The sequence below is a fragment of the Nuphar pumila genome, chromosome 3 (assembly GCF_984573655.1).
Source record: "Nuphar pumila chromosome 3, dmNupPumi1.hap1.1, whole genome shotgun sequence".
Classification (NCBI taxonomy): Eukaryota; Viridiplantae; Streptophyta; class Magnoliopsida; order Nymphaeales; family Nymphaeaceae; genus Nuphar; species Nuphar pumila.
This window is the reverse complement of record NC_143251.1, coordinates 20,625,769-20,747,380: the sequence shown is the minus strand read 5'-3', so window position 1 is coordinate 20,747,380 and position 121,612 is coordinate 20,625,769. Positions and strand designations below refer to the sequence as shown.

The 121,612-nt window shown below is 36.8% G+C and overlaps 5 protein-coding genes across 10 annotated transcripts in view; 3 read left to right on the top strand and 2 right to left on the bottom strand.

Moving 5' to 3' along the window:
• Positions 1–367: 367 nt before the first annotated feature.
• On the top strand, positions 368–7,446 carry LOC149842226 (phototropic-responsive NPH3 family protein NPY4-like). Of its 2 annotated transcripts, XM_089999011.1 has the most exons (5): positions 368–861; positions 1,931–2,009; positions 4,284–4,353; positions 4,717–5,904; positions 6,686–7,446. In XM_089999011.1, the coding sequence occupies exons 2-5, from the start codon at positions 1,948–1,950 to the stop codon at positions 7,220–7,222; spliced, it is 1,857 nt and encodes a 618-aa protein (XP_089855137.1). In that variant the 5' UTR covers positions 368–861; positions 1,931–1,947; the 3' UTR covers positions 7,223–7,446. The 2 variants fall into 2 exon arrangements, with proteins under 2 accessions (XP_089855137.1, XP_089855138.1); XM_089999012.1 differs by lacking the exon at positions 4,284–4,353 and having other exon boundaries at positions 368–2,009.
• Positions 7,447–12,787: 5,341 nt separating this feature from the next.
• Positions 12,788–28,613, bottom strand: LOC149842224 (eukaryotic translation initiation factor-like). The gene is made up of 5 exons (XM_089999013.1): positions 28,366–28,613; positions 27,701–27,869; positions 27,454–27,579; positions 13,153–13,218; positions 12,788–13,084 (listed from the first exon to the last, which is right to left on the bottom strand). The coding sequence occupies exons 1-5, from the start codon at positions 28,593–28,595 to the stop codon at positions 13,037–13,039; spliced, it is 639 nt and encodes a 212-aa protein (XP_089855139.1). The 5' UTR covers positions 28,596–28,613; the 3' UTR covers positions 12,788–13,036.
• On the top strand, positions 19,116–22,998 carry LOC149842225 (uncharacterized). The gene is made up of 4 exons (XM_090001325.1): positions 19,116–21,935; positions 22,042–22,160; positions 22,246–22,570; positions 22,662–22,998. The coding sequence occupies exons 1-4, from the start codon at positions 20,765–20,767 to the stop codon at positions 22,829–22,831; spliced, it is 1,785 nt and encodes a 594-aa protein (XP_089857451.1). The 5' UTR covers positions 19,116–20,764; the 3' UTR covers positions 22,832–22,998.
• An 11,311-nt stretch (positions 28,614–39,924) lies between the features above and the next one.
• Positions 39,925–95,278, bottom strand: LOC149842223 (uncharacterized). Of its 5 annotated transcripts, XM_090001322.1 has the most exons (11): positions 95,018–95,266; positions 94,793–94,894; positions 94,396–94,509; positions 93,937–94,025; positions 85,362–85,425; positions 75,307–75,384; positions 73,010–73,086; positions 72,810–72,876; positions 72,617–72,724; positions 40,184–40,249; positions 39,925–39,988 (listed from the first exon to the last, which is right to left on the bottom strand). In XM_090001322.1, exons 3-10 carry the CDS (start codon positions 94,465–94,467, stop codon positions 40,220–40,222), a joined length of 585 nt encoding a protein of 194 aa, XP_089857448.1. In that variant the 5' UTR covers positions 94,468–94,509; positions 94,793–94,894; positions 95,018–95,266; the 3' UTR covers positions 39,925–39,988; positions 40,184–40,219. The 5 variants fall into 5 exon arrangements, with proteins under 5 accessions (XP_089857448.1, XP_089857449.1, XP_089857445.1 ...); XM_090001323.1 differs by lacking the exon at positions 40,184–40,249 and having other exon boundaries at positions 95,018–95,278; XM_090001319.1 differs by lacking the exon at positions 94,793–94,894 and having other exon boundaries at positions 39,925–40,249; positions 94,396–94,532; positions 95,018–95,262.
• Positions 95,279–115,870: 20,592 nt separating this feature from the next.
• LOC149842222 (eukaryotic translation initiation factor-like) overlaps positions 115,871–121,612 on the top strand; it is a 6,085-nt gene continuing 343 nt past the window's right edge. Inside the window, exons 1-4 of the mRNA XM_089999010.1 lie at positions 115,871–116,150; positions 116,640–116,808; positions 116,930–117,055; positions 121,498–121,563. Coding sequence (XP_089855136.1) covers positions 115,903–116,150; positions 116,640–116,808; positions 116,930–117,055; positions 121,498–121,563 — 609 coding nt within the window. The 5' untranslated portion in view covers positions 115,871–115,902. The remainder of the gene's footprint in view (positions 116,151–116,639; positions 116,809–116,929; positions 117,056–121,497; positions 121,564–121,612) is intronic.

The following is a 121,612-nucleotide window of genomic DNA, read 5'->3' as shown; positions in this document are numbered from 1 at the left end:
AACTCACAGTATATCAGAATTTGTTAATCGAAATGAGTGTGCGTTTAGATTGGATCATTTGATCCAAAGTGATGCTCCTAATAAACAGCTCCTGAAATCCATTTTGGGGAAGCTAGCTTGGTCATTGTCATTGGGTGTAGGCAACAAATTTTGTTTATTATATTTACCAACGAAAAACATAAAAATTAAGGACCCGTCTCAAATTTATGAAGTCCACAAGTTAAAAACGCTACTGTATTAAGATTAAAAAAGATCTCACCGTATCGTGTCGTGTCCCTTGATGCTGATGTTTAGCATGTCCTGTGCCCTCTTCATGGTGCGTGTGAAGAATCATTTGGGGTTTAACGATGGTTTTATTAGAGTTTTTTTTTGCTGTCCGGAAAAGAAAGTCCTTATTTTTATAATTGCTTTTGGATACTGATTCGATTGCAACCCACACACACACACACAGAGAGAGAGAGAGAGAGAGAGAGAGAGAGAGAGAGAGAGAGGACATTCTCGGCTTTGCTTTTTGTGAATCATTCGTAGCCGGTGGTGGAGGGAAACCCGTTTCTCGGATTCCCGGCTTTCCTCCTTTTCCGCTCGTCGTTGGGGGGTGGGAATACTTGCTCTTCAGTTTCCCCTGCAGGGGCGGTTTCTCTATGTCCCTCTGCTGTCTGCTTGCCACATACTCTCCGTGCAGAGGCCCGGTGGCGTCGCCTTGATCGGCAGGGAATATTCGGGCTCCTTTGTTACCTGTTTCAGGGGTTATTATTTTGTGGGGATCGATTCTCTCTTGCTGGTTCAGAGTTTGTGCAGTTGGGTGTTCAAGATTTTAGCGTTTTCTGGGGTCCTTTTGGCGTGATTGTTGCAAGTGGGGAGGTGGGTTGTTGGATTGTTGTTGTTTCTTTTCTCCCCCCTTGAGCGCTTTCCTAGTTTGGGGTCGTGGGGTTTGTTGTTTTTGTGATTCTGTTGTTGGGGTTCTTGATTCCGGGGCATGTGGTGATGCTGGAACAGATTATGGGATGTGTGGCTTTCGGGGTTTTCCTTGGCTTTTGTGGTGTCTGATTCTACTGTTTTGAGGTCAAGTGGAAGGTGATGAGAAATGAGGTTTTGGAGTTTGGGTATCAAGGGATCTTAGGAATGAAGTGAAAAACAGAAGTGAGTGAGCAAGCAAGCTGAGTTTTGTAGTTAATGATCTTACCATCTGAAGTTGAGTAGAGAAGAGTTTGCTTTCCTTTTTTCGTTTATAGATGTTGATGGTGTAAACTTTAAGTTCTGGGGTTTCTGTTGTAGCATTTTTGGTATTGTTGGAGCGGGTGCAGAAAGTAGGAAAGAAAGAAAAAGAAAAAAGGGTAGGTCTTGTGCAATCTTGTAACCTGAAGTCTATGTTATGGTGGGTGATGGGGAGGAGTGACGAATGTGGGCAATTTTAGGTGGTTGGGATTTTGAAAAATTGATGTGCGAGATACTTGGTATTATTTAATAATAGAAAGGGGTGGGAGTACATAGGAAAGAGGTGTTTGTGTCAGTTTTGTGTTTGTGGGTGTCGCTAGGTTGTGAATTTTTTTAGCGGTTTGAGTCTGTTGGCAATATTTCCTTCGCTGACCATTCACCCGCAACCTGTGGATTCTGCTGTAGACTCAGGAAACACGCTCCTAGCAGCAGCATCTTTGGAGGTGTAAAAAAAGAGAAAAAAAAGATAGGCTTCCTGACTAAGGAAGGACCACCTTGCTCTTTCTCTCACCTTGCTCTGTCTCTGTTTGTCAAAGGGGTTGAATAACTTCTTCACCATCGTCCACCTTCATAGGATCCTGATTTTCTCTTCATTTATTTTGGGGATCTATTTTTTCCTTGTTTTATAATCTCCGGATGTTTGACATCCGGAGATGTAGCTGCTGATTTGAGCGTACCATTTGAAGTCTCTCTCTCTCTCTCTCTGAAAGGAAAGGCACAAGCAGTTTCAAGATGAAGTTTATGAAACTTGGATCGAAGCCAGACTCGTTTCAGAGCGATGGGAGCAATATGAGGTGAGGATTTATTAGCTTTCCTGGTGTTGCTTTTTGTCTTTTTTTTTCTTAAACATGCATACACTATTTGTTGATCTGATTTTCCTTTTTGGGAGTCAAGAAGTAATAATGCCTGTGACATGGGGTTTTAGATTTCTTATGTTTCTCTTATTTGACCTTTTCTTAGGTTTTTCCTTTTTTTAATCCTGAAGATGTTCGTCAGCGTCGCGGGTCCTGTTTGTTTCTTGAGTATAGATTGTTGAAAATTTCTGAACATTTACCTGCATTAGTCCCTTGGATCTGCATATAACGCCTCTTTAGTCTCGATATGTTTCCTTGCTCTAAAAGACGGTCTTTTGCATTTTCTGAATGGATAAGGTATATTTGGAGCATCTTCTTAGATGACATTCTTAGCTGCACATAGTGTGTTGTGGAAGCTTCTTCTTTTTCATTCCTTTTTCATTTTTCTCAAGTAATACGTGGTTGGTGTGATTAGTGCAGGCATTGGAGATTGTAATGATACGACTTGATTCTTGATGACATTTTTCTAGAATACCACCATTCCAGAGCAAGGTCGTTGCTCTGTCTGTAGCAAGTTTAGTTTCCTGGCATCAGTGAGCTGGGTGTTTTTTAAGCGATTGATGCTTGCTGTCATTAGAAGATGTTATAGTGTTTCTTCACATTCTTATGATGTTAGCCGTTTCCTTTGTCGCCTCATTGATGTGTTAAATGTGGAGTTGGTTCTAGTTTTTCTTTCGGTTGTGCTCGTGCTTGTGCACATCCTTCTAAAAGCAGCTGCCAAACTGGGGGCTACATCTATCTGTTGTGACTGGATGATTCTCGATGTGTTTGTTGTGGTCCTTGGTATCAAACATTTTCACAAGGCCATTTTGTGTACATATATATCATGTCAATAAACCATGGTCCATATTGGTCTCTTGGTTCTTTAAGGGTGTGGTAAAGGTCAGCAGTGCTATCAGAAACAGCTTATATTCTTGAAGTGAATGTCGTGCTTTAAGCAACATGAGATGCCTACTGCTTTAATACATCTTAGCTGTGCACATGCAAAGTTTTTTGTTTCCTTTTTTTTCCTTACAATGCTCTAGTAACTAATGAAAACACTTCTTTTTCCCTATTTCTGATGTGCGGCTTCTCTATCTATCATCAAGAATTATTCCTGCCTTGGACATATCTCCATACCTTCACCTTTTGATGTAAAGCTTTCTGATTAATTTGTGAGATAGGGATCATAGAACCCCCTCAGGCCCACCATATCTTATTCTACAAGCTGCCATTTTAGATAGTAGCAAATTCAAGTTTTGCTCTTCTTTTTTTTCCTCTTTTCTTTTGCTGGTCTGGATGGAAATGGCACAGCTTCTGTGTTTGTTACTTTATTATGTGTTTTAGATGTCTTTTCCAGGTTCATAGAAGCCTGTGGTCTCATGAGTACAAGTGTGTATTCTTAATATATTCTGACATGGAACTTCTTTCTTATACCCGAACGGATTAGCTATATGCTAATATTGTATTTAAGATATTTGATACATGATTGTCATTGATTCACATCATTTTTCTTCGATATTAAGAAAAGAAGTTACACCAATTTTTTCTATCCCAAGAGTCCTTGAAATACTATGGTTTCACCTTTCATGGGCATTGTAGTAAATCTGTGAAAGATATGCTAATCCTTTGAGAAGATTCTTACCAATTTGGATGTACAACCGGCTTAGATGTGTTATGTTGTTGCTAGAAGCTTGTTTAATTACTGTTGATGGCTATATCGCATAGGTACTGGTGCTGGTACGTGGTATACATTTGTTTTCCAAAAGAAAGATTCAAGGGTGCCACTGGGTTGTGCATGTTGTGTGCACATGACTCCAATTTAAAATATATTCAGTAAAATATAAAGAAAAAATGTTGAAAACATAAAACATTCTTATAGAAACATACATTATATCCTATAGATCATATAGCATGTTCATATGTGGCAGCACCCAGAATAACTTGGTGGCCAGGAAATCATTTTGTTTTTGTGATAGAAACACATTATGTTGAGAAAACATTGTTCTGGTTGGTTAATTTATAAAGGCTCATGATAACCAGGGAAACTGGATTGCTCTTAAATGTCAGGGATAAGCTGTTTGTGCCCATGTCATGTTTGCTTCCTGACAATGCTCGCTTTTCTTCACATGCACATTGTTTATAGCTACCCTTCTTGGGACATACTATATTTACTAAGATACAAATTTTAGTATATTTATAGAAGACTTGATCAATCAAATCTTTCAATTGCAGGTATGTTGCTACCGAGTTGGCTACTGACTTCATCATTAGTGTTGGCGATGCTAAGTTTTATTTGCACAAGGTTTTGACCTAATCTCTTGTGAACCCTACAACATTTCTGTGGGCCATACAATTTTTTTTTCCATTGTTGGTATATATTTTTCTTATCTGTAAGTGTAAGAAATTTGTGCATGCTAAAATCATGGTTGACATTTTGAGTGTGGCATTGACCTTGCCATACACCTCCAAAAACTTAGTTTTTCATTATATAGTTAAGCAACTCTGGTTGGGTTTGTGACAAATTGTTACCCCAGTTGCATGGGAACCTGATCTTTCATCTAGAATCAAGTGAAGCCCATTATTTCAACATCATGCATTATGATTAAGATCTGTGGTCCATGTATCTGGGGTCAAGGCTGAACTTTCATTCCCTTGGATGATGCAGTTTCCTCTTCTGTCAAAGAGTGCACGGTTGCAAAAGATAGTGGCCAACAACAATGAAGAAACCAATGATGAAGTCCACATTCCTGACATCCCTGGCGGTGCTTCAGCCTTTGAGATTTGTGCAAAGTTCTGTTATGGGATGACGGTCACGCTAAATGCTTACAATGTTGTTGCTGCTCGTTGTGCTGCTGAGTACTTGGAAATGCATGAGGTCGTTGAGAAAGGCAACCTGATTTACAAAATTGAAGTGTTCCTCAATTCGAGCATCTTCAGGAGTTGGAAAGATTCCATCATTGTCCTTCAGTCCACAAGGTCTCTGTTTCCGTGGTCTGAAGAACTTAAGGTGGTGGCTCGTTGTGTTGACTCTATTGCATCTAAGGCATCTGTTGAGCCAACCATGGTTGACTGGTCTTACAGCTATAACAGGAAGAAGCTTCCATCTGAAAATGGTACCGATCCTCATTGGAATGGAGTGCAAAGACAAATAACAGTTCCAAATGACTGGTGGGTTGAGGATCTTTGCGAGCTTGAGATCGACTTCTACAAGCGGGTGATTGTAGCTATCAAATCAAAGGGAAGGTTGTCAGCTGACATGATTGGGGAAGCACTCAAAGCTTATGCACTAAGACGGCTTCCTGCTTTTGGCAGGGATCAGCTCCATGGAAGTGAAGCAACCAGAAAAAGGTCACTTGTTGAAACCATAATTTGGTTATTGCCTTCAGAGAAAGGAAGCGTATATTGTACATTCTTGCTCAAGCTTTTGAAAGCAGGGACTTTGTTGGACATCAGTGAGATTGCAAAGAGAGAACTTGTGAAGAGAATAGGTATGCAGCTGGATGAGGCTGCTGCCGTTGATCTCTTGATGCCAGCACCTGTCAGCGAGAATGGGATGTATGACGTTGACATCGTGCAAAACATTGTCCATGAATTCTTAATACAGGAGCAGAGTGCTAGAACTGGCCACCCGGTGGTACACAATGAGCTGCTGCCTGATGAGAGTAGGACATCCCCTTCTGTTTATTATGCTTCCAAGCTTGCGGTGGCAAAGGTCATGGATGGATACCTTGCTGAGATTGCTCAGGACCCCAATCTTACTCTATCCAAGTTTGTTGAGCTTGCGGAGATGGTGCCAGATACTGCACGCCCTGTTCATGATGGGATTTATCGAGCAATTGACATGTATCTTAAGGTAAAATCCTTGTTATCAATACTAGCGCTTGCTCACCAATATTGTAAGCTATTTGAATAAAAATTAATCTGAAATTGATGTTGATGGCACTAGCTTTGTTCACAATACCAAGATTGGTGGTGACCTAGAAAATATGGCAAATCTGGTCAATCAACTTTTTTCTTTTCCTTTTTGTCCTTTTATTACCTGAAAAATTAGGTGGCTTGGTCAAAATCACTTTTCTAAGTTTCTCCGCCTTGATTGAAAAAATCAAACGCCATGATAGGACCACTAGGCAAGTGGTTTCAACCATGGTGTCTGATTTTTCAGGCAACTAAGGGGAAAAGCTGTCAAGAAAAATTCAATTGGTTAAATTTGTCATTTATCTAGTTTGTGGCTGGTTCCGGTATTGTGCCAAAAGTGAGTGCCATCTACATCATTGTTGTCCGAATTAATCTATTAAATTCGAGTGGAAGGATGATATGTATAGGAATTTAACTTGCAAAGTAGGTTCAAGGTAGATCCGGACAAGCTTCAGACTTCAGTCTTAGCTTAGAAAGAGGTTAAGACACAACTAAGAACTTTTACTCTTTCTCTCTGTACACACACGCCATCCATGCTTTTCTGTAATGGCATATTTAGCTTTTGTTGACTCAAAATGTCTTTAAATTTAACCGTAGAATTGGTTAAGCTTAAAAAATGGTTGTAAATGACAAAATGTGAAAGAAAGAAATCTTTTCCTCTTTTCTTTGAGGTGCATCACTGCATCTCTCATTGTTTGCATATGCACTTGTACCTGCAGGAGCATCCTGGTATGAGCAAGAGCGATAAGAAGAGGATATGCAGGTTGATGGACTGCAAGAAATTATCTGCAGATGCGTGCATGCATGCTGCACAGAATGATCGGCTCCCCCTGCGTGTGGTGGTCCAAGTCCTCTTCTTTGAGCAAGTGAGGGCGGGAGCTGCTGGGGGACTTGGGACAGCGGATATGCCGGGTGCGATACCGACCCTCCTCCCACCTGAGAATGGTGGCTCACTTTGGAGCTCAAGATCTGCAACAACCAACACGGAGGATGACTGGGATGGAGCACCAATGACACCAGAGGAGCTGAGGTGCATAAAGGGTGAGTTGGCATCAATGAGGATTGGAGGGGATGCTGGTAGAGCGAACAGCAAAGTGAGGGGGATTCTTAACTCCAGGAAAATCTTTAACAAGCTTTGGTCAAACAAAGAAAAGGGGGAAAGCAGCAGCTCTGATACATCTGAAAGCCCAGTTTCTGTGAATCCAGCTGAGATTAAGTCTACACCATCCAGGAACGGGAGGCATTCACTCTCATAGGGAACACAGAATGGGAGAATGGCCAAAGATATCTTGGAATTTGAAGAGCAGAGTTGGGCCAGAGGTATGTGCTAGATCATACAAGGGGGTGGGATCTATGGATTAGATCACTTGGTCCTTTTGTTGTCTCATATATGAAAATATGTTGTTGCTTAGTTGTCTCAATTTTGATGTACCATAAGGAAAAAGAAAAATGTCTCGTTTGGTGGGATTTATTGCTTTTATTTTCCAGCGGTTACTTTTGTGGATTATGCAAATGACTTCACAAAAATGGCTGTGTTTCAAACCTAACTTCTCTCGGTTCCGTGCTGTTTGATCTGCAATGTCAAGCTAATGCTGATGATTTCAAAGTTTTTGGGGAATGGAGGTGATGCATAACAGGTTCTTCTGGTATCTATTTTTTTTGAAGGGCAAGTTGGGGTTAGTTAGACCCTCACCAGTTAACAACATGCCATTGGGTTTTGAACTTGCAACGTCCCAACACATGGTGACGTGCACTAACAGCTCCTACCAAACAAGCGGAGCCTTAAGTGTTCCTGGTATCTATGCTTCAGCGAAGTTTTGCTCTTTTTATGTTGTGAGCAGTTGATACAAATTATGTGCTGAATTGGCCTGAAGCGTATTTGATTGACTTTGAGATTGGGCTCTGGTTCTGTATATTTGAATCATCTTGCTTGGATGTTGAGCTCTTTGTGACTCAAACCTAGGTCTGCACAATCTTAAACTTATGGTTCAAAATGGTGTTCGAACTGCCTATTTGATCTGGGACTGGATTGTTTTGGCTCTTAGTCCTTTCATCTGCAGCTGACTCGTGTCCTGTGAAGCTAAACCTTTCACTCTGAAATTTGGTTATGTAGTTGCATGGTAGTGGGTATGGAAAAGGGCCTCTATCATTTCACAATGTCAGTTATATAAGGTGTATCTTATCATGTGGTCTGCACAATCTTAACTTGTGGTTCAAAATGGTGTTCGAACTGCCTATTTGATCTGGGACTGGATTGTTTTGGCTCTTAGTCCTTTCATCTGCAGCTGACTCGTGTCCTGTGAAGCTAAACCTTTCACTCTGAAATTTGGTTATGTAGTTGCATGGTAGAGGGTATGGAAAAGGGCCTCTATCATTTCACAATGTCAATTATATAAGGTGTATCTTATCATGTTAGCACTTCATGTAAGCATATGGATCTGTCACTTGAATATTCTCCCTTCAGGAAGGATGACTGTTCTCTTGATAAAATCTATTGATCTTCTGCATTGGATCATTGGTTTGTGATTGACTTAATGGGCAAGGCCTTTGATTCAAGTAATTTTGGGCGCAAATGAGAATCCTAATAAGAAATCCTTTTCTCATGATTGTGAGAAGGATTCTCTTTTGCCTCATGTTTTTTTGTGCAAGCAAACATGAGAAAAATGGGACCATGAGATTTAAAATCACATTTGGACTCATTTTCACTCATTTTCTCATGTGATTCCAAATAACATTGTCTACCCTGTGGTTTGGAATCACATTATCTCATAACATGAGTTGGAATCACCTGTGATGTTGAATTACGAGATCAAGCAATTTGTGCCCGTAATTGCATGGAAGAAGTGGGAAATAAGAACATAGTGGCTGGCTTGATGTTGAAAATATACATATGCTAGTGGAAGGTCTTATGATATATTTGGGAAATATTGTTCAAAAGCCGCTTACAGTTAGATTATTCGGATATTAAAGTATTTTAATTAAGTTGCTTAAAACAACAGAAATGCCAGATTAGTAACCCCCGCCCTCCTCCTCCTCTTAAGCAAGCTGGGAAATGGCTGCCGTGGAATTTGAACCTGAGACCCCTTGGTTATGACAATGCGACTTTCCCTTCTGGCTATCTCATTAACTACCATCAAGAACCCCATGAATGGAGCTAGAGGTGAACAACAGGCTGGGTCAGCCCACATTGTCTTTGAATGCTGGCTCTACCCAGCGCGCTACCGCACGCAGCCCTGCAAGGACGACACTGGCTGCCATCATAGGGTCTACTTCTTCGCTCACACCCCTGAGCAGCTCCGCGTCCTCGTGCAGTCTCAACCCAGTTCCAGTCATCCCCTCGCCTGACCGCTCACTCCCTCAATGATTCATATGATGACACCCCGCAAAGAAGGAGAGAGAGAGAGTTTCATGGTGGTAATCTAGAGTCTAGAATCTAGACTGTACTGGTTGGTGGGCTCGAAGGGAATGGTCCTAGACCCCGATGAGATTCAAGAAGATCGGCGAGGAATTGGGGGTTGAGGAGGCCGCCCTGCAGGACTAAGGAGCATGGAGCACTTGCTCTTCCTCCTCTTCCAGCGAAAATTGCCCGACGTTGACCTCAACTAGAGCCAGGTCGCCGATCTGACTGTGACCAAGTTCAAGAAGATGATCGCCCTAATGAACTGAACTGGCAATGCCCGCTTTTGTCGCGGCCCGACACTGACGTTCTCTACTGATCACGACGGGCCCGAGCCTCAGGCGGGCTCGATTGGACCACCATCGGTTCTGCTATCATTATCGCGGCCAAAGCAGTCTGCTCCTTCTTGTCTTCCTCCTTTGAGCTCGTTCATCTCGTCAGTGACTGGAGATGGGAGTGTCGTCTTCGGTGGCCAGGCGTTCTCGGCTCCTATTCCTCATGTCAGCGTCCCGTCGTTCGGCCGACCGCCGCTCTCATCGGGAAGAAGTGCCTGGGGGGCCATTTGTTTACGGGAGAGCGATTCAGGGGGATCAAGGGGGAAGGCAGGTCGTGTTTTATGCAGTGGCGGTGCAGGGAGCTGTGGCTGCCGAAAGTCCGTCATATCAAGCGGTGACTATCTGGGACTGCAGGTGAGATCTCCGGATTTGTCGACCCTGGAGCATCCGAACCCCATTTCTTCTCTCCATGTTTTTTTTCTATATTGCTTGGGTTTGGGAGGCCGTAAGTGCAAGAAAGAGGGTTGTCGAGGTGTGTGTTACCTGTCGTCGTCATTACCATGAGCTTCGCCGGCGGCCGTGGATGACTGCCCCTTCTCCCATCAAAGCCTCCAGTTCGCCCTTCCGTTCTTTCTCCTTTCTTTTGTGAGATGAGAATAACCCTAAGCCTAATACGATACATGGTTAAATTTTGCAAAAATAAGGGACCGTACAACTAAAGGAAGGTCCCTTAATCTCATCGGATCTAGTGAGCAGAACCAAACCCTGTTGAAATTGGTCTGACTGGATCCAGATAAATGAATGGCATAAAATTCAGATTAGACCTGGTCATGATTATTGCGATCTGATCAAAATGAAGATTATTTGGAACGAGTTGGATTAGATCTGTAAAAAATCATAGCAGATATGATCAGTGCATGCACTAGTTTGGATCGAGACAAGGTGGACCTAAAGTCTCAGTTTTTTATCAGATTATTTGGATCTGGACCAGTTGAGATTGGACCTGTTGGACAAGATCTGATGTGGGACCAACAAATGGACTTTAGCTTTCACAAATTCAGGAACTATAAGCTGCATAGTTGAGGATAAGTGGATGGTGAAAACTGAAAATAAAATTTTGCACATGGTACTGCACATTAAAGGAAAAACCCATATAGTTATGTGAAATGAATGTATGAAAAGATAAATATCTTCGTGATAGAGACATATCATGAAGAAAAAATTTCACTAGTTTTATGTAAAATCTTATAATATCACGACTAAACACATATTATATGTGAAAAAAATCATGGTTCATATAATGATGAAAAATGCACATAACTATGCGAAAAATAACACATAACATGTAAAAAAAATATCATACTTAGATATTATTAATATTGCCCTTAAAATTTTGCAAGTTTATTTGATGCACATTTTTAACATGAAGCGTTATATGTGATACATGATGCAACAATTGTGATATAATATGCTTGTTTGCCTCGTATAGTCAAGTGAAAAATGTTAGGTTTAGGTATTAGATTCAGTATGATCATAAAACAAATGGAACCCCAAGAGCTACAAAAATGATAAGCTCATTGAGATTAATTTATGTAATATAATTATGTGATTTAATATGATTTAGTGGTTGCATGTAACACACTTTACATGAGTTATGGCTGAGGTTACAAAATTAAAGAAAATTATCTCCATGTTAATGGTGAAATTAATCCTAAACCTCCATGGATGCCTATATATAGGTTCATGGCAATAGCAAGAAAACATGAACCATACGTGATTAACGAAGGAATCCTACCATGAGGACTGAAATAACTTAAAAGGTAGAGCATGTGTTTTTACAAGGTTGGAGGTTCAACTCCTATCGAACATATCCCTTTGATTCAGTGACCCCATCCATACCAAATTTAAGAACCATTGGGGTTCAAACATCATGCACGTATCCTTTGTTAAGTTTAAACGGTTAGCAGTCCAACCCAATGATGAGTCACAAAATCTTTAATTTTAAGGCATCAAAATTGTGTTGATGGTTTCTTAACTAAATATACCACATGTAAAATCATTTCTTTTGCTTTGATAATTTCTTGCCTAAAATACCTCTATTCCCTAGTGTTGCTGCAATCGGCAATAAACGGCGATCAGCTTCACGGACGAAGAGGCGATGCCAAAATCTCTAATATGAGAATGGAATCATTGTATGGCAATTGTATCGGAGTGCAAACTAGTCGCAAGACACATTCTCAAAACACACACACACACATGGCCATAACCAATGGGGGCAGGCAGGGCCTCTGGCACCATCAAGAATTTGGAAAAAAAAAATCCTTCAGGGTGTACAGGACGCCCTTAAAAAAAAAATCCTTCAGGGTGTACAGGACGCCCTTCCGTCGAACAAATGTGGTCAGAGAGAGAGAGAGAGAGAGAAGCTACGTGTGCAGGAACGCAGGCTGGAACCATTGTATGCAGTAAAAAATGAAAACCAATATGAAGCCCTTAGTGTATATACAGAAACCTGTTATTATTTGTTTCGCTATGGTAACAATTCAAAACTATGGGAAAACATCTGGGTTATCTATTTATTTATTATTATTGTCTGTTGTCTTTATGCATCATCTATGAGTTATTTCATCAGGTATGGGAGAAGAACGCAGATTGAAACAAAACAGGTTAACGTATAATTTTAGTATATAATATATGAGAATATATTTAGTATATAATATATGAGAAAATATTTGCTAATAATGAAGGTAAGGAACTAATGAGCTAGACATCATAGATGCAAGGTGTATAAACTCAATCTAACCACATAAATGTGTTCAACATGATTTGTTTGCTAAGGATCAAGCCTTGGATCGTGCTTTTCTTATGTAAAAATGTGATCTTTTGAGTTATGAAATTTTGGCACGTTAATTTTTTTACCTCTTTAAGAACCTAATTACTTGTCATAATCACATTATTCAAAACAAGTTTCCTGCTAAACAAACCATGTAAATCACATTAGTAACATTTGATTTACAAAAAAATGAAAATTTTTGAAGAAAAAAGTGATTTCTAGTCATTAGTTCCTTACCTTTAGCAGCAAATGTTTGCCCATATATATATATATATATATATACACACACACACACACCAATTCGTTATTATGCTTTTCAGTTAACAAACAAGTCCTCTAGAAAGCAGAGCAAGCTCTCGCTGTAAGATCCAGCAAAGAAAAACATAACAAGTAAATCAACACTTACAGCACAATTCAGTGAGGAAAATAAAAAGAAAATACATAATTCGGACTAGGTTGCAAGGTACCAAAATACACCCCACCACTGAAATAACCTCAAGAAAACAACCAAAACCTATCTGAACTTTTAATCAGGGCTGATTTGAACAAAAACCGTTGCTTTCGAGTATTACACACTGTATCTACCTCTTGAAGATTTTTCCCTTCTGGAATCATCCTGCAAAAGTACCCGTAAATTAGAAAATGGCTTACAAGAACCAAAGGAAAAGCACCTTGACAACTTACATGAAAATTGTAAACAATCTTCTCATTGGTGTCAATGATCTCCTTCCATTTTCGACCAATGCTCATCTGTGTAGTTAAACAAAAGGGAGAAAACGAAACAACAGACAAATAAACATAAAGTAAGCAGCATGACCAACAATACAATTAGGGTGCGTTTGAATGCTGACAATAAATTCTTCCTTGGTGATTTCTTTTTCCATGATAAATACTTTCAAAAGTTTTTGTCATGGAAAAAGCATGTACGAGAATTTATCATGCGTTTGATAAAACCCCATCTACCAACACAAACCACACACGCAGATCACAAAACCAGCTGGTTGGGCGTTTTTTGTAAGTTGTTCAAAACAAAACTGATAGAAGCAACAAAACCATCTCAAATCACACACCAGCCCATTAACAAAAAGGATAAAAAAAATATCAAACGTTCTGCTAGGGTTTAGAAGACTAAAATGCATCCCAAAATCGGCTCCCAAGCAGAACCTATTCTACATGCAAAACCCCCAAAATCAGCTCCCAAATAGAACCTGTTTTCTATATGCAAAACCGCCAGAGAGAGAGAGAGAGAGAGAGTCTATAATGGCCATGGATGGACAGAAGAAGGGAGATTTACAGCCATGGATAGAAGAAGGGAAGGAGAGCCACAAAGAAAGAGACAGTCACCGGTCAGTGGTGTGGCGATACTCGGCATGAGAGACGAGAGCTGATCGGTGGTGGCGATGCAGAGACGGATGCGTGAGAGACGAGAGCTGGCATGATCGCCCACCCTACACCCCTTTCATTTTTTTGGGTGGAAGTTTACCTGGGGGAAAAAGTCGCGGGGTGGGGGCTGCAACCGCTTTTGGGAGGAAGAGGAAGAGGAAGTTCTCCCCGTTTTTTCAGGGAGAACTTTTCTCCTATTTGATGGAGGCGTGAGCCCCACCTCAAAAGCAGGGGGAATTTTCCAGGGGAGAAATTCTCCCCTGCTATATCAAACACACCAAGAATCCATGAGAATTAAAAATTTTATCCCAGGTTCTTGCTAGACATTGATTGAAAGTTTTAGTCCATATAGCTTAAACATATTTGAGCTTTGAGTCAAAGGCCTTACTATTTTTCAATTAATTACTTGATGTGTTACTGTTGTTCTATTTACTTGCCTTAAATCAAATTATATGTTTTAGTTAAAATTATGCTGGAAAAAATATGGTTGTATATTTTGAACTCCTGTTGAGAAAAGTTCTCAATTTGTAGTTTGTGGTCGTGTGTCTTTTTTGAAGTTATTTTTGAAGTATATTCATCACATTGAAATCTTTTTCAAAGTTTTTTGATTGGTGACATGCAGAAAATTCATATTGTTAGGATAGAAATTAGAAAGATCTGTGTTTTTCCCCTTTTTTGTAAGAAAGTTGTCCATTCTTGCATGTTATTTATAGTAAAATATTCAATGACTTGTTAATGGAGAATGGTCACCAATCAATAAGCCACAGAATATTTCCACACTAGTGAAAACTCAAAGAATCAGTCAATAATTTGGCTTAACCGGTTAATGCACCAAGCATGTATACAAAAGTACTAACCCAAAGGACAGTACCTAAAATGTGTGTCTGCACTGATGGTGAGCATGACAATAGCCAACCAGTTAAGAAAAGGATAAAAATGTTATCCAGTTGATTGGGACTATGCAGACAAAAATCGTTCCCAGGATAGACTGTCTATCCTAATATGCTCAATAGATGAACTTATTCTGTGCTGAAGCTTGGATGTAGTCTTTTAACAAGAGATCTCTCAACCTGAGTTTTTGGGCACATAGAATGAAAAGTGAGCGGATTATGAATGGAAGGCATGAATGCCTGATAACTTGCATGGCTGGCTCCACTCGAGACTTTATTATGGCCTAAAATTTTGTCTTTTGAAATATAAAGAAAGTCAAGTATGACCAAAAAGGACTTGAGGGCTCTTATAGATTTTACAGTAATTAAACAGCTAGCTATCACAAGGTCACCATGAAGAACTGGTTGGCTAACTTCAGCAAACAGGGTAGCTAATGGCCTGCAATGTGGTACAGGCAAACTAATTCGCTGTTAACTGGCAGGTCCAGCTAATCCTGTGCCTATGGGCCTGATAATCTCAAAAGAAGACCTCAAACTCCCTTATGGAGAGAAATTAGCAAGCTTTAGTGAGGTTATGATTCCTCGGTACAATGTTCGGCCCTCTTATAGGTGACAACCTCCAATGGGTAGGAAAGCTATGTTAATAAGAAAGTTATGCACAAAGAATCTATTGAGATCTCTAATTTTGTCTTCAATCTAAATGTTCAGAAGCATGCACTCATGTTTTTGCACAATGAGCAGTTTAGTGATGGTAGAATTGAATTTGCAAATTTCCTGATAAGAGGATGACCTATTGTGTCTTAAGCAATACACATCAGATGGAGGGAAGCCAAGAAAAACTCGGAACCTACCAAATTACAACCAGCAAAAGAGAATCTAACATGATTACAGTGGCTTGTGCATCCTTTTCTAGAACTAGGAATATTCTGAAGAAATCCATTTAAAACTTTTAAGCAATTTTTTTAATGTATAGCTCTACAGAGATGCACATTTTTTTAATGTATATATCTATAGTTCATGAAGAGCTGAAAAGGACGTGCACATTTGAAAATCCAAATTCAATAGGACATACTCGAAAAGACAGCTCTTATGGCCACATAAAGACACAAATACCATGATCTGAAATGGGGAAATTGGATCTTTGGAAAACCAAATTCGAAAGATACTCAAAAAGACAGACTGCTAGCATCTTATTGCTGCACAAAGATTCAAATACCATGATCTGCAAACGGATTTCAATCATGTCATCTCCCCCACTACATGTTTTTGTGCATGGAGATACATATGACACCATTCATCTAACAGTAAGCATAAAACGATGAACACATCTAGGGATGGCAGTGGAACGCAGGGGGGGGGGGGGGGGGGTTAAGGTGTGTGTGGAACAGGGCCCGTCCCGCCTCACCCTGCCTGTTTGGACCGGGGTGTTACAATATGAATGTTTAAATATGTATATATATAATTCTTAAATATATATGCATAATGCTCAACAGGGGCATTTTGGTCATTTCACATTATGTAACTAGGTTAGGAATAGGTTAGTTAGATAGTTTTTTGTTTTTTAATAAATGTATTTTTTATATTTTATAAGGGGCGCTATGGGAATTACCCATAGGGACGTTGGGAATGCTCCCAGCAGCTACAAATATAGTCGTTAGGAGCTCCCACGGCTCCCTCTCTTGTGTATAAATAGGGGACATAATGTCCCCAATTATTTTTATGCATCTTACTAAGCATTCTATCAATAAAGCATATTTTTTACGTTATGGTGTAAGCCCTAGTTGACTTATTGTATTAATCCTTAAGTGAATTTGTGGTTGTGCACATTGTATTGTGTGTTTGTATGCTCTTAGTTGGCTTGCATTTGTTTTCCGCTCATTTCATTACATGATATCAGAGCAATAGGGTTCTCGATCTTGAGGAAAGTATTTGTGTTCGTGAAAAAGCATCCAAAAGTGTTCGTGAGATCGTGGTACTTGCAAGTGGTCATTCAAATGGGGCATAAACAAAAGATTGATCTTTCCTTCAAACTCAATGGTACCAACTACACGATGTGGGACTCGGCTATAGAGAACAACCTCAAAGGAAAGAAGCTTTGGAGATACGTGATGAGCACGATTCTCGAACCTCAACTCAAACTCACCAAACTTGAAAGAGGTCAAGAAAAGGCTCTTGAAGGAGATGCTCGATCCAAAGCCATTGAAGATCATCAATCAAGAATAAAAGATTAAGAGAGTAATCATGCTAAGATCCTTACATGGTTCATGAATAATGTGAAAATGAAAATTTGTGTTAATTTTCCCAAATTTATAAAGGCAAATGAAGCTTGGTTGTTTATAAAAGGCATGTACACTAAAAAAAGATCTTGCAAGACAATATTACTTGCAAGAGAAAATTAAAACAACCAAGCAAGGGGACATGAGTGTCCGTGATTTCTTTAATACATTATTTCCTCTTTGGGATGAATTGACACTATTAGAACCTAAGTGGGTGGCCACCGAAGATGTAGAACTTACGCGAAAACAAATGAAAAAAAATATTTTTTTCAATTTTTGTATGGATTATATTCGGAGTTTGAACAAGATCTTCTCTTCTTCGTAGAACATCTTCACTTCCCTTAGAAGATGTCGTTGCCGAAGTATGCCAAAAAGAAACTCGTCTTGGCATGGCTAAAAGAGGAGATGAAGTAATGGTCGTATCTAGGCCCGAAAACAATGTTAGAGCATATAGACCTCCACAATTTGAGAGGCAAAATGACTCATGGAACAACAACTACGGAGGATCAAAAAAGTCTTTTTGTCACTTTTGCAATGAGTTGGGTCACATTAGACCTCTTTGTCCAAAGCTTAGAAACAAGGAGGCTTACATAGAAGAATCCACATCAAAGAAAGAGGAAGAAGGAAAAAGTGGAGGAGAGCTAAATGACACACTTTGTCAATTAACTATGGCGCTCCAACAAATACTCAAATCTTCATTTTCTATATCGGGTTTCGCTATTGCCTCATCTTCATATCCCGGTGAGTGCTCATGGATTCTTGACTCGTGAGCTTCCTTTCATATGATTCTACATGAGATTACTTTATCCGACATATGCACTGATCCAAATTTTCTTTGTGTTTCCACCGTCGATGGAACACCTTTAAAAATTAAAAGTATTGGCAATTTAGATTCTCAAAACTTTTTTGTTCCAAAAATTAGGATTGTTCTTAAGTTGAATTTAAATCTTTTTTCTGTTTCTCAAATTACTGACCATGGATGCAAAATCTCCTTTTCATCTAAAAGTTGTTTTGTATAGGATCTCCGGTCAAGGAAATGGATTGGGTAAGGCCATAGGAGGAGAGATCTCTATTTCATGGACTCTTTATCTCTTCCACAAAATCTTTTTGTAATTATGTCCAAGATAATGATATTGAAATTTGACATAAAAGACTTGAACACCCAAGCTATTAAAAAATGTATCTTTTTTCCTTTAAGGAAAAATTTTGTAAAGAAAACGATGTGGTGTGCAAAGATTGTATACTTGGCAAAATGAAATCCATCCATTTTCCAAATAGATCTTTCATCTCTAAAAGACCTTTTGAGTTAATGCACTTAGATGTTTGGGGTCCTTCTCCAGTTATATCCAGTGTTGTTAAAAGCGCGCCTCAAGGCGCAAAAAGCGCGCCTCGCCTCGAGGCGAGACCCTTTTCGCCTTGAGGCGCACGTAAAAAGTGCAACAACCTCAAGGCGTACGCCTCATGCGCCTTGAGGCGTACGCCTTGAGGCGAGGCGCGCCTCAAAGTGAGGCGCGCATTAAACATCGGATGGCCCGGACCCGAGTTCGACCCGGATCCGGGCCCGTATTCTCGAAAGATCGAGAACCTGTGTCTTTAAAAAAGACACAGGTGCTTCGGGGCGAGGGAAAGCCCTCGCCCCTTCTCTCTCCACTCCGTCCCCTTTCGTCCACCGCCACTGCTCGCCGCCGGCCACCACTCGCCGTCGGCCACCACTCGCCGCCGGCCACCACTCGCCGATCACCGCCTCTGCTGAGAAGGGATCACTCGCAGTGCGACCACTCGCCGTGCGACCACTCGCCGCCGCCACTGCTGTCGCCGACCACCACTCGCCGCCTCTGCTGTCGCCGACCACCACTCGCCGCCGCCACTGCTGTCGCCGACCACCACTCGCCGATCACCGCCTCTGCTGAGAAGGGACCACTCGCAGTGCAACCACTCGCCGCCGGCCACCACTCGTCGCCGATCATCGTTTTCCTTCAGGTATGGCTTTTTCGTTTTTTTTTATTAACCAGGGGCGTATCTAGGGGGGGGGCAGGACTGGGCTGTAGCCCAGTCCTGCCTCCCGAAACAGTTAAATTTTTTTTTTGTTTTAAAAGCCCAGTCTTACCCCAACCCTGATTCCATATGAAATAGATTTTTATCCATTTTTGTAGCTCAGCCCAGTCCTAGCCCAGCCCTGACTGCAGCAAATAGTTTGATTTGTCCATATGAAATAGATTTTTATTAATAATTGTAGTCATTTTTTATCCATATGACTGCGGTCCCTTGGTTTCCTTTTTTGTCCATATAACTGTAGCGATGATGATTTCTTGGTGTGCAATCAAATATGCGATGTCCTGAATTGTTTAAGCATGCATTGAATTGGTTTTTCGTCAATAATGCTCTTATGGAACTGAAAAGGCTCTTATGGAACTTGTATCCCTTGTCATGTTGGTGGTCACTTCAGCGCAACTTCTCTTGAAGATAAAAGTTGGACATAAAGGAGCAGTTGTATGGTTATTTCAATCAGTTTCTGATGTATAGGAGCCCACCCGACCTACATTTTGGAAATAAATTTGTTGAATGAAACAATAAAAAGCAACTTTTTCTTCAAACTGACTATTTAAGGATCTCTCAAGATGCTATTAGGTCTATCTAGATGTTGATCCATAGGATATTTTACACTATAACCCATTTTAATTGAATTAATTTGTGATTTTTATTGGCTCACATCTTTGAGTATGAAAACAGTCTCAGTTTTGAGTGCTTTTACAATAGGATAATGAAGCAAACTAAAACAGATTGTGGGGTTGTAGGTTTCTTTTCACTACTGTGTAAACTGAGATAGAACACACAATTGAAATATTCAAACATAATGGTGACCTCTGTTTAGCATATTCAATATATGTTTTTTTTTCCGGCATTTTCACAATTTCTTGGGGTTGATCTCCGGAGTTGGTTGGTGTTTTCTTTTTGTTTTTGAGAAGAAATCTGGGATCCAAACCACCTCCACTCTATCTCTACTATGTGTGTGTGTGGCTATAAGTGTGCATTATTGAATGAACTTTGAGACCCAATTAAAAAACTGACCTAATTATATTTATTATTTTTTTCTCGTCAATTATGTTTTTTTCTAGGATTCGTATATAGCTTATACACCAAGATTGTTTATTTTGCATTTGTTTTCATGTAATGTGGTCAGCAGAATGCATGATGTTAATATATATTTTGTGTTATGTATTTTTGCAGTTGAAAAATGGCAAAAGATGTAGGATGGGATCATGGAGTTAAAGTTCCAAATCCTACTAAAGATCCTAAACTTGTAGGACATGTAATTTGCAATTACTGTCATAAACAGACTACAGGAGGCATCTATAGGCTAAAACATCACTTAGCTGGCACAAAACATGGTATAAGCATGTGCGAAGCGGTTCCACATGACGTGAAAAGATTTTTTCAGAATCATCTAAAGGATCAGAGGCTAAAGAAAGAAGAGTTAGAGCAAACCAAGTTGGATATCGGGAGAAGTGTTTATTTTGGATCATCAACCGGCGATAATGTGAATAAAGAAGCTAGTAGATCAGGTAGTGATGCAAAAACAAGTGCAGCTGGTCCTATGGACCTTTTTGTGAACAAAGAAGCACGGCAAACCACAATAAACACTGCTTTCAAAAGGGATGAAAGAAAAAATGCATGTCGTGCCATTGGTAGATTTTTTATGCAAATGCCTTATCATTTAATCTTTGCAACAGTCCATATTTTGGTGCAATGGTAGAAGCTATTGCAAATTATGGGCGAGGGTTCAAACCACCTTCTTATCATGAGATCAGAACGTGGATTTTGAAGGACGAGGTAGATTGTACTCATGAAATTTTGAAAGAGTTCAAAAAAGAGTGGCCAAAGGTTGGTTGCAGTATTATGGCAGATGGTTGGACAGATGGGAAAGGAAGAAACTTAATTAATTTTCTTGTGAACAGCTCATCTGGGACAGTATTTTTGAAGTCTGTTGACATCAGCGACATGGAAAAAACTGGTGCAAATTTGTGTCAGTTGTTTGAAGAAGTTGTTAAAGAAGTTGGTGAAAGTAATGTGGTGCAATTCATTACAGATAATGCACCAAATTATGTGGCAGCTGGAAATATGTTAACAGCAGGAAAAACATGTTTTTGGACACCATGTGCAGCCCACTGCTTGGATCTTATGTTAGAAGATATTGGAAAGATATCAATTTTTAAAGATACAGTGGAAAAGGCAAAAAAAATTACAAGATACATTTATAGTCATGCATGGGTATTAAATTTAATGAGAAAATTCACAAAAAAGAAAGAACTTCTGCGTCCAGCCGTCACTCGTTTTGCCACAACATATCTTACACTTCATAGTATTGGATGTTATAAGAAAGAGTTAAAGTCGATGTTCTTATCTTCAAATTTTAGAACATCTAATTACTATAAGAAATCTGATGCTAAGAACATTTCTTGTATTGTTCTTAATGATCATAAGTTTTGGGCTGCCATATCATATGCAATTAAAGCTACACTACCTCTCGTCAAAGTGTTGCGACTCGTTGATGCAGATGAACCTGCTATGGGATTTTTGTATGAGGCAATGGATAGAGCGAAGGAGGAAATTGCTTCAAACCTTGACAATGTCCAAAGAAAATATAAACCTATTTGGGATATCATTGATAGACGATGGGACTTGCAACTTCATAAGCCTTTGCATGCAGCTGCCTATTATTTAAATCCACATTTTGATTATGCTGACAACTTCAACCCTGATGGAGAAGTTATGGGTGGCTTTTATGATTGTGTTGAAAAATTAGTTTCTGATGCAAATATTCGGTTGAAAATTACAACACAAATCGATGCATTTAAAAAGGCAAATGGCTTGTTTGGCAGAGAGGCAGCTGTTACAACAAGAAAATTAAAAAGTCCTGGTAAGTTTGCAATTATGTTGTTATTTGTCAATATTTTTTTATGTTTTTGTTAATTATGACATTCTTAATGTTTTTATCAATTTTTTATTATTTTATTTGAATGCAGCTGATTGGTGGAGTTCATTTGGGCACGAAAATCCTGAGTTGATGAATTTTGCAATTCGAATTTTAAGTTTGACATGCAGTGCATCGGGCTGTGAGAGGAATTGGAGTACTTTCTCATTGGTTTGTGACTTTGTATTTTATTTTTGAAATACATTTTTATATTTTAATTATCTTATATTTGATTATCAATGATTTGAAATTATAGGTGCATACAAAACGAAGGAATAGACTTGAACAAGAGAAGATGAATACATTGGTTTTTGTAATGTACAATATGAAATTAAGAGAGAGAAATATGAAGAGGAGGGCTACCAAAGACCCTATATGTCTAGATCATATAGACTCAGACGATGAGTGGATTGTGGAGAAGGAAGATCCAGTGTTGCCAAGTGATCCCAATTGGTTGGAGGATTCATGGTTGGATCCGAACTTCGACATAAATGCCATTGAGCATGTTCCTATTGAAAAAGTCACTTCACCTCATGTTTCACAAAGTGGTTTTAGGCAAGACATGTCTTCAAGAGATCGAGGTAAAGTTATATTCCTTTTACCTAGCTATGAATATAAATGTATTTTTTTAATTACATAACCTAAATATTTAATACATTTTTTTTATTGAAGGAAAAAGAAAAGCAAAAGAAGTAATTGAGGACGTGGATGAAGAAAGTGTAGATGATGAAGAGTCAGAGAATGAAGATGAAGAAGAACCTATTTATATGGATTCTTCAGATGATGATATTGAAGACTTAAATATTGATGATGACGAGACACAACAAGAGCCTAGGCCCTAATTCATATCATAGAGCTATTGGCCATTTATATGTTTTTTGGGACTTTCAGTTGTAATTGTGAATGTTAACACTCTTATTTTAAAGAATTCTGGACAAATACATTAACATTTGGTTGTTAATGTTAACATGCATTTTTTAATTATGACATGATGTTGTTAGTGCTAATATGCATTTTGTTGTTAATGTTAGTTTTTTATTGAATGAATGCTCATATTTATGCAATTAGATACTTATATAGATCAAGTTGTTGCATTAATGCTACTTTTACATGTTAATCTCATATTTTTTTCGTATTTATTTGAGATTTTTTATTTCATGTTGGTTGGCGCTTCATCAATAAAGCATTTCTTATTTATTTATAATTTTAGATCATTTTTATAGTTTTTTTTAAGTTTAAAAATATTTTTTTTTGAGGCTTACGCTTTGCGCCTCGAGGCTTACGCCTCGCCTCAGATTTTGGTGGAGCGCCTCGCTACGCCTCAACGCTTTTAACAACACTGGTTATATCGAAAGAAAGTTATTCATATTGTATGACATTTATAGATGACTTTACTAGATATGTATCGGTCTACTTTCTCAATTTAAAATCCGATGTATTTTCTTTCTTTAAAGAATTTCATATGATAGTCAAAAATCAATTTCAAAGTAACATTGTTACACTTAGATCTGATTCGGGTGGAGAATATTTATCAAAAGAATTTCAAAACTACTTAAAACAAAATGGAATTTGCCATTAAAGATCTTGTCCTAGAACTCCCCAACAAAATGGGCAATCGGAAAGAAAACATAGACATATTATAGTAGCCACTAGAACCCTCCCTATTTCTAAGAATATTCTAAAATCCTTTGGGGTCGATGCCATGTTGATTTCAACATATTTAATAAATCGAATGCCATCATCATCCTTGCAAAATATTTTTCCTTGTGAAAAGTTATTTAAAATAACACCCAACTTCAAAAGATTACGGGTTTTTTGTTGTAAATGTTTTTTACTCCTACACAAAAGAGATAAATTATCCCCAACAACCATTGAATGTGTCTTCATTGGATATGGGGAAAATCAAAAGGGATATAGATGTTTTGATTTTAACAACAAACTTTATGTTTCTAAAGATATGACTTTCTTAGAAAATGAGAATGACTTTAATCAAAGAAATGAAAAAGAGGAAGTAGACTATACTTTTTTATTTGATCTCGCTCCAAGGAATGATAATGAGACTTTAAATAGTGATAATGTTGATGATAACTATCCTAGTGATGAGAGTATAGAACCTTGTGATCATTATACTATAGATATTGATATAGTAGATGAGAGATCTACTGAAAGCATACATGTTTATACCCGGCGTGAGGAAAATAATCCTTAAAATGCTTTAGAAAAGTATTCTTCTCCCAAAGAAGAATCATTAGATAGAAATTTAGAGGTCGACCATAATCCTTCTGTAGAAGAATCCAACTTTAGAAGATCTAGTCATCCATCCAATCCACCTAATAGGTTTGTGTCTTATGACTCCTTGTCCCCACACTATAGAGCATGCCTAATAACATTACATTCTTATCATGAACCATCTAATTATAATGAAGCTAAAAACTTCTCTCATTGGAATGAAGCTATGAAGGTGAAATTAGATGCCTTTATGAAAGCCAAAACATGTGAAATAACTACTTTACTGTTAGGAAAGAAAATCATAGGTTATACATGGGTGTTCAAAGTTAAAACCAAGAATGATGGAAGTCTAAAAAGATATAAAGCAAGGCTAGTTGCCAAAGGCTATTCTCAATAATACAAAATTAACTATAAAGAAACTTTTGCCCCTGCAGCTAGGATAACTACTGTTAGAACCCTAATAGCCATAGCTTTCATACAAAAATGGTCTATCTATCAACTAGATGTCAAAAATGCATTTTTCTATACAGAATTAAATGAATAAGTTTATATAGACTTCCGCCGAGTTTTAGTATTGACAAAGGAAAATTTCTTAGATTAAGAAAAACGTTATATGGTCTCAAACAGGCCCCAAAAGCCTGATATGATAAATTTAGTAGTGTCATGATTCATTTGGGATTTCATTTTTGTTATAATGATATTGTTCTTTTTGTTAAAAGTATAGGTACCAATATTGTCATTTTTCTACTATACGTAGATAACATGATAATAACAGGAAATGATAAGCAAGGAGTTATTGAAATTAAAAATGTTTTAAAAGAAAATTTTGATATGTCGGGCTTGGGTTTTTTAAGATATTTTATAGGTATTGAATTTGCCTACTCTCCTAGAGGCTATATTCTTTCTCAGATGAAGATTTCTGCTGATATTTGTGCTAAGTCTGGTATTAAAAATGACAAGAAAGTAGAGACACCTGAAGTTGTCAATGCAAAGCTAAGACTTGAAGATGAGACACTTTTGGACGATCCTACTCTATATAGAGAGTTGATTGGGTCACTTATTTAACAATCATGAGACCGGACATAGCTCATGTTGTTTATTTTGCAAGTCAATTTCAGCATGCTCCAACCACAGTACATGAGTGCTGCATTGTAGATTGTAAGATATATAAAGAATTCTATAAATAAAGGGTTTTTCTTATCCCCATCCCCATCTTTAGATTTGCATGCTTATACTGATGCTGATTGGGGAGGAAATCCAAATGATAGGGTTTCAACTACTGGTTTTTGTGTTTTTTTAAGGGATTCTCTAATCTCATGGCGGTGCAAGAAGCAACAAAACGTTTCATTGTCATTTACTGAAGCTGAATATAGGGTTATGGCTACAACAACTATGGAACTTGTATGGTTAAGGAATCTTCTTAAAGATATGGGAATAAACATCTCCAGACCTTCATAGATGTGTTGCGACAACAAGAGTGACATTTATATTGTCAGCAACCACACCTTCTATGAGCACACCAAGCATATCGAAATGGACTGTCATTATGTACAAGATGAATATTTGAAAGGAATCATTGAGCTTCAATATGTTACTTTTGAGTATCAACTTGTTGACTTCTTCACCAAAGCTCTTGCAACACCTCGTTTCATATTTTTACTTAATAAACTTCCAGTGTATACACTGTAAGTTTGAGGAGGGGTGTTAAAATATGAATATTTAAATATGTATTTATATATATTCTTAAATATAAAAGAATATATATATATAATGCCCAATAGGGGCATTTTGGTTATTTCACATTATGTAACTAGGTTAGGAATATGTTAGTTAGATAGTTTTTTGTTTTTTAATAAATGTATTTTTTTATATTTTATAAGAGGCTCTATGAGAGCTCCCAAGGCTCCCTCTCTTGTGTATAAATAGGGACATAATGTCCCCATTTATTTTTATGCTTCTTACTAAGCATTTTATCAATAAAGCATATTTTTTACAGTATGGTGCAAGCCCTAGTTGGCTTACTGTGTTAATCCTTGAGTGGATTTGTGGTTGTGCACATTGTATTGTGTGTTTGTATGCCCTTAGTTGGCATGCATTTGTTTTTCGCTCATTTCATTACACGGGGATGGAGGACATGAAACGAGGAATGGACAGGGGATGGAGGTTAAAATCAAAACCCGTGCGGGGAAAGGACTTACTCTTGCCCCCGCCTCGTCCCCGATCCCCCCCATTAAGAAAATTACTATTATACCCTTGTACATATTATAAAATCCTATATATATATATATATATATATATTTCTAACCCTACAATAAAACCCTTTCTCTCCTCTCTCCTCTCCTCTAACGAGCCGTGCGAGCTCCCATTTCTCTCATCTTCTTCCTCTCCTTCCTCTAATGGGGCAGGGGTGGAGGTCCAAAGTCCCCCGCCACGGGGATGGAGGCAAAGATTAGGGATTGCAATGGACCGGGGGGAAACGGGGCCCCGCCTCACCCTGTTTGGACCGGGGATGGAGGACATGAAATGAGGAATGGACTAGGGATGGAGGGCAAAATTTTGAGATGGGGCGGGGGTGGAGACCTTGTCCCCTGCACCAGCCCCTGGTCCATTGCCATCCTTGTGGGCCAACAGCCAGTGATTTCTCATATAGAATTCTAAACAAGGTCATGTCAATGATTGGACCTAGACGGTACTCAAATGGACTATTTATGGCTGACCATTATATTACTGAAGCATACAAGAACATAAATTATCTTTATGACGGAAAAATCACAGAAACCGTGAATGTTTTGTCTACACTAAACAATTGATTATATTTTCACGTTGCATACATGGAGCAAAGATCTTATGAAACTATCTTTACTTACAAATATAATTAAGGAAGTGCTAGGATGCAATTACTCAACCAGGAAAGCAAACAAGAGGACATATGGCATTATTATCATATCCCACTTTTCTGGATTAGCAGTTGCATTTAACCAACACCTAAATGTAACAATCTACAATCAATCAAGATCAATGTTAAGGGCATATCTTGGTTCTCCATCAACTTGAATCACCAATATGATTTACTTTATATAAACAAAGATACCCAAAAATCTGCTAGACAATTTAAAATGTGTCATGAATCACCAGGATAACTTTTGTATCCAATTATCAGAACATTGAATAGCTTTCTTATGCTATCGATGAAAAGAACTTGAAAGAAAAACAAAAAAACAAGGAAGAAAGAAACCTGAATTGATTCATTCGTAGCAGTCTTGGTCCATAGAGCAAGTTTGTCCTGCCTCTGGCGCACGCTTGCCACAACCCCACAAATCTCTTCTCCCTCCTCAAACTGCTCCCCAATCAATGCCATCAACTAAACAAACAAAAACGCAGGCAACATAAAACCACTCACTCCACCATTAACTTCCGAAGAAGATTCACCAGAAACTAAAGCAAAAATCAACAAAAAGATCTTGAAAGAAAAAATGACCAACCGTCTCAAGCCACATAGTCTCAAGGTTCTGCTTTCTGTTGCTGGTAACAGACCATTTGCCGCCACTTGCACAAACTGGGTCTTCCCATTTCGGCTCGATCCCATCTCTGAAACAATGGAAATCCGCATTTGCCGGAAACTTGCTCGGTTTGAATATCTGATCATACAAACTTCCAAGGGAAAAAGTAGAAGAAATCTCATCACTTGAATGTCCTAAACCACACAAACCCATGGCTCCAATCGTCCTCAGCAACAATAAAACTATGGCTCTTCTATTAACCAGCATGAATGATTACCACAACCAACAAAACCTGGGCTCTCCATTTCCTAAAACTAACGGTACCCATTCTTTCAGATATAAAAAAAAAAAGAGGCCTTTCCATCCCCCCATTAACGAAGCTAGGGTGTCCCTACAAAAACTAGTGATTTTTTCATTTCCATACGCTATGACAACTGGTATTTGTCTGAGATAATTCGAAATTCAGAACAAATCCAAATAGCAAAAACGACGAAGAAATCAAATCCTATTGGGAAAATTAAACCACAGAGAGAGAGAGAGAGAGATCAACTCCTCGTTATTCTTTCATTGGGTCCTTTAAATTCCAAAATCCAACTTGAAAACAAATCAAAACTACAACAGAGAGAGAGAGAAGAGAAGAGTTTTACCACCAGAAGTCTTCGATGGTGTCGAAGGAGTAGATGGGGCGGAGGGAGGTGCCCCAGGCGGCGCCCTGCTTTGGCTTCGACTGGTTGTCGAACCAGAAGGTCCACCTCCGCTCCAGCCTGTGCTTCTGCAGCGGCGCCGGCACCTCCTTCTCTCCCTCCTGCGCCATCCCCGACTCCGCCACCATTTCCACACCCGCCTCCGCCACCATCTCCACACCCGTCTCCGCCATCGCCGCCACCACCACCACCCACAAGAAAGCAAGAGATATATATATATAGAGAGAGAGAGAGGGCTTGGGCTTTTTTAGTTTCGACAACGGAGTCGGTTGATGACGCCTTCAGAGTCCCAGTCGGACTCGGCCGAAACCACGAGAGCAGATCAAGTGATCTGCCATCCTCACCGTCCACAATGTACACAAGGACCATGAGATCCTTATGGGATGAAGCAATGGACGGTGATGATATCAAATCACTTTCTTAAACTGATTTCACGGATCACCTGATCTGCTCTCTCTCTCGAAGCGACCAGACAGGCTAAGGCTGAAAATGGGTCGGGCAAGGTTCGCTCGTGGACGCTGGATCCATCTATCCTTGATGAACTGCAATACGTCATACGACCAAGATCAAACATGGATCCAGTTCTTCATGCGTCTAGATAGACACCATATCTCAAACCTTTAACTAAAATGGTAAAATAAAAAGGTTTATATCATATGCATTTATCAAGATTGAAAGTAAAAATCATAAAAATCATAAACATATTAATAATATTAAAACTTTTTTTGAGAAGGTTAATAATATCAAAACATTAGAAAATAGTTTGGTTTTATGGCTATTAAGGAAGGGGAGAAAGACTTTTTGGAGTGAGAGAGAGTGTTTCTTCATTTTATGCCTTATTAAGAGATAGAGGATGTTTTTTTTCATTTAATGGTCATGAGAGAGAGAGAGAGAGTGCATTAATAAATCGTAAGTAATAACTCATTAATTTAAAAAAAAAAATACATTGTTCATTGCAAGTAACATTTTTTTTTATAAAATCTCTATGGAAATCCACATGACAAGAATGTTAATTAAGAAAAAGTCTTTTTATGATGGTCCATTAAGAAAAAGATATAAAGCATCCAATTTTGTTGAGATGATACTCTTGCTTCTCCTTTTATAATATTTAAAATTAGGATTTAGGAAGCCAAGCCGCATTTCATTAGCATATGCATTATGTGGATTTGGATCTAAATCCAGCTCAAGTGCTCACCATACAAGCGTTAGATTTCATAATTTGAATCATAGTTACCAAAACCCTATGAATCCCTTGGAATCTCACCTATTAAGAAGCTTGTAAATCAAACTTTGTTAATGTTAGAAAAGCACTTTTATCTGAAAATAATTGCTCTTTCTTGTTAAAAATTATGTTTTCAGCTTATCCAAATGAACAATATGTTTGATATAAAACATACATATGAACAAGTGTTTTTGGTTAGTTCGGAAAATGCATTTAACTAAATGCACTAGTTTTATTCTGTGTCACAAAGATACGGATATGACTTTTGACTCGCAACACAAGTTCTTTTTTTTACAATATAAGATATAAGATAATAGATCCAGGATCAGATCCAAGTTCCTATACAAATCTTAAGAGAACCCCCAAGAGTCCTCCTCAAATGATATGTTCAAGAGTCTCAGTATGCTTCTACACAAGAGTCCTTTCTAGAAGCTTTTTGTTGAGGAGGCTTGTGAGAAAAAATAAAAGCTTGAGTTAAGTATGAGTTATACAAGATATCAATTATAACTTTCATATGTTTAAGGACTCTAAGGAGATTAAAAATTAATAGTCCTTTTGAATGTAACTCATCTATGAATGAGATTAAACACGTTAAACATGTGTTTTTGTGTGTGCGTGTTTCTTGTTCCAAACGTGTGAGCCCTCTTTACAACAAGGAGGCCAGTTGCTTTAATTTTTAATCAATAAAAGTGAGCATTTTTACTGAAATATTATAAAAGTATAAAATTATTATATAATACTAAAATAATATCCTTAGGTGACTTTTTTTTTTAGTTTTACTTGAAGAAACCACCGGGCACAGATACCGAGATGCGCTGGCTCAACCTGCCGTACTTATGGTTTCTGTCCATGTCAGTGTAAAATTCTGAGGACTTACTCCTCGACCCAGGGAGTCACCAAGCTTCGGCTTACGCAAGGGGTGATGCCATGAGATTTGAACCTTGACCGCCCGTCAAACAGTCTAGGCCCATCCCACTATGCCAAACCCCTTGGGTCTTTAAATACTGTCATGTCACAGTATTTAAATACGCAAGGGTGACACCCATGGGATTTGAACCTAGATTGCCCGGCTAAAGCGACAGAAATACTGAAACAAAATGGTGTCCCCATAATGTAGGTTTTATCTTATTATTTATTTGAGTCACTTTTCACTCATTTCCTTTTACGCTACACTCACAAAGTTTAAAGTCCTGTCCGTATGGCTGGGCTCTAGAGAATCAGGTTTACATTAATTTTTTTGAGAAAAAAAAGGACTAAATACATTAATTTCAATTGTAACTCTCCACACTTGATCAGTAGAGAGAGATGTCATAATGTGTCTAAGCAAAATAAGTTAAGATGAGAGATAAAATGTTAAATATTATAAGTAATTATGTAGAGTAATAAGATAATAGTTACATAAAAGTTATAGGTAAAATTTAAAATAATATAAATAGTTAGACAATTGCAATGGCAACTTCAAACTTTACGTGACTGGAGAGAGAGAGAGAGAGAGAGAGTTTCTATTTAAAAGCAAAAAGAAAATCATAGGAAATAAAAGCTTTATCTATGAGGAGTTTTGATATGATAATTTTTTTAAAGTAAAAATTTTCACTTGTTTGTCTAACATGAAAAATGTGAGAAAAATGAGAGGGGGGGGGTAGATTAGCCCCAAGAGAAAGAGAAAGAGAAAGAGAGACCTGAAAATGGTGGTGGGTGAAAGGAAGGTGAAGATGAGACATGATCAGGTGCATCATATGGCATACATTAAGTGCGCCTCTGCAGCTAAAGATGGAGGGCAGCTAGGTTTAGAGGCACACTTTCAAAGTGTCCCATGCGATGTCCCTTGATCCTCGATGGGTGAAGATGGAGGAAGCTATTCTCATGGCGGCCCCATGGGAAGGGATGTGTTGGGGGTGAATGATTGCCATAATAAAAAAGAACATTTTCTCTCTCCTCCCAAGGTGGAGGGTGAAGGATTTTTTTTTTATCAAAAAGCACACTTTTTAAATAAACTTTTTTTTTTTTAATTTTGTTTCGTTTGGAATGGTTGGAGAAGTTGCCAATTTTTCTTGCATTTTTTCAAACATTTTCTTGCTTCCAAAGTGTCCTATATTTAATGATTGCATTGGTAACTCTCCCAACTTGATGTGCAAGAGAGAGAGAGTTACAATTTGATGGGAGGTAAAATCTTAAATAATATAGGTAGAGTAGGGCATAATGTCATTGGACATGCACACACGTTTATAATGTACAAGGGATTTATTGGCGGTGGTAAATCCTTTTTTTTGCCAAAACATTTAGTTTAGCGTGGTCAAAGACCGCCGCTAAATGTTCATTTTTTAACACTTAGAAGTGCCATTGTTCGAGGGAAGGTACGCCCTTCCCATATAGGTAAAGTAATATGGATCCGCACTCCATCAGACAATTTTGCAGTTTTGGCCTGATTAGCTGGTACAAAGTTCCACACACTCCTAATCCTAGGACTGGACAAAGACTTGATGACCCAACTGTCCCACTGGGCCCCAGGGCTAGAGGAGATCCAACTCCAAAAGTCACCTAGCTCAATCCATATTCGTTCGTTTGCTTGAAACCCTATTTACAATGATAACTCCAGTATTTTATACAAAAGTACCACCATTATTTTAATTTATGAAAAGATAAAAGCCCATCATTCCCATGTACATCTACCATACTATCCCAGTATCCCCATATCAAGAATGTTTTGTTATTACACCCCAATAGGAAGAAAAAGGTGTAAAATACTTTTTTTCAATTTTCAGGGTTTTACTAAAACTATGAAAACAGATTTTCTAGATATCTACTGACAGACATTGGTTGATCTTGAACGCCTGGCCGTTCTTTTTGTTATACAATCATGTAATGAGCAAAAGTGCAGTTTGAGATCATTTCCAAAGATGGTAGCATCGACAAGATACAATCATGCTGGAAGAACAAGGCAGAGCCCTACAATTTTAGGGCGACACAAACTTTGTCCATGCACATTGCATAGGTGAAGGTGATAAAAGAGGCTTCCATTAATTGACCATGGAGCTTGACCTGATGCAATCTCAAAAACAATACCTGAATTAGAACCGAAATCCGCTTAAATATGCAGTCAAATTCACACATGAACCAAGTTGGACACGATTACTGCACTGGATTCAGTTTCTTCTTCTTCTTCTTCTTCTTATAAACCCGACCAAACAGGTTTGTGTTGGTCAGATATCTGACCCAAACATGTATCATTGACATCCCCGCACCTAGGTCCCCTGATGCTAAATGGGTTAGGTTCAGTTCGCATGTAGACTTTATTGAGTCAAACATAATTGGAAGTTAGCTATCAGAGTCTGGAGTTGGGTTTAGACTTTGAAGAAAATGGCAGACAAATCGGACTAGCATAAAATACATACAATTTGCATATAATCTGATTCGGGTAGCCAAAAGATTTGTCTTCAGTTTGGACTCAAAATTGGATTTGAATGCAAAACCACAAGGTGAATCCGTGTTGCTAATCAGATCCACCTTGTTCTAATGAATCCAACTAAATGAATTTGGATGCCTACCCAAATCCAAACCTTTGTCATTCCCAATCCAACCACCATGGCTGGATTGCTTATATAGTAGATCCGCCCCACTATTTTTTTCACAGTAGTTCTTAGTCTAGATAGACAGCGTAGTACATCAAAGCATAAAATCATATGAGGTTGATGATTTTTTTTTTATGGTTGATTGTTGGAAACCATATTATGGTTAATAAGATGCGAGTTTCATTGCTTTCTCTTTATTCGCCAAGTACCCTTTTAATTGTTAATGTATTCGCATGCCAACAAATAGCAAACATGTAAATGCGAATTTGCTCAAACTCATAAAAAGAGAACCTAAAGCCAATCTAAGAAAATACTAATTTTTCTAAAACAACTCCTTTTAGAGTTGCCCCAAGGGGGGTTGATGTAGTGAGGTGGGGGTCCTGGCTGATAGACAGGCAGTCAAGGTTCGATTTTCATGGGTGTTGCCTTTCTATGCAAGCTAATGCCGAGCATAGGCCTTGAGGGCAGGGGTCCTAGCTTCGTAGTTTTACGCTGCTGCCGGCACGACCACCTTAGGTATGATAGGCTGAGCCAGTGCAACTTGGTTTTCGTGTCGGGTACAGTTTCTTCAGGTTATAAATCCAAAAAAAACTCCTTTTAGAGTTTTTTAATCACTTCCTATATTAGTGCTTCTATTGTCATTTTCCACTTCTACTTTGGCTTCCATGTGGCTCCAAACCACTCACAATGGTTTTCGATGATGAATGAACTGCAATATATTGATTCCTTTGCAGAGGTCTGCTTAATTTTAAAAAAGAAAAAGTCGGGCATTTTATCTTGGCAACATACAGTGATCAACTAGGGTATCAATTGGTCGGGCTGGACCCGACCTGTACCAAACCCCATATGGTGTTTGTGATAAAGAAGGAGGTCCAATTAGAATCCAGGTTGGACCCCAAAGGACCGATTAATGTATGAAGCCGGGTATGATTTGTGAAATTTCATACCAGACCCAGGTCCAACAGGATTTCCAATTAAGACCCATGATTTTTCAATATAAAAAAAGAAAAGAAAAATTAATTTATTCAGTTCATGCGATCCTTATAGAATCCCAGTATGGTTTTTCTTATGATAAACCCGGTCAGCATCTAAAAGTCAGATCTTGGTTCGACCTCACCTGGTCCTTAACCAGATCCGACCCGTTGACACCCGACAACCAACCATGAAGTGAATTGGTTTGGATGATCAACATGAGAGCGTTCATCAGTGTCATTATCATGGACACCATCCCACACCAACACCACGATCAGTGTTCCGTCGCCATAATCAGTATCAATCAGTAACTAACAATTACCACGTTAAATGCAACTGCACAGTATTATTCAAAGGAGTTGTCTTTGACACAAGACAATCGCCATTTGCCTTCAGTAGCATCTTTTTTGTTTATAGTCAAGCTGGGGTTAGGTAGACCCCTACCAGTTCATTGAAACTGAGTAATTGCAGCAAATGCAACAAGGGGTTCCAATGGGGGGTTGATCTTTTCATGTTTTAGTCACCTCGCCGCCCCCCTTCCCTCCTCCCCCCCCGGCGAGCAAGTTTAGCTACAGACCTACTCTTTATCTTCAATCTGTCAAAACTGTATAGTTTGTTTGTAACGGAAGCACGAACATTGTTGGACGGCTCCAAAAGACGAGTCCGCTCTACCAGACTCAATAATAACCTTCCCCGCAATGCCCAATGATCTTATAGCATCCAACCAAGAGTACCATGCATTCACGGTTTTCCATTGCTCCTTTCTCAAACACCCCGCTGTCATGAGACTCCCTTCATCTTATTGGAGGTTCCTCCGTCTTGAAGCCACCCGGACACCGAGTTTTAGAGAATGACCATTATTTGATCCCTTGCCACATGAATGATCTCTTGCATTACTTGTGAACGTGCTTTATTTGGGGTCTCGAAAATCTTCATTTTGTTTCCTCCAGATCGTCTACATCATGACATGGAAGGTGATCTCACAGCTGGTTTGGACTTCTTTTTCTTTGAAGCTTCTCCCCGACAACCTCATCAGGTCCTCCTCCACGCTTGTTTCTGGTTTCCAATGACTTCCATAAAGAGTTGTCAACCATTTCCACACAAGAACCACCCAAGGGAATCGAAGGAATAAATGTGTCTCGTCTTCCTCTTTCCTCTTGCAAAATTTGCATCGGCTAGGCATCTGGAAGCCAAACCTTTTTAACCGGTTTTGAGTTAACAACTAACCTTCAATGGCTAATCTAAAGGTGATGACCGCTCTAGGGGAGCCTTTTTGTGCCAAACCCTTTGAAAATACTGTTTTGCTGACCTCTTCTTCTAATGCAGTCCCAAGCATTCCTCGTAGAGAGCCTGTTTCGGTTTGATCTCATCTTTAACCTCCGTTTGCCACCTCCCATGTAATCAATGGGGGTAACTCGACCTTGACATCAGGGAGTTTCATCTTTCATGGTTCTATAAAAACTAAATATGTAGTTTTTAGTTTTCTTTTTCTTTTTGTTTTCAATAAATCACATGACGTTCATAAAATATACACGTGACACGTGCATGAGCACACACATATAATTTGGTGAGTGTTCATTTTCTCGCTGTTTTTTTCAAAAACCTTAAAAGAGCTTAATACATTCTCATTTCAAAACTTAATGTGCATATCAAATAAATTATTTCAAGTATACTTATTTTTTTTATAAACTGAATTTTCTCTTCATAAATCCTCATATCATCCAACACCATAAATATATATATATATATATATATATATATATATATATATATATATATATATATATATATATATAAACCAAATTTCAAAACTTATACATTAAATGTCAAATTTGAGAGTATTCAAAACAATTTTTTTTTTTGGACATAACTAAGCATCCAAAATGAATAGGCCAATACAATTTTTTTTTTCTTATGATAAACATGAGCATGGTGGCAAACCAAGTATAACAGAAAATTTTGATCTCAATACAAATGAGCAAGAACTATTCATATATGACAAAAATTTATTTTAACCCACATACATATGAATAAAAGCACTTAATTTAGTAAAAACTATCAATTTGGAATGCATATGAACATAGTTGCTCGCATTTGACAACAACTCAAAAATAAAAATACATATGAATTGGGTTGCTCATATATGAAAAAAAATTATTTAATTATAATCTATGAGCAAGGTTGCCATAATATGACAACAACACGTAAGATCATAATGCATATCTAAATAAGGTTGTTCATATTATGATAGCAACTCATTTAGTTAAAATACAATGAGCAAAGCTATCGTAATATATATGACAACATTATAAAATAAAATGCCTTGCCTTGGCTGCCCACACACATGGAAAGAGGGTGGGTCGCCCCCTCTCCTTGATCTTCCTTATTTTTTTCCAAAAACCACTAAAAAATAACTTGCTATTTTATTATTATTTTTTTCATATTCTTAAAGTGTCCAAGTAGGTAGGGACGTCCCATGTGGGTCCCCCTACTTGCCTTGGTTGCTAACTGGGTTCAATTTGTACTCAAGGCTTCCTTAGCAAAGCCTTGACACCAATTTGGTAACTTTTGAAAAAAAATATTTCTTTTCTTCATGAGATTTGAAATGAGTTTAAAGTTTTAGAAAGAATTTTTCAGCCAAGAGGTGTGGGCCCACCTAGGGGGTGTGTCCCACCCTCTTGGATTGACTTAATTACATAATTAATTAAGTTTTATCTATTTATTAATTTTCTTAATTTTCAATTCAAACTTTAGATCAATTTTGAATCTTGGATTTTATATCAAATCCAAATCCAATTAGTTTTCAACCTAATTTGGAGCCAACTTCGTATATTAAATCCAAATTCACTTGTAACCAAATCCAAATTCAAATTTTATTTAAATTCTATTTCACATAAAATAGCCCTGAGTTAAATTCGAATTTCATTTTATCTTAAATTAAAATTCCAATTCAACTGAAATTAAATTTCAAGTTAATATACACCAGCAATTTTAATCTCAATGCATATTTGAATACATAAAAATCTATAAATATGACATAAAAATTATCTTTATTTATTTAAATAATCACCAAAAAATTACGTGTATTGAAGTGCGTGTCCTTTGTACAAATTAGTTTTTGCATCATGGTTACCAAGATAATGCATGGCCATGGATCAGTTTTTTTTATCTTTGTTCCGATTCTCTGAATTTCAACTAAATTAGTCTTGGTTGACAGTAATGAATTATTTTGGTTTCAGAATGAAGACTTGGGTGTCTGGGTTCTTGCTCCTTGTCGGGGCATTTTTAATTTGCAGGCTATCTTGTTTTGCAACCTACCTCCTCAGGGGCAACACGTGACATTTGGTCCTCCACCAGCAGGTCATGGTGCATTTGCAGGGATGTTTCACCCAACACAGACCATGGCAGCAATGACAGTCCATCCTCTTCTACAGCAGTCACAGACCATTGGCCCTGCCGCGGAAGTCGTGGGGCCACAAGCAAGAGTGAATCAATAACCACAACGTGCACAAATCAATTGGGCCAATAATTATTGAAAATTAATCATTTGACACGAATTTATTTGGAAAAAAAAAAAAGAATGAGCAAAAGTTAATGGATCATCGGCCTGGGATCTGTGAGTGTAAATATTTGTACAAAAAACGGCCGACAAGGAATGTGGAAACAAGTTCGGTTTCCACCTAGTATTCAAAGAGTGTCAAATTCCTTGGTTGGAAGAAATTCACTCATTGACTCATTATTAACCATTTTAAGTTAGTCAGTGAGGGTATGTGTAGGTTCTCTTCCCTTTTCCTTGTTTCTTTGGCGAGTTCTAGTTTTGAATTATTGTGGGTGGTGAAAAGCATAGCATTGTTCTTTTTCTTTTTCCCTACTGTTTTACTAGAAATTTCTTGAGGACTTAGGTTTGGAAGGTAAGTATGAAATGGTGGGGTTTTGAAAATCATGAAAAATCGATTGCAAAACCCAATGGGAGATCAATGGATGAATGATAACGTGGTCATATACACAGAGGACATATTCAAGAAAATTGATAATGAAGCAATCATGCAATGGTTTCAAAATATGAATAACGGTCGTGGTCAACTTAGTTGCATAACTAAGAACATTAACAAATAAATATGATGGGAGTCTTTACTCTATAAAACTTCATGAGCCTTTAATGCATATTAACATAATTTTTGTAATTTTGTATAGTATAGCAGCTATATCATGCCATGTAATTTTTGTATGGTTATACCTATTGTCATCGTGATTTTTCTTTGGGTTGAGGCTCATAAATAACCTCATTTTGGAATATTTTATTTTATTTTATTTTATTATAAAACTTTTTTGCAACCCCCCTCCCACTCCTCTTTAAGCAAAATCCTGGATCTGCGCCACTGAATATGACTGACATTATCTGAAATTCTTCATATTAATTAGATGAACAAAATTTCTTGAGAATAGATTTAGTCATTCGATATCATAAAATGGCCATATTTGGGGATATTGAATAACCCACAAACATATCCTTATTTGTGGGCCCCATATGATGGTGAGGAAGGAGACACTGAGATTTCATTTCCTAAACTCTTGAACAGAAGCATCTCCTTGCCGTCAAATATGTCATTCAATTTGACAATCTTATTCGTCTTTGGGGCCCTCATCTGTTGGTGAGGGGACATATGACAGTTTTTTTCTTTAACTCTTCACAGATAACTCCTTTCCATCAGTTAGGGAGAGGGAAGCAGATCAGGTCATGCTGAACATGAGCGTTTTTGCTCATGCCGACATCGTGGCCATCCGATTTGCATTTTAAAAAGCTCAAAAGTCAACAAACCACGTGGCATTCATCCAAAATGCAAATAGACGGTCACGATGTCAGCATGAGCAAAAACGCTCATGTTAAGCATGACCTGATCTACTTCCTAGGGAGAGACCTGTTGCTCCGTATTAATATCACCGGTATTTGGTGATACTGAGTATGGCTAGATTTTGACAAGTTTCTCAAAAGCTCGAGTTTTACTTACAGAATTTTCAACATCCAAAGTTTTAAGTCATAGTCCACTATTTTCCAAAGAGTTTCTTAAAAAATAAAACTATTTCCAAGAGAGAGAGAGAGAGAGCTGCTGGCCGGTAACAGTCCCTGGCTAAACATTCCTAGCAGCGCCCAATGTTAAGTGAACAGCCCACTCACAGTCCCACTAGCCTCCGCTAGAAGTGATTCTTCAGTTCTTTCCTCTTCAGCGTGGGACCCAAACGAGAAGAAGAGGATCAAAAGGGGCAGCAGAATAAAAGGATATCGATCTTGTCCCCCAACATTGAATTTTAGGACCATAAGAAATTGGCCCAAAGATGCTCTAAGTTGGAGAAATTTAGCTAAAGTTCCAACCAAGTTCGTGTTAAGCTGTTGCGTAGGCCGAATTTGACCAAACTCAACAAACTGCACCCGCTACCATAGGCTCCATATTTCAGATCCCCCGCACCCAGCCACACCCCAAAAGAAAAGAAAACAAGATGTCAAATCTGTCACAGAGAAACATCCCACAATGTCAAATGATAACTGCACGGACCTTCAGTTTCAAGGACCATGCATTGGGCGGGCAGCTATACTAAATGATTAATGACAGCAGGAATATGAACACAGTTTTAAGCAGACAACATGCATTACAAAATGGTTCTGAAAGGCATCATATCATCTAATACATTTTCATTTTGACAGCCATTGAACATTGAAAACACCCATTGAAAAGATGCAGATGGTCCAAAATGTTCTCATCTTAAATTTTGTACTGAATGTGTTTCACTTTAGCAAATGGTAAACCTATCAAGAGAAAAAAGCAGTGTTTAATTCTCAGAGGAATGAACAAAGATAACTATGTCACCTACATTGTTAGTCATATTCGAGACTTTTGAGAAGTGCAACAACCAAACTCGATTACAAATAGATTTCAGCTACTCAAGGATATCCGATAAGCTGAAAACAATTTAAATTAAACCAAGCCCAGAAGTGCAATACCCAAATCATGGCTACAAAGCATGCCTAGTTTTAAAGTCAACCAAGCCTTGCTTCTCTCTGTAGAACCTGACACAAACAAGGAAAAAGAACCCCGATCACCACATGAATATCTCTATATAACTGGAGAAAAAGAAATATCATACCCTACCATTCATGACAAATACGAGAAATTTCAAAAGCTCAGAACATAAGGTTGACTAGAACGAGGAAGTGACAAAATACTGCATAATTGGTAACTGGGAGCATCATGTTTGAAATAGCTCAGTATGACTAGCTAAGGAAGCTCACTGGGAAGAATCAGTGCATGGGAAGCAGATGACTCCCATCCCAAACCATCAATATCATGAACCCAAATGTCATAACTCTTGTATGATTCAGCATGATTGTCCCATAAAGGGGAGAAAAAAGAGAAATTTATAAAATGTATGAGACTTTTTCTACACAAACTAAGATCAACGCCACCTAAGGAATAAGACAAACTAGGACTAACAGATTCTGGAAGATAAAAAGTGGGAAGGCACAAAAAAGGTAGAAGTTCAAAAGAATAAGCATGCCATTCAGCACAACAATGTGGTCATGGAATGGCTGTGATAGATATGGCATAGCTATCTTAGTGCCCACTTTCATTGTCCATGTTTTGAGCATTAGCCCATCAAATTATAACATAGTAAAACATTTTTTGCCAAGAGTATTTCGGTTTTAAATTTGTCCATCCCACCATGGATCATCCAAGTATTGTTTGTGGTTTGTCACACAATTGTAACTGTTAATTATGTATTAGATTGTCAAGAAGGAAAGCAGAATCGAGAAATAATATGGGATGCAGAAGTTTGGTTACATGGCCTTTAATAACAGTAACAAAGTTTACCAGAAGTTTCTGCCATCAAAAACTTTTAATTCTAGCATGATACTTTACATTAATCATCATGATTAACACTACAGTAATTTTATGGGAAAAAAAAGAACACTCATTAAAAGGATACTTTACATCTTCAAAGCACAACTGATAAATATGGCTTAGTCTTTCTTAAAAAACTATAAGCACATCTAAAATGAAGCATCATGGATTCCTAAGGATCACCATCGATAAAAAAAATATGGAGAACTCATTAACTTCCACAAAAAAACAAAGATGTCAACAACAATAAGCATGTGCGTGCAAACACACACAATTGGTCAAAATAATCAAAAAGATATATTTAAGGGCAGCAATTTCTGTTAAATATGTTTTCACTGTTAAAATGTACTCATCAATTATTGTAATTAGATATATTTTATATATATAAAAGATGATACATATACATATATGGTATATATGTATATGTATCTTCCTATTTATATATATAAAATATATATTTTCCAATATTAGCCGTAGGGGTAGTTTACTCATTTTACGCATATTCCATTTTGGAATATGATTGTATTTTCTCTTTTATTTTTATTTTTCCTTTTTATTTTTTCTAAATTTATTTTTTGTGGTTTGCGCCACATTGGAGGACTCCCCAAAAGAGTCGTTGGGGAGCCCCCAACGGTCACAAATGTGACCGTTGGGGGCTCCCAACGACTCCTTTGGGAGCCCCCAATGTGGCTCCTCAAAGGCTTATAAATAGGAGCTTTCCCCCTTGTATTCGATACTCCTTGGAGGAGCTTTTGCTCCATTGTAATGGGTGTTACACCCTTCTTCTCTTCAATAATATTAACTTATGCCTTATAGGCATTTTTGCCCCTTTTGTGGGTTCATGTGTTAGCACATTATGTGCTTGTGTTTTCCCCTTTAGTGGGTATATTCGCACTTCATGTGCATGTGTATTGGTTCATTATTGAACCTAATGTATTCAAAGCCGTTTCCTTACATGGTATCAGAGCAAGGTTGGGATCGAGTTGCTCTTTGTTGCATTGGGAAGCGTGCTATTCAAGAATTTTTAAAGAAAAATGGTGAAGTTCTTGTTTCTCTCTTTTGCTTCTTAAAATTATTTGATATGCATTATATTTCTTTAAGTATTGTGCATTAAGAAGAATTAGATATATTTTTGCATATGTGTTCTCCTTGTCATTATGAGTTTGGATTCTTGACATTCCATTGAACCTTTTATTTTCTTTCGTATATCATTCTCTTTCGTATGTCTTTTCTTGAAAAATAAGTGTTTTAAGAAAGTTATGTTAGAAGTAAAATGTTTGTGAGATATGTAGCATTGCTCACATACTCTCATCATAATTATTTCATATTAAAGGTATGTGTTTACCCTCTAAAATGTCCTATATGAGGCTTTTCATAATATCATGTGTCTTTGAAAAATGATTTTTTATTTGCCTACCTAATGAGTTCTTTTTCATATGAGCAATATTTGATTAAGAAGGCATTTTATAATACCGGTTGAATTAAGTTTTAAAAATGATCTCATAAAATATGGTTATTCTCTTTACATTCTTCAATTCAATTTCAAGAATATGTTTTATTATAAAATTTATGGTCTTTATTAATGTTGCATACTTATTACATTAGGAGTTGGTTATAATCTATTAAGGCATATAATATTATGAATTTTTGTTTATAGATTTATGCCATAACGCAATCCTATTGTTCTTTTTGGGATTTTCTCCACTTCAATAAAATTTTCCCTCTTCCTTTCGTATGTACCCTCATTTGGGGATTTGTTTTTTTTTTGTTGGATCTCTCTTTGAGAGGCCTTTTGATTCTTGTGAATCTTCTTATGAGTATATACTCTTTGAGAAGATTACATGATTGCTATAAGCTTCTTTTTAAATAATAATATTGGTTTTTATGAGACTTCTTAAATAGTACCATCTTTATGAAAGCTAGAGAGACTCAAGCATTTGCCCTTTTCTATATATTACATGCCTTAGTGCATGTTTGCTACTTTTACGTTTTTTGCGTATTTTGTTCAAGTATTGTGAGAGTGCCTTTGTGCACATCTTTTATAAAGTATTTGTGCTTGTATGCGTATTGTCTCTTCGTAGACATTTTCATATGGTACTCTCTTTTCAATAAAGAGATGTTTATATTGCCTTCTTTAGGGCTTGTTTTTTGTCCCTTAATGGACTTGTGAGATTGTTTCTTTTATCGTTATAAGTGCTTCCGCAATATCTTGCTCATTTAAGATTATTGCTATTCTACATCTTGGTATGCATATAATTACAATTTATAAAGGCTTAATTTGATTCTTGGAATTAAACATAATTTCGTGTTTATGCAAAATTATTGTTATAAGGCATATTGTTGTGATTAGTTATGTTGGACCTTTGAATCAGCCCTCTTTGTAAAGTCACATATTTGGAAAATGATTTCCCTAAGAGTTCATTGCCTTTTTATGGCATTTATTTTCTATCCATCACAAGTTATACGATGCATCAATCCTTTTTTTATGGCCTTATTGTTATATTAGAGATAATTGTTGAGGTGAGTTATGGGCACCTTGTGTTATGTCATTTTAGATTGTCCACTTGCCATATTATAGATGGTTGTTGAGGTGAGTTATGGGCACCTTGGGACTCTAGAATGATTTGTTATATGATCTCTAATTATGAGTGTGTCACTCGTTTGATTTTGGCCATTGATCTTATGGATGCTCTTATTTATATATAAATGTGATGGATATATGGTGTTTGGAACCTTAAATGTTTTAAGGTATATTTAATTCAAGGGTTTTGGGACTATTGCTCAACCTTTTGTTGTTTATGAATCTTATGAGTGCATTTGCACATTTGTGAGTTCGTGTTTTGTGCACAAGTGTTTCAAGTGTTCTTGTTGTACGTATGTGCACGTATTTATTTTCAAAATATTGTCCAAGGTTTTATTTATATGTTTGTCATTACAAGTTTTATTGCCTCAAAAGTCTTCTCCTCTTATACCTCTTATCTAAGTGTCATCATATGTAAACAAGATTTTTATTTACACATTTGTGTGTTGGTAGCCCTTTGTTGTCTTTGTTCTCTTGGTCTAGTAGCTGAACACACTTGTCTTGAGTGTTATTATATGTAGACAAGGCACGTTGATTCACACCATGGTGTGTGATTTTAGCCCATGTTGGCATTTGTGTCCTTGTTCTAGTCGCTGAAATGTTTGCCCATGGTTGGCTTCTTTCACTCATTTCAAGTGTCATTTTATGTAGACAAAAGATATATTGTGTTTTAGCCCATGATTGGCTTGATACTCTTGTTCTAGTAGCTGAACATACTTGATTTTGAGTGTCCTTTTACGTAGACAAGAGATGCTTTTGGTCCATGTTGGCGTGTATTCTCTTGTTCTTATCGTTGATACACTCATTTCAAGTATTATTAGATGTAGACAAGAGGTATTTTTACACACCTTTATGTGTGTCTTTTGGCCTTTAATGACATTATGATTATGTTCTTGTTCTAGTAGCTTATACACTTGATTTGTGGGTTTTGGAGAACTAATGAGGTAATTACTTGTAGTAGATGAACTATTGTTGAAATTTATGAAATTTATGAAATTTCATTCATTTTTTGCTCTTTAAAGATACAAGAGAATCATATCATTAATATGCATATTTTAAAATCAAAATTTTTGGCATTGAATTTACATATTAAGTGCTTATGGTTTTGGCCACCTTTGTATTTAATATACAAAATGAATTTTTATAACTGCAATCATTTGAGTAAGATGTTCCTAAATGTGTAAGGTTCCCTACTAAAATAGAGAAATGTGTAGATTATGCATTGCAAAATGAATATGGTCTCTTTATAAGCTTCTTATGAAGTCTTTTATGAGTGAAATATATTTTTCCACCTCTCTTGTGTGTTTGACCACTGTTGTGGTCTATTTTGCCCATTAGTGGCTTCTTGTGTATGTGCGTGCTTCCGTGCTTACTCTTGGAGACTTCGTCTCTCTTGTTTGACACTTCATTATAAGCTTCTTATGGGGTCCCATAGCGGACCATTGCTTTATTCCTCATTGTGGGGTTGTGTTTTGACTATTTTTAGAGCTTATGAAAGCATTATGCATTCTAGTAATTCGTTTTCTCTCTCTCTTTGACATGATATATGATTTTGAAATATTGGTTTTCTAAATTTTCTTTTCATGCTAAAGTAATTATCCTATCATGTGCTTCAAATTACTATGCATAAGTTATATTTTTGCACCATTGTTTTGTGGGTGCGTCATCTGATATGGTTTTGATTAATCTTGTTAGGAATGTTCCATTTGAGTAAAGTGCAAAGATATTTTTTACTTGTTCTTTGTTGTTATTCCACAGGATCTTGGAGATTGGATAAAAAGAAGTACCCTGGATAGATCGGGAAATGTGTTCACCATTAGAAGACAATTGGAGGAAGGCATTTGCAAATTTCAATGGCATCCTCACCGAAGCCTCTTGGAGTCTTGCGAGTTTTTTCAATCTTTTCGTTTCCCCACGCAAAGTTTGAGGGGGGGTGTTAAATATACTCATCAATTATTGTAATTAGATATATTTTATATATACAAAAGATGATACATATACATATATGGTATATATGTATATGTATCTTCCTATTTATATATATAAAATATATATTTTCCAATATTAGCCGTAGGGGTAGTTTACTCATTTTACGCATATTCCATTTTGGAATATGATTGTATTTTCTCTTTTATTTTTATTTTTCCTTTTTATTTTTTCTAAATTTATTTTTTGTGGTTTGCGCCACATTGGAGGACTCCCCAAAAGAGTCGTTTGGGAGCCCCCAACGGTCACAAATGTGATCGTTGGGGGCTCCCAACGACTCCTTTGGGAGCCCCCAATGTGGCTCCTCAAAGGCTTATAAATAGGAGCTTTCCTCCTTGTGTTCGATACTCCTTGGAGAAGCTTTTGCTCCATTGTAATGAGTGTTACACCCTTCTTCTCTTCAATAATATTAACTTATGCCTTATAGGCATTTTTGCCTCTTTTGTGGGTTTATGTGTTAGCACATTATGTGCTTGTGTTTTCCCCTTTAGTGGGTATATCCGCACTTCATGTGCATGTGTATTGGTTCATTATTGAACCTAATGTATTCAAAGCCGTTTCCTTACATTCACAACTAAGGGTCTGCTTGGATGACAGAGGGCTAAACCAGGTTTTTCAAAAAGCTGGGTTTGCCTTAAAACTAGGTTTTTAGCAAACCTGGTTTACCAAAACATGATTTTGAAAGTGTTTGGATTGCCAAACCCAAAAAAAATAGGTTCTTATAACAAAATAAAAAACAAAAAAGGCCAGCCAGTGGCTGCCCAAAAAATGGCCAGATGTGGTACCAAGAACCAGCCAGCAACCAGCTCGGCCAATTTCCGAGCTGGTGGCTGGCAAAAAAATTTGTTAGAATGAAAGAAAAAAACCTTTTCTAAAAAAAGGGGGAAACATATCCAGTCAGGCACTAGCCGAACGGTCAGAAGGGTAGGGCCCTTGCCAGATGGTACTAGCCCCGCAGAGAGAGAGAGAGAGAGAGAGAGAGAGAGAGATTTGGCCATTTTCTGTCCAGACACTGACCGGACAATGGCCACAAGTCTCTTTTTCAAAAAAAGGAAATCGGTCACTTTCTAGCCAGAAAATAGTCAGGACGGTCCCATGCTAGCCAGCTGGAACCATTCAAGCCTTTTTTCTGCCGAAAATTGACAGATATGGGAGGTGGATGAGAGGTGCCGGAAATACCACAAGCAAACAGGAATTTTTCGCAAATCTGAACCCGAATGTGTTCGCAAATCTGACCCCATAGAAAAATGGTTGGATCATGTTTTTGTGATGAAAAAACATGAATTTTTAAGCTTGAATATTGATGAAAATTTCAGACCATAGATTTTTAAACCTTACAAAAACCTATCCACGTGTCGGAATCGGATGATCCAAGAGTCCATGCATATAAATTCAAACATGTAGAACACATCTTTACAGTCATATTTGAGAAGATAATGATGATGATGATTGATGGTATATTTTTAAAAAACGTGTTTATTGTTTCATGTGTTGTTTTTAAAAAACTTGGTTATGATGTCTTATGCAGCGCATAGAGACACATAGAGACAGTAAATGCTTCATATGTGATTTTATGGTTGTATTTTGTGCAATTCATCATTGTTTCATGTGTTATGATTTTTTTTAAAATTGTGCTAATATTTCATGATTTTTTGGAATTTAAAAAATTTATTAAAATTTTATGATTTTTTAAGATATGATATGGATCTTATTTTGGACCCGACTGATATGGGTAACGATACGATACTTACAACCTTGAACCTATTGACTCGCAAGTCAAGGGTCAGGCGATCAAGATCTGAGTCACGAGTTTGCCAACTATGTTGGTCCCCATAAAATCAAGCATACAGATCGCATCCATTCGTGAGATTTAAGAAGGAAAAAAACCCACAAAAATCGTGATTGACATTGGCAAAGATATTTTCAGAAAACATATTCTAGTGACTATATATCGGATAGAGGGGGCACTACTGGATCAAACTTGACCCTCCTATAAGAGCCTAACCTCCTCTCTTCCTCTAGCTGCACACACACACACACACACACACACACACACACACACACACATATATCATGGCTGCAGTTATAATGTGGGACTTATGGTAGTTAGATGTCAAACATGATTTCATAAATGGGGACTTAGAAGAGGAAGCATACATGGAGGAGTTGCCTCAGGGAATTGTTGACAAGGAGTTCGAGTATGTAAGCTAAAAAAGAGCTTTGTATGGCTTGAAGCAAGCCCCTAGAGCTTGGTTTGATAAATTTAGTTTAGTAGTGATGATATTAAGCTTTAAGCAGAGCTTCCATGATCATGCACTAATTGTGGCTTCTTCTACTCGAGGGTAAATGAGATGATAATTGAGGGAGATAACAATTGTCCTAGTTGCAGTTGCTACCAAATGAATCATCTCACAGTATCTTGTGCACAATATAAACATAAAATAATTTGCATCAACAATTAAACAAGTTGATAAACAATTTGTTTTAAGAATAAATCATAAAGACAAACTTGACTATACCCATTTGAATAATGGTCAAAAACATATAATATAAACACATTCAATAATAATAATCTACATGTTTGTTACTGAATTGTTATTATTGATGCAGAAATCAGTAATATCATAATAAATACATCATTTGACAAAATTTGGTAAAATAACATACACATCAAACTCTACAATTCAATGAGATGCAAACATAAATAAATAATTCAATAGGACCTAATAAAGGCTCTGTTATCGGACACATCCGTCTTTGATCGAGCACGGATCAGCGACAAAAAACATCATCTTTGCATAAAAGGGACTTTAAGCAGCGATCATGGTTGCCGCTAAAACTCCATTTTCCACCTAGAGAATTAGTGGTGGTCGTGACCACCACTAATTCTCTTTTTTTTGCACAAAATCGATGCGCAAGGCGCGTCCGATCATCGTTCGACAATTCACTCGTTTGACATTACGGGTTTTCCTATATATATATATCAAGGTTAGCAAAAACTACTTGCATGTGCAAAATTGTTACCTCATCAAATTGGGTGCCTCTGGTAGAGCGCTTGTGTGAAGCACGAGGCTTGCACGCCACATGGTGAGCGCAACGATCGTACACATGCATAGGTGCACACGTTGGTTGTGTGATGTCGGCCACACGGTGACTGTAGACTCGGGTAGAGTAGGAGAGTCTGGGGTGTGAGGGGCATGTCCGATAATGGGAGGTGCTCTCCTCTCTTGGCTGATGTGCACCAAAGGCTTTGTGTAATATACTACCTTATTTTCCCCGTTATAGGCCTTAGTTTTACTCAAAATATAATGATTTACATAAAATGCAAACCTAAGTCCTTATATGTTTAACTGTTGTGGAAGGTTCTTGTAATGAGAAAATATTTTTAATAATTAAATTAAGAAACATTTTCTCCCAGACTTTTGACACAAAGTTACAATATGCAAAGATAGGATATTTAAAAATATAAGACCAAAGAAATACTTAAGATTTCAAAAGACGAAATTTTGGACCCGTAAAATTTTGAAATTTATACTGAAATCCCAAAGTTGACGTTTTATTCTTCAGAATTTGAATTTTTAGCTATTTTTAATATATCCAAATAGGGTTGTATTTGCTTATTTAGATGGAATATCTTAAGTAACATGTACTTAAATGATATTACTGTAATAAAGTAAGCGAAAATAGATATGAGGAATGCTAAAGCATACCCAATGTCCTAAAAAGGACAACCACAAATGCATTAGCAATGAACAAGTCCTTGAAGGACAAATACAAAATCCAACAAAAGGCTTACAAAGAAAAAGAGAATGTTATTGACATAAGGACTTGGAAAAGCCTATTTTACAAAAGGGTGGACACCCCTATTTATACAACTCAAGATGGGAGCCATTGGGGGGCTCTCATTAAGAGTCGTTGGGAGCCCCCAACAGTCATATTAATGACCGTTGGGGGCCCCAATGACTCTTAGTTGGGACCCCCAATGTAACCCAATAAAGACAAAAAAAGAAAAAGAAAAAATAAAGAATAAAGGGAAAAAAATAAAAAGAAAAGAAAGAAATGCCCCTATTGAGCAAAATTATAAAAATACCCTTTATCGGATATGACACATGTTTTAACACCCTCCCTCAAGCTTTACGGAGAGATGACCGACAGCTTGTTAAGTAGAAAGATAAAGCGAGGAGCAGCAAGAGCTTTGGTGAAGAAGTCCGCCAACTGATACTCTGAAGTAACATATGACAATATGATAGTCATCTTAAATATTCATCACGGACATAGTGACAGTCCATCTCAATGTGTTTAGTACGCTCGTGGAAGGTGTGGTTGCTTGCGATATAAAAGACGCTTTTATTGTCACAACACATCTTCGAAGGTGTAGAGATGACTATGCACGTATCACTAAGAAGGTTGTGAAGCCATACAAGCTCCATAGTTGTAGTGGTCATTGCACGATATTCTGCTTTTGTTGAGGACAATGATACTTTGTACTGCTTCTTGCATCTCCAGGAAATCATAGTCACCTAAAAATACACAGAAATTTGTAGTAGAGACTCTATTATTGGGATTTCCTCCCCAATCAACATCAGTATAAGCAATTAAATCAAGTGATGAAGATGAGGAAAGAAAAAATCCCTCGGTTATAGTGTTTTTAATGTATCTGATGATTCTTAAGACCGCACTCATATGCACAATTGTTGAGGCGTGTTGAAACTGACTGACTGAATGTACTTCATGAGCAATGTCTGGCCGAGTGATAGATAAGTATGGCAGAGACCCGATAAGATGACGATAGGGAGTAGGATCTTCAAGAAGAGTTTCATCTTCCAATCTTAATTTGGCATTGATAACTTCAGGGGTTTCTGTCTTTTTGTTGTCAGAAATGCTGGATTTTGAACAAATGTCAGTTGCAAGTTTCATTTGAGAAAGAATGTACCCTCTGGGGGAGTACGGCACTTCAATACTTAAAAAATATCTTAAGAACCCTATATCAGACGTGTCAAAAATTTCTTTTAAAACTTTCTTGATGTTATTAATTCTCTGTTCATCACTTTCAGTGATAATCATATCATCCACGTAAAGCAGAAGAATAACCACCATGGACCCTGTACTTTGTACTTTTCACAAAAAGATCAGTGTCAGTATAACATGAACGAAAACCTAAACGTGTCATTACATTGCTAAATTTATCATGCCAAGCTTTTGGGGTTTGTTTTAATTTATATAAAGCTTTGTTGAGTTCGAGAATTTTATCATTACCAATACATACTCCTGACGGTGGATCCATGTAAACTTCTTCATTTAGTTTCCCATGTAAAAATGCATTTTTAACATCTAATTAATAAATATGCCATTTTTTAATAGAGGCAACAACAATAAGAGTCCTAACATTGGTCATTCTAGCAACCGAGGCGAAGGTTTCCTCATAATCAATACCATATTCTTGAGAGTATCCTTTAGCTACTAACCTAGCTTTGTAGCGTTCTAAGGACCTATCGCTCTTAGTTTTGACTTTATAGACACATCTACATCCTATAGATTTTTTTCTCATAGGCAATGAAGTTATTTCAAGTTTTTGCTTTTTCAAGAGCACTAAGTTCAAGGTTCATGCCTTCAACCTATTGAAGAAAATTCTTAACCTCATTATAGTGGGATGGTTTATGGAATGAATGTAACGCAATTAGGCATGACGTATATTTTGGTGTTAGTGAGTCATAGGAAACAAACCTATTAGGAAGATAGGAGATACGACTGGATCTTCTAATTGAAGTTTCTTCTATGTTAGAATCTTGGGAGTATTTTTCCAATGCATTCATGGGGATTTTTTGACCACGCCGAAAGTAGGTTTGAATTGGTCTACTATCAACGATATTGTTTTCATAACATTTTCATTTTCAATATCATTAAGAAGAGTATCCTCTTGGTCATTCACGGAATTTTCATTAAGAATCACTTCTTCTTGAGGAAGAAGATCAAACAAGAAAGCATATTCACTTTCATTAATGTCTTTAGTTTTTTCAAAACCATTTTCATTTTCCAAAAAGGTTACATCTTTAGACTCATATAGTTTGTTATTTTTGGAGTCGAAGCATCTAAATCCTTTTTTATTTTCTCCATACCCTAAGAATACACATTCAATAGCTTTTTGTGATAATTTATCTCTTTTATGTGAAAGTACAAAACATTTACAACTAAAAAATCTTAACCTATTGAAATCGGGTATTCTTTCAAATAGTTTTTCATAGGGAGATATATTTTGTAAAGATGATGAGATCATTCCATTTATCAAATAAATTGATGTTAGAGCGGCTTCGGCCCAAAAACTTTTTGGAACTTCTTTTGAAATGAGAAGAGTCCTAGTAATTTTCAAAATGTGTCTATGTTTTATTTCGGCTAAACCATTTTGTTGAGGAGTTCTAGGACAAGATTTTTTATGGAAAATTCCATTGGTTTCTAGATAATTTTGAAACTCGGTTGACAAGTATTCTCCACCCGAATCGAACCTAAGGATAGAGATATTACTTAAAAATTGATTTTTGACAATCATATGAAATTTCTTAAAAAATGAGAATACATCGAATTTTAAGTTAAGAAAATAAATTCATACATATCTAATAAAGTCATCAATAAAGGTAACATAATATGAGTATCCTCCTTTTGATATGACAGGAGAAGGGCTCCACACATCCGAATGAACTAATTCAAAAGGTCTCTTAGACACAAAAGTTCTATTTGGAAAAGGAGTGAACTTCATTTTTCCAAAGATACAATCCTTACAAACAAATTTTTTTCCCAAAAGGAAAAGAATACATTTTTGAGAAACTTGGATGTCCAAGTCTTTTGTAACAAGTATCAACATCTTTATCTTAGACATAATTACAAAAAAAGTTGGTGGAGAGTTTCAAGTAGTTCATGTAATAGAGATCCCCCCTTCTATGGCCTTGCCCGATCTGCTTCCCAGACCAGAGATCTTGCATAGAGCAACCCTTATTTGAAAAGAAGATTTCACATCCATGATTGGAAATTTGATAAACAAAGAGAAGGTTTAAATTTAGTTGTGGAACGACTCTAACATTTGGCATAAGAAAATTTTCAAAAGAGCTTAAGGTTCCAACACTTTTAATTTGCAAAGATGTTCCATCGGCAGTTGAAATAGAACGTAAGTCAGATAGCCCATTATCAAATGGTGTCATATGAAAAGAAGCTCCTGAATCAAGAATCCAAAAAGACATACCTAGAGGAGAGGAAGAGGTAATGGTGGCGCCTGATGTAGATGGAGATTTGAGTAGAATTTAAAGCGCCTCTGATAATTGAGCAAGAGAAAAAGAATCTTTTTCTTTGGTTGAATCTTCCTTCCTTGGGGTGTTTTCTTCAACGGAAGCAACTCTAGGTTTGGGAGCTTCATTTATCTTGGGACAATTAGGCCTTATGTGTCCCGGTTCTTGACAATGATAGCATATGGCCTTCTTATAGTTACCATTATATCCATTTTGCCTCCCAAATGTGGAGGCTTATAGGTCTTAACATGGTTGTCGGGTTTGGATACGGCTAAGACCTCATCTCTTCCTTTTATCATGCCAAAACGGGTTTCTTCTTGACATATTTCAGCAACCGCATCTTCTAGGGGAAGGGGTTTAGATTTATGGAGAGAGGATCTAACTTGCTCATAATTTGGCCTAAGCCCATGTAAAAATTGGAAAAAATATTCTTTTTCCATTTGTTCTCTCCTAAGCTCTACATCTTTACTAGCCACCTATGTCACAGGGATTCGGCTAGGAGGGTACCGCACCCGCGTCGACGCGACTCGACGCGGGTGCGGGTGCGGGTGCCGCACCGGGTGCGGTCAACCCGATCCTGGGTGCGTTGACCGCACCCAGGATCATTAAGGTCCATTTTTAAAAAAAAAAATTTGCCCAAATGGGCTTACGAATTTTTTTAAAAAAAAATTTATGCAGCTGACAGGATCATTAAGGTCCATTAATGCTGTCAGCAGCTGACAGCAGCTGTGCTGACAGCTGCTGACAGTAGCTGTCTGTCAGCAGCTGTGCTGACAGCTGGAAAAAAAAAAAAAAACCCGCCTATTCCCCTGACGCACCCCCGCACCCGGGTTTTTTGGAAGTGCCGAATCCCCGCACCCGCACCCGCACCCGCACCCACGCCCGCACCCATGTGACATAGCTAGCCACCCACTACCTACCTTTCATGAAAAACCATGTCTCGTTAGCTTTATGGAATCTGGCAATGTTTGCACAAATTTTCAACTCCACATTGTTCATAAACCATGCAAGTATCTTTGCATGTTTACTCTCCCAATCCTCAATCTTAAATTGATATTCTTCAATCGCCTTGATTCTTGCACCTCCTTCCAAAGCCTTTTCTTAATCTCCTTCCATTTTGGCAAGTTGAAGTTGAGGTTCCGGAACGGTGCCCATCACATAACCCCAAAGCTTTTTGCCTTTGAGGTTGTTCTCCATAGCGGATGCCCATAGTAAATAGTTTGAGCCATTTAACTTGAAAGAAAGATCTATCTTTTGTTCACCATCCATGGTGATCAAGAGAGATACAAGAAAAACAAATACAATTTTAACAAGAATCAAGAGCATAACCTTGCTCTGATACCATCCAAGGAACGTTAAAGCATACCCAATGTCCTAAAAAGGACAACCACAAATGCAATGGCAATGAACAAGTCCTTGAAGGACAAATACAAAAGCCAACAAAAGGCTTACAAAGAAAAAGAGAATGTTATCGAGCATAAGAGCTTGGAAAAGCCTATTTTACAAAAGGGTGGACACCCCTATTTATACAACTCAAGATGGGGGCCATTGGGGGGCTCCCACTAAGAGTCGTTGGGAGCCCCCAACGGTCATATTAATGACTGTTGGGGGGCCCAACGACTCTTAGTTGGAAACCCCAATGTAACCCAATAAAAACAAAAAAAGAGAAAGAAAAAATAAAGAATAAAGAGGAAAAAAAAAGAAGAAAAAGAAAAGACAAAAATGCCCCCATTGGGGAGAATTATAAAAATACCTTTATCGGGTATGACACATGTTTTAACAATTACATGTAAATAAGATAGAAGGCCAAGGAAAAAATAGTAATTTTGCCTCATAGTAACCGACCTAAACCCCCTGCCGCCTTAGTCCCTCTATAAGTACCCCCCTGAGGTATGAAAAAAGGAGATAGAGCTAGGAAGAAGAGGAGCTAAGAGCAAAGGGAATTGTGACGGCATGAGGTGGTTCATGTTCAGGTGAGTGATTAGTTATGGTTTTAGTAATTAGATTTTTAATTTAATTTTGTGAGTGATTAATTTAAATTTAAGCAATTAGACTTTCTTATATTAGTATTGTAAGTAATTATTCTCATAATTAGGATTAGGCTTGCCTTGAGTTAATTATTTGAATAATTAGTTTTAGTTTTTATAATTAAACCAGTTAAGTAAACAATTAGTTATATATTTCTATTCTTAGATTTAGACTTTCTTGAGTTAGTTTTCTAATATGATAGTTATAGTTTTGATAAATTAGTTATTGTAAGCAACTGAATTTCGTGATTTATAATTTTTGTTTTGAATGTTAAAAAAATAGTTTTTTTATTATTTATGTAATTTGGAAGGAAATCCCATAAACCAAATAATTGATTTCAGCTTTGTCGTTTCTAAAGTTACTGATTTTTCAAAAGTTACCAAATTTTGTTGTTTTTAAATGTGATTTAACAATCTCTTTCAAGTAAACGAGTTTTCAAAAATTGTTTTGAAAAGCCATCAGATTTCCTAAATTGATTAGTTATTTCTTTTATTAATTAAATTATTGTTTTAAGTGTGATTTTAGTCTTATTTTGTCTTCTTTGAGTTGATTTGAAATCGTATTATTTAAAAAATCAGATTTGACATTGAATATCAAATGAAAGTTTTATTTCAAATGTTTTCAAAATCCTTTATTCTGAAAGAATATTGTTATTGATTTTAAGTGTTTGAATTTAAATGTCCATTCACATAAATGCAAGTAGACCACCGGCCGGATGGGGTTACAAGCCATTTTTTGAATAAGGGTATTTGACCGATTTGACTTGTTGGGATTTTTCAGCCCAATCGACTTAGTCCTGAGAAGTCAAGTGGCCCTTTAATATAGTCATTGGGAAAGATGGAATCCCCCACTAGTCGTCTAGTGCATTTGAGTTTCTGAGAGAGATAGGGGATCTTTGGCCCAATTAGATATCCAATGGGTAGTAGAACCTGTCACTGCTAGTATTATTAGCCCATCAGAAGGACAAAGGGATTTTATCGGCCCAAGTAAAATTAAGATTTATCAGACTTTCGGATCTTCGGTGGGATTACAAATTGGATCTTTTAAAAAGTGTTTTCTAAAGGTTAACAAAATGAGAAATGTCAACTTTGAGAAACAAGATTCATGAGTTTGCAAAGTGGTTTACAAAGTGTTTTAGCATCAACTTTATTAGAAAAAATTGTTGATGTGTTGGAAGTTAAAGATGAGCATAAGGTTGTTTAACTATATTTAGGTTAGGAAGAAGAGTAGAATATTGGTGGAAAATGATAAGTTTATTTTGAACAAGAAATATTCCACTTAGGCAAGAATTCTTGAAGTGGTTTATGAAAAATATTTTGTAGATTATGTATGAAACCATAAAGTAAAATTTTTAGAACTCATATAAGGAAATATGTCTATGGCTTAATGTGAAGGAAAAAATTTGTTGAATTAGATAGATATGCTATTTACATCTACAAGAAAACGAAGAGTGTAGGGAAGCCGAAACACGATCCACACAAACGCACACACAATAGTAACACAATTTACGTGGATTGGTCAGTATGACCTATGTCCATAATAAAGGCTGAATCAACTTTCTCTCTCAACCTTTTTCCATTAAATTCATCTCATTCTTATACATGCAATGTACATTAGATAGGTAAGCCTTACAAGACGTCAAGTTTTCCTTCTTTTGCACATATTTAGGAGATTGATCTTCATTAGAAACTTCCTTTTGAGTCATTACTTGCTGGGTAACATAAGTATCTTTCTTGATTGGCAAGGCTCTTGGAAATCTTATCTTCCAGACTTCTAGATTGTTTCTTGTCTTGGGTTGGATCCAACCCAATGTGCTGCACCAGTTTATCCGTTTCTCTAACACGCCCCTTAAACTCAGTGTTATTGGGCCAACATTGGTTTTGCCACAAAGTTCTTGAAATTGAACCATCCCCAAGGGCTTGTTAAAAATGTCTGATATTTGATCCTTGGAAGAGATGTACTTTTTGCATATTTCGCTTTTTGCAATTTTATCTCCGACAAAATGCAAGTCGATTTCAACATGTATACATCGGTTGTAGTAGAACAGGATGATCTGCAAGATACGAAGCCCTGATATTGTCACAGCAAATCACCAGTGTGCTGTCAAGAACTATTCCCAACTCTTGAGTAAGGAATTTCATCCACATAACTTCAGCTGCAGCATTGGCAAGAGCTCTATACTTTGCTTTTATACTAGACCTGGAAACAATAGACTGCTTCTTGGAGCTCTAGGATATTAAATTTGAACCATAATAGAGTTTATAGTGTTAAAATGTAAAACTGTACATATATATATATATAATAATATTATTATATATAAATATATTTTTCATTTCTTTCTTTTCTGTAACTTTTTTTCCTTTATTTTTATTTTTTTTGTCTTTATGTCATCTAGTTCAGTTTGAACTAGAATGGCACTTGCTAGTCAAGTCCTGTCCATACTTTACTAGCAATAGAGCTGTTGGACAGTCCAACAGTTCTATTTAGAGCTCTATTGAGTCCTCCTCTTTCAGCTGTGTATATAAAGGGGTGCAGCCCCTCTTGTATTCCATTCCAATGCTTCTTAAGCAATTGGTTTTTCATATCAATAAAGAATATCTTTTTATTTTTATTTTGTTTTCAGTTATACCCTTTTTAAGGGTTATGCTTTAGTGTCATTCATGACACTTTCCCTTGTGAATCTAAGCTCGTGTTTCGAAGATCCCTATTTCATTTTATGGTATCAGAGCCGCGGAAGTACTAGATCTTGAGGAAAATCTGCTTCAGTTTTCATGCCCGTTTGCAAAAGTGTTCGCCACTTGAAGAAAAGTGTTTTATCACTTCATTGCGGAAGATTTCACATCTTGTTGTATTGTATTTTCTTCTTTCTTTTTCATTTCTCTTTTCGTTTCTCTTCTATCCCTATTCCTTCTCTCCTTGTAATCAATGGATGACAATGATAAAGTCACCATCATGCCTATGAAACTAAGCGATACGAACTATGTAACATGGGCTTCAATCATGAAGCACCATATATGAGGAAAAGGCCTATGGAGGATTGTGGATGGTTCTGATTCGGAACCTAAGCTATCTCTTACTAAAAAGGAGGGAGATAAAGAGGTCCCTCTATCGAAAGAAGAGAAAATCAAGGCTCTTGCCTCATACAAGAAGAAATATAAAGAATGGAGAATATCTCATGCGAAGATAATGGCATGGCTTATCAATAGCATTGACATTAAAAAATGCTCAAGTCTTGCCAAATTTGATCATGCCGATAAAGCACGGGAATACCTTAAGAATATGTATTCCCTTAAAGATATTGCACACGTGTGCAACCTCCAAGAAAAAGTTCGAATAATGACACAAGGAGACAAAACTATTCGTGACTATTGCAATGGGTTGTCCGAACTTTGGGAAGAACTTTCCCTTTTAAAACCAAAGTGGCATTGTGCCGAAGACATCGAGCTTCGTAAAAAACAACTCGATGCTGAACATTTTTACCAATTTATCACTAGATTAAGGCCGGAATTTGAAACCACTAAATTGGCCCTCCTTCATCGAGGAAAAATTCTTTCTATTGTTGAAACTATTGAAGAGTTAACAATGGAAGAAAATCGTCTCCGAAAAGGTTCTTCAAAAATTGAAGATGATTCCATTTTAGCCGTGTCTAGACCAGGGAATCATGTTCGATCATATAGGCCTCCTCACTTTAACCGACAAAATAGTGACTATGATAAGAAGAAAGTTATTTGTCATCACTGTCATGAACCGGGACACTACAGGCCACAATGTCCCAAACTTAAGAAACTGAAAGAAAAAAGAGCTGCAATTGCTGAATCGAAGCCTAAAGATCAGGATGCACCAGTTTCCCTGGCCCAACTAATGGAGATTCTTCAGTTGTGTTAAAAATAAAACAAGTGTGTCAAAGGTCTTTACTACTGATGAGACTTCTCTTGAAATAGAAGGAATAGAAAATTTTGAAAAAAATTATAAAACAAAGAAATTTTCTATTCCAGAAATTAGACATGTTCCCAAATTAAATTTAAATCTTTTATCTGTATCTCAAATTTCTAATTATGGGTGTAATATTTTCTTTTCTTCTCATGGTTGTTGAGTACATGATTGTCAGTCAGGTAAGCTGATTGGGGAAGGCTATAGAAAAGGAAGACTCTATTACATGGATTTTTTGGAAATGCCGAAGAAAGCTTTTTGTTATAATATTCAGAAAATAGAGTTGGAACTATAGCATAAGAGACTTGGTCACCCACATATAGTCAAAATCCAACATTTTTCAAATCTAGAAAAATTTTGTAACTCTGAATCATTTTATTGTAAAGATTGTATTCTCGGCAAAATGAAAATATTACCATTTCAGAAGAGAACCTTTTTCTCTTCAAGACCACTTGAATTAATACACTCAGATGTTTGGGGTCCTGCACCAGTAATTTCTAAAGGAGGATTTGTTTACTATGTTATTTTTGTCGATGATTTCTCCCGACATATATGGATTTACTTTCTCAAACATAAGTCTGAAGTATTTTCATACTTTCAAACTTTTCATAATATGGTTAAAAAAAGTTTCAAAATGATATTGCTATTTTTCGCACAGATTCAGAGGAAGAGTTTTTATCCACAGATTTTCAAAATTATCTTAAATTGCATGGCATCACACATCAAAGATCTTGTCCTTATACACCTCAACAAAATGGACTGGCAGAACGAAAACATCGCCATATTATAGAAACCACTAGGACTTTATTAATAGCAAATCAAGTCCCGAAAGACTTTTGGACAGAAGTTGCCTTAATTGCCACCTATATCATTAATAGGATGTCATCTTTCTCGTTACAAAATATCACTCTCATTGAAAAACTTATGAACATTTCTCTAGACTACTCTAGACTAAGAATATTTGGGTGCAAATGTTTCATATTTACTGACAAAAATGATAAACTTTTCCCTCGTGTGATTCCCTGTGCCTTTTTAGGATATGTTGAAAATCAGAAAGGTTATAGATGTTTTGACTTCAAAAATAATAGACTATATGTGTCTAGAAATGTTTCCTTTCTTGAAAAGGAGAGCTTCTTTGATTTTAAAAAATTAAAAGACGTCACTGAGTACTCCTTTTTGCTAGAGCTAACATCAACATCTGATAGATATGACCTTGACTGTAACTTTGATGATGATCAAAGAATTATTGATCTTAATCATAATGTTGAAAATGAAGAAGTTCATAGGGATACTAGTATTCAATATTCCAGGCGACAAGAGTCTAATCCTCCAATGTGCACTTGAAAAATATTCTAACATTCCAACTAGACAATCATCTCGAGTCTCGAGGCCTCTAGGAAAGTTTGTATCATACGAGTCCTTCTTGTAATGAAACAAGGTACAATAGAACAATAGGGAAACAAACACAATGCCAACAAAGGGCTTTAATAAACTCACTTAAAGTTGGTCACTAATGGACCAAATACAATCTCAAAAGAGATAAAAATACCAAACAGCACAAGAGGCATACAAGCCTATAAGATGGGAAAAAACTCTAGAGAAAACCCTCAAATGCTTCTAAAAGCATTGAGGAATAACAAGGGAGTGAGGCTCTATTTATAGAGCCTCACTCCAACACATGGGAGGCAGTCCAGCTCTTTGGACTGCCTTCCAACAGTCATTATTATGACTGTTGGGTGGCAGTCCAACGTCTAGTTGGACTGCTGCCCAACAGTCATATTTTGACTGTTGTGCACAACAGTCATATTTTTGACTGTTGTGCCTAAGCTGTATGACAGTTTATTTATTTATTATAATGTTAAATTACATATCAGTCCCTAGTGGACTGTACTATATGATAAAAGACAAAAATACCCTTATTGGGTATTTGGATACTGTTGAGAAACTCGGTTTTGATGTCACATAATATGATACACTGTCTTATTTGATTTTATATGATATGATAATATGTTCTCTTAAAATAATGTTATATTATGACTGAATATGTTTTGCCTTAAATCTAACGAGTATTTGATGTAAGGATATCTCACCCAATAAGGATGGAGACTTCCTGTTCAAGTACAATTATGGTGCAATCATACTCCTTGAAGAAAAAGCTTGATGAGCCATGCTTTCCTAAAGCTCAAATGAAGAAATCGGCTACCTCAAGATGAAATTTTTTTTTCTTAGAGTCATATGTAACAGAACCTTCAGGAACTTGCATATTGCATATTACATACTCATTCATAAACACTATATCATAAAAGTATACAATAGTTTCAAAAAGCTCCTTTTTTGAAAACCAATAAGTGTACCTTCTTACAACCTTTTATGAAAAAGATATTTTGTCATATAATAATTGTACCTTCTTACAACCTTTTATGAAAAAGACATTTTGTCATTGTACCTTACACTATATACAAGACAACATAAAAAAAAGGGAATGTAGGAAAAAGACAAAAACATAACATCGACTACATGGAGAAAACAAATAAAATATGTTTTTGAAAAGACTCTAGTTTTCCTCTTTAAAGAAATATTTTTTATAGGAAGACAAAAACATAAAATCGACTACATAAGAAAAACAAATAAAATATGTTTTTGAAAAGACTTTAGTTATCTTCTTTAATGAAATGTTTCTTAATACAAGAAGAAGACAAAAACATAAATCGGCTACACATAAGAAAAACAAATATGTTTTTTAAAGGACTCTAGTTACCTTTTTCTCACAACCATAGAATGTCGACTTACTTGAAGTCATCATTCTCTCTACAAAGCATTAAATGCCTTCTGTAACAAATCCTTGTTAAATATCCTTCTCAAAGAATGTCGACCTTCTTTTTGGTCCTCATTCTCTCTGGAGACTTTAAAATACACTACATAAAGAATACACTTGACATGACTATGTACAAATAAATATCTCAAAGCACTCATAGTACTTACACTCATTTAAAGTAAAGAAGTACTAATGTACCTCAAATCATTAATTAGAATAAAGACAAAACTACAACCCAACGTTCAAATGTACTATTGTAAGAAATAGACTTTTTACATAAAATATGTATTACCTAAAACAATACAACGACTAGTGTACCCTCTATTTCACCTTTATGGAAAAAGGCATTCTCGAACTTCTCTAAAAGATGGTTTTGAAATGACCTAACATTTCATATTTCAAAAAGTTACAATTCCAAAATGTAACGACTACTTTTTATAAGCTATATAAACACACACACATAAACTATTCAAACAAGAGGAATGGAATAGACGTGTGAGCTTACAAAGAGAAAAATTTCTATTCGTGATTTGAAAAGAGAGCCTTGAAAAAGAAAGAGAAAAAGAAAGAAAAGAGAAAAAGTCAAGTCCAGCTCTTTGACAAAGAGTATCCTCTGAGTGACAAACAGAACATTCTTAGAATCCTTCATTCGTGCATTCATATCATTCTGAAGGTTCTATAGGAAGTATTGTAACTCTGTTTATCCACTGTATTCCTTCTTTGTTTAAAGAAGTAGACCTCTTGGGAAGAGGGTGTTGCCCTTCTCTGTTGAGAGAAGAAGACCTCATGGGAAGAGGGTGTTGCCCTTCTCTGTTGAGAGAAGAAGACCTCTTGGGAAGAGGGTGTTGTACTATTTATCCGGTAACTCGGATGTTATAGTGGAATCTCAAGTGGTTTGCTTGGGGACTGGATGTAGGTCTGGATATTGACCGAACCAGTATAACTTCTGTGTTTTATGTGTTGTGCCTTATTGCTTAATTAGTTTATTTTATCGATCATTATCATATTTCACTATTCACCCCCCCTCTAGTGGAATTTCAGATACAATTTTATTTTTAACACTCCTCCTCAAACTTATGGGGAAATCACCGAAAGTTTGCTAAGAAGATATAAAAATTGAGGTAGTGGAAGAGCTTTGGTGAAGAAGTCTGCCACCCAACACGCCTTAGATGAGAAGAATACTTTACAACCATAGTCAACAATTTGAGAGACCGAAAAAAGATTCAAATCCAGTTTGGGAATGACTCTCACTTTTGGAACAAAGAATTTTTTTAAAATATCATCAAGGTTTCCTAAGCTTTTGACTTTTAAAGAGGTACCATCGACAGTTGACACACATGAAAAATATGATTTAGTGCAATCAGATAATAGAGACTCATTATGAGTCATGTGGAAAGAAGCACCTGAGTCTAGAATCCAAGAGGTCTTACCTGGAGGAGACGAGGAAGAGATGGCAGCTCCGGATGTAGAAGGTGTAGCCTTAAGAAGTTGTGAGACGGCTTCTGCTATTTAAGCAAGATTTAATTCATTGAAGCTGCCGCCTTTTCTTGATTCTTGAGGTTCTTCACTTAAGGCGGCCACCTTTTTAAATTTGGGACATTCCGGCGTTATATGTCTGGGTTCCTTACAATGATGACAAATAATTTTTCCTTTGTATCCTCCCTTGTATCCTCCTCCATTGTGTCCTTCTCCATTGAACTTTTTCTCAAAGTGAGGTGGTTTATATGTTTTCACAAAATTTTCGGGCCTTGCCATGGCAAGGACCTCATCATTAGACTTGTGCATTCCAAGTCTTGTCTCTTCTTGACAAATTTGAGCAAGGGCCTCACTTATAGAAGGAGAAGTGGTCCTATGAAGTAAGGAAGATCTTACTTGCTCAAATTCCGGTTGAAGGCCATAAAGAAAGGAGAAAAGATTTTCTCTTTCGATTTGGGTCATTCTCATATCAATAGCCAAACCTTCCCATTTTGGTTCCAACATGGCTAATTCATCCCAAATAGGAGATAAAATACCGTAAAAATCTCTTACACTTTTATCTCCTTGTTTTGAATTACGTACCTTATCTTGGAGATAATAAAGTCTAGCCATATCCTTTTGGATAAAAGTACTTCTTAGAAAGCTCCATGCGTCACATGCCTTCTTGAATTTGATGATATTGGTGGCGATCTTGAACTCCATGGTATTCATAAACCATGAGAGTATTTGTGCATTGCTTGCCTCCCAATCTTCCAATTTATTTTGGAATTCTTCTAAGGCTTTTTCTTTTTCTTCTTCGCACAAGGCTTTGACTTGATCTCCTTCTCTTCTAGTCAATTTGAGTTGTGGTTCACTAGTAGAACCACTAACAAAACCCCACAATTTTTTTCCTTTGATATGATTCTCCATAGCCGTGGCCCACATCAAGTAGTTGTTTTCATTGAGTTTGTAGGTGATGACGGTGGCGAACTCTCTTTCTCCCATAATGAATATTTGAGTTTAGACTAGAGAAGATAGGGAATGATCAATGATCAAAGAACACTTCCTTCACGAGATTCTCCTTCTTTCAAGAACCTCGCTCTGATACCATGTAATGAAACAAGGTACAATAGAACAATAGGGAAACAAACACAATGCCAACAAAGGGCTTTAATAAACTCACTTAAAGTTGGTCACTAATGGACCAAATACAATCTCAAAAGAGATGAAAATACCAAACAGCACAAGAGGCATACAAGCCTATAAGATGAGAAAAAACTCTAGAGAAAACCCTCAAATGCTTCTAAAAGCATTGAGGAATAACAAGGGAGTGAGGCTCTATTTATAGAGCCTCACTCCAACACATGGGAGGCAGTCCAGCTCTTTGGACTGCCTTCCAACAATCATTATTATGACTGTTGGGTGGCAGTCCAACGTCTAGTTGGACGGCTGCTCAACAGTCATATTTTGACTGTTGTGCCTAAGTTGTATGACAGTTTATTTATTTATTATAATGTTAAATTACATTTCAGTCCCTAGTGGACTGTACTATATGATAAAAGACAAAAATACCCTTATTGGGTATTTGGATACAATTTTATTTTTAACACTTCTCACCCACATATAGGGCAGTTATTGCATTAATTCACTCAATATGAAGAACCATCCACATATTTTCAAGCAAAAAATGATATCAAATGGATAGAAGCCATGAAAGTTGAATCAGATGCACTTGAAAAGGGTTCTACATGGACTATTCAAGATCTTCCTCCAGGAAAGAAAACTATAGGATGTCGATGGGTTTATAAAATTAAAACCAAGAATGATGGTACTCTTGAAAGATATAAAGCCCGATTAGTAGCCAAAGGTTATGCCCAAGAATATGGGATTGATTATAAAAAAATCTTTGCTCTGGTGGCTCGTATGACAACTGTCTGAACCTTAATTGTCTTAGCTTCTATCAAAAAATGGTCTATTTTTCAAATGGATGTCAAAATGCCTTTTTAAATGGAAAGCTAGTTGAATAAGTATACATGGAACCCCCTCCTGGTCTAAGTATTCCTAAGAGTAAAGTCCTTCGCTTAGAAAAAACTCTTTATGAACTTAATGAAGCACCGAAAGCTTGATAATGATAGGTTTATTCGTGTTATGATTGATATTGGTTTTCAATTCTGTTTAACTGATACTGCTTTGTTTATTAAGAATTCTGATGCAGGGATCATTGTGCTTCTTCTCTATGTGGATGATATGATCATCACCGGAAGCGATAAACAGGGAGTTGAAACGATCAAAACTCATTTTGAAATGACTGATTTAGGCTTGTTGAGATATTTTTTAGGCATTGAAGTTGCTTATTCTCCTAGAGAATATTTATTATCTCAGACTAAATTTGTTTTTGATATTGTTTCCAGGTCTGGTATTACTGATGATAAGAAAGTCAACACTCCAGAAGTTGTTAACGTTAAAATGAAGATTGATGATGGAGAACTTCTTGCAGACCCTACTTCTTACAGACAGCTTGTCGGGCACTTTCCTATCTATCCATTACCAAACCAGATATAGCACATGTTGTTCACACAGTAAGTCAATTTCAACATGCTCCTACTTTTGTTCATATGAGAGCAGTCATCCAGTCTTCTCTTTCACGAGGACTTTTCTAATCTTCCTCCCCTTCTCTTGATTTAATTGCATATATTGATGCTGATTGGGGAGGTGATCCCAATAACAGACATTCAACCACTGTTTTTTATGTTTTTTTAGGAAAATCATTGATCTCGTGGAGGTGTAAAAAGCAGCATAAGGTATCTCTCTCATCCACCGAAGCTGAATACAGAGCCATAGCAACCACGACCATAGAAGTAGTTTGGATCTGACGACTGCTTGCTGACATGGGAGCTGAAGCAACAAAGGCTTCACAAATGTGTTGTGACAACAAAAGTGCGATCTATATTGTCAGTAACAAAACATTCCATGAACGCGCCAAACACATCGAAATAGATTGTCACTACGTCAGAGAGGAATATCTACACGGGATAATTGATCTGCCATATGTCACTTCAGAATATCAGTTAACAGACTTCTTTACAAAGTCACTCGCTGCTTCCCGATTTCACTTTCTCTTAGACAAACTTTCGCTCATTGTACCGTAAGTTTGAGGGGGGGTGTTAAAATGTAAAACTGTACATATATATAATAATAATATATTATTATTATATATAAATAGATTTTTCATTTTTTTCTTTTCTGTAACTTTTTTTTCTTTATTTTTTTTTTTTTTGTCTTTATGTCATCTAGTTCAGTTTGAACTAGAATGACTCTTGCTAGTAAAGTCCTGTCCAGACTTGACTAGCAATAGAGCTGTTGGACAGTCCAACAGCTCTATTTAGAGCCATTGGACTGTGTCCAACAGCTCTATTGAGTCCTCCTCTTTCAGCTGTATATAAAGGGGTGCAGCCCCTCTTGTATTCCATTCCAATGCTTCTTAAGCAATTGGTTTTTCATATCAATAAAGAACATCTTTTTATTTTTATTTTGTTTCCAGTTATACCCTTTTTAAGGGTTATGCTTTAGTGTCATTCATGACATTTTCCCTTGTGAATCTAAGCTCGTGTTTCAAAGATCCCTATTTCATTTTATGTAGCCCCCTATTGACTTCAGATTATCTAGACATCCTGCCCAGTCAGCATCTGAGTACACAAAGATGCTCTTAGAAACTGAAGGCTTAATAATCATTTCATATAACAAGGTATTCTTTAATTATCGAAGAATCATCTTTACGACTGACCAATGCACATCGGTGGGAGCATGCATATACTGACAGACCCTATTGACTATAAAGGTAATGTCAGGGCGAGTCATAGTTGCATATTGGAGGGCTCCCACTATACTTCGATATAAGGTTGGGTCTTTAAAACTTGATACTCATAACAGAGAGGGGCGGTGAAGATGCCATAGGTGAGATAATAGGCCGAGCCCCATCCATAGACACATGCACCAGTAGGACAAGAATTTATTTTCTTCGAGATAAAACAAGTCCCAGACTCGTGAATTTAGCTTATATTCCAAGAAAAAAGTGCAAGGGTCCTAGATCCTTCATAGCAAATTCTGACCTTATTTTCTGAATGAGATGACTTATAAATCCCCAAAAATTTCCTGTTATAATGATATCATCAACATATATCAATGTATGCAGTTTGATGTGCCGATTTGTAAATAAATAAAGAAGTATTTGTTTTAGCGCCAGAGAATCCCAAGCTGAAAGAAAGAGCTTAACCAAGAAAACCAAGCCCTTGGAACTTGTTTGAGCCCATAGAGAGCTTTTTCCATTTCACACATGATTTAGAAAATGAGGACCTTAAAATCCACGAGGTTGATGCATGAAAACAGTTTAAGATAAAAACCTGTGTAAAAAGGCTTTTTGCATATTCAGTTGTCTTATGACCCATTTATTACTCGGAGCAATGGCCAAAATCAATCTGATGGTGGACGGTTTTACCACAGGGATGAAAGTGTCGAAGTGGAAGAGGCACTCTTGTTGGCTATAACCTTTAGTGACAAGATGAGCCTTGTACCCGTCAGCTCTTCTCTTGATTTTGAAGATCCATTTGCACCTGACTGTGTGCATACTTTTGGTTTTGCGAACTAAGATCCATGTGCAGTTTTTCATGAGGGCGTCATATTCGAGTTTCATAGCTTAACACCACCTGTTATCTTGAATGACTTCTTTAAAGAAAATAGGTTGAGTCTTGTTTTAGGATAGCAAGGAAGAGACAAGGAATAGGATGTATAGTTACTAGAAAATTCTTTTGTTTGAGAGTCTCATCCTGAAACCTTGTTATCATGGGATGAGTCCTGAGAGGCTGGGATTGAACTGGAGGAGAGGTTTGGGTTACTTCAGGAATTTGATCTTCTATTGGCTCAATGGCTTGAGATGACTCGGGTTGAGTTACACTATGACAAGGGCTAATGAAATTTGATTGGGAACTAGACATGGTGACAGGGTCCTGAATGTTGACTTCAGGTTCTTGGGTCATCACAGGTCTAAGGTCAACAGGACCTACAATGGTGGGCAAATGAGTCACAGTGACAGGTGGTTTGGATCTTGATTCAGACGCTTCCACACCTTCCTTGAAGGGAAAAACACTCTCATCAAACACCATGTGTCGAGATTATATAATTGCCCAGTTTTCTTAAACAATAATACCCTTTGTACTAAGAAGCATATCCCAAAAAGACACATTGCTCAGTGTGATATTCTAACTTGTGCTTCCTATATGGTCTTAAGCAGGGAAAACATAATCTGGCTTGGTTTTGAAAAGAGCCTTGATAGGAGACAAGCCTTTCAACAACTTCATAGGGATCCAATTTATCAAAAAAAGTTGTCAAAAGACCAATACTTCATCGGCACATTAGCATGGGCCATAAGAGACAACCTTGTATCAACAAATTGTCGACAGCTCCTTTCTGCTCATGAGTGTGGGGACATGAGATATGACATCCAATACCACACTCAAGAAGATACTTGGCCACAGATTGGTACTTCCCCCCCCAATTAGATTGCAGAAATTTAATCTTATGGTCTGTCACATTCTCAACATGAACCTTGAAAGCTTGAAAAACCATAAAAACATCTGATTTTTGTTTCAGCAAATATATTATCCACACAAATTTTGTAAAAGCATTAATAAAAACCACATAATATTGGTTCCCATTAGAACTAAGGAGATGATTACTCGACCCTATTCAGCCTGACATGATACTCAGATTTGCAGATCACGTCTGACATTAAAAAAAAAGAGGTCGAACTTGCTGATGTCAGCAGATCAGGCTCGCACAACCCTGAACCAGATTCAGGTCTGATTTCAGTATTACTTTTATTGATTCCCCTTATGTTATTTTTTCTTTCTTTCGCTGAGTATGGGTTCCGGTTCCTCCCTGATTTCCTATTCATTTTTTAGCCAACTTGTCTTCGAAAAACTCGACTCTTCCAACTTTGTGACCTAGAAGAAACAAATAACCCCTTTCATCAACAGCTATGAACTTATGGGACATCTCGAGACGGATCGGTCCAAGTGCCTCTGGAGACCATGCAATAACAGGTTGTTGCAGGAGAAAGTAAAGATGGGATCACAACTACCACTATGACAGAGGTAAACCCAGAATTCACCTCCTGGAAAAAGAATGATCAGATGGTCGTCGCGTTCATCACTGCCATGCTTTCCAGAGAGGTCCTGTTGCACATTCCTACTGGAGTGTCAGCCCAAGACCTGTTAAGGATAACAATGCTATTTTTGAGTTCCATCTTCACTAGTATGTTGTGAAAGATTAGGTGACATGCAAGGTACTTCTGAAAGGAGTAAGTGAGCAGGACCTATACAGGGTGTCTCTCACCGGTTGAAAAAATGGCATGTTTGGGAGAAAAAGGTTCAGTGGATCTATGACGTGTTTCTGGCATCCCTCTTTCAGAGTAGTATATCAGATTCTTGATAAATTTGGTTTACCTTTTGAAAAACAACTCTCTAATAAAGTGTGTATGTCAAAAAGGGAAGAGTCATAATCTTCCCTTTGGAAGTGCTTCTTACATAACAGCGAAAGAAGAGGCGAGACAGATATATCTGTATATATTTTTGAAGATAAAGAGATGTGAAAGAAAGAAAAAAAATAAGACCTTAAAGAAAGGAAATAAACTAGGGTTTTAAAAAAGCAAAAAGATATGAAACTAGAAGAAGAAGAAAGAGAGAATAGATTGAAAAGAGGTGGATTAGCAGCCAAGGATCTCGATGGAACTTACCTTCTCGCCGGGCTCTAATACCATGTGAAGGTGTGCCTCAGAGTCCAAGCAATAGGAAGACACCACTAGAGGAGAAGAAAGAAAGGAGATGAAAGGACGTCCAGCATAAGGATTAGGGCTGGGACTTCTAAAACATGTGAGAAATTACAATGATACCCTTACATAAGAGGGTTTTAACTTGAAAGACCAATATACCATCATTAAACAATACAAATACAAACAAATAAATACACGTGATTCCTTAAAAATATCACAGTTGCTGTTTCCTTTCTTGGGCTTAGATTTGGTACCGTCTAGATACCCAATATATCTGAATCCCCAGATCACAGTCCTTATGAATTTTGCCCAATATAAGAAATTAGTCATGTCAAATTTTTACGGGAATGGTCTGAATGACCTCCTCCATATTCTCCAAACCCCCAACTATACAATAAAACAAACTTGCACAAGATGGAAACTACACCAACAACCACATAATTATGCACCAAAAAAGATGCACAGTCAATCAAAGAACAAAGATGCCATCGATACTACCAACTCACACCAACAGACATGTGCTCAGCCGATATGAAGAACATCAACAAAAAAACCTCAAATGTCTGAAAAAATATGCACCAAACAAGATGTACACTTCCAATCAAAGAACAAAGATGTCAATACTACCAACCAGAGTAAGCAGAAGCTTCTTAGCTAGGTGAAAAGCCCGCTTCCCGGAAACTCGCTTCGAAAGCGTGATACTCCTCGCTTCCTAAACTTGATAAGAATCTCGATTCTCCCACGCTTCCCTTATACTTTCCACACACTTCATCTATTCTTATATGTTCTCTCACTCTACTTTTCTTGTTTTTGATGTGTTTCCTCTCACACTTCTCACTCACTTCCATGTGCTTTCTCTAAATTGGCAGTCATCATTTTTAGATTTTGTTAAAAATGTAATTCTTACACTAAAAAATCATGAAATGTAAGAATAATCACTTTTATTTAAGTTTTTATTTGTATTACATTTTGATTCCCATTCAATTCTTATATTGCTTTTTTTATTCCTTGCTTCCCACTTCCTATATATTTTCAAATGCATCGCTTCTCGATTCTCGATTCTGCTTCTCGTATCGGTTTCCGCTTCTGCTTCCTAGTCTGGCAACCTTGCTACCAACACACGTACATGCTCAGCCGATATGAAGAACATCAACAAAAACACCTAAAATGTCTCACAATAAACCTCATAACCAGTCAACAGATGTCGAATAATAAAAAACAGGCCATAGACTACAAAGCACGGCATCATCAAAGCATTTTCACAACACAAACTTGATTCTGATATCAAAACTCAGGTACCGCTTCCTGATATACTCCAAAAGATTCTTGAAAACTAAATCAAAACAGAAAAACTCTCACCAAGAGTGCTATCAACAGACTTCTTACTCAAAAACGACCCCAATACGCAAACAAAAACCACTGATAGCAACAAATTGAACAAATTTTGCATATCTGGATTCTGGACACTAAAGAACTCAATATCCTGAAAATACAAGAAGAATCCCCAAAAATCCAATATAGCTTTGATCGAAGTGATTTTTTATTCTTTGGACTTCTAAAATCAGGCTCTACAAGAATCCTACCTCAAATCACGGAGATCTGATCGGCCACAGGGATGATGCTGATGTCAGCTCCTCAATATGCGTGCACAGACAAGGAAGCAAGATTGAAGTAACTTCACACCTTCCTCCACCTTCAAACAACTCTCCGATCCAATATGGCTCTGATACCATATTGAAATCAAGAAAGAAGCACAAGGAAGAAAACAATGGAGGGACTTCTTGAGAGAAATTTCATTAGCTTGAAAAGAAAGAAGCAATACAACATATAGGGGTTGACCTGGAGTTACCGGAAGCTTCTTAGATAGGTGGGAAGCTCGCTTCAAAAGCCCGATACTCCTCGCTTTCGAAACTTGATGAGAATCACGATTCTTCAATGCTTCTCTTAAGCTTTCCACACGCTTCATTTATTCTTCTTATATGTTCTCTCAGTCTACTTTTCATGTTTTTTATGTGTTTTTTCTCACGCTTCTCACTCACTTCCATGTGCTTTCTCTAAATTGGCAGTCATCATTTTTAGATTTTGTTAAAAAATTATTTTTTACACTAAAAAAGCATGAAATCTAAGAATAGTCACTTTTATTTTAGTTTTTATGTGTTTTATTTTGATTCTCATTCAATTCTTATATTGCTTTTTTTTATTCCTCGCTTCTGCTTCCTAATGCAGCAACCTTGGGTTGACCCCATTGGATACACTAAAAGACAAAAATGATAGACTCTAGCCTCCTGAAAAAGTACAAAACTGCCACCCATAAATAACTCTATATACACTTGAGAAGTGTAGCACCAAAACTAGAAATACATATGATACAATTTCATATATTACACTATTCAGCAGTATTCACAGAAACATACAATCTTCAACTTATTATATAGTGCATTTTGTATGTAGCAGCACCTAAAAGCACCCAGAATCAATCAACACAGATGTGCTGGCCATTTTGGAATACCCATGTATGCTAGTTCACAAATGGTTTAGCAAAGAAAGGGACTAAATAATTATTTGATGTTCCTATGCCAGTTTTTCCTAAGATAACATAACTTGATTCAAGAATCAGAGCATCTTAATACATAATCCTACCTCTTCAGCAAACTTTATCAAAAGAGTGGTCCGTGGTCGTTGTTGGCCTTCCACTGGTACAAAGTGAGCTGAAACTGCAGCAGGAAAACCGGCACTATCCAAAACACCCTACAGTAAAAGCAAGTTTATGTTTAGCTATTCTCAACTCAGGATTATCAAATAAGAACTTTTCTCTGGCTATGAATCAACATACCCTTACAATGCCAGCAACAAAAGCCCCACAATTGAATGCACCCATGTCTTTTGGGATGGAAATAAACCTTCAATAAAGTATGATATCAAACTTCGATCACATTAAAAAAATTTAAATATATTCTATCAAGTGCATTTCTCTCTTCATAAGAAAAAGAAAAAGGTACAAGATGCAGTGAAACTATACAATTAGTCAAATACCGATTAACAAGAAGTTCTTTCTCACTGATCATGTATTCATCTTCATGTTCGGTTCCTTTCTCAAGTGAGTCAGCCACCTACAAGAATCATAAATTACATGTAAACTGAAAACTGAGAAATTGCATATGCAACATGGTAGAGCTTCGGGATATTTTGGAGCCTGACTACCTTTAACCAACAAAAGTTGCAAGTTAGCATAAATATCTTTTTTTTTGGCATATTGCAACTTGTAAAACATTTTGAATGAAAAAAATGCATCAATGATCAGAATATTTTAATTAATGATTTCTAAAATATTCAGACCATTAATACCCACCAATTATATGCTGGAAAGGGGAAAAAAAAAGTTATGAGCCAACAGAAGTAAATTAGGATTTGTTATTTTTCTCTAATGGCATAACATAGATTATATAACTGATGAAGCATGTCAACTGAAACCGAATTGGCAAGTTGGAAAACAATAAGGATACAGACAGATTAAGGATATGGGTTACAACCATTTTTATGGAGTTTTCTGTTACAATGATATATAAATGGATATAGTTCAGAAGTAAATGGAGCGTCCATGTGATATACTGCCATAAACTGTTGCTAAATAAAACTGGCTAACGTTGAATATTTAAACCAGAATCATGAAAATTTATGCTTGACTTGTTTCTAGCACATCGCAGACAATGAGCTTCCTAAGACCTCACAATCACTAGTAACAGCATCTAGATAATGTTAGCACTGCAATTCTTACGAGATTTAAGAGAAAAAAGCTTTATTGAAAAAATAGGAACCACTTAAAACTCTAAAACAAATATTAACATCAATGAAATTTGAAAGCATGAAAATCTTTAGAAAAAATCAGGAATGGCTACGGAAAATAGACATGAAATAAGATGAAAATGTCAAGATAAATGGAAAACACATGGTAAATTCAAATTTAATCTACTTTTCTCTTTTTTTAGATTTTTAAATTTTGGATATCATCTTGGTCCATGACTAGATCATATAACAGTAGATGCTTTCATAAAATTTTATGGTCTTGCCTACCTGTTCACATCAAGTACGAGATAAGCAATCATAGAGTCAGGAAATGAAGAAACACACCTCAAATTGCAGCAAAAGTCAAGGATAGTGAGAGACAAAAAGGAAAAATGATTGAACTACACCATGTAATTTGTCTCATTAACAAAGTTGTGGGGCCACCCAACTTCTCATATTAGTGTCCCCTCCTGAGGAAGAAAAGACTAGAGGGAGGCCCTCAATCTTCCGTTAGTCCAATGATTTTTTCAATTTAGGGTGCACCTATGGTCTCTCTTCTCCTTGGGATGACTAAGCGGCCAGTTTTACCACTTCCACGCCCTTAATACTAGATATGGCCAAGAAAGAAGAGCATAAGTGTCTAGGTTGAATGGAACGGAAGAAATAACATAAGATAGCTAGGATTTTCCAGAGCTTTGGGTTCAAAATGAGCTCCTACGGTTCTCCCATAGGAAAACCCTCAAGAGAGCTCTAGGAATGAATGTGGTAAGAGGTAAAGGGTAATTTGGCTTTCTTGGCGAGGAATTATGCTTAGGCATGAGAGTCCTATGTCATCCTCGTAGCGATACTTTGACAGGCCATTACTAGGGAAGTATAGATTCTCTAACATGTTTAATGGTTTGCTACTTGGTGCACTCAGAAGCTTTTTTTGTAAACTCAAGGTAAGCATATGAATTCCATATACTCGGACTCTTTAGGATCATGGCAAAGTCAAGCACACATGCTCTCCATACAGCTATAATTCTGTGCAGTGTGTTGGTCCCTCTTTTGTTTTGGCCTGAGCAGTGTGTTGCCAGTTGAGGTGTCTATCCACCATAGGTATTTGAGTCTTTTTATAGAAAAAATTTGAGAAAACTAAGATACATTTACATTTGGAAGCAAATAAAAGTGGAAAAAGAAATTGACAAGAAAATTTGGAATAAGGGATGCATGCAATATCTTCATCAATGAGAACAGAACTTAAAAAAAAAAATCAATCATGAGAAGGATAAATCACAAATTTCAACTACAAAATGTGAGCCTAAATTTGTAGTAATCTCACATAAATCCAGTAAAAGAAAAAGAAAACCTTTGTGGGAAACCAATGGTACAACTACAAAGAACCCATATTACGTTAGCAAATTACACTGTTATGCAACAGACAAGTGGTAAATGAATTGATGTCTCAATGAAGCCCTGATGATAAATATAGAGAAAAGGAATTATACCAGCATACATACATATATACATATATAAGGCATTTCTTCATGCCTTGAGAAAAGGCTGACCTTTCCAAACAACACCTTCCATACAGTACTATGAACAAAGGACAAAATTCCCAGCAACCGTGTTTCCCTTCTATTTCCCTAAAATGTCAAAATAAAGGAGCAAGATTAGCAGCTGCGTCCAGTCTGTAGCAACTATAGAAGCATGTCAATCTTAAAAATGTCAAAAAATTGGAAGAAATTTACTAGAATCAAAAGTGTAACATAAGGAATTTGAAATCATCTCAAAAATAATATTTACTTGATGATTAATAGAGAATACTCTTGTGAGCCACCTCAACTAACCCTCTTGCATTAGTAATCATGGTCATCCAATTTTTAAATTTTCTAGACCAAGCTTCATAATAAATTTAGCACCATGCCAATCATGCTTGAAGATATTTGGGTTGCGCATTTTTTGTGTAATGGCTCAACTCAAGCTTGATATCTAAGTTATGCAAGTCCATGGCAACATCTCTTATGGACATTTTTTCACCTCATTTTCCCAATCGAACAACTTTTTCTTTTGCAAAGGAGATTACTGACGTTCCAAACCAGTAGTTAACAAAAACACAAATATATATAATATATAGTGATATAAACATGCTAAATGGGTTTTTCGGCTTTTTCTGTGCTTTTTTCAATATTTCGACCCCATAGATGTGTTCAGCATGGACTATTTAGTAGAAATCAACACCCAGATCATATGTTTTCAATGAAAAAAATTTGATATTTGGAGCCTCAAAAATTTATAAAGATTTTGGACTGTTGGTTTTTCGAACCTTATAAAAATCCACCCATGTGTCAGAATGGAACGCTCCAAGATCTGATCCCGATAAAATCAAGTAGGTAGGTTACATCTGTACGGTCAAAATTTAAAAATAAAACCAAAAAAGCCTGAACAACAAATTTGGCATGTTAGCATCTCTCTCTCTCTCTCTCTCTCTCTCTCTCTCTCTCTCTCTCTCTCTCTCTCTCTCTCTCTCTATATATATATATATATATATATATATATATATATATATATATATATATATATACACATTCATTTTTAACACATTAGTAGCAAATATTTTTCCTATATATATACATACATACTTATATAGGAAAAATATTTGCTACTAATGTGTTAAAAATGAATGTACATATATATATATAATATAACTAGATTGTAACTAGGATTAGATTTTTTAGTTTTGAACTAGTCAACATAGGAAGTCGTTGGGCTCCCAAAGGCTCTATTTAGAGTCGTTGGGACCCCAACAACTCTCTATGAGTCTCCTCATTGTGTATAAATATGGGGCAAAACCCCTCTTCAATGTATGCTTCTTGCATGGTCTTGATCAATAAAATATTATTTTTTATTCCTTGTGTTTGCCCCTTTAGTGGGTGTTCGTGTGTGAGCCCATTTTGTGCCTTGTGAGTAGGAGTGGCAATCGTGTCGGGTTGGCGGGTCGACCCGACGGGTTGGCGGGTCAGCATACCTCAACCCGAACCCGACCCGTTTATTAAACGGGTTGGCTGTGGCAAACACGAACCTGGCCCGTTTAATAAACGGGTAACCCGACACGACCCGCCAACCCATTTAATAAATGGGTTGGGTCGGGTAAACGGGTTCTCAGGTTCGCGGGTCAGGTTGGCGGGTCGGGTTGGCAGGTTGGCGGGTCGGGTTGGCGGGTTGACCCACCCGCCTAACCCGTTTATTAAACGGGTCAGCCGGGTTGGCGGGTTGGCATACCCCTAACACGAACCCGACCCGTTTAATAAACGGGTTAGGCGGGTCGACCCGTTTATTAAACGGGTTTGTTTTTTCCAAATCCGAACCCGCCTAAGAGGCGGGTTGGCGGGTCGTGTCAGGTTTTGCCACCCCTACTTGTGAGTGTTCTTTTGTTACTTTGGTGGAACTCTTTGAGTGTTCACCGTGTTCTCTTGGTGAATATATTTTGGAGAACCTTGTTTCCTTTCATAGTATCAGAGCTTGGAGATCAAGCTGATTTTTTGGTGCATTGGGAAGTGTGTCACTCAAGATTTTAAAGAAATAAAGTTTCTTTTGCAAAATTTATTAAGTGCTTGTGAGATTGTTGTGTGCTCTTGGTGATGGAATTCTTATGTGTTCATGCTCTTCATTAGAGGTGCTCTCTTCGTGGTGGAGTGTTTGTGTTCTTCGTTGGAGGTGCTCTTTGTGGTGGAGTGCTCGCGATACTTTTTTATTATCTCTTCTCTTTTCTCTCTCCTTTCTATCTTCTATTCTTTCTCTTAGCCCTTGTAAACATGGATGACAATGATACTGTCACGTTAAAACCCATCAAACTCAATGACAAACTTTATAACATGGGCTTCAATAATGAAGCATTGGATATTGGGGAAAGGGTTGTGGAGATTAGTGGATGGGTCAAATTTGGAACCCAAACTAATTCGTACTAAGATAGAAGGAGAAAAGAAATTACCTCTTACGAAGGCAAAAAAAACCAAGGCTATGCCCACGTATGAGAAAAAAATGAAAAGAATGGAGAATGGGGCATAACAAGATTATGTCTTGGCTAATTAGTAGTTTTGATATCAAGAAGTACTCAAGTCTAGCTAGATTTGAACATGCAAATAAAGCATGGGACTATCTCAAAAGAATGTATTCTCTTAAAGATATTGCTCATATTTGCAACTTACAAGACAAAGTACGCACTATGACTCAAGGAAGAAACAGTATTAGAGAATACTTTAGTGACTTGTCCGACCTTTGGAATAAGTTGGCTCTTCTTGAGCCACAATGGCATTGTCCCGAAGACATAGAACTCCGTCAAAGACAAATTGATGTGGAACATTTATATCAATTCATTAATGGTCTAAGACCAGAGTTTGAGTCTACCAAACTAGCTCTTCTTCGTAGAGAAAGTTTTCTCTATTGAAGATACTATTGAAGAACTAAGTATGAAGGAAAATATACTCAAAAAAAAATATCTAAAAAAGATGATGATTCGGTCCTAGCCATGTCTAGACTGATAAACCATATCCATGCCTACAAACCACTATATTATAGGACACCAAACAATGATAACTATGAAAAACAAGGCAATGAGTTTGAGAAGAAAAAATTTATTTGTTATTATTGTCGTGAACCGGGACACGTCAAGATATATTATCCTAAATTAAAGAGGCTCTATGAGAAGAAGGTAGCATCAGTTGCACAAGAGTCAAGTGAGCTCAAAGCTACACAAGAATCAAACATTGGGAGCATATCCTTGACTCAACTTATAGAAGCTTCATCAACTTGAGTCACGGACTATTCTGTTGGCATCTCTAGCCCTGGTAAGACTCTTTGGCTTCTTGACTCAGGTGCCTCATTTATGATGTCAAATAGTGATATGTTATCTAAATGTAATAACTCAAGCATGTCAAATGTTTTTACTGTTGATGGGACATCCCTTGAGATAAAGGGAATAGAAAAAATCAAAAATATTTCAAAAGGTTTTTTTATTCCAAAAATTAGATATATTCTCAAGTTAAACCTAAATCTTTTGTCTGTCTCTCAACTATATAACCTTAAGTATAATGTTTTCTTCTCTTCTATTGGTTATTGAGTGTAGGATCGTCAGTCAAGGAAGCTGATTGGGGAAAGCCATAGGGAAGGAGGTTTATACTACATGAATTTTTTGGAAATACCAAAAAGTACATTTTGTTGTAATGTTCAGAAACTGGATTTAGATTTATGGCATAAATGACTTGGCTATCCTAATGTATCCAAAATCTAGCACTTTCCAAATTTGAAAAAAAATTGTAATCTTGAAAATTTTACATGTGAAGATTATATTCTTAGAAAGATGAAAAGATTGTCATTTCAAGAACTTTTGTCTCTACGTGACCACTTGAGTTAATACAATCGGATGTTTGGGGTCTAGCACTTGTTGTATCTAAGGGTGGGTTTGCATATTATTCGATCTTTGCTGTCAACTTTACACGACACACGTGGATTTACTTTCTCAAACATAAATCTAAAGTTTTTTATATTTTCAAATATTTCACAAATTGGTCAAAAATCAATTTCAAAAGGATATCTCTATCTTTCACGCTGATTCAGAGGAAAAATTTTATCAAAAGATTTTAAAGATTACCTAGAATCAAATGGTATTTGTAATATCGCGTATTTTCATACTTAGTCATTTTATGAGATTTTTGAAAATTTGCACAAGTCTGGGAGAAAAATCGTTTGAGGCTTGATTTTTAGACTGAAGTCTTTGAGTCTGGGCTTGACCCAGGCCCCATCGACAAGGTCGAGGCGAGCCAAACGAAGCGTGAGAAAGAGTTTTAATTTTGACTTTTAAATTCAAGCAAAATTCGGGTTATTTTCAGGTGAAATTCAGAATTTCGTAGTCGTGTAATATATCGTTGGATGTGTCTCGGAATTCGGAGTGCAACGATATCTTGTTTTCCTGATTTCGAGTTCTGGTTTGCCCGGAAATCACATTTTTTTAAAAAATTAGTAGTTTGTCGAAATGGATCCGAAGTTTGATCGGATTGGATCCAATGCATAAAATCCGAATTATTATGGATTTGGATCTTCTGTAAGACCCACTATAATCTGGATTTAATCCAGATCTTGATCCATATTCATTTTGGGTATGGGTTTGGATTTGTGGATTTAGATCTGGATCCAAATCCAATCCCCATGATTTTTCAGCTTTAAATTGAATATAAAGCTTTATTTTGGTGTTGAATAAGGTTAGGAAACCTTCTGGATTAATTTGGTTATTTTTGGGTACCTTTAGATAATTTTAATTAATTAAATAAATAAATAATATTAATTCTGAATTTTATTTTTGGGGCTGAGTAGGACTCTTTAAAAGAGTCCTTATTCCAGCTTAAGAGAGGTTAGGAAATAGTTTTAAAAGGATTGGAAGATTTTGTTTTGAAAAGTCAACATTTGGTAGTATTTCAAAAAATTAGGAAACAAAAGGAGAGAGAGTTCCACTTTTGGGGAACTCTCTTAGAGAGAGCTGGAGAAGGAGAGGTGACCTCCCCTATGGGGGCCTATAAAAAGACTTCAAAAAGAGAGAGAAAAGAGAAAGAGAAAAAAAATGAGGAGAGAGAAAGTGAGGAAAAGAGAGGTCAAAGAGGGAAGAATAGGAGGATATTTGATCTTTTTCAGCCATCCATCCACATTTTTCAACATCTACTATTGTTTTTCTTCATTTTATATACAAGGTACGGGTCTTTCTCTTGAATCAAATGAGAAAAAGAGCATGGATTTGTATTCCATGCAATATTCTCACACTCTAGATGGGACATCAAGGAAGAAATTAATTACACTATTTGGTATCTTTTACCATTTCAAATCAGTTTCAAGTTCTTTACACAAGAACCATTTTGCAAATCAACACACAAAAACAATTTCGAGCCCTAGCCCTCACAATTTAACAATGTAATTAAATTTGAAAAACAAACAATTTTCAAAAATTATTTTGCAATACATAAACAATCAATAACATTAGAGCAACACATACTCCTGGCATACATAGGCCTTCAGTGCTTCACACATAACCACTAACCTATGTCACATGGGTGCGGGTGTGGCACTTCCAAAAAACCCGGGTGCGGGGGCGCGGCAAAAAAATAAATAAAAAATTATATATATGTATATATATATATAGAGAGAGAGAGAAGGGGAGTCTGGGGGTTCCCCCCGGCCCGGTGAGGAGTCCTTGCAAATGCCCATATCAAAAGCTGCCCAAGTGAAGAGGTGGGGGCTTCTTATTGCTTTGTGGGCACTTGGTTGCCTCTTTTGGTCCTTTAATACAAGTGGTTTCGCCGTTTATTAGGAGCCACGAGTCAGACTTTAAAAAAAAAGAGAAAATGGCAAACATGAATTTTCTACTTTCACGAATCTAGCGATTCCAACTTCCTAAACCCATCACAACCTTTATTTTTCACCACAATTCTCAAGAACTCGTTTGGAAAAAAAGTGGCAAGTCCCATGCAGCACAGATGTACCTGCTTACGAGAATCAGACTAAAACTTTCTACCAAAACTAATTAAATGGATTCAGGTCGATCGAACACCTGACCCGATTGGGAAGAAAAGAAACACCTCAAGCCTCTCATTGGTCAAAATTTGGCTGACATGAATTGAATAGTCAATAGTGCAATTGATTCAATGGTCAAAATTTGGCTGACATATTATTTTACCGGGTATAATTCGGGTCTGGTTCATGTAAATCAATTGAACCCGAATCTATACCTGGTATAATCATCATAAGTAGACAATGGCTCGTCCATAATCATATGGCTAGGCTTTGGATAAACGAGGTTGGAATTTAAACTTTGATCATAACAAAAAATTGAAATTAATCGAGAAATAAATTTAGGTGTACATCATAGTGACAAAAGTTTAAAACGAGAAATTATTGCACGTGTTTTCCTGGTGAATTTTGAATAGTTTTTTTAATCTTGCGTTCTTTTAGTCGAAATCACCACCAGTAGTAATTAAACTAATACTTAAAACATAAAAGGCTAAATTGGAAAACAAAAACCCAAGCTATATACCATATTAAAGGCTTTACTCGAAAACACTCAATCAAAGTAATTGAGTTCCACTTCCCAAGGCTTCGAATTTTGAACGTTTTTTCTTTTCTTAATGAGTTACTACTTTCCAAAGTTTGTTTTATGGAAAACCATCTAAACCAACAATTAATTAGCCTAAAATGATGCACATTACTTAATGCATATTAATTAACTCTGATTTCTAAAAAGTTTAATTCCATATTGGACACAGCAATTTTCTGCTACATAACAAGTAGAAAGCGATATTTTCAGCATATCACAATTTTATCGTTAATGCTTTCAAGAGCGATTATTACAACAACAACAACTACGCCTTTATCCCAAAACAATTGGGGTCGACGATATGAACCAAAAAAGAAAATCATTCTGGGTCTTCCACATGAATCCTTCTCCTCCAATCATTTCTATCCAATGCCATGTCCTCGGTGAGGTTCAAAGCATTCATATCCTTTCCTATCATCTTCATCCATGTCTTCCTAGGCCTACCCCGACCTCTTTTAACTAATATATTTTCCCATTTCTCCATCCTTCTAACTAGAGCATCATTAGGCCTGCGCCAAATATGTCCAAACCACCGTAAATGATTCTCTCTCATCTTATTTTCAATGGGTGCAACGCCTACTTTCTTACGTATCTCCTCGTTCTGAATCTTATCTTTTATTGTATTTCCACACATCCATCTAAGCATACGCATCTCAGCTACACTCATTTTTTTGAATATAATGTCTCTTAGCAGCCCAACATTCCGTATCATATAGTACAGTGGGCCTAATAGTCGTCCTATAAAACTTTTTCTTCAACCGCAATGGCATTCTACGATCGCACAACACTCCAGTTGCACTTTTCCATTTCATCCAGCCAACCTTTATCCTATGATTTACATCTCCATCAATTTCTCCATACTTTTGAATGATAGATCCCAGATATTTGAAACAATCATCCACCGGTATTTCTTGCTCACCAAGCTTCACTACACTCTCATCACGACTTCGTTGCTTACTAAACCGACATTCCATATATTTTGTCTTACTCAATTTAAAACCTCTTGCTTCCAATGTCTATCTCCATAATTCTAACTTAGCATTAACCCCAGCTCTAGACTCATCAATCAAAACGATATCATCAGCAAACAACATACACCACGGCACATTTTCTTGAATTGATCTCGTAAGCTCATCAATCACTATAGCAAATAGAAAAGGGCTTAAAGCAGATCCTTGATGTAACTCAACCGTTATAGAAAAATTGGTTATCCCTCCACAAGTGCGGACATTGGTTACTACTCCTTCATACATATCTTTAATTATACTAATGTACTTGAGAGAAACACCTTTTTTCATCATTGTCCACTAGAGAACGTCCCTAGGTACTCTATCGTATGCCTTCTCCAAATCAATAAAAACCATATGCAAATCTTTTTTCCTCTCTCTATTTCTCTCAATAAGTTGTCTAAGAAGATATATAGCTTCCATAGTTGATCTTCAAGGCATAAAACCAAATTGATTCTCTGATACCATGACAACCATTTCATAGGGCAATTTTAAATTCCGCAACCCATTTCATAGGACATTTTTTTTTTAAAAAAAAATCCAAAAAATGGACTGAAATGATCCTGGGTGCAGTCAACGCACCCAGGGTCAGGTTGACCGCACCGACATCGAGTCGCGTCAACGCGAGTGCGGCACCCTGCTAGCGAAATCCCTGTGACAAAGCCACTAACATATCTCAAAAGTGATTTATGTCAATTGCAAAATTTCAGTAAACATAAAACACACACAATTTCACATTTTATATTCTCAATGCACATTCAAAACACAAAAAGAATGCACATTTAGCCAAACACATACACATGCGAATAGAAGGCTTGCATACCACACCATTCATGATCAATTTCATGCATATGACCAACCAAATATGCATATGATCACAGTCACGCAAACATCTAATTATTTTTATATTCATGTGTATGATATGCATATTGCAAATTGATCGATTTAGGATCAGATTCATATACCAAATCAGAAAATACATATTCCGATCATATTCATGTACATAAATCGGCTATGCAGAAATTTTTAAGTGTTGATCAGATTATTTGTGCACATGATCAATTTTATGAACACGAATTGGCTATGCAGCAATTTAACTTTTGCTGGTCAGATTCATGGACATGTATCGACCCACCAGAAAATATTACATACCGATCAGATTCATACACATGATCAAATTCATGTACATGTATCGACCAATCAGAAATCATCCACAGCTGGTCAGGTTCATGTACATGGTCTGATCCATGCATAAATTAACAGCAGCTGGTCTGATTCATGTACATGAACAGGTTTATGTACATGGATCAACCAACATAAATTATCATCAACTGGGCTGATTCATGTACATAACAGGTTCATGTACATGGATCGGCCAGACATATAAGTAATATCAGTTGGTCTGATTCATGTCCATGAACAAAATTATGTACATGGATCGGCTATACAAAATAACATATCAATAGCTGGTCTGATCCATGTACATGATTTGATTCATGTATATGAGTCAGCCAGACATAAATATATTAACAGCTGAATCAGAAAATATGATTGTTGAATAAAAAAAATATATTACATCAACTGGTTTGATTCATGTACATGGATCGGCCATCACATGTTATTCAGCTGCATACACGATTCAAACTCACAACCAATAAATAGTCATCAAGCTGAAAATAAAAACATATTTATATTGCACGTTCATGAAATCAGCAAGTCAGAAAACACAAATATATATATATATATATATATATATATATATATATATATATATATATCAGTATGAAATCAGCAAATCAAAAACACACATCTATATTTCAGATGCATGAGTACTAAAATCGACATATATGAACTACATAAATCTTTTCACATGCATGATCAAGAAAATAGACAGATATGAACCACACATATATTTTTATATGCATGAGCAGGGAAATCGACCAAACTGAAATATATATATATATATATATATATATATATATATATATATATATATATATATATATATATATAATTTCATATGCATAAACAAGGCAAATTGACAACCCTGAAATATATATACATATATATATTCAGATTGCATGAACAAGAAAAATCGACAAACCTGAAATATATATATATATATATACATATAAACGGCATTCCTTATTTTATTTTTTAAAACTTTTCTAACTATTTCTTTATATTTTGCATAACAAAATGATGCTAAAACCAACCATTTCTTATCCTTTCTTTTGTATTTTTAAAAATTTTAAAGCATCCAAGATGTTTTTGAGATTTTCCCAAGAAAATTTACTTTTGAAAAAAAAAATCAAAGAAAATCCTTGCTGAGAAATTGGCATGAATGATATTTTGTGGCTATGGTGTCATCTCTAAACAATTACAAGTAATTTGAATTGGAAAAATACAAATTTATTATTTACTAATCAATAACTAAAATTCATACAGTCAAGTAAAATTATCACGAGAAAACAGATACCTTATCTCTATGGCAAAGAAGCTCCAATGCCCTTGCTCCCACAGCATAGCCCGCATCTTCAAGTCTGCTCTACCTCTAAGAAATCAATGTTGTTCACAAAGAAAATAATGCTAAACCAAGAGAAATAAATAGATGTTTATGTTGAAAAATTTTGCAACTAGAATACGCAAGTGCCAGACAATGAAAAACTTACCAGTAATAAATTTTCAATATAGTAGTAAGGAGATTAGAGTTGACCATCAACACTAGTAGGTTTTGCAGATAAGCTAAAAAGCATTCAAGAAATTCAAAGTAAATCCTTGAGCTATTGATGAAAGTTAACTTCATTTTCTCACAAACTTATAGGCACAGACATATGTCAAGTGTTTGTCACCTGATTTCAATTTCCAAATATGTACATTTAACAAATATAAGCATGCATACTCTACAGCTGAATATTTTTCTCTTGCATGCTAGATCGAAGGTAAATATGTGAACCTAGGCTTGCAGATTTATTATTATGAACTTTTCTCTTTTTTTTATGGAAAGTGAAAATTTATGAACTTTTCTAATCAACCATAAAAAGCAGCAAATATAGTTATCTGAGTCTGTCCAGTACCTCAATGTCAAAAATAAGTTGAACAGACTAACGGACTCTGCACATGTAAGATCGCGTATTTTTGGCCCCTAGTCAATGTATGAGTTTTTCAAAATTTGGCTAAGTCTGGTAGAAAAATCGTTTGAGGCTCGATTTGTAGACCAATGTCTTAGAGTCTCGGTTTGACCCAGATCTCATCGGCAAGGTCAAGGCGAGCCAATCAAAACGTAGTAAAGAGTTTTAAATTTGACCTTTAAATACAAGCGAAATTCAGGATAATTTCAGATGAAATTCGGATGTTTATATGTGTGTTATATACCGTTGGATGCATCTCGGAATTCTGAGCGCAACGGTACTTTATTTTCCTCGATTCAAGCTATGGTTTGCCCAAAAATCGCATTTTTAAAAAAAAGTAGTTTGGACTTTGGATCTTGGATCCGAATTTGGATCAGATCTGGATCCAAATCCATGTCCAACAAGAATTGTAACTTTAAATTCAGTTAGGGGGCTTTAATTTGAGGTTATTTTCATATAAAAAGTCTCTCTGGTCAATATGACCAATTTTGGAAGCTTTTAAATATTTAAGAATTAATAAATTCAAAAAAAAATAATTTATTAATTTTATTAATTTCGGGATAGAGGTTAAGGAGGTTTAGGGTTAAACCTCTTGCTTAACTAAAAAGGGGGGCTAGAGGTTTCCAAAAGGATTGGAAAAGTCAAAAAGTCAAACATGGTGGAGTTTTAAAAATTGGAAACTCCGAGAGAGAGAGAGAGAGAGAGAGAGAGAGTCCCACATTTGGGAACTCTCTCTAGAGAGTTTTCTGGAAATAGGGGGGGGGGGGGGGGGGCAGCCCTTCTCCCTCATGCATTTAAAGAAAGAAAAAAAAGAGGAGAGAAAGGAAAAGAGAGAAAGAAAAAGAGAGAGAGAGAAGGAAGGAGGAAGAGGGAGGCCATTGATTCTCAGCCCAAGCTCCTTCCACCGCCCTTCTCGTGTTTTTCATCAAAGGTATGGGTACCTCTTTGTGAAACGGTTGAGGATTAGGGTGAAGATGGATTTCATGCATCTTTTTTATGGAAATCCATAGTGGAATAAGGGATCCACGATTTCAACATTTGCACATATGTATTTTCTGTGTTTTCTCATTGTTTCTCAAGAAAAATTTATACATGACCATAGAGATGGTGTGGGTGACGGTCAACAAACCAACCGAACCCGGTTCGGTTGGCCTGCCAGGCCATAATCACGACAGTAGGCCCAGCCGAGCGATCAACTGGGCAGGGAATCTTTCAAAAAAAAATTGGAAAACCCTGTTTCTTTTCAAGTGGGTGCTGGCCGAGTATTGGCAGGGCCGAAGCAGGCCCAGCCGACCCAGTCGGCTGGGTGCTGGCCTGCGGTTCCAGGTAACACGAAAAAAAAAATTATATCTATAGTTTTTTTTATGTTGTTTGTTCCCTGACAGCATACACAGGCCCCAACTGGGCCTGTGCATATGCTGTCAGACCGAGCCGACAGGGTTGGCTGGACTGGATGGTTTAATAGAAAGAAAATTTTATATATTGGTCTGGGCTGGGTTTGCCCTATAGAAAAAAAATTTTATTATTATTATTATTATATATATATAACTGTTATTTAATGCATATGTTGTTTGATTTGACAGCATACACAGGCCCGGATCGGGCCTGTGTTTACACTGTCAGACCCAGCCGAGTGGTCGGCTGTGTATGGGGTGGAACAGAAAAAAAAAAAACTTATTGTTCTGGACTGGGCTGGCTGCCAGACCAGCCGAGCTTGGCTCGGTTGGCCCGACAGGCCGAGCCCGGGTGCCAGGTAAGTCCAGCCGGGTGACGGTTAGGCATGAGTTGATATAAGAGGAAAGTAAAATATAAGTCTAGTACTGGCCCACGATCGTTTTTTTTTTCTCTCTCAATGCTGCAACTATGTATGCACCTATATGTGGACTGTTTTTATATTTTCATACTCTGTTGGCAGATGCATTATCATATATGATCTGCAAATTTATATTGCACGTAGGGACATGATGTGTTGTATCCAGTGCTTTTCGGCTGACCAGTCAACTCCAGCTGATCCGGTCGGCTGGACTGATTGACAGGTCCTTTCGGCTGGACTGTTTCGCCTAATCGGCGAGCAGGCTGTCCGGTCCAGGAATGTCATGCCCGACCAGCAGTTCAAGGATATGCAAAAATATATTTGCTTGACAAAAGGGAAATGTAAATTTTAGACATGTAGAATTTTATTTTAATGTGCATTGTTGTGGTTAGGGAATGAAACATGTAAAGGTGCTATCATGTATCTGCCAGGTCATCGACGTTTTGTACTTAACATGTAAAGGTGTGCTATCATGTATCTGCCAGGTCATCGACATTTTTGTACTCACACACACTCAAGGGAGTATGCATGGGCACGGATACATGTACATTGATGCAAAAAATACCCATGACAAAGATGCATATGAGTTGAGAAATTTTATGCGTATGAATAGCCTTGTTTTTCATGGGTGCACATGCATTTGGCACATTAGTCTGGTGCTATGTCACAGGGATTCGGCCAGACAGGTGCCGCACCCGTGTCGACGCGACGCGGGTGCGGGTGCGGCACCCGGTGCGATCAACCCAACCTTGGGTGCAGTCAACGCACCCAGGGTCATTTTGGTTCATTTTTTCCCATTTTTTGAAAATTGAGCAAAGAAATTCAAAACCCTAAATTGCGGAACCAAATCGCAGAAAAACCCTCAATCGCATAAACCCGAGTAAAGGGAAATCTCAAAAGGCAAAACTAAACAGGAATGGGGTCGGACGAAAAAATGCCAAAGAAAAGGAGAAGGATCGAAAACAGAAAAATACCTCGAGTGAGCCTATTGATGCTCATAGACAGCTGATCCTGGCTTCGCCCCACCCTCTCCGGCCGATCTTCGAAAACCCTAATTAGGGTTTCCAGCATCGATGAGATCCCTCTCCCCAACACCTCTGCACTTTCTCTGACCGCCTCCGTACCCGGAACACTGCCGAGGATGACCGTATTTTCGGATTCCGTCGACTATTTTCCAGCATCGTCGGCGTGTAGGGTTTCTGAGGAAGGATTTACGTCCATGGTGGGCAGAGTTTTCCATGGCAAAATCCCTTGGAATATTTGAATTTGCAAGGAAATAAAAAAACAAAAATAAAAATAAAAAAGTGAAAACACATATTTTTTCGAAAGCACATTAGGTCATGTTGAACATGAGCGTTTTTGCTCAAGCTAGCCATCCAATTTGCATTTTAAAAAGCTCAAAAGTCAACAAAACCACGTGGCATTCATCCAAAATGCAAACAGATGACCACAATGTCGACATGAGCAAAAACGCTCATGTTCAGCATGACCTGATCTGCTTCCTATTTTTTCTACGATCAGGGTGAAAATGGGTCGGGTCAGACAAGACAAAAAACCCAAATGATAAAAATGGCTTCAGTTTTCGGTTTTGGATATTAAAATAATTTCATACTCGTATTGTGTGTCAGGTCAGGGTTTAGTGGGTTGGGTCTTTACTGGTTCCGGTATGAATTGAGTTAGGAAATAAATGCTCAGGTCCGTATCGGTTGGGTAGCAATTGGTTAAGATCTACACTAGTTTCGAATTTGGGTTGGGGTTCATATCTTGGCCTCCACCAACCCATGGGTCTATAACAATCAGGTAAGATCTAACCAGTTCAATCCGTCGCTTCAGATTGGATATACTTGAGTTTTGAGTCCAAACTTCAAAGTGATGTCTGGACCATAAGATTGGATCTCAGTTCTTGAATTCAAATTTGGCTTGAGGATATCTGGTTGTCTCCAAGGCTTTGGGGATATAAGTGGATCGGAATCAGTTATGCGTGGTGATTACCAAACATAAATTGGATACAATATAACTGAAATTTCAGAACCAGTTAGGGAGAGGTTCAAATCCAGATCCAGTTAACTTTTTAGAGGGCACGTGAACAGGTCAGATCAGATTAGGGGCGCAAACAGATTAGCTTTGATTGGAACTCCAATCCGAATCACGCTTTATTTCCAGAGACGGGTTTTTAAAATAAGATCTGAAGGGGTGTCCCAGGACCCGCACCGGGGGGAACCCCCGACCCCCCCCTTATATATATATATATATATATATATATATATATATATATATATATATATTGCATTTTTTCCCCTACCGCACCCCCGCACCCAGGTTTTTTGGAAGTGCCGCATCCCCGCACTCGCACCCGCACCCATGTGACATAGGTCTGGTGTTATAAATAACACATTACTTTGGTTTTTAACATGTGATGCATCAATGGCCTAAATGGGCCATCACCGGCCTGGAAAGTCGTGGGTTTGGTTGCTTTTCATATATATTTAATTTGCATCACTTAAAACCTTCACGTAATGGGTACCAGACACACTTTCGGTGCAGCAAAGGGGTCGACGCTGATACACGTTGATGCTACTCAACCCACGTTAATGGATGCCGACGTGCTGCAGTGAGAAGATCGGACTGCACGTGACACAACGAAGGTTGTTGGTAACGAGGGGGTTGCTCTTCCTGTGCACAAGCCTGTAACCACAGTAACTCAATGGCAGATGTGGAAGGCACAGAATCGGATCAACACTTTGGTGCAGCGAGGGAAACCGGACCACAGCCTACACGCTGGGTGTTGACATTCCTCGGATTTTCCCTCCGCTGCAACAATAGGTTTAGTCAAGTTATACTTGATGTTGGATTTCAATCTTGTTTAATTAACACAGATTTATTTGTTAAGATTTCTGATGTAGGTATTATTATTATTCTCTTCTATGTGGACGATGTGATCATTACTGAAAGTGATAAACAAATAGTTGAACATATTAAAGGGCTTCTTAAAACTCATTTTGAAATGACTGATTTGAGATCTTTTATTTTTATTTTTGTATAGAAGTTGCTTATTCTTTAGGAGGATATTTGTTGATTCAATCTAAATTTGCTTTAGATATTGTTGTCAAGTTCGGTATCTCAGATGATAAGGTCGGCACTCCTAAAGTTGTCAATGTCAAAATGAAAATTGATGATAGGAAACCACTTGAAAACCCAACACCTTACAGACAACTTATCGGAGCATTGTCACATCTCTCAATTACAGGCCAAACATTATGCATGAAATCACACACTGAGTGCCGACGTACTGCATCAACGTCAACCTCATTAGTGTATCAGGTCAAACATTACGCATGCAATCACACACAAATGTGACCGTTGAGAGCAGCCCAACAGCCAATTGGAGTTGCCCCCTTGTGTCCCCTTGTATTATAAATAGGCCTTTGTATATCCGACTCTTCTAAGAGTTCTCTTATGCAATAACAAAGATATTTTTGACCCTTGTGAGGGTGTTGCGGTTTATTCAATCAAGTGTTTCACTTGATTGAAGGGTGTTCTTGCATGTTCATAAGTGACGTATTTTGGATTTAGTCCATTTCATTACACTACAGAGGTAGAGTATAGAGCAATGGCAGTTGTGACAGCTAAGATTTTATGGATTTGGTATTTACTTGTTGTTCTTCATCAAAGGATCACTCGATCATTATTGTTTTGTGACAACAGAAATGTTGTTGCTATAGACACTAATCCCATTCAATATAGGAAGATGAAGCATGTTGAGCTGAACCAACATTTTGTTTGGGAGAAGGTAGAGAGTTGAGAAATTCAACTGTTATTTGTTAAAGGAGAAGATCAGATAGCCGATTTATTTACCAAGCCCTTGTCATCTATAAGACATTGGTTCTTGAAAAACATATTGTCCATGGTCATTAAAACCCATATACAGTTTGAGGGGGGTGTTAGAAATCGTATTTATGTATGTATGGGTATTCTTGTCCTTTAAGTGAAAAGATGTCATGATGTTGTCTTATGTAATTGTGTATGAGAGCAATTTCATAAAAAAACATATAACTGTATATAAAAGAAGGGATGACCCAAGAGGAGGGCATGCCCATTTAGTTTGTTTTCTCTTTCTTCTTTCTTCTTTCTTCTTTCTTCTTTCTTCTTTCTTCTTTCTTCTTTCTTTTTTCTTTTTTCTTCTTGATTTGCAGACATGGTTCCCAAGGAGAGCGTCTTCACAATTAAGCACTAAGAAGAAGGTATACAAGAGAGAAGATAAGAAAATATTCTAAAAGTTTCATTAGAACTAAAGAATGAGGATGAATACAACAAACCGAGGATTGACCCAATTGGGCTACACAAAAAAACAAAAATAGTTGACTATATGATATCAGGACTAAATATCTAAAATAATCACATGTACAAGAGTAGAAGGGTAGCACAAAATCTAGTACTACACCTATTACATTTCTCAACATTGCTTATGTTATAAATAAAGCATGTCGGTTTATGCATGAGCCAACACATCAGCACTGGGCACATGTTAAGAGAATTTTGCGTTATTTGAAGCAAATGATCACTTTCGGATTGAAAATCAAAATATCCAACTCATTTCAATTGTTAGAATATTCTGATGCAGACTGGGCTAGTTGCCTAGACAATCACAGGTCTACAAATGGATACTTGACTTATCTAGAGCCAAATTTATTATCATGGAACTCAACCAAACAGAAAACAGTTGCCAAGTCGAGTACAAAAGCATAGTATAAGAGTCTTGCAGGGGCGACTTCAGAGCTTACACGGCTTTCTTATTTATTGAAAGAGTTGGGCATTTCTCAAGAGCAGCCATCTTCAGTACTTAGGTGTGATAATTCGAGTGCTACATACTTGACAACCAATCATGTGTTTCATGCATGAACTAAATACTAGAGATAGATTTTCACCTTATTCAAGAGAATGTAAGAAAAAATGAGTTATCAATAAAATTTCTCTCATCAAAGGATCAGTTGGCAGATATCTTGACAAAGCCCCTTGCAGCAGCAAGGTTCTGTTATTCGAGATCCAAGCTTAATCTTATAAATAGTAAGATAAGCTTGAAGGGGGGTGTTGAGGAAGAAAGGTCTAGAAGCAATCAGACTGGAGTCGTCTCAGACCAACTACCTAATAAAGTAAGGAGAGGTAACACAGAGTCAATGAAGGAACTCAATGAAGAAAGGACTAGGCAGTTACCTAATGAAGATGATACAAAGTCAAAGAGGAGGCATCTAGAAGATAAAAGTTGAAGAGAAAATGGATTGCCTTACCAAATCCTACAATTGTGATAGAGATCCTCATGAAATCCACAAGGTCTCTAAGTTTCTGAACAGGAATATGACTTTGTATTTAGACAAAATCATGTACCAACCTCATATATTTAATGGAACCTCTCTCACCCTGAATGGTAATGAGAGAAAGATTGTTTCCCCATGGACGTAGATTCAAATCAGAACCAAACCATGAGAGTTCAAATTTTGCAATGACAAGATGTTACATGGAGGGTCGTTCTAGGAAATACATTGCTATCCACACAAGGAGCCGATTGATCACGGGCCCACCACTCAAATCTACTGTGCAGCTATTTTAGCTTGTCATATATTATAGGTTTCAAAGAATAGCAAAAGGCCGATAAGGAATTAGATCAGCAAAGAAAAAAGGAAAAAAATTGAATATAACGTTTGGGCGGGTTCATGTGAAAGCTGCAAGAGGCACAAGAACTGCTAAAAAACAGGTATGCAAGAATATGAAATATTACGATTAGTCAAATCTATTCTTCCAATCTCAAATGAAGAAAAAGAAAATTTCTCGCTTTATTTGCTTTTACGAACAATCTAACCTATGGGGCAAAGCAGCCCAGTTCAACAACAATTAACAATTTGATCCTCGCCTCTACTTCGTAATTGATTCTTGTTGAGTTTTATTTTTTGGTAGTTCCACATAATATAGCGTGTTTCCAAACCTTCTTTAACCTTTTATCTTTTCCTTTCCTCTGACCCATGAACCTACTTTTCAACTCATGAATGCCAACCTTGCAAATTTAAGACCCAGAGGGTACCACGTCAATCAGGGTTTATAAATGAGATGGATATTACCTCCGTTCTAACTCCGTAATGTTATCGACCTGTGTCTGGTTGTACTGGACGATCTCGGAAAACAGAAATGCAAACGCACTCATGCTGACCTGCAACAAATCCATACGGAAGAAACCCAAGGCTAAACATGACAAACAGGAAAAAAAACAAAACAAAAAAATCAAAAAAGGGCCAAACCAATTCAGAATCATAAATGCTTGCAAACTTAAAACCGTGACTACCTGAATTCCCATTCAATTTAGGCCCCAAAACTAACGGAGCTAAGAAAGAAAGTGGACTAATAAACCAGAAGCTTGAAAATCTCCAAATAGAACAAAAGGTCCCAAAGTTCCAAAGTTGAGATCACAGCGTTTTTTCAAAAGAAAAAAGAAAACCGCAAAACCCAACAATGAAATTGTTGAAAGAAAATAATGAACGGAAATTCAACCAAGGATGCAATTTTAAAGGAGTGAAATCCACCTCTTGTTTCCCTTTGCTGAGGGGCTTGTCGAGAACGTTGGAGTATTGCTTGGCCTTTCCAACTCCAATCATGATGTGACTCGGGGCTGTCGTCCCTTCTCCCTCGCGCTTTACCTGGGACAGAAGCCAAGGTCCCCCTGTTTAAGGGGTCGGTGGTATCGTATTGGCCTTTTTGCAGGACTTCCCCCCTCACTCATAGCAGCCAGCACGATGCACACTAGCCGGGCTCGAGCCGAGCTTGGTATGTACAAGCTCGGCTAGCCCAAAAGCCTGAGTACTCAGCCTCTGCTCATGCCGAGTTACGAGCTTGGCTCGGCCTGGTTCGTTAGCTCGTATTGAGGCGAGCTCGAGCCAAGCCTGAACTCGTTTAAACTCAAATGGGCTCGGTTGAACTTACCGGCAGAGTGGACTGCAATCGCCGGTGTGGCTAGGCTGGCTGTAAAGGCGTCGGGCCACCGGTTGCTGGTGCCACAGGGAGAGCAAGGGGTGATGGCCGATGCTGTAGTGGATCGGCGTGGGGAGCCGTGGAGGAGAAATGAGAAAGGGAGAGAAAATAAATGGAGGAATAAGAAAAGGAGGGGAATAGAAGGAAGAATAACCGAAGAGGAAGAAGAGCACTTACGTTGTGGTGGATCGTCGGGCGATGGCCGATGCTGTAGTGGATCTCCAGGTGGAGCCGTGGAGGAGAAATGAGAAAGGGAGAAAGAAAAATCAATGGAGGAAGAAGAAGAGGAGGGGAAAAGAGGAAGAAGAATAAAATAGGCTGGAACTGGCCGTCGGTGTCGCAGGTGGTCCGGTGGTGGTGGAGCGTCCGGTGAAGACGATGACAGCCTGTGAGCCTGTGGGATAAGCTAAGCTAATAAGACTTATTTAGGTCGGACTCTTCGTGACCTCGTTTGATCCATATTTCGATTGAGAAGGTCTACGACGTCTCACAAATTCCAATGACTGACTGACCCTTAAGAATTGAGGTGTGAAACTGTAAAGGCTTCTTGGAGCCTTGGACCCATGCTCGTAGGGAGAAATAGGTTCACTTCACATCGTCTATCACCATATGATAAAGTTTGCTATCCTCTAAAACATGTTTTAGGTTTCTGGCTATATTCAATTGGGGTGTCTTAGGAATAATTCCTAAGACGTATCTATTCCTAGGTTTAAATCAAGTCACTCCACATTTTCATGTCTTAGAAGTTGTTGGCATGCATGGCATGGCACGAGGATTCAAATCTCTGATGATGCATTCCTTCTTTCATAGGCAAATATTTTGGTGTTCAATCAGGTCAGAGCCTTATACCGTAATAACAGCCTTGATGTCGTTCGTCTTTTGTTTAATATGAAACTTATTTTGAATAACGTGATTATGTTTCATAATTAGGTCTTTAGATGGGTTCAAAAATCAACAGCCTACAAGGTCTTTAAACAACAACAAACAACAACAACTACGCCTTCATCCCAAAACAATTGGGGTCAGCGATATGAACCAAAAAAGAAATTCATTTTGGGTCTTCCACATGAATCCTTTTCCTCCAATCATTTCTATCCAACGCCATGTCCTCGGTGAGGTTCAACGCATTCATATCCTTTCCTATCATCTCCATCCAAGTCTTCCTAGGCCTACCCCGACCTCTTTTAACTAATATATTTTCCCATTTCTCCAACCTTCTAACTGGAGCATCATTAGGCCTTCGCCGAATATGTCCAAACCACCGTAAACGATTCTCTCGCATCTTATTTTCAATTGGTGCAACACCTACCTTCTTACGTATCTCTTCGTTCCGAATCTTATCTTTTATTGTATTTCCACACATCCATCTAAGCATCCGCATCTCAGCTACACTCATTTTTTGAATATGATGTCTCTTGGCAGCCCAACATTCCGTACCATATAGTAAAGCGGGTCTAATAGTCGTCCTATAAAACTTTCCCTTCAACCGCAATGGCATTCTACGATCGCACAGCACTCCAGTAGCACTTTTCCATTTCATCCACCCAACCTTTATCCTATGATTTACATCTCCATCAATTTCTCCATACTTTTGAATGATGGATCCCAAATATTTGAAATAATCATTCACCGGTATATCTTGCTCACCAAGCTTCACTACACTCCCATCACTACTTCGTTGCTTACTAAACCGACATTCCATATATTCAGTCTTACTCTTACTCAACTTAAAACCTCTAGCTTCCAATGTCTGTCTCCATAATTCTAACTTAGCATTAACCCCAGTTCTAGACTCATCAATCAAAACAATATCATCAGCAAACAACATACACCACGGTACATTTTCTTGGATTGATCTCGTAAGCTCATCCATCACTATCGCAAATAGGAAAGGGCTTAAAGCAGATCCTTGATGTAACCCAACCGTTATCGGAAAATTGGTTGTCACCCCTCCACAAGTGCGGACATTGGTTACTACTCCTTCATACATATCTTTAATTATACTAATGTACTTGAGAGAAACACCTTTCTTCATCATTGTCCACCAGAGAACGTCCCTAGGTACTCTATCGTATGCCTTCTCTAAATCAATAAAAACCATATGCAAATCTTTGTTCCTCTCTCTATATCTTTCAATAAGTTGTCTAAGAAGATGTATAGCTTCCATAGTTGATCTTCCAGGCATAAAACCAAATTGATTCTCCGATATCATGACAACCTTCCTCAACCTAGACTCAATCACCCTCTCCCAAAGTTTCATAGTATGACTCATGAGTTTTATACCACGATAGTTTGTGCAATCTTGTATATCACCCTTATTCTTATATAAAGGCACCAAAGTACTCTTCCTCCACTCATTAGGCATCTTATTTGTTCGCCAAATCAAGTTAAAAAGATTTGTCAACCATTCTAAACCTTTCTCTCCCAAGCATTTCCAAGCCTCGATAGGTATACCATCTGGGCCAACTGCCCTTCTTGATTTCATTTTCTTCAAAGCCTCTGCAATTTCTTTCTTTTGAATCTTGCGCATGAAGTCACGATTTATCTCATGAAAAGGAATGGAGAAGTCTCCAAGATCTTGAGCATGACTATCATTAAATAGCTTATCAAAATAATCTTTTCATCTTTCCTTAATCTCCTCATCTTTGACTAAAACCCTTTGCGTTTCATCTTTGATACATCTAACCATACCCAAATCCTTCGATTTCCTATCTCTCATCTTTGCAAGCCTATAAATATCCTTCTCGCCTTCTTTGGTATCCAACTTGTCATAAACCTCCTTATATACCTTAGCCCTCGCGTTTCGAACAACTTTTTTAGCTTCCTTCTTTGCTATCATATACTTCTTCAAATTCTCATTATCACGACTCTTACTTAGATTTCTATAACACTCTCTTTTAACCTTAATAGCTAATTTGACATCCTCGTTCCACCATGATGTATCCTTACCTAGTGGTGCACCGCCTTTAGACTCACCCAATACCTCCTTAGCTACTTTTCTCATACCACCCGCTATCTTATTCCACATTGATTCTGAATCCTCCTCGAGACACCAATCAACTTCCTTAACTACCTGCTCTACAAACATTCCTTGTTTAGCTCCTTTCAGTGCCCACCACTTAATTCTAGGATCTATCCTATGTCTATCCCTTTTGCGGCATTGTCTAATTCTAAGATCTAAAATTAAGACTCTATGTTGTGTAGCTACACTTTCTCCTGGTATAACCTTACAATCGATGCAACAACCCCTATCTCTCTTTCTAAGTAGGAAAAAATCTATTTGACTCGTATTAACCCCACTTTTAAATGTTACTAGGTGAGACTCCCTCTTCCTAAACCAAGTGTTTGCTAAGATCATATCATAGGACAAACAAAAATCTAAAATCCTTTCTCCACTTTCATTTCTTTCTCCTATACCATAGCCTCCATGGATATTCTCAAATCCATCCCTACTAATGCCTACATGTCCATTAAGGTCACCGCCGATGAAAAGCTTTTCTCCATAAGATGTCTCTTGTACTACTCCATCTAAATCTTCCCAAAATTGATGCTTAATGGAATCATCTAAACCTACTTGAGGTGCATAAACACTAATAATATTAATAATATCCGTACCTAATACTAATTTAATAAGTAAAATTCTATCACCCTTCCTACGGACCTCAACTACATTATCTATAAACTGACGACTCATAACAATCCCTACTCCATTCCTATTCCTATTTATTCCTGTATACCAAATCTTATATCCCCAAGGTTCTATCACTTTAGCTTTCTCACCTACCCATTTGGTCTCTTGAAGACATAAAATATCAATCTTTCTCCTACACATAACATCTACTAACTCTACCAACTTACCAGTTAAAGACCCTATGTTCCAAGTGGCTAACCTAATTTTATGGTCTTGGACTAACTTCTTTACCCCCACCCGTCCAACAAAGTGAGGGAACCCTTGCCTATTTGACACCACACCCGGGCGCCGGTGTGACGCGTCGCTTCTGGGCGACGACCTAGCAACCCTTGCACATTTATCACTGCCTCCGGGCCTAGAGAGTACAGCGCGTCGCTCAGTAGGGAACGCCCCAACGAAATTCTCATATTGGTTCATTTTCATAGGATATGACAAAGTTTTTATGCTGGCTGTCACAGGCCTACCGCAACCCTCCTCCTTTATCCGGGCTTGGGACCGGCAGTGTATAACTACACAGACGGAGTTCCTACAAGGTCTTTAGATGGGTTAAAAAATCAACAGCCTACAGTGTTCCAAAAATTTAACTCAGAAAATCAAGTGTTTACTTCAGAAATACAGGATCCAAGGCTTGATTCTTAGTAAACAATACATGTTAAAGACATCTATGTGGTTAGATTGCGTTGATACAACTTGGTCATATGATTTCTAGCTCATTAGTTACTTAACTTCATTAGTACAAAAAAAATTTCCCTTATACATATATATATATATATAGAGAGAGAGAGAGAGGCTGCCTACTCGAGCAAATCATCGCATGCGCTATGAAGGTGGCACATGCAGTAAAGGCGATAAAATGACTTTTAAAGGCAATCATGATCAAAGCTAAAGGCAGTTAACTCTCACCGCTAAAACATTTTTTGTGTGCACTTTGTATTGCAGTCATCTATCATTAGCTATGGACGGCCCTAGGGAGTATGCTGGCGTAGGCAGCTACTGCCCTCTATTAAATTTATATATATATATATATATATATATATATATATATATATATATATATATATATATATATATATATATTTATATATATATATAGTAATGTTAACTGAAATCATGTTGTAGGTTATATCTTCTCAATTAAACCTTATGGATGTACTTAGCATAGTTTATTTGATAGGAATCATGTTTTTTTACATAAAAATAAGATTTTTTAATTCATGAAATTTTGATACCACATTGATTTCTAATGTTCTTTAAAAAAATATATATGATCCAAAACTTTTTTTCTACTAAATAATGTTTATTGATCATATCTATAAGGCCCCATCAACAAAAAAAAACTTAAGAAATTTGAAAAATCTGCAGCTGGGCACACCTTATTACTATCAATATATGTATATATATAACAATTAATAGCTCATATTTTATATTTTTTTTTGTGCATCCTTCTCATTGTTTATATATTGTATGCATTCTTCTTTTTATGTATCACTTACAAAATATATTATACATAAAATATGTATTTTTTATCTAAACGACCTCTGTTGATCACAGCCAAACACCTTGTGTTCGGACTCAACTAGTTTAAGCTAAATGAGTTGACGATGGCTAGGATCGGCAGCAATATGAACCGATCTTCAATGAGTTGGTGACGAGCAGAGCTGAGTCATGAGGTGTTCGGTTTCTTTACCAACCCACTTTCTTTCTTAGCTCCACTTTTGTGGCATAAATTAAATGTGAATTCAGGTAGTGACGGTCTCGTATTCTCCTTTCTAACTCTCTTATCTGCAAATTCTCCAAGTTCCCACAAGTTATCTTCTTCATCGGATTCTTTCTCCACCACCATTGAACCACCTGCAACACCGACGATTGGCATTCCAACATCATTGGTTCTTCCTCTTTTACTCTCTTTTTTTTCCTTCATTGATTTTTCTTTCTCCCTTTGTCTTTTCTTCTCCACCCAACGATCCACAACTTAAGTGTTCTTCTTCCTCTTTGATTCTTCCTTCTTTTTCCCAACTCTTCTTCTTCCTTCATTGATTTTTTTTCTCCCTTTCTCATTTATAGTCCACGACTCCACCTGACGATCCACCAACCAAAGCATCGGCCATCAACACCTACTCTCCTTCAAACACCAGCAACCTGCGGACCGATACCTTTATAGCCGGCCTAACAGCACAAGCTACCATAATCCACTTTTTACAATAAGTTCAACCAAGCCCATTCGGGTTCAAACTTCGCTCGAGCTCGCCTCAATATGAGCTAACTGTAACATGCCGATACGGGACCTCTAGAGTTCAAGATCCGATTGATATTACTTTTCAGGAAAAAAATATACAAAGTTCACACACATAAAACATGGTTAATTTTTTTTTCTAATAAACTCATTTTCTTTCACAAAGTTTATCATTCATAACATACGAAAATAATAATTACATGAGTGTTCAATGACAAGAAAATAAAACTAACAAGCACTAGAATGCACAGTCGGAGTAATCGATCATGTTCTATCTATGCTAGTGTGCGTAAAACTTACAGTTGTAATTATATAGGAGGTAAGTCTACAACTCAGTAAAGAATATTTATAAGCAATAAATGACTTTAACTTATAATTCTACTGGGCTCTAAGTTTCTAATCTGAGTTTAGTTTTCAACACACCACACAAGGTTTTTATGTTTTAAATCATCCATTCACTCTCTCAATCTAACACTCACTCACAGCAGACTATAACACTAAGTCGGCTATACTGGTCATAATTGTCTATGTGCATAGCAACCCGTGTAGAACACTCTAATTCTATATTGTTAGCTAGACTATAAACTATACACTCTCAGTGATCTCCGGATCACCAAGCACTGCAATGAAACAACAAGAGGGACTCCACCGGTAGCTAGTCGGGAGGTCAGGCTCAATGGTTCATGCTACATCCTAACCATAATGACTTCCAATCATCCGTGGTTATCTCACTACAAGAATTCAGTGGATTAGCAACGAACGTTATCCGACGTTAATCCATTGCAAATTCGTCGTTGAACTGTTTAGCGATGGATAGCGTCTATCATAATTTATTGGTCGCTAATTAGCGATAGAACTGATTTGTCGCTACTTCCGTAGTTAATCCATGATGAATTAGCGAATGTCATTATTTGTTGTTAATATGTCACTAAATAAGCACTAATTTAGTTTTGTGATAGATACATATCTGTCGCTAATTTATCGCTAAAATTTAACGATAAATATGTATATATCTCTAATATCTATCGCCAATTTAGCGACAAATTAGCGATGAACTACATTCCATCGCAAAACATCAATTGATTCGGTTTTTGAGACAGATAAATATATGTCCCTAATTCGTCGCTAAATTGACAACAGATATTATTCATCGCCATTTTGCAACTGAATTTCTTCAAAAAATCCATCGCTGAATATTAACAATGGATAATATTCATCGCTAATCCGTCATAAAATTAAAAATAAAAAATAAAAAATAAAAATAATTTTGTTTGAAATATAAATATCGAGAAAAAAATTCTCGTTATACAATTTATATATCATGTGTATAAAAAATAAAGTACAGATAAAAAATACATATACAAAGTAGGTAAAATAAATTTAACACAAGTTATAAGTGAAACAAATTTAACAACCTAGTATAATCTTTGTCAAGTTCTAATTAGTTACAAGTGAACATATACAAAGAGTTTCGTTTGAAACAACAAGTACGTGAAACAAATTCAACACATAAAGTTAATCCTTGTCAAGATTCAGAACATCATCATCTTCATTGTCTCGATCTACTCCTTCATTCATGCCTCCATCAGCTCCTCTATGCTGATCATCTTTAGCATCCTACAACATAACTGAAATGTTAGTATTGATAAACAAAATATAATAAAATAAATTATATGCAATGCACCTAATCTAAGGCAATCAAAGTAACATGGTTGAATGACACACAGAATAGCAATAAAGTGAAGGACTTTAACAAAATTCAGAGGTTGTCAAAAAAAATTCATAGTGATGAAATAATGTTTATATGTGCTCTAAGGTTGTCAAAAAACTTTCATAGTGATTCAATCATGGATATATGTGTTATAAAGCTGTCAAAAAAATTCATAGTGATTGAGTCATGTATATATGTGTTATAAGGTTGTCAAAAAAAATTATAGTGATTCAATCATGCATATATGTGTTCTAAGGCAGTCAAAAAAAATCATATTGATTCCATCATTTATATATTTGTTCTAAAGCTGACAAAAAAAAATCATAGTGATTCAATCATGCATATATGTATTCTAAGGTTGTCAAAAAAATGTCATAGTGATTCAAACATGCATATATGTTTTTTAAGGTTGTCAAATAAATTTCATAGTGACTAAATCATGCATATATGTGTTCTAAGGTTGTCAATAAAAGTTCATAGTGATTCGATCATGCATATATGTGTTGTAAGGTTGTCCAAAAAATTACATAGTGATTCAATTATGCATATATGTGTTCTAAGGTTGTCAAAAAAAATCATAGTGATTCAATCATGCATATATGTGTTTTAAGGGTGTCATAAAAATTTTATAGTGATTCAATCATGCATATATGCATTCAAAAGGTGTCAAAAAAATTACAGTGATTCAATCATGCATATATGTGTTCTAAGGTTGTCAAAAAAATTTCATAGTGATTCAATCATGCATATATGTGTTTTAAGGCTGTCATAAAAATTGTATAGTGATTCAGTCATGCATATATGTGTTCTAAAGGTGTCAAAAAATTTATAGTGGTTCAATCATGCATATATGTGTTCTAAGGTTGACAAAAAAAACCAGATTGATTCAATCATGCATATATGTGTTATAAGGGTGTCATAAAAATTTTATAGTGATTCAATCATGCATATATGTGTTCAAAAGGTGTCAAAAAATTTATAGTGATTCAATCATGCATATATGTGTTCTAAGGTTGTCAAAAAAAATTCATAATGATTCAATCATGCATATATATGTTATAAGGTTGTCAAAAAAAATCATAGTGATTCAATGAGCATATATGCATTCTAAGGTTGTCATAAAAATTGTATAGTGATTCAATCATGCATATATGTATTCTAAAGGTGTCAAAAAACTTTATATTGATTCAATCATACATATATGTGTTTTAAGGTTGTCAAATAAGATTTATAGTGATTCAATCATACATATATGTGGTCTAAGGTTGTCAAAAAAAATCATAGTGTTTCAATCATGCGTATATGTGTTCTAAGGTTATCAAAAAAAAATTATAGTGATTCAATCATGCATATATATGTTCTAATGTTGTAAAAAAAATTTATAGTGATTCAATCATGCATATATGTGTTATAAGGTTGTAAAAAAAAATCATAGTGATGAAATCATGCTTATATGTGTTCTAAAGTTGTCAAAAAACTTTCATAGTCATTCAATCATGCGTATATGTGTTATAAGGCAGTCAAAAAAATTCATAGTGATTCAATTATGCATATATGTGTTCTAAGGTTATAAATTTTTTTTTATAGTGATTCAATCATGCATATATGTGTTCTAAGGCTGCCAAAAAAATTTCATACTGATTCAATCATTTATATATTTATTCTAAGGTAGACAAAAAAAAATCATAGTGATTCAATCATGCAGATATGTATTCTAAGGTTGTCAAAAAAATGTCATAGTGATTCAAGCATGCATATATGCTTTTTAAGGCTGTCAAAAAAGTTTCATAGTGATTCAATCATGCATATATGTGTTTTAAGGTTATCCAAAAAAAATCATGGTGATTCAATCATGCATATATGTGTTCTAGGGTTATCAAATAAAATTTATAGTGATTCAATCATACATATATGTGGTCTAAGGTTATCAAAAAAATTATATAGTGATTCAATCTTGAATATATGTGTTCTAAGGTTATAAAAAAAAATTATAGTGATTCAATCATGCATATATATATTCTAATGTTGTCAAAAAAAATTGTAGTGATTCAATCATGCATATATGTGTTATAAGGTTCTCAAAAAAAATTCATAGTGATGAAATCATGTTTATATATGTTCTAAGGTTCTAAAACAACTTTCATAGTGATTCAATCATGCATATATGTGACATAAAATTTTAGATATGTATTGAAATAAACATTATACGTACCTGATAGGTACCGAAGCTCATATTGAAGGCAGACGAAGTTCTCCTGTCTCGAAAAAAGTTACATAACTCATTATGGATAAGGTTGGGAATGACTTTGTGTAAAAAGTCACGCATTATGTCATGAAGAAGTCGGCAGACACCATCCCAAGAAATAGCAGCGTCAATTGGACGTTGGGAGTTGATGCTGGTTGGAGAACTCTAAGAGCTCTGGCTGCAAGAGGTAACAGTTGCTGTGATGTTCATATTACTCTCAAACCTGAATACACGACCTTTTTGGGGTTCATCAGTTGCAGTCACACATGTTGCAGGATCAAAAGACAAATGTTGAGTGGAGTCATCACCATATCGCTCTACCATATGTTGCTCGTATGACTCCTATAATTTAATTATTATAGTATGAATTAATAATTAAGAATTATAATATTTATGATAATGTAATTCATGGTAACTTGTATATTATAATGTTTATTAATACAATAAATAGATATTGTTGTCGCTCTCGCCTTCTCTGATATGAACTCTCCCGTGCTCTTACGTTTATGTGTTTCAATAAATACATCCTTGTAAGGCACATGACCTCCTCTTTCGACCTCTTGCAAGATTAAATGATAAAGAAATTAATTAAAAAGTATGCAGAAATACTTATAAATTTGACTATATATATTGATGAATTACCATTTTCTTCTGGTGGCTCCCAAAAGTCCCAAAACCACATGTGTATAGATGGGCATCGGGCATCTTTGCTCAATTTTGTGCAGCCTTTGCTGAGCGGTTTTGAAATTCATGGCTCGCCTACTTATCACACATTGCATCCAAATAATCTGACTTGATAGTAGACGGGACATGGTCATTCCACTGTAGTGGATCATCTATCCCACCAGCTGCTTTTATTGCTACAATCTTTATATTGTGAAGCATGTCAGTAAATCGACTGGCAGTCACATTCTGCTACACTAGCCTCGCGTCATGCTCCTCATTCGCAGTCGCGAAGCGATTCGAAGCCTACAAATAATTTCAGAAATATACATGATTATAAAAAAAAATTAAATATGAAACATATTAACTATGATAAACGATTGTATACCATAAATGAGAATTATAATCTGTCCAACACCTCCTTCAGGTACTCTTTTCATTGAGCGACCAGTCTTGAAAGATGCTGAACTAGTGACTTTCTAATTTCTCAAATCACTTCTTATGGCTCGAATCTCGCACTTCATATGAATTGGTACACATTAACAATCGACTATCGATATACACTATTTATAAGATAAGTATTAGACAAGTGACAATGAAATACTTACGATCAACTATCGATATACACTATTTGAATGAGTCGTCATGTGTCAGACTGAGAAGACCCAACATCCAGCGTTGTCTCGTGATATGTATAAGTAGCTAGTGTAGGTGGTCCATGTGCAGACGAAACATCATCTATAGAACAATGAGTTGGAAATTCACACAATGCACATTTAAACTAATCAAGTATACAATTATTTAAATGATATACCTATCGAAGCATTACGTGAAGACGAAGGCTGAGACTGGCTATCACTGAGTTGGGATCCTATAAAGACAATTTATAAATAATAATTTTTATATCAATATATAAGTAAAAATATAATGAATACCTATATTTAAATATAACATAAATACATCTACCTAATGTTGTCCCACGACCTCCACTTGGTCATCGACCATTGAGTGCTCAACCACTGTGACCTCCATGAACCATATTCTAACAAATAAAAATGTTATTTGGATTAGTTACATAACTCTTGATCTTAGCATGAACATGACATATGCATGAAATATAAAGATTTAAAGGTCCTACATGAATCTGTTTTATAACTATGTATGAACTGTGCATGTACATGCTAAGTATACATGGAATGTAACATGATATGCAATATATACTGTGCATGTAGATGGTGCATATGAGAAAGTGATGTGGTATGCATTACAAGAGGTATTTTACTAGCGCAAGTATGCTTCCTCATCAGTTGTTTGACTTTCATATTCTTCTTCTTTCTCCTCTTCGTCTTCTTCTTCATTGGGCGAGCATCTACTTGGTATATCATTTGGATCACATTCTTTCATACGTGTGTCATCGGACAATAAAGATGCAACATGCAGACCATGTGTGACATCGTGTCTATAAGAGAAGTCATACATATCATATGATTGATGGTAATCACCCTCTTCAATAATCTTGTTTTCATGTAACTGATCATACTCGAGATATATTTTAGACTTCACCTTGCAAACCGCCCACCATTCATTTCTATCTGACTTCCTTATATTCAGATATGAAGTATAGTAAACTTGTTGAACTTGCAATGCTAATATGAATGGTTCATATGTTTCAAACCTTGATTTATGATTCACCTCCACAATGTGTGAGGCTTTGTCGACTATTGTTGTTGTGGGATCAAACAAATGATACTCAAATAAAGTTATCGTATTGTTTATGCCTAAGTAAGTCAATTCCATTATTTCTTTAATAACATCGTAGTAGTCAAGTTCATTTTCACCATAACTGCTACCCTTGACACACACGCCACTATTCATCATTGACTTGTTTACACCATAGTCTTTTGTATGGAATCGATAACCATTTACGATATACTCATTGTAACATTGCACAACTTTCGTCGAACCATTTTGTAAATCACATATTCCTTGGTCATTAACATCACTATGGTGGACCTACAAGCATAAACAATGACTGTAAACGCGATCAATTAAGTAACATATTGTTGTTTACACGGAAAGAATGCATGTCATCATCCTTACCAACTCTTTTAACCATGCCCCAAACTTATTTTCATATTTTTTCTATACTTATGAATTAGTGAGATGTGAAAGTTCTTTTCATAACTCCAGATCAAATTGTCTACACTTATAAATATTTATATTACCGAACCATATACGTAGAGAACTTAGTGTAATATATTATATATACTTACTCGATATAGGGGTCAATCTCTGTGCAATTAAAAAGGATATAGATTTGTGTTACGTTCTGCTCTTGATCTTCCAAGAGTCTTGACTGACAACTGTCAAAGGCATTTCCAAGTGATTTAAATATCGATAGTTTGTCAGCCACAATAACTTGTTCTCCATCATCATTACGAGGTGGGCAAGTGTAATGTGTTGGAATGTGAGGCTCAAAGTACATAAATGAGAAATTTGAAATCTCTTCTAAAGTATATGCCTCACAATTGAACCCTCCACTCTTGCTTTATTTTAAACCTTTTTTTTTAGGTTAAACATGCATCTGTCAACAATATATATCTCGTAGTACAATAAATTCTCAATAGCATTAGAAAGAAAAATGCAAATAAAAATATACCTTTCAAATGGGTATATCTACCGTTATTGTATAGGACACCAACCCTAAGTACATATGGCAAGTGTATGATCACATGTTCCATAACGTCAAAAAATACTGGCAGGAATATCTTCTCTAGCTCACAAATAGTAGTGACGACATAATTTTCGAAATTCTTTACCTTAGTTACTGCAACTTCCGATGTACACAATGTTCTAAAAAATCAACTCAACTCGGATAATACCCCCATATAGGTTTGTCTAACATATCATGAAATGCTAGGAGAATCAATTGTTGCATGATGACATGACAATCATGGCTCTTCAACCCATATAATTGTCCCTCGTCTATCTTCATAGCCCGAGCAATATTAGAGACATATCCATTTGGAAATCTCAATTGTCTCAACCACTGGCATACCTGTTTTACTTAATCTGGTCTAAGCACGTACCTTGGCTTTGGTTTCAATACTTTGCCATTGTACTCTTGGAGTTTTAATTCTGGTCATTTATATATTACTTTTAAATTCATACGAGCCTTCGAATTATCTTTCATTTTTCCTTTGACATTCATTATTGTATTGAACACATTATCAAACATATTTTCTCCACATGCATCACATTCAAATTATATTGCATCAATAAGGTCGACCAATATGGTACTTCTTAAAATATAGATTTTTTTGTCCAATTATGATTCTTTCCAAATCCAAGGAAGAGCATCGCACTACGGACATCTGTCAGTCTGTATGGAAAGTATTGCAATTGTCTTAAAATCTATATGCCAGACAACCGTGTAGGTGAACCTTCTATTTCAGTTGTGCCTACTCAGAACACATTCCTTTATCGTCGGAACAGATGGTCATTAGGTAGAAATCGACGATGATAATCAAACCAACACGACTTCCTTCCATGCATCAATCTAAAAGATTTTGTATCTTCCATGGAGTACGGGCATGCCAACCTCCCATGTATGCTCCAACTAGATAACATACCATATGCTAGTAAGTCACAAATTGTCCATAGAATAACAACTTTCATATTGAAGTTTTGTTTTTTGTGGGCATCGTACGTGAGAACACCGCCATCCCACAGTATTTTTAATTCATCAATCAATAACCTTAAATATACATCAAGATTTTGACCCGAAGACGTCGAACCAGGGATTAACAGAGACAAGAAATGATTTTGACGCTTCATACACAATCTTGAAGGAAGGTTGTATGGGGTGACAAATACCGACCAACACGAGTATGAGGCTGATCTACCCCCAAATAGATTAAATCTATCTGTACATAAACCGAGCCTAATATTTCTCACTTTCATTGCGAAGGTCTGATGAGTACGATCGAAGTTCTTCCAAGCTTCTGCGACAACATGATGCGTGATCTTGTCATCATCATGTCAAACTTTATTTGCCTGTCATCTCATGTGTTTAGCTATCCTCGAAGATATATACAGTCGTTGCAATCTAGGAGTGAGCGGGAAGTAGTGGAGTGACTTGTATGACACTTCTTTTGACCTCGTGCTAGCATTGCCCCATGTCTTTGACTTGAATTGAGGATGCCCACATGACGGACATTATATGTTATTTTCTTGATCTTTAAAATACAACATGCAGTGATTTGAACAAGCTTCCATCTTTTGATACCCCATACCTAGAGCGTTGACCATAACCTTCACACAGTAAAAATTTTGTAGAGATTTCTCATATTTGGGCAACATACTCTTCACAATAGAGCACAGACGATCAAAACGTGATTAACTCAAATTATACTCTGACTTCAAATTCAGTAGTTGAAGAACTGCATACAAGATAGTGTGACTCTCACAACCATTTCACAGTGGCTCATCAACATTTCTAAGTAATTCATAAAATTTACTAGCTGCATTGTTTGTTGCTTCTTCCTCTACCCCAGTTGGTACATCACTAGGACCCATAGCAGAACCCAGTTTTGGTCCTGCAACATCAAATATCAAATCTGCATATGGATTATCGTGCACCACATCCACCCGTGCGTCAAAATTATTCTAAAATTCTTCACCATGAAGCATCCAATTCTGATAACCACTGATAAAACCCTTTCTGTATAGGTGATGTCTAACGCCATGAGGTTCTACAAATTGATTGTTCTTACACATCGTGCAAGGGCACATGATCCGACTGGTGGGATCCACTATATTGACACTTGTCGTTGCAAATTCAATAAAACTGTCAACACCATCCATATATTCAAGCGACACCTCATTATCAACTATCCTACGATTTATTCATTCACGATTTGCAGCCATTTTATCCTATGATGTTACAGATATTATCTTAACCAGTTAAAAGATAATCATAATAATGCTATGATGAAGAAAATATTTAATAAGTCTTTATTTTGCTTGTTGCTTGTATTGAGTTGGTTAACACTTTGTTATGGTTTACAAATCTGTTAGAAATTATTGTTTGGTGATTATTGGTGAGCAATTTTTTTGTATCAATTAATGCATAAATTTTATTCTCCTCCCTACCACAAACATACTTAACATAAACTGCAATTCCATAAACTATTATACATGCATTAATAATTCAATATTTTTGTATGTAACACTATCACATCATATTTATACACATCATAAGGATATTTAGAAAGATGAAATCACATTCATAAACATGATACATTCATTTTAAGCATATTTTTATGATATAATTTCACATGGAAGGCATAATCAAATCGAAAACAACTTCATGCAAGCATGGATACAGGCATATCAAACACGACAATACAAATAATCATTCATACACAACAATGTCAAACATGTACCTGCAACAAACATACTCTAATATCCCGCTGACTACAACCATGACTAGCATGGTCTTCAAACTACAAAAATAAGAGCACTTCTATTCCTATACATTCAAATCATGCTCAACATGATCTCCAAACTCCAGCAGAACAGTCCTAGATATCCACAACTAAATGAGTGTGTGAGCAGAAAAGTGTTGCATTCAAAAAAATAAATAACATGTGATGCGCTTGCATCACTTACTCACCATGAGTATTTAACTGATTTGCATTTTTTTGCATTTGCATTTTTTATTTTTTATTGCATTCTTTTTGTTTGGCCTTTTTAGCTGCATGTGATGCTTAGCATTAAGCATCACGCATATGCTCAGGAATGCACCTGCAATGCATGAATATATAGGCAATATAATATAATTCTAACATTTATACAATGTGCTTGTACTACAAACTAAGTGTACGTGCAACTAACTTTTATATTTCTATCATACAACATGAATTACATTTTAAAAATTTAGTTTAGGAATCCTACACTTTTGACGCGATGAAAAGTAAAGCAAAACTCAAAATCCAAAAAGTCCAGTGCAACCACCACACACGATGACCTACATGACCCTCTCACCAGAGGAGAGTGCTGCAACTACATACACACAAATGATAAATTCTAAATACGCTTTCGCTCACTTGCAACAAAAATTAAAACGTAAATTGGTAATTTGATTGGCGAAAACCGCGAAGCAAAACCCTAACAAGTCCAAACAAAATTGGACAGTCGAGTGATGTAGCTCCATGGGCTGCACATTGTTCCGTGCATCCCCTAGTGATGACACAACCATCGAGGTACCCAATTCTAATAAAATATTTATATATACAACTATTGGAAATAATTCCAAAACACTAAAACCATATAAAAAAAAATCAACAATGCAAAGTTACCTCTGTTGTTACACATAACAACCCTGCATGATTCCCAATGCTAGCAATCGGGTGCGCAAGCTACACAGTGAAGCATAAAGGAAGTTGGCTAATCGAAAAAAAAGAAAACTCAACAAAAGAATCATACATTCACTAATTTAGGCGTAAAGTAGTGAAAAGGGTGACAAGAAAGCTAACTCCGATCGGTTAGGGTTTTGGTTTCCAAGCGGAAAAACATGCAGAAATCCGAGATAACCTTGATTAGGGTCATGCGGCTAAAAAACAGAAGGACAATCCAAATGAATGTTTACAAAGCAATGAAACCCATGGCTGGGGCCATTCTTTCGGCAAAAACAAAGTCTAGCCACCTACGGCTACTCGAGTTCTACTCAGATCAGTGAAATCAAACCCCCAAAAAAGAAGTCTAAAATTATGATTCACCGGCATGATTTGCTGAACAGAGAAGAGAAAAAGAATATGCACATTCAAATAAGGGTAGCGACTTACCAAAAATCTCGGCGTCAGTGGTGGATACGCAGGGAAACACAGCGGTAGGGGATGACCAACATAGTGACCGACATCAATGAGTGGTGGCTGCCTCCGGTCGATGCACAGACAGAGGAGAATGTGACGACAGACCAGAGAGGGGAAAAGAAGAAAAAGAAGGTAAAGAAGAGGGCGTCAGTCAGTGTGGGTTGGGAACAACACCGCTTTGATGGTCCGCAGACAAGCGAGGTTCTCTCAGCCATGAGGTTGATCAGGCAGAGGAGATGGGGTTTCACGGCGATGTCATGCATGGTGGTGCCGACACTCAAGCGGGAGACACCAAAAAAAAAAGAAATTGGAGAAGAGGAAGATGGAAAGATGAGGGGCATCGACGATGGCCGACGTTCGGACGAACGGAGAAACACAGGAGAAAGAAAGGAAGGGGGAGAAAAAGAAGGAAAGGGAAAGGAGAGCAGAGGGGAGAAGGCAGCTGATCCCCAGCATACCTGAGGAGGAGGACAACCTCACTGGGTCTCCGACGGTGGTGCGAGTCGACGATAGAGGTGGAGTGAGGGAAGAGGGATGAGAAGGGTAATCAGAGAGAGAGGGAGAATTTAGTGTCCTAGATTGGCCATTTTATATCGAAAAGTAGTGACAGAAACATTCTGTCTTAAATGCCACCGCAAATTAGCGACGACGTAGCAACGAAAAAATTATGTCGCTCATCCATCACAAAGTTGCGACGAAGTTTGAGATGAAATGTTTTCATCGCTAATTAGCAACGAATTTTGAGACAATTTTTTTTTATCGCTAATTCTGCAACTAATTCCAATTTTAAGGATGACTAGTTTTCTTTAGCTAATCCATCGCAAATTTATGATGAATTCTTTTCGTCGCTAATTAACATTTTTCTTGTAGTGTCTAGAGTCTTAGATACTGTATGAATATAAATCCCTAAGTCATATCTTAGGTTCATTACCTTGAACCCTACTTTTAAACTTGTGTTTCACTCATTCTCCCATGAGTGTCATTGTAAACTAATGACAATGTATCTCATTCTTAATCTCAAAATGACATTAGGGTTCATACTTTGTATCATATTAAGTATGTAATGAAGTATAATATCTACGTTGTTAAATCATAAGCGACCCACCCTCCATGGTGGTTCCACTTTTGCCACAAACCAAGTAGCTCTTTTCACATGTCGCTACTTTCAAAATTTAAGGAGTTAAGCATGCTAATATAAATATAAATTCAAACAACATGATCAAATTCAAGGGACTCAAGTCTAATCAAATTGCATGTTATTCAAAGATTATAACATAGATATGTTATCATAAAACAATCTCTTTCTAATATACATGATATATTACCATTGATGTATGCATAAAGTCATTTCATTGCAATTAAGTCATGCATGATCATTCTATGCATATCATGTTCACATTCAAGAGCTATATTTCTAAACATACTAATATACAACAACAATAATAGCACACAACACAATATAATTTATTCACAACTAAGATTATTTATAATATCTGTTACCTCAAATACGAATGTTGTACTTTGATCGCAATAGAGTCTCAAGTGACTCTAACAATAGAATCCAATCATCACATGTGCATGTTCATATTAATACACATACCTTCTTTATATTTTGATAAAATTATCAAGATACTCCTCTTGAGTTGACTCATCAGACCTCAATTTTTATGCCCTTAATTTGACTAGAACCACAAAACAAGAAGATTTACCTCTATGATACGAGTTCAATGCACCAAACTTCACTCAATTATGAGTTAAGAGTTCAAAGTTATGCCTATTTTACTTAATGAGATGTTGGATACACACAAGGGTAATTTGATAATTTCAAGTCTTATGATTCGCCCTGACTTATCATAAGTCAAAATATATTTGGTCTAAATTTAGAGTACTAGGTTTACTGAACCTAGTCTCGACCCAACTGAGTTTGGTTTGAAACTCAATCAAATTCTCAAATTCATAATAAATTACAAACTGAATCCAGATCCAATTCTGATATGAATCCAAAACTGTTAGACTGGATCTAAACCCATATTTGATTTGGATCCAAAAATGATTCATCCGTTGGATCCAGATTCAGCTACATATTGGATCTAAAACTGATCCAAACAATCTTAAAGAGGAAGAAGAGCATGTTTATATACTCTTTTTGAGAAAGAAAGAATAAATACATTAAATAAAGTAAATATACATTGACTGCAATTGTAACTCTCCACACTTGATCAAGAGAGAGATGTCATAAGGTGGCTGAAAGAAATGGTAAGCAAAATAAGTTAAGATGAGAGATAAAATGTGAAATATTATAATAAAACAATAAGATAATAATTAAAATAGTTACATAAAGGCTATAGGTAAAATTTAAAATAATATAAATAGTTAGACAATTGCAATGGTAACTTCAAAATTGATGTAACGAGAGAGAGAGAGAGAGAGAGAGAGAGAGAGAGAGAGAGAGAGAGAGAGAGAGAGAGAGAGAGTTTGTATGAGCATCTTTATAGGCAAGAAAATTTTTCACAAAAAAAAGGAAATTTTACCTGTGAGAAGTTTTGATATGTTAACTTTTTTAAATAAATTTTTTCACTTGTTTGTGTAATATGAGAAAAATGAAATAAAAAATTTGAGAAAAAATGAGAAAAAGAGGGGTGTCGAAGAGAAATATATAGTTGAGAGAAAGAGGTGGGTGGAAGGAATATGAAGATGGATAAAGCTCTTCTTATAAAAGTCTCATGAGATGAGATGTGTTGTGGTAAAAAAAAAAATTTGATAGAAAGAAATTCGGGCAAATTATTATTATTTTTTTTGTAAAAAAATCATACTTTTTATACAAACTTTATTTTTCAAAAATTTTCTCCCGTATGGAATTACTGAAAAGGTTATTTTTTCTTTCCTAGTTGAATTTTTCCTACCATTTTCTTGCTTCCTAACATGCCTTAAAACTTGTTCGTTCTTTTATAATTTTAAAGGCATATCTGATCTTTCCTCGAGTTATATAAATGCATTCTAATAGTAACTGTCTCTTCTTTATCTATTGTTAAAATAAAAGTTTGCTATACCAATTTGACCATTAAAAGTTTACTATATGCACATCTGCATCAAAAGACTTATCCTTACTTTAAAACATACGAAATAGGCTAAACGTCTCTCTCTCTCACACCAAAAAGTCTTTCTCCCGTTCCTTATAGCCATAAAACCAAACTATTTTGTAATGTTTTAATATTATTAACCCTCTAAAAAAATAATTTAGTATTATTAATACGTTTATGATTTTTATTTTTTTACTTTCAATCTTGATAAATGTATATGATATAAACCTTTTTTATTTTACCATTTGAGTTAATGGTTTTAGATATGCGGTGGACCTAGACGCATGAAGAACTGGATATATGTTGGATCTTGCTTGTATCCATACACATTGCAGTTCATCAAGGATAGATGGATCCAGCGTCCACGCGAGAAATTTGCCCGATCCATTTTCAGCCTTAGGCAGTTAGCCTGTGTTGTTGGGTGGCTTCGGTCGAGTCAGACTCGGACTCTGAAGGCGTCATCAACCGACTCGTCTTACGACTCGGTTATCGAAAACAAAAAAGCCCAACCTAATCCCCCCCCTCTCTCTCTCTCTTCTTGCTTTCTTGTGGGCGGTGGTGGCGATGGCGGAGTTGGTGGCGGAGTCAGGGATGGCGCTGGAGGTCGAGAAGGAGGTGCGGGCGCCGGAGGTCGAGAAGGAGGTGCGGGCGCCGGAGGCAGAGAAGGAGGTGCCGGCGCCGCCGCAGAAGCACATGCTGGAGCGGAGGTGGACCTTCTGGTTCGACAACCAGTCGAAGCCGAAGCAGGGCGCCGCCTGGGGCACCTCCCTCCGCCCCATCTACTCCTTCGACACCATCGAAGACTTCTGGTGGTAAAACTCTTATCTTCTCTCTCTATCTCTGTTGTAGTTTTGATTTATTTTCAAGTTGGATTTTGGAATTTAAAGGAACCAATGAAAGAATAGCGACGAGTTGATCTCTCTCTCTCTCTGGTTTTATTTTCCCAATAGGCTTTGGTTTCTTTGTCGTTTTAGCTATTTTGGTTTGTTATGAATTTCGAATTATCTCAGGCAAATCCCAGTTGTCATAGCGTATGGAAATGGAAAAAATCACTAGTTTTTGTAGGGACACCCTAGCTTCGTTAATGGGGGGATGGAAACACCTCTTTTTTTATATGTGAAAGAATGGAGACCGTTGGTTTTAGGAAATGGAGGGCCCTGGTTTTGTTGGTTGTGGTAATCATTCATGTTGGTTAATAGAAGAGCCATGGTTTTATTGATGCTGAGGACGATTGGAGCCATGGGTTTGGATGGTTTAAGACATTCAAGTGACGAGATTCTTTCCACTTTTTCCCTTGGAAGTTTGTATGATCAGATATTCAAACCGAGCAAGTTTCCGGCAAATGCGGATTTCCATTGTTTCAAAGCTGGGATCGAGCCGAAATGGGAAGACCCAGTGTGTGCAAGTGGCGGAAAATGGTCTGTTACCAGCAACAAAAAGCAGAACCTTGAGACTATGTGGCTTGAGACGGTCGGTCATTTTTTCTTTCAAGATCTTTGTGTTAATTTTTGCTTTAGTTTCTGGTGAATCTTCTTCGAAAGTTAATGGTGGAGTGAGTGGTTTTATGTTGCCTGCGTTTTTGTTTGTTTAGTTGATGGCATTGATTGGGGAGCAATTTGACGAGGGAGATGAGATTTGTGGGGTTGTGGCAAGCGTGCGCCAGAGGCAGGACAAACTTGCTCTATGGACCAAGACTGCTACGAATGAAGCAATTCAGGTTTCTTTTTTCCTTGTTTTTTTGTTTTTCTTTCAAGTTCTTTTCATCGGTAGCAGAAGAAAGCTCATTCAATGTTCAAATAATTGGATAAAAAAGTTATCCTGGTGATTTATGACACGTTTTAAATTGTGTAGCAGATTTTGGGCATCTTTGTTTATATAAAGTAAATCATGTTGGTGATTCAAGTTGATGGAGAACCAAGATATGCCCTGAACATTGATCTTGATTGATTGTAGATTATTACATTTAGGTGTTTGTTAAATGCAACTGCTAATCCAGAAAAGTGTGATATGATAATAATGCCACATCTCCTCTTGTTTGCTTTCCTGGTTGAGTAATTGCATCCTAGCACTTCCTTAATTATATTTGTAACTAAAGATAGTTTCATAAGATATTTGCTCCATGTATGATACGTGAAACTAGAATCAATTGTTTAGTGTAGACAGAACATTCATGGTTTCTGTGAATTTTCCATCATAAAGATAATTTATGTTCTTGTATGCTTCAGTAGTAGAATAGACAGCCATAAGCTATGTCACATAGGTGCGGATGCGGATGCGGATGCGGTGATGCAAAAAATCTTGGGTGCGGAGGTGCGGGGAGGGTATTTATGATTTTTAACAGTAATGAAATAAATTTTTTTATCATATCACCAATTCATCATACATAAATTCATGCAATAAATCAAATTAACAATCTACAAATGCTATTCCTGATCAGTTAAAAATAACACCACACTGGTGTGGAGGTGCGTACGTGTATGTGTTTATATATATATAAAACTGGACTTGATTAGGGTTACCTGAATCTGCTTTTGGATAGAAATGAACCTCAGTGTGGTTGACTTCACCTGACACAAAGGAAGCTGTGTCCAAGTGTTGCACCCGCATGGCCCATGGGTGCGGGTGCAACACGGGTGCGGTGCCCTGCTAGAAGAGTCTATGTTACATAGGCCATAAATAGTTCATTCAAGTACCCGTCTGAGTCCAAGCATTGACATAAGCTTGTTTAGAATTCTGTATGAGAAATCACTGGCTGTTGGCCCATGATGTGTTCATCATTTTATGCTTACTGTTAGATGAATGGTGTCATATGTATCTCCATGCTCAAAGGCATGTAGTGGGGAGATGACACAATTAAAATCAGTTTGCAGATCATGGTATTTGAATCTTTGTGCGGCAAGATGCTAGCAGTCTGTCTTTTTGAGTATCGAATTTGGTTTTCCAAAGATCCAATTTCCCCATTTCAGATCATGGTATTTGTATCTTTATGTGGCCATAAGAGCTGTCTTTTTGAGTATGTCCTATTGAATTTGGATTTTCAAATGTGCACCTCCTTTTCAGCTTTTCATGAACTATAAAGCTATACATTAAAAAAATGCTTAAAAAATGTGCATCTCTATAGAGCTATACATTAAAAAAAAATCTTAAAAGTTTTAAAGGGATTTCTTCAGAATATTCCTAGTTCTAGAAAAGGATGCACAAGCCACTGTAATCATGTTAGATTCTCTTTTGCTAGTTGTAATTTGGTAGGTTCTGAGATTTTCTTGGCTTCCCTCCATCTGATGAGTATTGCTTAAGACACAATAGGTCATCCTCTTATCAGGGAATTTGCTTTCAATTCTACCATCACTAAACTGCTCATTGTGCAAAAACATGAGTGCATGCTTCTGAACATTTAGATTGAAGACAAAATTAGAGATCTCAATAGATTCTTCATGCATAACTTTCTTATTAACATAGCTTTCCTACCCATTGGAGGTTGTCACCTATAAGAGGGCCGGACATTGTACCGTGGAATCATAACCTAACTAAAGTTTGCTAATTTCTCTCCATAAGGGAGTTTGAGGTCTTCTTTTAAGATTATCAGGGCCATAGGCACAGTATTTGCTGGACCTGCCAGTGAACAGTGAATTAGTTTGCCTGTACCACATTGCAGGCCATTAGCTACCCTGTTTGCTGAAATTAGCCAACCAGTTCTTCATGGTGACCTTGTGATAGCTAGCTGTTTAATTACTGTAAAATCTATAAGAGCCCTCAAGTCCTTTTTGGTCATACTTGACTTTCTATATATTTCAAAAGACAAAATTTTAGGCCATAATAAAGTCTACAGTGGAGCCAGCCATGTGAGTTATCAGGCATTCATGCCTTCCATTCATAATCCACTCACTTTTCATTCTATGTGCCCAAAAACTCAGGTTGAGAGATCTCTTGTAAAAAGACTACATCCAAGCTTCAGCACAGAATAAGTTCATCTATTGAGCATATTAGGATGGACAGTCTATCCTGGGAACGATTTTTGTCTGTATAGTCTCAAACCCAATCAACTGAATAACATTTTTATCCTTTTCTTAACTGATTGGCTATTGTCATGCTCACCATCAGTGCAGACACACATTTAAGGTACTGTCCTTTTGGGATAGTACTTTTGTATACATGCTTGGTGCACTAACCAGTTAAGTCAAATTGTTGACTGATTCTTTGAGTTTTCACAAGTGTGGAAATATTCTGTGGCTTATTGATTGGTGACCATTCTCCATTAACAAGTCATTGAATATTTTACCATAAATAACATGCAAGAATGGACAACTTTCCAACAAAAAAGGGAAAAGCACACAGATCTTTCTAATTTCTATCCTAAAAACTTTAACTGAGATGCCCACAACAATTTGAATTTTCTGCATGCCACCAATCAAAAAACTTTGAAAAAGATTTCAATGTGATAGATATACTTCAAAAATAGCTTAAAAAAGACACGACCACAAACTACAAATTGAGAACTTTTCTCAAAAGTTATCTACCCCTACAGATGCAGATTTATCATTTCAACTTTCAGTTCAACCTTTATTTGCACCATCCTCTCTGTGCTTACTATGGAAGAAGATGTTGCTATAGCAAATTTAACCAACAAATGGCAAACCATAAAATTTGGGTTTTCAATTTATATTTCATTTATTAGTGACAACACGCTCAAAGATCATTATGCATCAGCAGTCTAAAGATACACCTCCTCTGAGGACGTTTTCGGTCCTTATGCATGCTATGTCAAGGCTAATTAAAATCCTTTCTACATGTGTAAGAACATTTTCATTATTAACTAGAGGACCCAATAATTTATGACTTTAACTTGAGTAGCTCAGCCATTCTCAAATCTCTAGGGAATACCATCTTTTTGTTCCTTGCATGTTTTTCTGCTTAATTCTTATGACGGTGGTTGCGGATTTTATGGTCATGTAGTTGATGGCATTGATTATTAATTTTTCTTTCCATATTTGGTTTGATTCATGTTTCTTAGGTAATGATTTTTTGAACCAGTTGGTTTTGAAAAATAAGTCTTGACAGCTAACTGCTGACATGCGTAATGTGATGGAAGTCTTTAATCTCCATTTTATTTCAAAAGTGCCTCTAACTTTCAAACAAACTGGCAGCTTAACATGATAGACTTTCTACGTTAGAACTCTAATCTGTTTGAAGGGTGCGTTTGATAGCAGGGGAGAATTTCTCCCCTGGAGAAATTCCCCCGCTTTTGAGGTGGGCTCACGCCTCTATCTAATAGGAGAAAAGTTCTCCCCGAAAAACGGGGCGGACTTCCTCCCCAAAACGGAAAAAGGTTGTGGCCTCCACCCCGAGACTTTTCCCCTCAGGTAAACTTTCACCCCAAAAAATTAAACGAGTATTGGGTGGGCGGTCGGGCCAGCTCTCGTCTCTGCATTGCCACCACCCACCAGCTCTCGTCTCTCACGCCGAGCATCGCCACACCACTAACTGGTGACTCTCTCTTTCTCTCTCTTCGTGGCTGTTAAAATCTATCTTCTCCCTCCCTTTTCTTCTTCTATCCATGGCTGTTAGAATCTCTTTCCTTCTTCTTTCCATGGCTGTAAGTCTCCCTTGCCATTATAGTCTCTCTCTCTCTCTCTCTCTCTCTCCTTTGGGGGTTTTGCATAAAGAAAACAGGTTCTGTTTGGGAGCTGATTTTGGGGTTTTGCATGTAAAATAGGTTCTGCTTGGGAGCCGATTTTGGGATGCATTTTTGTCTTCTAAACCCTAGCGCAATGTCTGAATTTTTTTTTTATCCTTTTTGTTATTTTTTTGTTAATGGGCTGGTGTGTGATTTGAGATGGTTTTGTTACTTCTATCAATTTTGTTTTGAACTTTCAAAAAACCCCCAACAGCTGGTTATGTGATCTGCGTGTGTGGTTTGTGTTGGTGTATGGGGTTTTATCAAACACATGATAAATTCTCCTACATGTTTTTTCCACATCAAACACATGATAAATTCTTCCAGTGACAAACTTCTGGAAGTATTTATCATGGAAGAAGAAACCACCAAGGATGAATTTATTCTCAGCAATCAAACACACCCTAAGTGTATTGTTGGTCGTGTTGCTTATTTTATGTTTCTTGGTCTATGTTTTGTTTTCTCCCTTTTGTTTTACTACACAGATGAGCATTGGTCGAAAATGGAAGGAGATCATTGACACCAATGAGAAGATTGTCTACAATTTTCATGTAAGTTGTCAAGGTGCCTTTTCTTTGGTTCTTGTAAGCGGTTTTCTAA

Excerpts from the sequence above, each read along its gene's own strand:
- LOC149842226 (XM_089999011.1), top strand. The coding sequence starts at position 1,948 with ATGAAGTTTATGAAACTTGGATCGAAGCCAGACTCGTTTCAGAGCGAT. Across the intron at positions 2,010-4,283 it reads AGCGATGGGAGCAATATGAG|GTATGTTGCTACCGAGTTGG; the intron begins GTGAGGATTTAT and ends TTTCAATTGCAG. Across the intron at positions 5,905-6,685 it reads CAATTGACATGTATCTTAAG|GAGCATCCTGGTATGAGCAA; the intron begins GTAAAATCCTTG and ends TTGTACCTGCAG.
- LOC149842225 (XM_090001325.1), top strand. The coding sequence starts at position 20,765 with ATGGTAGAAGCTATTGCAAATTATGGGCGAGGGTTCAAACCACCTTCT. Across the intron at positions 22,161-22,245 it reads ATTGGAGTACTTTCTCATTG|GTGCATACAAAACGAAGGAA; the intron begins GTTTGTGACTTT and ends TTGAAATTATAG. Across the intron at positions 22,571-22,661 it reads CATGTCTTCAAGAGATCGAG|GAAAAAGAAAAGCAAAAGAA; the intron begins GTAAAGTTATAT and ends TTTTTATTGAAG.
- LOC149842224 (XM_089999013.1), bottom strand. The coding sequence starts at position 28,595 with ATGGCGGAGACGGGTGTGGAGATGGTGGCGGAGGCGGGTGTGGAAATG. Across the intron at positions 27,870-28,365 it reads ACCATCGAAGACTTCTGGTG|TTTGTATGATCAGATATTCA; the intron begins GTAAAACTCTTC and ends TTCCCTTGGAAG. Across the intron at positions 13,085-13,152 it reads AGATTGTTTACAATTTTCAT|GATGATTCCAGAAGGGAAAA; the intron begins GTAAGTTGTCAA and ends GTACTTTTGCAG.
- LOC149842223 (XM_090001322.1), bottom strand. The coding sequence starts at position 94,467 with ATGATTGGAGTTGGAAAGGCCAAGCAATACTCCAACGTTCTCGACAAG. Across the intron at positions 85,426-93,936 it reads ATTACGGAGTTAGAACGGAG|ACTTGAAGATGCGGGCTATG; the intron begins GTAATATCCATC and ends GAGGTAGAGCAG. Across the intron at positions 72,725-72,809 it reads TTGTTGCTGGCATTGTAAGG|GGTGTTTTGGATAGTGCCGG; the intron begins GTATGTTGATTC and ends CTTTTACTGTAG.